This window comes from Lactuca serriola, chromosome 9 (assembly GCF_051521515.1).
Source record: "Lactuca serriola cultivar US96UC23 chromosome 9, Lser_US96UC23_V15, whole genome shotgun sequence".
Classification (NCBI taxonomy): Eukaryota; Viridiplantae; Streptophyta; class Magnoliopsida; order Asterales; family Asteraceae; genus Lactuca; species Lactuca serriola.
The window spans coordinates 23,172,435-23,316,613 of NC_136416.1; the positions used below are offsets into that span (position 1 = coordinate 23,172,435).

The 144,179-nt window shown below is 35.3% G+C and overlaps 1 long non-coding RNA gene across 2 annotated transcripts; it reads left to right on the forward strand.

The window, feature by feature from the left end:
- Positions 1 to 65,650: 65,650 nt before the first annotated feature.
- Positions 65,651 to 68,106, forward strand: LOC145076770 (uncharacterized). Of its 2 annotated transcripts, XR_013692799.1 has the most exons (3): positions 65,651 to 65,889; positions 66,231 to 66,391; positions 67,931 to 68,106. It is a non-coding gene; the product is annotated as an uncharacterized LOC145076770 (long non-coding RNA). The 2 variants fall into 2 exon arrangements; XR_013692798.1 differs by lacking the exon at positions 67,931 to 68,106 and having other exon boundaries at positions 66,231 to 66,553.
- The last annotated feature ends 76,073 nt before the right edge of the window (positions 68,107 to 144,179 follow it).

Below are 144,179 nucleotides of genomic sequence, written 5' to 3' on the forward strand. Positions count from 1 at the left end.
AAAAAGAGATCTAATCAAACATTAAGCAAGGTTAGAAATTTATACCCGAAATATGTTGGAAATGATGCAAAGAATCAAGATATGAAGGCTCCTACTTGAATCACCACCCTACACCAAGCTTTTCTTCCTTCAATGAGCTTAAAACACACCCACAATAAGCTCACACCACTCAAGGAGGCTCTATGGTTTCGAGATTGGGGTTAGGGGCTACGGAGGCAAGAAATGAGACCAACACCTGGGACTTAAGGTGTCTAAATAGGTTGCCAAACCCTAAGATTAAGGTTTCCTCCCCTACTATCAACTCGCCGAGTTGAGGCACCTCAACTTGTCGAGTTGACTCATTAAACTTCGCAGCCAAAACAACTTCAACATGTTGAGTTAAGGCTTCCAACTCGACGAGTCCTCCAGGAAAAATGCAATAATTTGAAATAAAATCATACCAGAAACCAGGTATTACAGGGGGAGAGTTGTAACACCGTGTTCGGGATCATTCTGTAATTCAGGGATGTGGGCCAAAAGTTGATTGTGTAAAGGATTTGGGCCTTAAGGATGCGATGTTTAGACCTTTTAGAAGGAGGTAATGATGGTTATGAGATCTAAACATTTGAACTGTGTTTTGGAGTCAAAGGGTAAAACGGGAAAAGTCATAGGTCGGGTTCTTGCATGAAATATGAATTTTTGTTCGAAAAGTTTTTAGTTCAAGATATTTAGATAATATTTTAGATCTCTTCAATACCTTTTTGTGGATATAAAGAATGTCAAAATCGGAGTTAGAACGAAGAAGTTATGCTTGTTTAAAGTTTGGTCGGTTTTAGGTTATGCTAAGTACGCTGGGCATACAGAGGGGTGTACGTTGGGCGTACTCAATCAGTGCCCAAACCCTATTTTTGTGGTTTGAGCCCTATTTAATCTCCTTAAATCCCCTAAACCCACTCCATTCTCAGCCTCCACCCCTTCCATGAAACCATAACCCTTGTTGAGCCTTGTGTGCTAAAAGAAGGTGTTTTGAGTGCTTTAGAGTATGCATGGTGCACCTTGGAGAAGAAGGAACTTCCTGGAGGAGTTTTGGTTTCTTTGGATCTTGTAGATTCGGACTTTGTTCACCTTGATATATCTTCTAGAGGCATAATTTTGAATCTTGATGATGCATTTGTTAGATCTAGCTAGTTTTGGATGTTATGAGCTTTTGGTCATTTTAGTGCATAAAGTATAGATATTGAAAGTTTGTGACCTTGTTATGGATAAATTTTGAAACTTTATCCATATAAGCATCATTTTGATTCAGATCTGAAAGTTGGAGACTTGTACTTAATGGATTAAGTTGAAAAAGATGAACTTTTGGGTCCCTTTGAGACTTAAAGACTAGATCTTGTTTGTTGGGACCATTCTAATGGATAAAGTTGGAAACTTTATCCATTATAAAACTATTATGAACTATGAAAGCGTGATCTTGACCCTTCTATCCCTTCCATACAAGAGTTGTGATGTCTTATTGGGTTAAAAACTTAGGGTTTTCTTGGAAGTAGGTCCATCTTGGTTTTGGGGCCCAATCGGGTTATTAGGCCATAATGGGCTTTTGTTGCTTTTGATTTGGGCTTTGGATGGACATTTTGGGTTTTGGGCTTTTTATGCATTTTGGGCTAGGCCTTGGTTATGGAAGAAGTGAGAAAAGGGTAAAATGGTCTTTTACCCTTTAAGAGGTTGGTTTATGGAGCGGGCCTTAGATTTTTGGATTATCGGGTTAATTATTGATTAAGATTGTATTTCTTTTGTTAGTTGGTGCGAGGTTATCCAGCTCAACGGTCCGATCAGTTATTTGGTTATCAGCAGACTGAGGTGAGTTTCCTCACTGTATTTTGCAGGTCGAAGGCACCAATGCCAGCATATGGTTTGTTATGCTTAGTATGCTTGTTGTCAGGAACGGCTCAACCAATTTGGGGGCTCTAAGCAAACAAAAAAATTAGGACCTTTAGTTTTATAAACCATCCCTTTTACCACCATGCCAAACTCCAAATTGTATTTGTAGCCCAGGAAATATGTACATATACATATATAATTCACAAATAAGCTTTAAAATTGGAGGCCCTTTAGAATTGGGGACCCTAAGACCTTGCTTAGTTCTGCAAAGGGTAGACCCGACCCTGGTTGTTGATTGCATGACTCTTGCATGTGTTATGTGTTTTATGTTTACCGAGCGGGCCCGATGTCGGGTGGGGACCGATGCCAGGCGGGGCCTGATGAGTATATTGTATGCTAGTTATTTGTATGTGTTTTTATGATTACCAGATACGACCCGATGTCGGGCAGGCCCCGAAGGCTAGTTTGTATGTTATTTATCTTTGTGATTATGGCATGTGTAATGTGTTTATATGTTTATACCGAGTGGGGCCCGATGCCAGGCGGGGGCTGATGACTAACAGGTATGTATATCGAGCGTGGCTCGATGCCGGGCGGGGCCCAATATATTTTTATATGGATGGTATGTGGTATTTTAGGGAACTCACTAAGCTTTGTGCTAACGGTTTTCAGTTTATGTTTCAGGTACTTCTGTTTTCAAAAGGAAGGGCCCGACTTCATCGCAACGCATCCACCCATGTTTTTGCATTATGAAGATTTTGGGATTGTACCTTGATAACTGTGTTTTCTTACAAAGTACTTTTGAATATTTAGCAAATGATTATTGAATGTTGACTTAAAGATAATTAATGTTTTGATTGAATTAAAATCGAAATTTTTACCTCATAATTTAGGGTTGTTTCAATATATATATATATATATATATATATATATATATATATATATATATATATATATATATAAGGTCCAGATCCGGTAGAAACCCAAAAATTGATAAGAACTGCGATGACTATTCTCCATCAATCATTTCGTAAATGGCACAAACGTCAAACTCATTTAATTGGTTGTGACGCGATCTCATGTGACGCACGTGCATGGAACGTAATGTTGGATTAATGTCTAAGTTCATAACTATTTTGGTATGTACTTGACCCGATGGTGCATGGTCCTTTTGGGTTGCCTTCACCAAAGCAACTTGATAGGATGAATTATGGAGAGAAAAGATTGATTATGATTTATTAATATATTATGAGAATAATATATTAAAGGAGAAATCATATTGTTTAATTAATATTAGTCAAGAATTAACTGATAATTAATTTTGTGGCTAAAAGAGATTAATTAAACTTAAGGGACTAGAACTATAATTATAAGATAATCGCATTTGGGCTACGGATCACCTTGGAATAATAGGTTGGACGAATTCTATGGGGAAACCCATTAGAAATCGTCCAAGGGATATTCTAAAAGGGTCAATGGGCTGCTTAGGGTTTAAGTAGTCAGATTAGGGTTTCCTAGTTGAAAACCCTAATAGCCTACATGTATATATAGTACCCTTAAGCCCCAAAAACGTGGCTAAGAGTTCCACTAGGGTTTCTGGACGTTTTGGGTAGCCTCCTCTCTCCTTATTCTTCATCCTCTTGCTCTTGGTGTTTGTGAGCCACTAGAGGAGTGACACTTGTGACTCTAAGCTTTCTAAAGCTATTACAAGGAGGATTTGAGATTGTTATTGCTACATAACAATCAAGGTAAGATCTAAACCCCATTCATATGTTAATATGATTAATTGTATGCTAGAACTAGGGTTTGAAGTCTTGGATGAATTGCATGTACAATAGAGAAACCTAGATCCAAGCATTAGGGTTTGCATGAGCACATAGGATGTTCTTTTGGCTAAAACCCATCACGTAATACGGACCCGTGAGATTAATCATGTGCAACAAACGTCCATGGAAAGTAATTTAAATGAGTTTCTTCTTTTCTTTTTCATTTATTTTGTTTTTTTTCGTTTATTATTATTAATTTTTATTTTTTGTTAAAAAATTTCAAATATTTTTTTAAATAGATATATGATCGGCTTTAACCCTTTTAATTTTTTTTATATTTTTTCATTTTTTTTATTTTTTTTTTGTTTTTTTTAATAAAAATATTTTTCCTTTTTTTTTCTTCGGCTTGAAGATAATATGTTTTTTTTTCTTTCTTTTTTTTTGATTTTTTAAACTAAATATCGGTTTGAGTTTTTAATGTTTAATAATTATGAAATTTTAAATAAGAAGAATATTAAGGATCATAATATTTTTTGGATCTCAATATATTGAGTTAAATAAATGTTTTGCTCAATACAACATTTAGATCATTATATTTTTTGAATCATTTAATTTTGAATCATAAAAAAATATAATAATTATGGATCATTAAATTTTTGAATCAAAATATTTTTAGATCATAAGCATTTTGAATCATAAATATTTTGAATTATCTCTATTCGCATCATATTGTGTTTTTTTAAAAACTTTTAATCTTTTAAAATCAAGTTTGGTATCTAAAACACCTTATTTTTTTAAAAATTCTATTTTCAATGTCATTAGAATAGTGAGTATAAGTATTCCTTAAATTTTTATAATTTTTGGAATTTTTTTTTTGAGAGAAAGAGAGAGAGAGAGCCATAATTATTGGTTCTTCAAGTAACCAATTTTTTTTTTCAAGTTTTAGAGTTTATTGTTTATCGAAAATAACAAAAAAAATTCTAAATTAATAAATTCACATTGTGAATGTTAAAAAATAAGTTATATATATTTTCGAGTTCACCGTGTGAATTCAGATTCACACTGTGAATCTGCACAGATTTATACTGTGAATTTGATAAAAAAAAATTATCGAATTGGATATCATTGGAAAAATGATAAAAAGTAATGAATTTCTATATTTTTAATTTTTTTAATAAAAAAACAATATTAAATGTTGAAAAAAAATTAATTATTTGGTTTCTTGGTTAATTATGATTTTTTATTGAACCTTACCCTATATATATCAACTTCTTAGTTTCAACGTGATTCATTCCTTCTTCGATTCTTGATCTTCATGTTAACGATCCAATTACCCGACACAACAAAATATGTACAATAAAAATATGATGCTTTGAGATGATAACACTATTTTCTTATATGCTGAGCGCTTCTAAGAATGGATCATGGAAGACCGTGTATGTTGCCACTTTGCCATCGTATGTGCCTAACATAACTTAGTTTTTTTTTTTTTTTTTTGGAAACGACAAATGTATTAATGAGGGAGAGCCTCACCTAGCAAGTAACTAGATGAGGAATCCAAAAACAAACATACAAAGAGCCTAACATAATTTAGTTAGCTAACAAAACAATAACAACCAAATTTATTCTAATTTTTTAATTTTAATAATTTCACGGACGAATTTTGAAAGTCGTCAATAAAAACTTGAACTTTATAATTTTATCTTTAATATATGTACTAACGTGATTGTCATTTTTTATATTTAAATGTAGACCAATCATGATAAAAATGATAAGTAGCTTTACTCGCATTTTATTAAATTAAAACTTTTATCTTTAATATAACCAAATTAAAATTTACAACAAGTTTTGCTATACTTTTTACATGTTAACACATAAAATAAAATATATTAGATTTATAAAGCCAAAAAAATACAACTGGTGGATAACGGTTGTTGGAGTATGAAAAGATTTCCACTTAGGGTAATATCACCAACCTTAAAATCCCCTTTTCATATTACTTACAACCTTACATTTCCAAATCGGGAAAACACACAAGTTTCACGCACTCCGTCCTTTTCGTTACCGGCTATACACGGTTCCCTCACCGTATCCCTAACGCTATCTCCATTTCCCATTTATATCTTGCCACGTGCCACCTCATCCATTTAACTTTCATTTTACTGCCTACATTTATATGTATTTACAAAACTGTCCCTTTTACATTTCCGGAAAAAGAAAAAAAGTACAGCTGTGTTTATCATTCCAAACAATAACACATCAGGTTAGTCTTAAACTATATATTCACTAATTGACCATATTTTTTTATTATTATATATTTAACATTTTAGTCACCTTTGAGAAATAACAAAAATGGCTACAACCTTTGAAACTCTTTTCGAAATTTGCTTTTTCGAAAAATATATATCGAAATTAGTTAGTTGTTAAATATTTTTTCCTTAAAGACTTCAAAAATATTAAAAGAAAATCCCTTTAGAAATTCTAAAAATAGTTTCATAATTTGTTAGAAGACTTTGAAGTATAAGTAAACTTTAGATTATTTGAAATTCTTTATGATGGAAAACAATTTAATATATTTTCCAAATATCACACCTAAGACCAGACGGAGACGGTGCAGGAAGGAGGTGCGGGGCGTTTCCCGTTCTGATGAACACCGCACCAGGGGTGCAGGAAGCGATGCGCGGGAATCGGACGGAAGGGAAGACTTGCCGCATTCTCACTCCATACGTGATTGGTTGTTGAATTTTTTGTTTTTTTAGTTCTAACGTTTATATATATATATATATATATATATATATATATATATATATATATATATATATTAACACATACCTTCTTACTCTTTCCAAAAATATAAATTTATATTTCGAAAATATAAATTTTTTCTATTCCCCCATTATAAATATCACAACACCCAACATTTTTTTAACACATACCTTCTTACTCTCTCCAGAAAAATATTAATTAAAATGTCATCATCTTCATCATCCGATTCAACGGCTTAAGAGAAGACTATGTTTATCAGTTTCGTCATGGCGAAAATGGTTGCATATTTTCAAAACCGACGAGGCGAAACATCACGTGCACGATCTAAACTAAGAAACTCGTCGTTGCATAGCAATCGCGAAGCCTGACACGATCGTCTTATAGAAGACTACTTTGCAGATGACAACATATATGCTGTAAAATTTCGACGTCGGTTCCGAATGAGGAAGGAACTATTCTTACGTATTGTTGGCGATTTGGAAGGCCGTTTTCCATATTCCCAATGGAAAATGAATGCGAGACGGATAAAAGGTTTCTCTCCGATTAAAAAATGCACGGCTGCAATTCATCAGTTAACATACGACATGGGCGCAAACAAATGAAACGAGTATTAGGTTGAATGAAATTTTTATTTTAATTAACGAAATGCTTTTTATTTTTAATTAAATTTTATGTTTGTTATTAATTTAAAAATTATAAAATAAAAAAAATGAATTAATTTTATTTAAAAAAAAAAAGAAATAGTGAAAGAAGCTTCCCACCCATTTATTGGGTTTTAATGAAGAAAATGAAAGTAAGAGAAATGATGACCTGACATGAAAAAAGTGAGTGAAACTCCTCACCTACACCCTGCGGTCTAAGAACATCATCAGAGATTTTTCATAGTCAATTAATATTACATCTTTGACCACTAATTACCATTCAATTTTATTGTAAACATTCTGTTTTTGTTTTCTATTTTTCATTAATATATATATCAAAGTGTCAATATATTTTTTTATGTTTTATAAATTTAACATTTCCACCTTTAATTATATTTCATTTTGTTATCTTGATTATATTATATCTTTAAGACAAAACTTCAAAAATGGTCCCTATGGTTTTCGAAAATATCAAGTTTAGTCCTTAAGTTCAAAAAACCTCACGGATCGTCCCTGTGGTTTCAAAACTTTTAACATTTAGTCCTTCCGGCTAACTCCGTTACAATTTAGCCGTTAAGTCAGGGGCATTTTTGTCATTTCACTATACAGGGACCATTTATGAGGTTTTAATTACTTTTTTTTAAATAAATATATATATAATATTTAATATGTAAGGGTCTCTCTCTCTCTCTCTCTCTCTCCTGTTGAAAGCGTGTATTTCCAGAACTACAATTCATGGAAGAAAAACCCCAAATTTGTTAACTGCCCTAATTCATATCATCGACTCCTATCCACCTCCAAATGTTCCTCCACATCGCCTTCACGGGAAAAATATCTCCATCCCCCATCTGTAATACTTGTAATTATAACATCTCCATCTGAATAATCTTTTCTTCTATAAAAGGGCATGATATCAAGCTCGTCTCTATGGCGTCCCAACCAAACTCCAGCACAAATCGAAACAACTGAGCATAAAACAACAAGAAAAATCGATAAAAAGATGATTTCTCTGTTCATGCGAGCTTCAAGATGGCTTCGTTTTGATTGGGCGTCTGAATAGTTGAGCATGAATTTGGTTTCCATTCCTGTATACACCACAACTCCTACTGCGCAGTTCGTGTTCTTGAGGACACATCCACGAAGAACAATGTTGGAAAGGCCAAGTGAGACACTTGAATTCTGTTGCTTTGAGGAATTTCACAAGGACGACACATACACTTTTCTGATTCCGATGTCATAGTGAGAGGGATTCCCCACATGGATTCTTGGAAATTGGAGGTGGAATAGAGCATGTCTTTGGGGTCTATGAGTACTTTCTTTTATGCGTGTTTGAGGTTCTGGTGGTGGTAGGTGTCTTCTTTGAACGACGGAGGGCGGAGGGGGGAGGCGTCATACTTCATTAGCAATGCAATTAAGCTTTCCTTCATCTTCTTTAAGGAATTTGTTTCTTGCTCTATTGAAGAGAAACCCAGATCGGAGGTCATCAAGATTTGATAAACCAAACCCAATATATGGAAACTTGTTGGAACGTGGGTGATTTAAGAAACTACCAAAATGAAAACATAAAAAATTGTTGGGTTCTTGAGAGATACGTTGATGAAAGGAATCGAAAGAATCAAAGAATCTAAAGATTTGGGGGGGTTTTTTAGGGGTTCAAAATTAGGTTTCGATTTATCTGTGTTTTTTTGGTGTTCCAGATTAGGTTTTGATTTTTTTTTAGTTCTAGAGATGGTTTTTAGATTTATGATTTTGTTTCTTTTATGAGTGTGTGTGTGTGTTTGTGGGTTTTATAAGAACCGTACAAATTTGGAGTGTGGATGTATGTGTTCTTGGTGTTAGAGAGAGAGAGAGAGAGAGACCCTTGCATATTAAATATTATATATTTATTTATTTTTTTAACAAAAGTCATTAAAAACCTCATAAATGGTCCCTATGTAGTGAAATGACAAAAATGCCCCTGACTTAACAGCTAAATTGTAACGGAGTTAGGCGGAATGACCATTTATTAAAAGTTTTGAAACCACAGGGACCATCTGTGAGGTTTTTTGAACTTAGGGACTAAACTTGATATTTTCAGAAACCACAGGGACCATTTTTGAAGTTTTGTCTATCTTTAAATATTTATTATTTTTCTACTAATTAAATATTTAAGAACATTTAATTTATATAATATAAGTTTTATAAGGATTATATAATGTTTTCAATATTTTTTATATTTATAACTATAATCCTATAATCTAATAACTTTTTTGCATTATATATATATATATATATATATATATATATATATATATATATATATATATATATATATATATATATATATAGGGAAGAGTTATTTGGAAAACAAAAAAAAAACCCAAAAATAATAAAAATGCATAAAAAAAATACCGAGACATCACAAAAACTTTTTTTGAATTTTTTTTTATCAAAAAATCGCAGCATTTTTTACAATTTCGCTGAAAAAAAAATCAATTTTTTTTTGTAAAAAAAAAAATTTCAAAAAAAATTCAACCATTTTGACCTAGAAGTGGCAATTTTTTGATAAAAAATTCAAAAAAAAGTTTTGTGATCTCTAAGTATTTTTTATGCATTTTAATGACTTTTAGAGTTTTTTTTAGGGTTTTTTGTTTTCCATAGAAGGTAAACCTATATATATATATATATATATATATATATATATATAGTCGATAATAGGATCCTACTGTGTATCTACCTAAAAGACAACTTGCCAATAAAAGACTTGCTTGTTCCTAATAAACCTATATATATATATATATATATATATATATATATATATATATATATATATATATATATATATATATATATATAGTTGATAATAGGATCCTAGTTTGTATCTACCTAAAAAACAACTTGCCAATAAAAGACTTGCTTGTTCCTAATAAACCTCTATATATATATATATATATATATATATATATATATATATATATATATATATATATATATATATATATATATATATATATATATATATATATATATATATATATATATAGTCGATAATAGGATCCTAGTTTGTATCTACCTAAAAGACAACTTGCCAATAAAAGACTTGCTTGTTCCTAATAAACCTATATATATATATATATATATATATATATATATATATATATATATATATATATATATATACTAGGTGTGAGACCCGTGTATTACACGGGTTAATTTAAAAAAGAATTAAACATTAAAGTGTAAAATTTTAATATTTTTTAATGTACAACTTTAAAATAAGAAACGAAGATATATATTTATTGCAATTTAATAGTATATATATGATATTTAATACTTTACATATATAGTATATGACTTTGATTTTAAAAATTGAAACAAACCAAAAATTGACAAGTGGATAATATTTCTTTCAAAAATACCACAAAATGACAAGTGTCAAAACTCATGAACGAATGTCATGTGGCAAAAAAAACATTTATTTAATAAGAAGGATATATATATATATATATATATATATATATATATATATATATATATATATATATATATATATATATATATATATATATATATATATATATATATATATATATATATATATATATATATATATAGTCCATAATAGGATCCTAGTTTGTATCTACCTAAAAGACAACTTGCCAATAAAAGACTTGTTTGTTCCTAAGCTAACCAATTTGTTTGAGCCCTAAAAGACTTCTTTGGTTTCCTTATTGCCCAAGGAATATCCCTTCCTACGCCTCATCGTGTATGGAAAGAGTAAGAGTATAACCAGAACTTACCAATACATACGATAGAATAATACATTTAAAAAATTTAATGAACTTATATATTTATTATAAATATGATATCATAGAAAGGAAGTCGTGACCGTACTAAAACAAGATTTATGTTCTTGTTTTTAGCATGTTTTATTGGTCTTCTTTTGCAACAAAGGATAGACTAATACTAATTGACGTTGGTGGTTGCCATTCTTTATCATCATTAATGATCTTTTCCCCTTACCTCCATTTGGTTAGGGGATTATTATAAGTTGTATCTTTGTCTTATTTTATGTTATTCTTTATCTTAAACACAAAGTAATAATGAGAGGGGGAGGTGGGGAATTGACATTCGGTATCGAGTATCGACTTGGGATGACATATTAATATGTTATTGTATGTAAACACAACCGAATCAAGATCATAATAAATAACCAACAAAAACATGTCAAAAATCACATTGCAAAAAAATAAAGATATACTTTCAAAACCCTTAATATTACGGTTATCAATTATGTTTGTTGGTAGTACGCCAAAAACTAGCAAAACATTAATATTTGTAATGAACCATTGAATCTATATTAAATATTCAATCATAAAAAATTAAAATATGCTTGCAATGTTTATTGGTATGCTTTTCATCGGCAAAAACATTTTCGTGAGTTCGTCAATGGTTATTGTGTTAAAATTTGTAAAAAAAAAAAAGACAAAATTGCAAAAATAGTCCCTATGGTATGCATTTTTTGGGGGTTTTAGTCCAAACCATGACTTTTTTGGATTAGTGGTCCTTTTGGACTAGTTTGTATGTAAAAATGGTCCCTGTAAAAATTGAAATGACTAAACTGCCCTCTTGATATATTTTTTATATTTATTTCTATTTAATTTAATGTTTTATTAGTAATAAAATGGGGCCTCTCTCTCTCTTGGACCTTGTGAAAGTCAACTTTCCCCATTGAAGTGGTGCAAAAAATCCTTTCCCTCTGAACCGAATTGCACCGTTCTCTCATCATTGTAAGACAGAAACCTCACCACTTCACCTCCTTTCCCCCCCCCCCCCCCCCCCATTCTCACTAAATTAATGTCAAGGATTGAAGAGGGAATCAAGAGCAGTCAAGGACTGCCACCCTCGACCACCCACTGCCACCGTGAGCCACCATAACTCCACCATCCAATAACCACTGTTTTGGACAGGAGAACCCACCCAAACACCTCCTCCGACCTGCCTTGCTCGTTAGGCGCTCGTCGGAACAGGAAGGAAAAAAGGCAGAAGAGCAGCCATCACCGCCCATCGTCACCACCTTCACCTAATTGTCGCCGTTGCTACTTTGTGACGTCTGACCCACCACCACCGAACATAGCCCTCATTCCTCCCTACCCTCCCTCTCGTCGAGCTCACCGGAAAAGGGAGAAAACAAAGCAACGGAATCCGCCGGAGCAGCCCCTGCCACCATCGTCGACGCTGCTATAAACCACCGCCGTCGTCAACTGCTGCTTCCAACGGTCATCTCCAACCAACCCCGTCGCCTCTTGCGACTTCTATAAGTCCGATTCTCCCCCTCATTATTGTCGTTTTCCTTTTCGATCGATCAACCGTCTTGGATAAGGAAGAATCGGTCTTTGATTTCGATTCTACCTCCTCTTCTGCCGGTGTTATTGTTATTAGGCCACTTTGTAAGGACTCAATTTTGCCTTCGTTATCTATACATAACGAAGTTTTGGGGCTGCAATCATGTTTTTTGGTTAGAGAAGATGAACTGGGAAATGGCTTCAGGGAGATAGGAAGAGAGAAAGAGAGAGAAAGAAAGAGACGTCCTTTATTAGTTTTTAATTGTTAAAATAAATAAATAAATATTAAATTTTAAAATAATGAAAGAAAAATAAAAATAAATACCACAAAGGTATTATAGTCATTTCAATTTCCATAAGGACCATTTTTACATACAAATTAGTCCAAAAGGACCACTAATCCAAAAAAATTAGGATTTGGACTAAAACCCAAAAAAAAATTGTCAAAAAAAAAATGATGATAAATCTAGAATGGATATTGTATTTACTTGAATAAGATTATTTAATAGCAACATAAAAGTGTATAAATATAAAAATGGAAAGGGAGGAGAGAGAGGAGACTTTCCATGAATGGAGGTGGAATGCTCCACGTCGACCTTCTCTTTTTATATTTGGAAAAACCTCGTACATTTCCCTTGCCGACACTTCAACATCCGAGAACGCACACCTTCTTTGTCTTTTTCATAATTTTTGACCTTTTCGAACCACAAACATTCAGCCCTCCCCAGTTCTATAAGGGTATACACACACCCAATTTTATTTAATAATTTGTGCTTTCCAAATCAAAACTTTAAGATTGAACTTGATAAAATTAACTATTTCAATTTTTGTATCTTAATTTCTAAAACAACCTGAATAACAAAAGCATAATATGTAAAGAAATTGATTTAATAGTCTTTTTAGGGGTTGTTTAATAACATATCAACGAATTGTATAATATAATATTTTTAAATAAAAATTGTTGTGTAAAAAGAAAAATTGTTTTATACAAATCATTTGCTTTTTAATTAACCAACATTTAGGAAGTCTCATATTATGACCGTCTCTGACGAGTTAAACAATTTACTGCAACAAAATATGTCAATTTTGTAATTGCAATATAAAAAAACATCCATTTAATATTAGACTTATCGTCACAAAAGTCGCCAATTTTACAAAAAAAAAAAAAAAAATCCATTCTACCCAAAGACGCTCTTTTTTCCAAACATAACTCACATTTGCCCATTTTGTTTCATTTAATGTTTTTCATCGGTCTCCCCATTTTGCAACCGGTAAACCTTGCAAAGATAACGGGTAAAATCTCCCCTTTAACATGTACACACTATTAGACATTAAGACGCATATCGTGCCACTCTCCCATGCTAATTTTTAGACGAAGGAAGCTCAAACGAGTATCTCTCCATTGAAGGAAACTATCAAGATTTTCAAGCTTTTTCTTTGTATAAAGCTAGGGTTTTGAAGCATTGATCGCATAAAGAGAGTTTTTGAAGAGGTAAGAAATTACGGTCATTGATCATGTTTTTGTAACGTTCCAAAAATTAAAACTAAAAATTTCGAATTTTAAATTAATAGAATCATTATCCAAAACAACATCATAGAAACCATGGTGAATCAAAGTGTATCAATAAACATCCAAGTACATCAGAGAGATATATAATGTAGAACAATGTGGTGTGAGCATTGCAATCATCCTGGGCTCTCCCCCTCCGAACCAGAAGTACCTGAAACATAAACTGAAAATCGTAAGCACAAAGCTTAGTGAGTCCCCAAAATACCACATACCATACATATCAAACATAGGCGGTCATCCCCTCCCCTAGCGTCGAGCCTCGCTCGGAACAAATCTCTTAGTCAGGCCCTGCCCAGTTAACATACAAACATATAAACACATGCATAAAAATCACAAAGATAAATATCATACAATGTAATCATCAGGCCCCGTCCGACATTGGGCCTCGCCCAGTAAACATATAAACACATAACACATGCAAGAGTCACACATACAACTACCATCCTACACATAATAAACCATGGGCCAACATTGGTGCCTTCGACCTGCTAAACACATTGAGGAAACTCGCCTCTAGCTGCTGAATCTCTCAAATAAATCTCGGTCGGTTGGTCTGCAAAATCCCTCCGCTAACATCATCAAATAATATCCAATTAATAATTGGATCTCGACCCATAATCAAGAATCTAATTTACTTGTCCAACATCCAGGGTAAAAGACCAATTTACCCTTTTCTTACTTGTCCCAAAACCAAGGGCCAACCTATTTACTCAAAAGGCCCATATTCCTAAATAGCATCCTAAGGCCCAATAAGGCCTAACATCCAAATTGGGCCCAAAAATCATCATGGACCTAATCCCACGAAAGTCCATATTCTATCCATGGAAAAAATTCAGAAGTCCAATGGCCCAACAAGGCCCAAACCCTAAAAGCCCAAATTATGGCCTAAACCCAAGGAAGTTAACCCAAAAGTTAACCAGTTGAGTACGCTGGGCGTACTCAAACTTACGCTTGGTGTACTCAAACTTACGCTTGGCGTACTCCTTCCAGGGCCAGTACGCTCAACATACGAGCTGAGTATGCCCCACGTACTCTGTAGATAGCCAACCGAACTCATTAAGCACTTATTCGGTTAAGCAAACATGTCAAACTCTCAGATCTGATTCTAAAAGGTGACTTAACACATAAAGTTGGCAACTTTCCACCCAAGCATGACTTCATAAGACCCAAAAATCAAAAGAAACCATAACAAAGAGCCTAACTCATACATGGACCAAAATAACTCATAAAGGTTGCATTTTTATGGACAAGGGACCTCATTTGTGTTAAGATCTAACCCTCATGGCTTCTGGAGTAGACCATAAACTCAACTTTAGCTCAAAAGACCGAAAAATACATAGATAACACCCTAATTTAGATCTAGCATAAAGAACCATCAAGACGGGAGCTTTTTACCTCAAATGACTTTCTAATATGAAGATGAATCTAGATCTACAAGCTCAAGCTACTCCCAAGCAACCTCAAAGTGTTCTTCTTCTTGTACTTCACCAAAATCACCACAAAAACTCACTTTCAAGCTCAAAACTCACACATGATATTTAGGGTTTCGTTTTAGGGTAGAGGGTGATGGACGCTGACCAATAGAATGTCCAAGGGTGGTATAAGTTTCTTAAATATGGTGCAAACCCTAAAATTAGGGTTTGCCCCTGCCTTTCGTACGTCGTGTGTACTCCCATGTATGCCCAACGTACGTAGGTGCATGCGCGATCCAGAAATGGGCTAGTACGCTAAGTGTACTAATAAAGTACGCCTCGTGTACTAGCTAGGGACTAAAATGAGATAAATTCATGGATTTAGGGTTAAAAAGGATACATACCAGATCTCAAATGTTACAATTCTCTCTCACTTGAATTAGACTTCGTCCTCGAAGTATGTTGCCCCAAATAACTCTGGGTAGTGCTCCCTTATCTCGTTATCCGGCTCCCACGTCGATTCTGAACCGTTACGGTGCTGCCACTGAACTTTCATCAACTCAAAAACCTTGTTCGTCAAGGTTTCCGTCTTCATTTCAAGAATCACCACCGGTCTCACGATATAATTCAGGCGATCATCCACCTGAATATCCTCTAATGGAGCCATCGTGGAATCATCCACTAAACATTTCCACAACTGAGAGATGTGGAACGTGCTATGGATTTGACTAAGCTCCTTGGGAAGATCCAAGCGATAAGCAAACTTGACCCACTCGAGCCAAAACCCTGAAAGTATGGATGTACATGGGGCCCAACTTGCCCCTCTTCTTGAATCGGATGACATCTTTCCAAGGTGACACCTTCAGGAGAACCATATCCCCAACCTGGAACTCTAGATCTGATTGGCACTTGTCGGCATATCTCTTATGCCATCTCTGAATTGTCTGGCGTCTACCCTGAACTTGCCGAGTCAACTCGATAGTCTTGAATACCACTTCGTTACTCCCCATAACTCGCTGACCGACCTCACCCCAACATATAGGGGTCCTACTTTTCCTACCTTAGAGCATCTTAAAAGGAGGCCAATCAATGCTAGCGCGATAACTGTTGTTATACGAAAATTCGCTAACGGAAGATACGTATCCCAACTCCCACTGGAATCCAATACACACGCCCGAAACATATCCTCCAAGGTTTGAATACTCCGCTCGCACTGTCCATTAGTCTACGGGTGGAAAGCCGTGTTGAAGTGTAGATGAGTACCTAACTACTCATGGAATCTCTTCTAAAATCTGCAAGTAAAATGGACGTCCGTGTCTGAAACCACAAAAACCGGCACCCCTTCTATGCCACAACCTCCCTGATGTATATGTCGGCTAACTTCTCTACAGAGATACTCTCCTGGATCTATATGAATTACGCGCTCTTGGTCAATCGATCCACGATGACCCAAATCGAATTTACTCATCGCGCAGTCCGAGGCAACTTTGTAATGAAATCCATGGTGATCTCCTCCTATTTCCAAACGGGAATGTCTAACGGCTGCAACTTTCCGTGAGGCCGCTGATGCTCGGCCTTGGGTTTCCTGCAAGTCAAGCATCTCTCCACGTACCAAGCTACATCCTGCTTCATACAGAGCCACCAATAATCAGGACAGAGATCTCTATACATCTCCGTCGCCCAGGATGAATGGGGAATCTCGATTTGTGCACCTCCTCCATCAGAACCTGACGCGCACCACCCCAATATGGAACCCACACTCTCCGATGGAGAGTCAATGACCCCCGACTATGATACTTAAAGGAAGCCACCTGAACCACTATGTGTTCACTCTTTCGATGATCTTCCTTCATAGCCTCAACCTGAGCCTCTCGAATCTGCTCCAAGAGTGGAGTAATCACTGTCATCCTCATACAGATATCCCTGAACGGATCCGCGATCGCCTTGCAGAAAAGAGCATCCACCACCATGTTGGCCTTCACTGGATGGTAAAGGATCTCACAATCATAATCCTTCACCACATCCAACCACCAGAGCTGCCTCATGTTCATATTCGTCTGATCCATGAGATACCTTAGGCTCTTGTGATCCATGTAAATAGTACAACGGACCCCATAGAGGTAATGTCACTAAATATTGAGGGCGAAATCCACTGTTCCCAGATGTAAATCATGTATCGGGTAATTCACCTCATGAGGCTTCATCTGCCTCAAAGCATAAGCAATTATGCGACCCCTCTACATCAGAACTGCACCCAGACCCATGATCGATGCATCACAATAAACCACGAAATCATTGACACCCTTTGGCAGGGTCAAAATTGACACCTCATATAATCCTTGTCTCAGGGTCTCAAAAGTTGCCTTCTGCTCAGAACCCCATCAAAAAGTGACAGTCTTCTTCGTCAACCGAGAGAGGAACTACTATCTTGTAGAAATCATGAATGAACCTCCAATAGTAACTTGTCAATCCAAGGAAAATCTGAATCTTAGATGGAGACTTTGAAACCTCCCATCCCATCACGGCCTCGACCTTGGCCTGATCGACAAGAATACCATTCTGGTTGACAAGGTGCCCTAGAAACTGCACCTCTCGCAACCAGAACTTGCACTTGGAGAACTTTGCATAAAGTCTCTCCCTCCTCAGAGTCTCCAATACCTCCCTCAAGTTCTCCACCTGCAGCTCCTTGGTCTTGGAATAGACCAGGATATCATCAGTGAATATAATCATAGACTGATCTTGCATCGGCCTGTACACACGGTTCATGAGGTCTATGAGCACGGATGGAGCATTGGTGAGCCCAAAGGGCATCACCACGAACTCGTAATGACCATAGCGTGTCCAAAAGGTCCTCTTCTACACATCCCCCTCTCTGACCCTCATCTGATGATAACTCGAACGAAGATCAATCTTGGAAAACCAAGATTCACCTTGAAGTTGGTCAAATAAATCATCAACCCTCGAGAGTGGATAACGGTTCTTCACCATTATCTTATTCATCTCCCGGTATTCAATACACATCTGATGGGACCCAACCTTCTTCTTCACAAACAGGATTAGTGCTCCCCATGGTGAACTGCTCGGTTGAATGAAACATTTATCTAACAGCTCTTTGCAGCTGTGTAGAAAACTCCTACATCTCTGGAGGAGCTAACCGATACAGTGCTTTGGTTATCAGAGTCGCACCCGGAACCAATTCAATCCTAAACTCCGTCTGCCTCTACAGAGGCACCCTATGAAAATCCTCCGGAAACACATCTGGGAACCGAAATGTCATCCACAGTTTCCTTACCCTTATCCCGAGTATCCATAACAAAGGTGACATATCCAGAACAACCCTGATGAAGATAATGTTTGGCCCTAGCTGTTGAACATAGAATCGGCCCATGTTGTGCTATCTCTCCCTAAACCACCAACTCCCCCATAATTGGGGTCCGAATACGTACTAACTGATGATCACAATCAATCACCTCCCCATTGGGGTTCAACCAGTTCATCCCTACAATAACCTTGTTCATGTGCAAAGGAATGGGAACTAAATCAACCAGATACTGCTCGTTGAATATCTCAAGAACACAACCCTGATGAACTCTCGATACCCAGATAGATCAATCATCCATAATCTTGACCTCTAAGGGACAATCCAGCTCCCCCGGAGCTCCAACAAACCTCTTCCTAAGCGCAAGCGATACAAAGGATCGGGTAGCCCCCAAATCAAACAATACCAATGCGGAGATACCATTCACAAGGAACGATCCTAAAATAAAAACAAAAATATGAGCATAGAAATCAACATAAATACAAAGATAAGGAGAAGATACATACCCATCACCACAGCAGGTGCTGCGCGAGCCTCCTTGGTTGTCACCTAAAAGTGATTGTTCCTCATCACAGGTGCATCCGCCATGCTCTGGAGGCCATTATTAACCCGTAGAGTCGCTAGAGTGGGTGCTACCACTGGTCCTAATGCTACCAAACCCTAATAAATAGGCCTTCTTGTGGCCCATATGATTGTAATGGAAGCAAATCAAATCAGATACTGGGTGGTGGTGGTAGTAATAGCAGTGCAATCCTTGCTAATATGACCTGTCCAATTGTAATTAAAGCAGCCAAAACCACCCTCCCTGCACACCCAATCGTGCATCTTGCCGCACCTTCCACAATAGCTTCGGCCCTGCATGCCTCTCGATCTCGAATCAAATACTGTAGACCTTTTGCCTGAACCCCCAGAAACCTGAGTCTGATCCGGCTTCCTCTTCTTCTCCATCTCTAGATCAATCTCCCTCTCTCTGGATCTCGCAATCATATCCTTCAGTGTCTTGCAACTAGATCAGCTCATGAACTGTCGAATATCGCTCCTCAACATCTCATGGTATCTCGCCTTCTTCATCTCCTCATCCGCCACATACTACAAATCCAATAATGCCCTATCACAAAACATAGTGGTGATCTTAGCCATTGTCTCAGTATGTAACGCTTGTGTTTCCGGGCTTGCCATTTTTAGCAATATAATAGTCTAGGTTAACCATTGTAACCCGTTTTGAAATAATAAGAGTGTATTATTTGAGTATTATGTGTTTTGTGCTTAATTGCTTAATTATGTGGTTTGATTAATTAAGAATAAAAATAATCGTCAAAATTTAAGTGTAAAATAAACTTGATATCTTTGAATAATGTTGTAGTAGTTGAAACGAGGTTTCCGAATATATATAGAACGCCCAAATCTGACTTCGTATGAGGAAGTTATGATTTATCGAAGTTTCAGCTTAGCGGTAGGCAGCCTGGTATACTCGATTTGAGATCGAGGGGTTTTTAGCCGAAGCAATCTAAATGAGGATCGAAGGTCTCGTTGTTGGTATCGAAGCGATAAAAAGTTAGGCGAGAACGGACGTCAAACGAAGAAGTTATGAATTTATAACGAAGTTTTTCTGTCCCGGCCTATTAAAAATAAATAATAAAAATAAATTTAAAATTAGCCGATGGAGTCTAAACAAAAGTTGTAGAGCGTAGTCTCACCTTCGCGTGGATATAAAGAACGTCGAAAACGGAGTTCGTATGAAGAAGATATGAATTTCCGAAGTTTATTAAATAATTTGTATTTAAATTTAATTGAAAAATCCGGCATTATCCGAAGAGGAGTCATCGGACTCATTCGAAGTACGCCCGCGTACTCGTGTACGCCCCACGTACACCGAGGAATGTCGACACTCGCACTCGAGCACTTCGGATACATAAGCAGTGACGATTTCAGACCAGTACGCCCCGCGTACTCCGAGGCTCCAGCCTCCTATAAATAGGATGCGAGGGTAGCCGAGTTCTTTTGCTATTTTCTCTCTTCTCTCTCCCGTTTTGCATCGATTTGTGTGCCAGAAATACCCCGAAGCCCTGGTATTATTCTCGAGCCCCGAAGCAAGTCCCGAGATCCTGAAGATCCCGAGAAGTGCGGTTCCCGAGCCGAAGCTCTGCCCGCGAGAAGTTCGATTTTTGTAGAGATCTTCCAGATCTGCTGAGGATTACTACTTCTGCAAGTCGTAGTGCTGTCCGATCATCTTCTGATCAAGTGAGTGTATACTACCTTTCATAAACACGATAATAATACAAGTATGGTTCGAGTGTATTAAGTATATTGTTGTTTATAGGTGTGAGTGTGTGGTCACTTTCTTCTAACGCATAATTATGAAGTATTTTATACGAAATACGTGTTATGTGTATATTTTGTGTTATATGTGTGCATGTATATTCACCCTCTTCTATCTCATAGATCTGGTTTGTTTTCTATGAAATACGTGTTATGTGTGTGTGCCTCATCTATTATGTGGAATATGTATTGATCAAAGCATGCTATACAGGTTTTTATCTATGTATAAAAATGTATATTTTTATCTACTAATATGTTGGGTAGAACATGGGTAGATAGTTGGTGTGTAATAAACAGATGAGAGGCCTCGTTGTTGTTTTGATTCAGTCATCTAGCGGAGTTTAGATGACGACCACGGACTTTTCTAGACAGTCTTGTGGAACATTAGCAAGTTCGCCACCTGTAGGTGTTAATGAACTTGGGTGTTCATTCGCTGTACTCCATCCCCCTCGTGGTTTCCTTATTTGACTTATATTGCTGAGGAACCCCCGAAGCATGTGTTGTCGCCCCGATGAAATATTCTTAGACTAGGTCCCTTATGTTAGTTGTCTTAGGGACATAAAGTGAGAATAACGGGAATGGGTAATTGGGTTATTGTTGGTTGGTGAATATTAAATTTAATTATTTATTGTGGGTTGAAAACCCTATATGCTCACCAGGCTCCCAAGTCTGACCCACTCAGTTTTATTTGTATTACAGGAAGTGGCGCGAGGGCAAAAGATGGATGAACCATCAAGTTGTTTTGTTTACAAGTCTGTATATGTATATATTTGTTGAATGACTTGTAATGTTATCGTTTATGCTTATTGGTCTGTATCGGAACATGACACCCCGAGTTTGATTATATAATGAAAATACATTTCTTTTATGAAATGCTTTGGTAAACATTGTTTTATCATATTTTGTTTTTGGGAACAAATTCCGCAACTCTTTCAAATCAAAAGGATTTACTCTGAAATTATTTTAAAAGCATAAATGAAAATCGGTCTTTTCTGGCCGAGATTTTGGGGATGTCACATAGTAGTCTGGAGAAGGTCCTAGAACTCCCTTTCCAACTGTTGCACCTCAATCACCAGTACAAACTTAGCTCGAAATCTAGTCACAAAATTATCCCATGTCATCGAATCAACTGCCGCTTCACCCACAGAGTGCCCAATGTCCTCCCACCAATCTTGAACTCCGTCTTTCAGAAGACAGGAAAAAAGTCTGACCATTTCCCTATCGGGACAACTGCTAGTGCAGAAGGCATTAGCGACATCCTCTAACCATCGTATGCGCGCGATCGGGTTCTTCTCCCTGAAGTATTCTGAAGCCCTACATGCTCGGAACTCATAGAAGGTCAACATGCAAGCTCTGATCAATGCCACCATCTCAGACTAAAAAGCGCTCAAGCACTCATCCAAAATCTCCATAATGCCCTCTTGACCGTATCGAGGATCATAGGAGTCTGCTCAAGTATGTTACAAGTAATCTAAGATGAAATGAACTCTCGTGTTTGATTATCCAACTGCTCGACTCTAGAACCCAAGACTGAACCCTCACAACCACCAGAACTACTAACTGGTCTGCCTCGAAGAGTCACCATACCGAGAATAGACCATACAAACCATCAGAACATGCATATATATATATATATATATATATATATTGAGGAGTCTCACACTCTACACGCTTCCTGGTTTCATCGCAGCTCTCCTTGACTCGAGTACATATCCTCTACTTCCTATAGGACCGGCCATTAATACCTTTCACACTTATCGGTACTTTCCTCGAGGATCACTTTGAATCCTCCAAGTCACTCCTTATTCACACATACAATCCTCAAAAAGACAAGGCTCCCAACACTAAATCTCTTCCTAGGTTTTCCTAGGGCAACCACTACACCACTCTCCGCCATCAGCTACATAAGTAACTCCCAATAACACCCTCTAACTAGATCAAGAATACAATTACATATCACCGACACCAGATAATTTTTCGAATGAAAGATCTCACACTACAACGGTTAGACTAAGAAAAGAGTTGCATAATAGAGTTAAAACCTAACCTTCTAAAATTATTTAGTCTCAATAATATGTAACTATGCATATTCTCCGATTAGTTTGGTGAAGTTAATGAGAACTCCTAAAAGCACAAAGAAAGCAACATTCTATCATTGAGTAATTGGAACAAGCATAACCCTAACAGACCATCCTATCACTGACTAATCAGTACTAGTATGCAAGTCTACAAGCTCATAAAGTGGGCATATAAAGGCATCTCTCCTAGCATTCTATCCTGTAAATCCTGAGCAGATCCTTAACCCTAACTAGCATGCAATTCACAGATTCACAAATCAAATCATATCATAAAACATGTATGGGTATTTGGGAAAGAACCTAACTCCTGCATGGACCAAAACAACTCATAAAGGTTGCATTTTTATGGTCAAGGGACCTCATTTGTGTTAAGATCTATCCCCCATGGCTTCTGGAGTAGACCATAAACTCAACTTTAGCTTAAAAGATGCAAAAATGCATAAATAACACCCTAAGTTGGATCTAGCATATATAATCATCAATACAGGAGCTTTTTACCTCAAATGACTTGCAAAAATGAAGATGACTCTGGATCTACAAGATCAAGCTACTCCTAAGCAACCTCCAAATGTTCTTCTTCTTCTATAAGCTCAACCACCAAAACTCACTTTCAAGCTCAAAACTTAAAAATGATACTTAGGGTTTCGTTTTAAGGTAGAGGGTGATGGAGGTTGATCAATATATTGTCCAAGGGAGGTATAAGTTGCTTAAACAGGGTGTAAACCCTAAAAATTAGGGTTTGCCCCTGCCTTGCGTACGTCGTGCATACTCCCACGTACGCCCAACGCATGTGGGTTCATGCGCGATCCAGAAACGGGCTAGTAATCCTGCTCATAGATTACGCCCTAGGTACTAGCTAGGGACTAAAATGAGATAAGTTTTTGCATTTCGGGTTAAAAAGTATACGTACCAGATCTCGAATTTTATAGTTTTTTATGAGAAAAAAATAGTTGCAATCACCTTCATTAATGGCTTTCTTTTTCGTGATAATGGTTGGGATTGTGCGGGAGTTAGAAATGGGTTCTTTAGAAGATGGTTACAACGACCCATTTGCTAAAATTTATGAGCCATTTGTTGGGTTAAATGTGATGGATTTCGGGTTTCACAGGATTTAATTGTTATGGACTAGATTAGGAGTTTGTTTCAAGGCTTGATAAATGTAAGGATATATTTCTTAACATTCTACTTAGTGATGAGAACATCAGATATTCAAGTATGATTGATGAAGTGAAAGATGGAGTTTACCATGGTAATGAATTGCAAAGCAGTGAAGAGGCTGAGAAAGTAGTGAAGAACAACTAAAACTGCATGATCCAAACGTTAGGTTGGATAAGATGGAACCTAAGTTAGGGGACGTGTTTGAATTCTTACATAACTCAAATTTTGTGTGACAAACTTTAAAGTAAATAGAAGGTACAATATATACTTTGAAAAGAGTGACAATAGAAGAATTGTAGCAAGATGTGGTAAGAGAGCGGAAGATAATGAAACACACAAAAAATTAAGCCAAATTTAAACTTTTCCAAAACACTTAAAACCATTTAACATTACATAATTTGTTTTCAAAATACTAATTATCATAGTATCCCAATATCAAATCATAAAAATCCTAATAGCAGGAGGAGCGGTACGATCATGCCTTCGCCCTCTCGCGATCACCAGAAGTACCTGAAACAACAACTAAAATCATAAGCCCGAAAGCTTAGTGAGCTACCGCCAAAATACCAACCTCATGACCATATCATATAATTATATAAGCAAACATTATGCATAATGAGCCTTCAGCCTGACTGGACAGCCTCGCAGGCCTTCAGTCTATCGGGACCGCTCTCCGAGCCTTCGGCACGTCTGGGCCGCCTCGCAGGGCCTACAGCCTACCCGAACCGCTTGTTGGGCCTTCGGTCTAACTAGCATACCCTCCTGGGTCTGTAGTATATCCGGACCGCCCTAGGTATGTTGGCCTTCAACACAAAGCAGGACCGCCTCAACCCAACCCCCAATCTAACAAACATGTGCACATACATATCATATGCTATCATAATAACAGTCAAACCAATCTAGCAGACCAAATAGCATAGCAACATCCTGTAACCAGGACACCGACCTATCCAGGTCACTAACATAGCATAATCCTATAACCAGGATACCGACCAAGCCAGGTCACTAAGTATAATCATATTACCATCCTAACTACCATGATGCAACACAACAAACATATCATGTAATAATCCGGATACAAATCCATAAAGGGCCGGCCTTGGTTCCTTAGACCCTATTGATATAATGAGGATAACTCACCTCACAATGTCGCACTGAAAATGATAGGCTAAAGCTGTCGAATCACCAACACGAACTCCACAACCTATAGTTACCATAAAACCCTTTTTCCATAAATTTCCAAATTACCAAAATACCCCCAGAGGTCGACTGGTCAACACTGGGTCAAGGTCAAAGTCAACAGTCAAGGTCAACAGTCCATGTTGACCCAACTCGTCGAGTGCAGTTCACCGACTCGTCAAGTTCTTCCTGGACTCGAGAAGTCGTGAAATCCTAGGTTGAATCGTCGAGCTCTCCTATAACTCGTCGAGTTCATACGTGTCCAAAGGTTGAGAGAAACCCTAGCCGACTCGTCGAGTCTTCGAGTGACTCGATGAGTTCAAGGTAATATTCAACGGACTCGCCGAGTTGTTCATCCAACTCGTTAAGTACATGGCCATCTTCATGTGGCTCGCCGAGTTGACTATGCAACTCGCCGAGTCCTTTCAGACCTTCATCCATACAGACACTTTTTAAGCCATGCCAAGGTTCCAGATTACAGATCCAAGCTTCTAAGGCATGATTATCACATAAAGTTGCAAACTTTACGTGCATGCAAGGCCCTAGAGGCTCTAAATGACCAATTTAAACTTCTAATGAAGCTTTACACCTTAGGGGGAGTCTCATCCTTGCAAGAGCTGGAAGCTTTATGGACTTATAAGCCCAAGAGAGTTCAGTTCTGAAGTTACAACTTCAGATCTTAGCTCATACACAAGAGAAGCTTCCAAACATACTAAAATTTGCCTAAAAGGGATCTAGAAATGAAATGAGGTCAGGATAGTCATTTGATACCTTCCAGAAGATGCCAAATAAGATAGATTTCAAATCCCACAAGCTCCTTGCTTCTGGATACTTGATCTCCAAGCTCTTTTCTCCAAAAAAAAAATCCTCTTCCAAGCTCAAGAATACACAAATGGAATACACACACTCGATTAGGGTTTGAGAGGGACAAGAAGCAGTAAAGGGGAGGCTGGGGGAGGCCAATGATCCTTTAAATAGGGTGCAAAATCCCGTGATTTAGGGTTTCATCTGCCAGCTCCTACTCGTCGAGTTCGTTCTTGGACTCGACGAGTAGGTCATTAAAACGCATGGACCAATCCGCTGCTACTCGACGAGTAGGGCAACCAACTCGCCGAGTAGTCCTTGAAATCTAGAAATTTTTATATTAAATCAATACATGAGAATCGGGGCGTTACAGATAATAAGGGCTCATCCAAAATTTATGAAAATTAGATGTACAATGAAATAAACCTTCTAGGTTAAAGCAATGAATTGTAAGCATCTATGTTCTAGAGTGTTTAAATTTGGGTCTATTGATGTTACCCCATAATGCATTGGATGAAATTATGTTACTGAGATAGAAAATAAGTCCAAATGTAAACTCACGGAGATGATTAGTGACATCAAACAAAAGTATAGATGTGTGGTATCTATAAGAGATGATAGAAGGGAAAAACGATAGCCAAAGGAACTGATTGAGGGTCAAGTTAAAGGTGAATTGCTCACAACCGTATGTAGAGATGCCAATAACCAAGTGTTCCTAGTAGATTGGGTTATTGTTGATGTGGAAAACAAGGATAATTGGACCTGGTTTCTGGAGCTTCTAAAGGATGATCTTGACATTGGTAGTGGTGCATATTTGGTTGTTATTTCTGATCAACATAAAGTAAGTTCCCTAATAATCTTAGTGTATTTCAATATGTTTATAAATGCTAATATAATGTGTTTTTTATAGGGTTTTCTTCAATCTTATAAGGTTGTACTTCCATATGTGGAGCATAGACAATGTGTTTTTATGCAAATTTTAGAAAAGCTTTCTTTGGACTGGAGTTCAAGAAGTTGTTTTGGGCTGCAGCAATGAGTTGTGTTGAAGGTGACATCATGAGAAACATGGACACACTAAAGAGTCTAAACCCTAGTGCTTATGAGTATCTAGTGTCCAAAGAACCCAAAACATGGTTCAGATCTTACATGGGTACAAGGTATGCTTGTGAAGCACTAGAGAATGGTATTTCATAGTATTTCAACTCCATAATTATAGATGCTAGGAGAAAAACTTTTGATTACAATGCGTGAGTAGATAAGGATATACATCATGGACATATTTTCTTATATGACCGACCTGCAGTAAATGGAAAGGTAATATCCAGGGCCGGTCCAAAGATTTTTCATACCCGGGGAGGAACAAGATAATAATTCTCATTTCTATTCTACCGAACTACAACGAAACTAATGTAAGAAAAAAACTAAGCAAACATGAACTGATATGTTCATTTTATTAACTTTTCTTTATAGTTTATTTTAGCATATTTCATTTCATTTTTATATAACCATCATGTACATTTTCTTTTTCTTATTCTTTTGTCTAGACTAAGAACTTTTTAGTCCTTGAGTTTAATTGTAGATTTATTGAAGACTATATGGAGTGGAGTGATCGTGGGAATGTAGTATCTTGCTAAACATGAGGCTTACGGTGTATTTCTGGATATGAAGATGTAATCAAATGGGCTAATTGGTGATTGGAGTTTGAAGAAATGGAAACTATTCGGGTTGATGATTCTTAAAGAATACTAGGTTTTGGAAGCAATTGGGCAAATTAATTGACAAAAAATTATTGGTGCAAGCAGGCTTAGGAATATTAAAGGAATACATGATCAATCTATTGGTGATTAAAAGGTGGTGAATTGGGCCCAAGAAGCAAAAATGACCCATTTTTGATCAGTTCACACGACCCGCATAAGAGGAAGGCTAAAATGCCAAGCGGACCGTGTGACCTCTTGTAGGGGTTTTTTCAAGATTTTACATATGGATGCTATTTGAGGAAGGTTGGTGTGTTTCTTTTGGGACATCTTGGATCCTAATTTTGTATAGAAATCTCTACACTTTAGGAGGGGTTTTGGAGCTTGAAGAACACTTGAAGATTGGGGTTTTCTTTCAACTTTCTCATCTTTGAATGTTTGCTATTTCTGAACACTTTTTATTTTGCGTAAACTTAACCATGTTAGGCCAAGTTAATATTGGTTGATATTGGAAGTAATCTTTGAATGTTTGGTTGATTTTGATAAACTTATAAAACTTGTGTTGAATTTTTATTAAAGTATTTTCCATTTTACCATCTTATCTATGCATATATCTTTATTGATTATTTTAGATGTATGTTTAGTGATTATTTGGCTAATTTCATGATTAAATAATGGATATTCAAATTAGCAAGCAACAAATGGTACTCGTGTTAGTTTTTCTTTCACACAATCATGAAATATTTTTTCCTCCAACATGGTAGTGAAAGTTTTTTGACTCCTCTTGGATTTGGCGGCTTTTAAATCTTAATGCTAGTTAATTTTCATTAACTACATGCTTCATAGAAATTATGACTTTAACTAAGAAAACGTGTTATGAGTTTCTCTATCCATTGTATTAACTAAGAAAAGTATAGGTAATCTCAAGCTTCTTGGATTGCAATAACCAAATTAGAGATTCATTATAAGTATTGCACCTTGATTTCTAATGATTTATTTACCAGATATTCAAATGGTGAAATTCCAATGTCATCCATTTCCTCCATATTGATTTACACCAATTCTTACTAGTTTAACTTGTGTTTCATTTATGCTAGTTGAAAATTATATATAGAACAAAAGCTAAAATCCCCATTTTTTTTTTTACTTTTATTGTTGTTTAATTTGCAAATATTTTTACAAGAGATTTTCATTGAGTTACAAATTAAACGAATCTCCATGGATTCGATCCCCTTGCCATTATACACTATCCCATGTGAATTTTCTAGGGTCATTTATTTTGTTGGCGTCGATAACCACCAGGAACAAAACTAAAAAGAAAAACTCATCCGTATGATAGTTACTCAAGTTAATAAGGGAGTGACTAAATGTGCTAACGGTTTTCAATTCCATCTTATTTAACGGATGGAATCATATATCTCTCTTCAAACCCCAATATTGATTAATTTGTAAATGTAAAATCCAATAAAATGGTTTAAAAAATTTAACAATGAAACAATAAACAATGTGTACTTCCAATGTCTACTAAACATTAAACAATGGGTATAATGATAAAATTCTAATTTATAAAGAAATTAAATTCTACAACATGTATAGAAGTAAATTTATCTATGGCTACAGAACCAAAAGTTCAACAAAAAACAATTGGAAAAATCAAATTAAAATGAAACCTATATAAACTAAAAACAATAATATATTGTTTGCTGCTGAAATCTCAAATAAGTACTACTATAAAACTCAGTTGGTCTCAATTTTGGCCTTTAAGTAAAAGAAGTCACAAAATGAATACGTAAACACATAAATAGAACTAATACTACCGTCAAACTCATTTAGTCTCAATTTTGCCCTTTAAAAGGGATTAAAGTAGAAACCTGATAGATACTAGCACCAAAAGAAAGCCAAAATCATACTAAAAAGACCTCCATTTAATCATTTTACAAGCATTCCATTAAACACTTACTTTGCAAACTTGACCGACACCAACAAAAACACAATAGGTTCAAGATTATAAGGCAAATGTGTCTTTCAACAATTCAAGTCAATGGGCAAAAAACCCCAATTGTGGGTTCAACTTCAACTATTCAAGGGAATGCGGATAATCATCCTCATCTTTGGCTGATCGGCTCTCCCTACTGAAAACAAAAATCAAATATTTAGAATACATAGTAAAAGTCAAAGAGAATTTAGATGAAAGGTGATAGGAGATGGAGGCTCAATTTTTGATTTATCATATATACAAGAAACAAAACACAAACTAATTTTTTTTTACCATTTTTTTGCAATAAAAAGGCCAATAGATGTCTGCGTACTTCAGTATTTGTATGAAGAACAAAGTTAAACACCAAATCGATATTATGCAATAACATCATCCAAGATATTTGTATCCCTGTCTTCTCAAGTAGGTGTCGATAATGTTCCCTTCCTCTTTTTAATTTCGGGTTTACCGTCTTCAACCCAATCAGATACAATATCGAGGCTTTGATCATTGTGGGTTGAAAATATCACATATAGCTACCAGATCAAACTTATAATTTATCCCCCCCCCCCCCCCCCCCCGAAATGATCCCTTGGGTCATTGCCCAATCCACCCATGCCCTGGGTCAAACCAACTAATATCCGTCCATCAGTGATTAAGAAGATGGATCTTTTTGGCAAGAACTTTAGGTAACACATATAACTAGTTTTTATTCTAATAGATATTATAATTGATATTTAGTGACTAATATCTACTCTTTGAGTTAATGTAGGTATTGGCTAGTAGTTCATAGCCTAGGACATGTGTTTAAAGTAATAAGAGTTTGTGATAGTTAAAAGATGGATTTAGAAGGCCGAGTTTGTTCTTGCAGTGTAACATCTGTTTTCATGTATCGATTATTTAGCATCTGATTATTTCAAGTTTGATGACTGACCGTTACATGGTGGTGGAGACCTGCCGCAACGCGACCACATTATTTAAGTGGCGGTGTGGGTCAGGTGCCCATCACGGTGCGGTGGTGGCTAGGCTCAAAACCCTAAATCCCAGGCCTTATGTCCTATTTAAGGAAAGTTAGCGCTAGGCTCAAAACCCTAAATCCTAGGCCTTGTGTCCTTAGCTTCCACCCCCAGAAAGTGAAACCATGACCTTAGAATGCTTTGTGTGTGTTTTCTTGGTGTTTGAATCTTAGAAAGAGATTTTGTAAAGGAAGGAGAGGTATGTTAGTGAATCAAGGATCAACAAGCCAGCCAAATCTAGTCTCTTGAGCATTTTTTTGACTTATATAAGTCTTCAAGGCTCAACTTTGTTGTTTATATTTTTAGATCTTGGATGTTCGTTTAGTTTTGGTCCATTTCGATGAGTTTGGATGAAAGGATGGAATAAATGTGACATCCCCAAAATCACGGCCAGAAAAGACCGATTTTGTTTATGCTTTGTTTGAAAATCAGAGTAACATTTTAAATAAAAGTGTTGCGGAATTTGTCCCAAAACAAAATATGATAAAGATTTATCAAAAGCATTTCCATAGAAATGTATTTTCATTAAAAGACTTGGGATGTCATGTTCATACAGATCAAAAGCATAAACAGTACAATATAAGCCTTACTACATTATTTCATATCTACAGGCCTATATCTGTAATCCCTCGTCCAAACATCATATCTATGCTCAAGCGCCACTACCTGTAATACATAAAACTGAGTGGGTCGGGCTTGGGAGCCTGGTGAGCACATAGAGTTTTCAACCCACAATAAATAAGTTTATTAATTTCATCAATCAACAATAACCCAATTACCCCTTCCTGTTATCCTCACTTTACATCCCTAAACACCTATCATAAGGGACCTAGCCTAAGGATCATCATCGGGACGGACACTACTGCTAAGGGGATTTCTCAGCAATAAATGTCCTAAAGGAAACCATGTGGGGGATGGAGTACACCGGTGAACACATCGTTCACAAACACCTACAGGTTGCGAGCCTGCTAGTGTTCCACTGGACTGTCTAGAAGAGTCCGTGGTCGTCATCCATACTCCGCTAGATGACAGAATCAACGACATCAACATCGAGGCTTCTCATCATTTTATCACACATCACTTATTACATCTACCCATGTTTTACCCCAACATTTTCGTAGATATAAAATACATATACAGTTTAAATCATTGAAAACATGTATAACAATGTTCATACAGCATAGATAGCAAGTATTAAGATAATATGCACACATAGCACGTAATTTATATAAAATACTTCATATCTATGTGTAAGCTGAAAGTAACTATGTACTCACCTGAGTAGGTGGTGACTCAGCACTCGGACAGCGCTAACAATTTTCCTTCGATAAAACCTAGTATCAATACCACTAGGGTTTAGTCTAACGATAACCGCGACAAATTAATAGTCTGACTATTATTATTATATAAACGTTAATAACATTCAATATAACTCATAATAATAGCCCAAATAATTATTTTAAGGACCTAATAACATTCCTATAATTATTTGAAAGCTATATTAAAAATTGCATAAGCGTAGCTCACTTAAAGAGAATTTTATAAAAAACCGGAACTTTATTTGGAGCAACGTTTCGAAACTGAGAGACTCCTTTTTCTCGGGACTCCGGGAGCCTCGGGGCTTCCCTCGGGAGCTAGGGGTTTTATCTAGGGATTAGGGGGGTTTATAGCACTTAGAGAGAGAAATATTTTAGAGAGAGAGAGTGAAGAAATGGTGTGAGAAATCGGCTGGCCTCGCAGGGTTTTTATAGGCGCGAGCCTCCTCGGAACGTTGGGCGTACCCTCGGTGGTACGCTGCGCGTAGGGGCAGGTGTCTCGCTTCGGGTGGGGCGACGTGGGCATACTTCGGACCGCACAAGAGAGGAGAACACTGGGCATTCCGAGCTACGTACGCGGGGCGTATGCGAGGGCTACGTGTCCGAATCCGAAGACCAGACCGTGATCAGCAAGCTACGACCCTGATCGAGCCACGTCATCACTCATTGCACCAGCTTCGAAAATTCGAGTTACAACTTCAAAAATTCGTAACTTTCGCGTACGACCTCCATTTTTGACGTTCATTATATCCACGTGAAGGTGGGAACGTACTCTACAACTTTCATTTAGACTTCGTCGGCTAATTTTGACTCAATTTTAAATTTTATATTATTAACAGGCTATGACAAGATTGGTCCGTTAAATCCTCATAACTTCTTCATCCGACGTCCATTTTCGCTCATCTTTTTCTCGTTACGTTATTCTTAACGAGATCTTCGATTCTCGTTTAGTTCGTGTCGGCTAAAAACCGCTCGATCCAATATTCGAATTTCGGGCTGTACACTGCTAATCCGAAACTTCGAAAAATCATAACTTCTTCATATGAAGTCAGATTTGGGCGTTCTTTTTATCGATGTTCTTAGTTTAACATATTCTACGAATTACGTTTAGATCGATAAGGCTAAATCTCGCTCTATCGTAAATTCACTATTTACGCTTCCCGGTATCGTGCCGGTTCTGTCACGAAACTTCGACGGGTCATAACTTCTTTGTTATAACTCGTATTTCGGTGTTCTTTATATCCCCGAAATCCATGTTTTGACCACTACAACTTTATGTAGAGATATCGGGCTTCTCTCACACTTTAATTTTGACGCTTATTTTTATTCTTTATTAATTATACATTTATAATTAAATAATAAGCACATCAATACACATAATTCACATAATACTCAAATATTTCATCTTTATTACTTCAAAAAGAGTTACAATAGTTGACCTAGACTATTACATTGACAAATATGCTTACTACACCAACATTTATGTTTTGAGATGTTCCACCTATGAATTTATTGCTCTGATTTTATTATTAAACTTTTGGAATGATTACTCTTTGTGGATGATTTAATGACTACTTTTTCAAAAGATAAATTCATAGAATGCTACTCTAGAAACATCAATCATGTGAATGGGAGTAATTTGTAGACTCAAACAGGATACAACAAGCCTTTGCTACTTATTGGTAGGAGAATGCATGATATGCTTGCAATGTATAGAATGAGGCATGCAAGTGATAAAGAAAGTAAATATGGTTACACCACAAGGGCCAAACCCCCCAATCAAAATAAGATGTGGTAATTGTCTTGACTTTGGTCATAGCCAGAAAAATTGCAAGAATAAAAATATATTTCAAATCATATGCCACCAAAGAAAATTGAGAGGCCTAAGAAAGGTGAGATATATAGATTCAATCAACATGCCATTCAACCACCTATGAAACCAACTACACCAAATCAAGCTAGTCAACAAGAAATTCAACAAGATAGTCAATATGCTTCAAGTTCTAGTATTGGCAAGAAAATCAGGAAATTGGGTTTAAGAGGACCGAGTTTCAGAGTTGGTGGCATTACATATGTAGGTATTAAATCTAGTGAAGCACGTGTTCCTATTTTTAGAAGGAATAAAATGGGTGTAAGAATACCAACTATTAGTAAGTCAACAACCAAGTTTCAGGATGTTAATGATGTTGCTCAAGTTTATGGTGTTAATGACATTCCATTGGTGGAGGAAAAAATATTAATAATATGGTTGAGGCTCCTACTGTTAATGATATTCCAATGTTTGAGGAACAAATTATTAATGATATTCCTATGGTGATAGAAGATGAAGCAATTTATGTCCCAGTGAAGGAAGCAATTGTTAATGATGTTCCTTTGTTGAATGAGGATGATGACATTATGGACAGAAGAGGAAGGAGTTGATATTCCAGTGAAGGTTGTCCAAGAGCTAAAAGAGGGTCTTTATGAAGTTGTAGATGCAATTGATAAAATTATTTGTTGTGGAAATGCATTAGATACATCATATGTTCCATTGGTGAATTAGGGTACTATAGAAACTGAATTTACTGAAGGAAATTCATTAGATGTTCTTCCGGATAGAATCACAATAAGTATAAAAGAAATAGTAGATTTACTTGAAGTAGGATATTCCATGGTTGAAATATAAAGTATGGGGGTGAAAATTGAACTTGATGGCACTTTACCAAATGAGATGGTAATTTGTTTGATGGGTTTTATACAAAAGAACATCCTATGTGTTCATGCAAACCCTAATGCTTGGATCTAGGTTTCTATATTGTACATGCAATTAATCCAAGACTTATAAACCCTAGATCTAAGATGCATATTTTGAAATTAACATATAAGAACAGATCTAGTTGATTACCTCTTCAAGAATGGCTTGAATCTTCTTGTCTTGGAGCTTAGAGTCACAATTGTCACTCCTCTAATGACTTACAGGCACCACAATGGACAGCTTAGGCCTTAAGCACTCCAAGGAACCTTATGGAATAAAACCTCTTTGGACGAAATTAGATGGCCTAGCCTCCTAAATTTCGTCCACTCTTATTCCTTAGGGTTTTACAGCCCAAATTCAACTATTATACATTTGACAGTTCTAGTCCCCTTTATTTAATTAATGTCTTTTAGCAACAAAATTAATTCTTGACTAATATTAATTAAACAATATGATTTCTCCTTTAATATATTAATCATATAATACATTAATAAACCATAATAATCTCTCTCTCTCCACTAATCATCGTGTCAAGTTGCTTTGGTGAAGGCAACCCAAAAGAACCATGCACAACCGGGTCAAATACTTACCAAATATAGTTACGGGCTTAGACACTAATCCAACAATGTTAACCTTTTATAGTTTTACTTTATGTTTATGTTCTATAGTATATGTTTGGTGTTGCTTGTATCAGGAGTTAAATGAGGTTGGAGAGCTTCCACATGTTAGTGATGTTAATGATATTCCTTTGGAGGAGCCTATTCTTAATAAAGGTGAAGATAATGAAGGTGAAGGTGAAGGTGTTGTTCTTATTGAAGGTGAAGGTGATGTCCTACATGAAGGTAAATGTGATGTTCTAAATGATTTTGAAGGTGTTGTTCTAAATGAAGGTGAAGCTGTTGTTTTTAATGAACGTGAGGTGATGTTCTTAATGAAGGTGAAATTGATGGTAATGAGGTTGATGATGAAGACCATCTGATTGTGCTTAATATGAGGAAAATAAAGCCATCTGAGAGGATCACCTTATAGAAGCTTAAAAAGGCAGTGTCTGAAAAAGATGGACGTGGTTCCACATATTCATCCAATGAATTTAGAGTAGTTAAGTAAGTATATGGGTGATTTAGGTGGGGATGGTATACTTGGGCATTTGTATAGGAAGCCCTTTTAGTACATTTGAATATCTTACTTTATACACCCACTAAGTGTACCTTGCATCTAGTTGTTCTCATGTACCTTTGGGGTTTCCTCTTTGGGATATTATTTCAGGAAATTTGGTACAAATGGATGGATGGTACATGTTTGTTGATCTTTTGTAATGGAAACCTTGGATGGTGTAATAACTCTAATGTAATGAATCCCCCCATTATGGTATGTTTGTTATTGTAATGAATCCCCCCATTATGGTATGTTTGTTATGTTTATATTATGGATGGTATAATTTACCATATATACATTATACTTTGTGTTGGATCATTTGCCTTTATCATTACAACATTGTACTTTGTATTAATCATTACAACATTATACTCTTCATTAGAACATTTTCCTTTATCATTACAACATTATACTTTGCACTGGATCATTTGCCTTAATCAATATAGCATTATATTTTTTTATTTATCATTATACGTTGGATTGGACCATTTACATTTACATTTAACCAATTTCAACATTGTTCATTATCATTAGACTAATCAACTGTAGTATTTATATAATATTTTCGTAAATATTTCATAAATAACTTTTTCAAGTACTACAACAAATTCATACCAAAACAATAGTTACATAGGCATAAGCACATTTGCATAGTCAATCCAAACATTCTCAAATATTTACATCTTTCAAACCACTATTGTCAACATGCCAAAAAGAAGAACTAACAAACCTAAAACTACTTCTAGAATGTTTTCATTAGTCCATGCTTGCGCTCTATGTGAGATGGGTTGTTAATGATGTGGACATCTTCTTCATTGTATCATTCGAAAAACCACAATCCTCTCCTTCCACCTAGAAAAAAACAGTTTGGATAAATTACTTACATTTTTTGGGGTTTCTCAAGAAAATTAAAAATTAAGGCCAACTTTATTGGTCGTAATTAGGGAACTAGGAAAACTTTCTACGATAGTTATCAAGTGTACGTACAACAATTACATTACACACATATCCACAACCACATCTAAGTATCTTTTTTGTAACTCCCGTTTTCCAAAATGGATCGGTTTAGGACATTAAGGAGTCAAAAGCATGGTTTTTGGGGGAAACCAGGTGTCACGACGTGACAAGCCAAAGTAAAGAACATGTATCTGGATTGTGGTCACGACGTGACATATATGTGGTCACAACGTGAGGAAGGCTGCAACCCAAGTTCATGATCTGTCAGGGTTTTATTCGTATTTAAACCTTATTAACTCGATTTTAGGGTTCATTATCAACCTCCATCACCCTCAAACCTCTGAAAATCCTAACCCTAATCCCTCTTGGTGGTTTTGGCTCATCTTTGGTGGTTTTAGTGCTCTTTGAAGGAAGTAGAAGGAGAATTGGTGCAAGGATCAAGCAAGCAACATCTTCTCATCTTTGATATCACCTTGTGGATTATTTTTAAAGATTCAAGCTTCTACCTTTATGGTTTATTCTCTTAGATCTAAGTTGTTTTGGTCCTTTTGGTTCATGGTTTTGATTTGAGTAAATGAATGGAATAAAGTTGCAACTGGATGGTCATCCCAAGTCCCTAGTGCATTATATCTTATGGATCTAAGGGTTGGTTGTGAATTGTGAACCTTGCTTAAGTTTTAGATCATTTTCTTGGCTTTTGACCTAGGTTGGGTAGAGGACATGCATGGAGCATGCATATCCATAAAGTTTTCATTTTTATGAACCTATGGAGTCCCTTAAAGCTTTCTGGAAAGTGGGGGTTGAAGACTTAATGAATTAAGGACTCAAACCATTAAGTGGTTGTCTCAGACTATGGTCGCGACATGACATTGAGGATGTCACGATGTGACCGAGGAGGATTCCGTGATTATATTGTCTTGTTATGTTCACGACATGACCAAAGAGGGTTCACATCGTGATGCTTGCTGAGTGGGTTGTTTGCGACCAATTTGGCTGAGTTGGAGCGAGACGAGTTAGAATCGGGTTGAGTGTGTCTCACGACGTGACCAAAGGATGGTCATGATGTGAGGTTCAATGGTTGATATTGTTGGCTATTGACTTTGACATTGATCGTTAACTTTTGTTCAAATTGTTGGATTTAGTATGTAGGCTAAGGTTGGACCTTGTATGTTTTGACAGGAGTGAGGTAACATTTGTTGTTGGGCATTGAGCTATGGTTTGGCTGATTTTGTGAGTCAGGTGAGTCTTCTCATTATATTGTGTAGGATGCTAGCTGTCTTTGTGACTCTTGCATATGTATGTTGGGTTGGACCCATTTATTTGTATGTTGGGTTGGACCCATTTGAATAATTAGGTTGGGCCCATTTATATGTATGTTAGGTTAGGTCCATTTGCATGATTGGGTCGGATACATTTGCATGTACGTTGGGCTGTGCATTTGTATGATATGTGGTATTTTGGGGAACTCACTAAGTTTTGTGCTTACGGTTTGTGGATTAAACATTTTCAGGTACTTCTAGTTCCACAGGGAAGGGTTCGGTTTGACTGCACCGCATCCTCTGAAGACTTTTTCTACACTGATTACTTTTGAGTAAGTCTGATGTTTGATAAATACATTTTTACTGCGTTGGTTTTGGAATATATGACTGTATGACTTGATGGTTTAAAAATGAAATTTTTTGCTACTAGTTTTAGGATGTTACATTTTCTTTCTTGACCTTGAACCCCTTGGAAGCTCGATTTGGCTGAAGAACTTGACATTTTACACACACACATACACACACACACACACACAGAGAGAGAGAGAGAGAGAGAGAGAGAGAGAGAGATGGCCGCTATTCTAATGGATATGTGGTGAGGGTTTTGTTTTATGATTGATGTAATCGGTTGGTAAAGTAGAAACCAGTGAAAAACATTAAATGAAATAACAAGGGGAACTGGGAGACATATGTAGAAAAAAAAATGACTTTGAATTTAACCGATCTTTTTTTTGATGTAAAATTAGGAGTTTTTATGGCAATAATTCTTAATTTTATTAAAACTTACTCTCTGTCAATCAAATAAAAATTCAATGTTTTAAGTGTTAGGTAAGCAATCATATGCCATAATATTTTTATTCTCATACAACTTAAAATAGCATATGGATTTCTTAGGTTAGACACGGGGAGTATCATTGGTAATTAAATGCAAATGCACAACGTACAACAAAAAAACAATTTCAAGTGGGGCAAAAACGAGGAAACCACTTGCCCTAAAAAAGAAAGTCTTGTTAGATCATGGTACAAATAATTCACTAAATTAATACCAAATATACAATTAAATAATGTCAACTTAGTGATCATTGTCACACCTTAGCATATCCACCACCCACATACCGTATATTTTAATTTCTTATTAGATATTTTACGGGTTAATATTTTTAATACCATTCCCCAAGTTCGGAGGGATTAAGATGCCCCAAAATCATTATTTAAATCAAAACCTTTGTCTTAACAATGTTAATTAAATATAAATACTATGATGTATTGGTACTTAAAACCTAAACATGTTCGTTCGGAGCTTCGAGATTCTATAATATATTTTAGAGACTATAATATGATAAACATATGGGACATTCGTCGTTGCATAATACTTTTACATCGGATCCTAAATAGCATTATATTGATTAAGATACAATATTTTTCATTTTATCTTTTAGAAAATGTAATATTATGTTTTGGTGACTTCTCAATTGTAGTTTATTTTTTCTTATTTGTAACTACGACGTGCTTTTAAACAACAATCACTTTTTTTCCGTCTAATATTTGATGATTAATGGTTTTTTAAATCAAATTGTAAAGCAAGCTGCATGTTAAAAACTTCTTCAAATTAATTTATTTTCATCAATATGTTTTTCGCTTGTGCTTATGTATCAGTTAGTTGAAGTAAATATTAAATGACAACATACATAAAAACCACGATTATTATTTTCAACGGTTTAACCATTAATATTATATTGTTTATGTTAAATCCATTATATTTTGAAAAACCTTCTATAACTACCATTGTGACTCATATTGTCGGTTCATCGTTTAACATGATAAAGTGACACTTTTTCCTTTAGACCCGACGGAGCGCTTGGGGAGAAGTTATAGGACCCTTTCTCGCTCACCAGAACACTGCACCGCCGGTGAGGGAAAGAACCCGGGAAAGGAGGTGGGGGGAAGGGATGCCGCACTTTCTCTCCTATTTCTATTGGTGAACTTTTTTTTTTTTTTTTGTAACTTTCAAATAAGAAGGAAAATTTTGATAAGAAGATAAGAAGTTTTTTTCTATATATTTTTTTAGAGAACAAACAAAATGAATCATCAGATGATTCATTAGAAAAAATTCAAAAAAAAACATTTTCATGATTCATTTTTAAATAAATTAAAAAAAATCCACTTTTATGACAATTTTAGTGAATAAGAATAAAATCATTGTATAAATGAATCATCGAGAAGTTTTTTTGAGATTTTTTTTTTTGTAAATCATGTTATTTTTTATTCATCTAGTGATTTATTTCTTTTGTTTATCAAAAAGACATGTAGAAAAAAAAAACTTTTTACCTTCCTAAAATTTTTTTTTTACCGGATCTATATCTTTATATATATATATATATATATATATATATATATATATATATATATATATATATATATATATATATATATAATTTCTTTCTCCACTATAAATACCAATCCAACCCAACATTATTTTTAACCCATTTCTACATATTCTCTCTAAAAAAACATTAAAACACAATGTTATCATCTTCATCATCCGATGCGACGGCTCAAGAGGAGGCTTTATTTGTCAGTTCTGTCATGGTGAAGACTGTTGCATATTTTCAAAACCGTCAAGGCCAAACTTCACGTTCATGAAATAAACCAATAAAACTGTCATTGTGTAGAAATTGCGAAGTCGGGCATAATCGCGTTATAGAAGACTACTTTGCAGATGACGTCGTGTACACTGAAAATGTAACACCTGGTTCCTGGTATGTATTTAAACTTCTAAATTATTCAATTTTGTAGAGAAACTCGACGAGTTGGTAGCCCCAACTCATCGTGTTGAAATGTTATGGAACCGTTTGTTTTAAGTGACCAACTCGACGAGTTGGGAGGCCTCAACTCGACGATTTGTCTGGAAGGAATAAAACCTTAATTTCGGGGTTTTACACCCTATTTAAACAACTTAAGTCGCATAAGTTGGCCTCATTTCCAGCCTCCACTGTCCTAAACCCTAATCTTGAAACCCTAAGACATCCTTGAGTGATTATGAGCCATTTTTGAGTGTGTTGTGTGTGTTTGAAGCCACCGGAAGAAAGGGGAGCTTGGAGATACAAGAAGGAGCTGTTAGATCCAGAATCCTTGGTTCATTTTTGACATCTTTTTGGTAAAAAGTCTCATCCTTGCTTTGTGGTTACTTAAATCTTCATCTTAGTGTTCGTTGCTTGTTTTTGTCCAAAAGAAGTGGTCATTGGGAGTTGGACATCCTATATGGACAAACCCTTTCAGATCTAGGGTCTTAAGGATCTTTCATGGCATAAAGATGCCAACTTTATGGCCCTAAGATCTCCATGCACCTTCTAAGCCTTTGTTTTGGCTTCTTAAGCTTCATTTGGCTATGTATGTGAGTAAAGTTGAAGACTTTACTTGACCTTTTAGCCTTTATGGTCCATATCTGTGTTCATAAGCTCTATCTTGAAGATATGGCGACCTTTGTATTAAGACATAAGCCTTTTAGGATTAGGGTTTGAGCTTAATGCCTTTGGGGTGGTTTTTAATGGGTAAAGTTGGAAACTTTACCCTTCTAGACGTATTATCGATCTAGATCTGGAAGATAGGGCTTTGATTTGAAGATTAGTGGCTTAATGCATTAAGTGGGTTGGCCGATCGAAGAACTCGATGAGTTCTTAAGGGAACTCGGCGAGTTGGGTTGGGTTTGTCCTGATTCTGATGAAAAAGGGAGGAACTCGACGAGTTAAAGGGAAACTCGGCGAGTTGGATTGAAATATCAAGATTCTATGCTTAATGGAAACTCGACGAGTTGAGCTAACTCGGAGCGTTGACTTTGACTTTGGCCAAGTTTGACCTTTAAGGGGTTTTGAAATGTCGATCGGTATCTAAAGGATTGTTTCTGTTTAGGGATTGAGTAGAGCTGCTTTCGAGGCCTAGGAGTTATCTAGTTATCTTTCAGCATTCGAGGTGAGTTTCCTTACTGGGTTTAGCAGGGCGAAGGCACCAAGGACGGCCCATGATATCTGTATGCTATGTATCTCTATGATTATTACATGGGCCTTCTTGTGGCCCGATGCTGGGCGAGGCCCGATGGATATTTGTATGCTATGTATCTCTGTGACTATTGCATGTGTATGTGTTTATTTGATATATGTTATTGTATGTTGGGCGGGGCCCGTTTTATTGAGCTCAGCTCGATGCCGGGCGGGGCCCGATGACGGACGGGGCCCACTATTTGCTTGTTTTATGATTGGTATGAGGTATTTTGGGGGAACTCACTAGGCTTCGTGCTTATAGTTTTCAGTTTATGTTTCAGGTACTTCAGGTTCTAGAGGGAAGAGCTCGGGATGACTGCATCACACACACCATTAGATTCCACACTCATTGTTTTACTCTAATTTTATGACAATTAATACATTGGTTTTTATTTGAGATGTTTGGATGTTATTGGAATCACTATTTTATCTAATGTTAAATTGAAAATTTTTGGGACCATACTTTTGGATGTTTCAAGTTGGTATCAAAGCCTTGGTTTGAGGGATTCGGGCATACTCTCAAGTGTGTCTGAACTCAAACTAAGGACTTGGTAAAAATTAAAAAAAAGGAAATATTTTTATAAAAGGATTTCTAAAAGAGAAAAGGGTGTGGTGCATGCAATCATTCGAGCTCAAGTAAGTTATCCCAAAATACCCATGTTTTTATATATATATATATATATATATATATATATATATATATATATATATATGAATTGTGAATTGTGAATCGCATGCTAGATTAGGGCTAAGGATCTAAATGAGATGCCTTTGTGTGCCTGATGTATGAGCTTATAGATATGCATGCTAGTACAAATCAATCAGTGATAAGATGGCATGTTTAGGTTATGCTATGTTCTGTTTACTTAATGCTCGAATGATGCTTGCTCTGTGCTTTTTGGAATTCTTTCTAATCTCTGCTAGTTAGTAAGTGAATATGCTAAGTTACATATTATGAAAACTAAATAATTTTAGAAGGTTAGGTTTAGCTCTATTGTGCAGCTCTTGTCTGAGTCCAACTATTTTACGGAGAGACCTCACATTCGAAGAATTATTTGTTTTTTGTAATATTTAATTGTATTTGTGAGTTGGTTAGAGGTGGTTAGCTTGAGTTCCTTCTGCAGCTGATGGCGGATAGTGGTGTGGAGTCTGCCCTAGGAAAACCTAGGATGAGAATTAGTGTTGGGAGCCCTAGCTGCGAGGGATTTATTGGTTATAAAGTAACTTGGCTGAGTGAAGGCACTTTTTGAGGAAAGTACGGATTGATGTGGAAGGAAGTATTGGGCCCGTACTACTGGAAGCTGAGAATCCGTACTCGATTCAAGGAGGGTTGTAATGAAGTCAGGGAGCTTATGTAGTTATGTTTTCCCCGATATGCATTGATGCTTATTCTGATAGTTTTATGGTCTATTTTCAGTATGGTGGTATTGCGAGGCAGGTTAGTGGGCAGTTCCGGTGCCCGGGAGGGTTTAGAATCAGGTTCTGGAGCCGGGAAGCTTAACGACCAGAAGAGGGAGTTCATCTTGTCTGAGATTACACACAGTATTCTTGATCAGACTCCTATGATTTTTGGCTCGGTCAAGGAGGGTATTCCGGAGCTTCTTGATGAGAGATTGAGCGCGTTTCGCACTGAGATTATGGCATTGATTGGGACGCACTCTCTGACCTTCAGGGAGTTTCGGGCTTGTGGAGTGCCATACTATAATGGGGCCAGGCACCCCATTGCAAGCAACATGTGGTTGGTAGATGTTGCCAATGCCTTCCGTACCAGACATTGTCCCGAGGGGGACAAGGTCAGATTAGCATCCTGCCTCTTGAAGGGTAGGGATTGTGTTTGGTGGGAGGAGGTAAGGCATGTTGTGGGAGGTGATGTTATTGATTCGATGACCTGGAGTGATTTCTTGACCAGTTTCCGAGCCGAGTTTGCACCGGTGATCGAGGTGCAGCAACTGGCGCGAGAGTTTTAGGATCTCCATCAGACTACCAAGACGGTGATTGATATCACTGCTATGTTTAGGGATAGAGCACTTCTGGTTTCGCAGTATGTGGTGGGCGAGGAAATGAAGAAGGCCCGGTACCACGAGATGTTGAGGAGCTATATCCGACAGTTTGTGAGTCAATCCAGCTGCAAGACATGATAGTGCGGGCTAGATAGAGGGAGATTGATTTGGAGATAGAGAGGAAGAGGAAGCCATATTCTGATGTGAGTGTTGAGGGGTCAGGCAAGAGGCCCAAGGTATCTGATTCTAGATATAGGGGCCAATAGAGTCGTAGCTGTTGTGGCTAGTGCGACAAGTCGCACGAGGGGACGTGTAGAGGGGTGGGTTCTAGCTGCTTCAAGTGCGGCCGAACTGTTCATATCAGCAGAGATTGTACGTCTTGGCTTAAGGGATTAAGATGTTTTCTAGGTTGGTTATGGGCAGGGTCATTACCGCGGGGCGTACTAGGTCTCCTAGGCGTACGCTTAGCGTACCCACTGAGTACACGGTGCGTACTCATTCATATGAGTTTTGCATTTTAGGCTTTAAGTTTGGGCTTTCTTTTGGTCTTGATGTTGAGTGATTAATGGGCCATCTGAGTATAATTGTTTTGGACTAGGAAGAATGGTTGGAATCTAGGGTAAGGCCCGTGTAAGGGGTTTGGGCCCAATTTGGAGAGTTGAGCCATATTTGGGCCTTGGTTGATTAATTGGCCTTTGAGCCTTCCAGATTGTGAGCTTGGGCCTTAGTCTGGGACCAAATTATATTATGGGTAAAATGATATTTTTACCCTAAGTATGGATTTATGGTTATGGATTGGAACCAAGTTGTTGATTGGGTGTTGTTTTGACTTTTATATTTTGGGGCTCTATCAGCCAGCAGCCAGGGATTTTCTGTTTGATTCGGCAGTGCGAGGTGAATCTTCTCACTATATCCATGTGTCGAAGGCACCAATGTCGGCCCATTACTTGTTATATGGAATGCTAGTTGTCTTTGTGATACTTGCATGAAATACCATGGGGGAGCCCATGGTAGTTCGATATCATACCATGGGGGGACCCATGGCATTCCAGGTAAAGACCATGGCGGGAGCCCATGGCACTTGGATATCAGACCATAGGAGGAAGCCCATGGCATTCCAGGTCAAGACTTGGGAGGAGCCCATGGCAACTATATGTATGTCGCATGGTATTATGTGGTTGTATGTTATATGGTATTTTGGGGAACTCACTAAGCTTTGTGCTTACAGTTTTTAGTTTATGTCTCAGGTACTCCGGTTTTCAAATGGAAGAGCTCGGGATGATTGCAGAGCACACACCAGATGTTTCCGCGTTCTGTGAATTACTCTTATTTGATGATGTTTTGCTAAATCTTGGTTACCTTGGTTTTATGGGATATATATATATATATATATATATATATATATATATATTAATGATTTATTCATCTAAAAACAAAAAAATGTATGTCATGATTTTCGGGACATTACAGTCCAGAGAGGCTGAAGGCCCGGTGCGATGGTCCAGACATGTTGAAGGTTTTGTATGTATGTTGTTGCTATAATATCTATGATTATGTTTTGTGGTGGTATTTTGGGGAAACTCACTAAGCGTTGGGCTTATGGCTGTGGATTATGTTTCAGGTACCTCAGATGATCGTGGAAAGGCAAATTCTTGATCGTGCACCTCCTCATATTATGTTTTGTGATTTTGGGAAAAACTATGATGTTAAACATGTTTTGAAAACTACAATGTAAACAATTATGATATTGGTTGGTTTGAAAAGGTTTATATTTTATAAAAATTTTATGGATGTTACAAGACACCAACCCTAACTGCTTTAAGGATTACATATAGACATTAGGGGAGAGCTAAGGCCCCGAAGGCCAAGGGTTGTGCTTTACAGCTCAGAGCAGAGGAGGCCAGGGTGGCGCTTGACATTATTACGAGTATGTTTTCATTTATTATCGTATCAACTTATTTCATTATATGATAATGATTGTATTTCTACTAGGTACCTTAAGTTAATTCCTTATCTGCTCTTGTGCTTTTTGACTCGGGTGCGAGTCGGTCTTTTGTGTCTCAGTCCTTCAGTAGGAGTTTTGATATGGATCTTAGAGAGTTGGAGTGTCTGTTGCAATTTTCTATTGCCAACAACATGGTATTTCTGCATAGATAATTTTTCGGGATTGTATCTTGGAGATATTCGGGGTGGCTTACCCGATCGATTAGATCCCTATCCCTATGGGGGGATGTGTGCATGATAGTAGGGATGGTCTGGTTTAGCATATTTGGTGCCATGATTGATTGTGAGGGACAACGGGTGGTAGTTCGAACCCCAAGTGGGGGAGAACTAATTATTTAAGGTGAGGGAACCAGGGTTGGTTCGGCTTTTTGTTCAGCCACCAGGGCTCAACGATATCTTCAGCATGGATGTTTGGGTTATCTTACTTACGTGATTGGCACTTGGGGAAGAGGGGGGTTTCAATTTTGGATGTGCCTATAGTCAGAGAGTTTCCATATGTATTCCCAGAGGATTTACCCGGTTTGGTTCCTGGTGCGGCCCCGGTTGCTAAGGCATCATATCGCTTAGCACCGCCTGAGATACCTGAGTTATCCTCTCAGCTTCAGGACTTGTTGGGCAAGCAGTTTATCTGTCCGATTAGTTCGCCATGGGAAGCATAGATTTTGTTCGTAAAGAAGAAGGATGGTTTACACCGAATGTGCATTGATTACTGGGATCTGAAAAAGTTGATGGTGAAGAACAGTTACCCTCTTCAATGGATTGATGATCTCTTCGATCAGCTGTAGTGTGCATTTTCATTCTCCAAGATCAATTTTAGATCAGGGTATCGTCTGATGAGAGTCAGAGAGGAGTACTTAGAGAAGACAACATTCCGAACTCGTTATGGTCATTACGAATTTGTGGTGATGCCATTTGGGCTCACCAACACACCGACAATATTTATGGATTTGATGAATTGGGTATGCAAGTCGATGCTTGATCGTGTGATCATTGTTTTTATTGATGATATCCTAGTCTATTCCAAGACCAAGGAGCAGCATGAGGATCACCTTCGAGAGCAATTAGGAATTTTGAGGAGGGAGAGGCTTTTTGCCAAGTTTTCTAAGTGTGAGTTTTGGTTACTGGAGGTCCAGTTCTTGGGACACCTCGTTAACCAGAAAGAGATTCTAGTCGACCTCACCAAGATAGAGGTAGTTATGCAGTGGGAGGTCCTGAAGCCTCCCTCGGAGATCATGAGTTTTCTAGGCTTGGCAGGATATTATCGGAGGTTTATTCAGGATTTCTATAAGGTTTTTGTACCTCTCACTCGTTTGACGAGGAAGGGCGTGGATGGTTGTTGGGGGCTTGAGAAATAGGCCGGGTTCACGATGCTATGATAGACATTATGTGAGGCCTCGGTATTGACCCTTCCGGAGGGCGTCGAGGATTTTGTTGTTTATTGTGATGTTTCTATCACTAGTTTGGGGGCAGTACTCATGCAGCAAGGGAGGGTTAATGTGTATGGTTGTAAGCAGCTGAAGCCACATGAGGCTTGGTATCCGACGCATGATCTAGAGGTTGGGGCGGTGGTGTTTGACCTCAAGATTTAGCGACACTGTCTATATGGGGTACGGTTTATCATTTACATGGATCACAAGAGCCTGAGAATTTTATGCATCAACCGAATCTGAATATGAGATAGCGTATATGACTTGATGTGGTCAAGGACTATGACTACGAGATTATTTATCATCCTGGGAAAGTGAATGTGGCCACTAAGGCATTGAGTCGTAAGACGATTAGACTTTGTTTTGGGGTTTATATATGAAGATTTCTATAGATTCGCCGATTATGGATTTGATTAGGGAGGCTTAGGGCAGAGGGGTCAAGAAGGAAAATTTGAAGCATGAGAGCATCATGGGTGAGATAGACAGGTTTTTTACCGACAGTCGCGAACTTCTGACCCTGTGCGGTCGGGTCTGGGTTCCAGATTTTGGTGGGTTCAGGACGTTAGGCAGACCATGACGAAGGAGGCACATAAGTCCAGATTTTTTATACGCCCTGGATCTACCAAAATGTATTGGGATTTGAGACTTAGTTATTGGTAGTTGTGCATGAAGAGGGAGATAACCTGGTATGTGGAGAGGTGTTTGACCTGTTGGATGGTCAAGGTTGAGCACCAGACGCCACACGGAGAGCTACAGCCTTTGGAGGTTCACATGTGGAAATGGGAACAAATCACTATGGATTTTATCACCAAGTTACCCAGGACGGATAAAGGATTTGATGCGATATGGATCATTGTGGATCGTCTGATCAAGGGTGCCCCCTTCTTGGCTATATGGGAGAGTTCCTCGAGCGATAAATTAGCGGATATGTATGTGCGCTATATTTTCGATCCACATGATTTTTGATACACCCTGGATCCACAAAAATGTATCATGATTTGAGACTTAGTTATTGGTGGTCGTGCATGAAGGGGAGATAACCTGGTATGTGGGGAGGTGTTTGACCTGTTGGATGGTCAAGGTCGAGCACCAGACACCACACAGAAAGCTACAACCTTTGGAGGTTCACATGTGGAAATGGGAACAAATCACTATGGATTTTATCACCAAGTTACCCAGGACGGCTAAAGGATTTGATGCGATACGGATCATTATTGATCGTCTGATCAAGAGTGCCCCCTTCTTGGCTATACGAGAGAGTTCCTTGATCGAGCAATTAGCGGATGTGTATGTACGCTAGATTGTCGCTCGACATGGTGTCATAGTCTCCATTGTATCTGATCGAGATGTTCGATTTACTTCACGATTTTGGCAGAGGTTCCACGAGGAACTGGTTACGAGGTATCAATTTAGCACCGCCTATCATCCGTAGACTGACGGCCAGAGCGATCAACCATACAGCTGCTTGATGGTATGTTGAGAGCCTGTGTCATAGATTTTGGTAGGAGTTGGGACTTCTACCTTACCCTAGCTGAGTTTTCTTACACCAACAACTATCATTCTAGTATTGGTGCACCACTTTTAAAGCTTCCTTACAGGAGGAAGTGTCGTACACCAGTTTCTAGGGAGAGGTCGGTCACAGGGTGATGAGGAAGACTGAGGTGGTTCTTCTGACAACAAAGCTTATCCAACAGATTAGATAGAGGTTACAGATAACTCAGAGTCAATGTAAGTGTTATGCTGACAGATGTCGTTTTGAGATGGAATTACAGGTCGGCGGTATACTTTTACTAAAGGTATCACCCTGGAAGGGTGTAATATGCTTGAGGAAGAGGGGCAAGTTGGGGCCTTGATTTATTGGATTATTTCGAGTGGTGGCTAGGGTAGGCAAGGTGGCCTATCATTTGGACCTGCCTGAGGAACTTAGTTATATTCACAACACCTCCCATGTTTCTCAGTTGCGGAAATGTGTAATTGATGATTCAACAGTGGTCCCTTTGGACGACATTCAGTTTAATGAGCGCCTGAATTATATGGAGAGGTCGGTGGATATTTTAGATTGGAAGACGAAGGAATTGTGCAATATGGTGGTACCTTTGGTCAAGGTATAGTGACAACATCATAATGGTTCCGAGTGGACTTGGGAGCCCGAGGTGGAGATGCGTGAGCATTATCCATAGTTATTTGCAACAACGGACTTCGAGGATGAAGTCTGATTCAAGTGGGGGAGAATTGTAACACCTAGTTCAAGTAATCATATCATTAAGTTAAATTTTGGAGTTTCACCTGGCTCACGACGTGAGGGATGCCTATCACGTAATGAGGAGAATGTTCAAAACGTGCATCATTTTTGGTTCTCATGACGTGAGCACATATGGCTCACGATGTTAGGACTGTCTGAGAGGCAAACCCTAATTTGGGGGGTTTTGTTCCATATTTAAAGGAAATGATGGATATGGTTTGCCCACCCTCAGCCTCCATCACCTCTAAACACCCCCCTTTGAAACCCTAACACTCCATAATTGAGCTTTTTGTGGTGATTTCTAGCAAATAAGAAGAAAACGAAGAAGAAGAAAGAAAGAAAGAAAGAAAAAAGAAGACCATCTATCCATCATCTCAGCACTCAAGCCTCTCCATCTTTCATTTCCACACCTTCTGGACCATTGTGAGTTTTCAAGATCATAGCTTTATGAGTTTATAAGCTTGGATATAGGTTTCTTATACATTTTCTTTCTTGGATTTGGTGATATGGTGTTTTGAATCCATTAATTTGCCAACTTTATGGATATCCAACGTCCCTTTGATAAGATAAGTGCTAGATCTGAAGTGTGGTTGAGTTTTGAGACTCTTGTGTGAATTTTGATGCCATTTCTTCCTTTTTGTTCCCTATTTTGTGTTTGGGACATGCATGTCAAAAAATCCATGATCTTTATGATGTTCTAGAGTAGATAAGCCATTTTGGAAGTTTTGGTTGTTAGTTTGAAAGGATTAAGAACTTATTTCTCCTAAAGTGGTTAGAGTGCTTCTCACAGCGTGAGCATTCATGGCTCATGACGTAAAAATGGACCATCTCGACTATTTTGTCTCATTAGGATACGATGTGTAGACGGTCATGACGTGATGGTAGGTTATAAGATCTTTTAATAAGGATTTTGACCTTTGACCATTGGCCACGTTTGACTTTAGGTCAAATAGAGTATTTTGAGTGGTTAATTGAGGGTGGGTCACTTTTTATTGTATAAGTGACATGTAGAGACAATATTTGGAGCAACGATCGGTTCAACTACCTTTCAGACTATAAGGTGAGTTTTCCTCACTGCACTTGTAGGTCGATGCACCAATACCGACCCACTAGGTTATGTATCCTGGTATATAGGATGATGTTATGCTAGTTATATAATAGATTGATAGACATGTATGGTAACTTGTATTTGCTAGATATATGTTTATGTTTATCAGTTGTATATGTCAACATATTGTGGTTAGGTTGTGGCAGTCCTGTTTTGTGCTTAATGCCAAGATACCCGGGGAGGTCTGGATAGGTTGTAGGCCCTGTGAGGCGGTCCAGTCACACTGAAGACTCATATTTACATGATGTTATCTGTTTGGTTGTGTGTGGTACTTTGGGGGGGAACTCGTTAAACTTTGGCTTACAGTTTGATTGTTGGTTTCAGGTACTTCAGAGGACAGGGGCAAGGCGAAGGCTTGATCATGCACATCATCATGGATTTTATGTGTTTTTATGATTTTGGGATACTTTGATTCATAATAGTGACTTTTGAGAACTTGTTTTGTAAAGCTTATGGATTTTGGAATGGTTTTAAAAATAAAAATTTTACTTTCATTTTTGTAACAAGAATTATAGAAATACTAGTATTCATCATCAATGGCACCACTAGCTTCCACCCCCCCCCCCCCCTCAGTGGCGAACCTAGACCAAAAAATCACGTGGTTCCCAAATTAAGTGAAGTCAATAAAAAAATTCAACAAAACTTGTGTGGGTTGGGTCGGGTCGGGTTGCGTACCTTAAAAAACTGGACCAATCAATTCAACCTGTTAAAACCGATTAGACACCACCAATTAAAAATTTTAACAAAACGATTGAAATATAAACAAAAAAAGCAGTATGTTTTTAATGAAAAACTAGTTGATTATTAGCCCATCGATAAAGCGGTGAACGGAGAGTAAGAGTCTTTAGCATGTGGACTTCTTTTTATTACAACAATTTATTTATTTATTTATTGATATTTTGAAAGTGCCGATTAAGAGTGGTTAATTTTTTGTTATCAATCCAACAATTTAAAATAACAAATTAACCCTAATAACTTATTTTTTTTCTTCTTTTAAAATAATTTTTAAAACATTTTAAAAAAAAAAAAACAAACTCAAGATAGGTTCTTTATTTTTTCTAAAATAGTTCCTAATTTTTCTTCAATTTATATGTAGATGTGTTCTTATACGATGTCCAAAAGCCCTAAACCCCATTTTTGTTTAATTTGGGATGTCATCCATTGATCCTATATGCTTCCGGCCAACTGTAGATGTGTTCTTATACGATGTCCAAAAGCCCTAAACCCCATTTTTGTTTAATTTGGGATGTCATCCATTGATCCTATATGCTTCCGGCCAACTGTAGATGTGTTTTTATACGATGTCCAAAAGCCCTAAACCCCATTTTTGTTTAATTTGGGATGTCATCCATTGATCCTATATGCTTCCGGCCAACTGGACTGAAGCAACCTCAATCAACTGGAGTCAATTGGATTGACAGCACTTCAGTCGTTTGACTTATCGAGCCATCATTTGTTGTGCATGTGATCAAAGTAGCTACTTACAAATATGTAGCCTTATATCACTTAAAAAGTTCATGCAACACTAAAATGGTAAACAATCAAACTTGTAAAAAAATGTATTATTGATATACTAAATGAATTTATAATAATGGAGAATTTATAAGGATAATAATTATATGAATAATAATAATAATAATAATAATAATAATAATAATAATAATAATAATAAGAAGAAGAAGAAGAAGAATTTTAATAAATATTATAACTATTATTATTGATAAAAACGTTGATGGTGATGATAGTGATAGCATACACCAAGGGTCCGCTGGCACTTAATTTAGTGGGTGTAACATCCATGTAAACATATCGCACAAGGGGATTCCTTAATATAAAATTATAAAAGAAACCTTTTGCAAATGTCTTGTACAAGGATTTAAAGCAAATGAGATCTACGAATAATTTTATGTCGATATCTTTAACTAAGAATAAACAATGCATAATATAATATGAGAAGAGTCTAGAGTAGACCAGAAACAAGAAGGAATAAACAAATAAACAAATGGAAATATCTTTCTTTATTTAATATATTGTTGGCTTGTTCTTGTCGTTCCAAACTTTTGATTAATTTTTAATTATTATCCTCACGTACAATTTACAGAAACAAATGATTATTATCAACATCATTTGAAAATTATATAAACAGAAAATACTGGTAACTAAAAATTATCAGTAACCTTTTAAGAAAATAATTATCATACATGATAATATATTATGTTTAGAAGATTGTATAGTTTATAGATTGTATGACATTCTAAACAATCGTTATGTATACAAAAAAAAGTTATTATATACTGATCCGCTCTTTTAATATTAACATCAAAACTCTGTGGGAAAATGAAAGAAATCATAATTCCAAATCTTCTCCAGAATACACAAATAAAAATGAAAACAAATAGTAATTAATTAAGATTTATTAAAATAAAAAAGAGCATATTGCCCTTTCGTTTCAATAAATAATAAGTCAACCAATGGCCATGAATCTAGATGGAGTGCATACTAAGGTATTCTTTTAAGAATTAGGACCAAATAAATAGTTTCTTTTTTCCATGAAGATCAGACAACATATAAAAAACGCAACAATTTAGATTATAGTTGTCACGTGACTTTCAGAAAACAATTTCAGCAGTTAACTATCATTGTAACTTCATACAATATTTGCATTTCGCCCAAATAAAGATTAAAGTCGTTGAGTCTTATATTAAGGTTTACGATAGAATGAAAACAAATTTTGTGGAAAAAGTATATAAAAAAACTCAATTCTCATTCCATATATCCTTACAATTATGAGGAAATTCTTAAGAAGTTATGTATTGGTCCCAAATTTGATAAAATTACAAAAATAGCCCCTGTATAATTTTTTTTAATGGTCCCTATATTAGACAAAAGTACTAAAATGGTCTCTTTATAATAGCAAACTTACAAATATATTTCTATGCAAAACACAGTTACAGTAATAGTCCCTATTTGAGAAAAAAAAATACAATGATGATACCTATATAATAGCAAAGTTACAAAAGTATTCCCTATATAATAACAAATTTTAAAAAAATACGGTTCTTATGTAATAGCAAAATTACAAAATGGTCTTTATGTAACACAAAATTATAGTATTGGACCACCATAATAGTGAACTGCATATCATTGTGATTGTTTATTTAGTTTCGTAATTTTAATTATATGATTTGATCGTAATTCATTGGGAGAATGACATAAAACAAGTTTTTATCGGTTTTACCTTTTTGCGGATTTTAGGTTTATTAAAATGTTTGCAATTTTTTCTTTTTCAATTTTATATTAAAGCCCTTACATTCGAGATAAATATTCGGTTTTACCTTTTCTCTAATTTATAAAAGCCCTTTAAGTTTTTTTTATATAGGATAACGTGAGAGAAGAAACTAGCTTAACTTTTTTTTCCAAGAAACAATTAATTAAGAAATTATCAAAATAGCCATGAAAGATTTTCGTACCAAATTGGGCTGCACATTCCCTGTTTTTGTTTGCAATTTGAGTTTTTGGGCCGACCACCTTTTCTTGCAATTTTTGAATCCTCATTAAATGCATAGCCCAATAAACCATTTCTCATCCCATTCTATCGAAGCCCAAAATAAGAAAATTGCAGCCCAATCAGCGAACTACGTATAACACCCACACTCAGGTAATATATGAGTTTATTTTAAAGAAAAAAAAGAAATTATAAACTTTTAAAAAGTTTGAATTTATAAGAAAAAAATAGAAAAATATTGAATTATTAAAATTAAATTGTTTGTTTTTCTTTTGAATTAAACAAATAATTTAGATAAATAAACAAAGAAAACTAATAAAACTTTAATTTAGAAAATTTAAAATTAGAATGAAGTCGATTATTGAAATTGATATGTATTTATTATTATATTTAAATATTATGTGAAAATTAATAAAATGAAAAAAACAACAAAATGTCATGTGGAAAAAATTTAATTGAAAATAACCACAAAATGACATGTGGCCAAATCCATGAGAGTGTGACATGTGTCAAAAAAATTTATTTATTAGGGAGAATATTATTCTTTGAAAATTTATTAAATAATTAGGCTAGAATGATTTTCAAGAGCAATAACTTGGTATTATGAGTGGTACACTCCTCTCGCACCCCATTTAATAGTTTTTATAAAATTGAAACTTTGAATAAAAATAGTATTCCGTGGTAATTTGAATTTTCTTGTTTTTTTTTTTAAAACTCAGGTCTTGCAACATTTGGTCCAACTTTACCCCATTATTTTGCTCTAATTTACATACTTTATTATGGGATTTAATTGAGCATAAAGCTTTGCAAAATTCATCAAATCCCACACAAACCTTAACACATCTCCAAGCTTGCTTACAAAATTCTTGTCAAAGAGTTATGTTTTGATATTAAACAATTTTGTAAGTGTTAGAATTTGTATTAGTGGTCCGTTTCTTCTCTTGAAACTAGAGTTTGAGAATTGATAGTACCAGTGAATAAAGCCTGTACATATAGTTTGGGCTCTTCTACCCAAAAAATTAAAAGACAGGGATGAAGTGGTAATTAAACCATGTTGCAAGAAAATAATAATAATAAATAATATTATAGTGCTATGTTTTAAAATAAGGCCAAGCCCACCCTGTAACCCATCTTGGAGATCGGAATTTGGAAACGGCATACTGACTACTAGATACACACAAAGCGGTATTATCATTATCCCTAAATATTATTAAAAAAAATCTTTAATTATAAATTGAAGAAATTGAGCCATTGATTGTATTTTAATTCTGTATTTTCTATCATTATATTTTTTTTGCTGACATCATCTTTGTCAATCATTTTATTTTTGTCCACCAAATTTATAAAACATATATTACGTTTTAAATTATTAAGTTTATTAATGACAATTAAATCTCATTAAAAGTAAAATTAATTAAATTGGGAATTCTATTAATGACAATTAAATCTCATCAAAAATAAAATCATTTAAATTAGGAATTATATTAATGACAATTAAATCTCACAAAAAAAAAAAAAAAATACTCCATCACACTCCTTATTACCAGTATCCCTACACTTTCTCCCCATTTTTTTACATAATCTATCTAACCTAAGTTTTGTCCTGAAAAAGAAAATCAGGGAAAGAAGAAATAGAGTACTTGTGGGCTTCGATCTGTATGGATTAATCTTATGTTCGATCATCATGAAAAATTAGGAATGATATAGAGATAAATTTTATTTGGATTCTACTTTAATTTGATCGTAGTTTAGATCGATTTTGGTTAAGTTTTAGATTATGTTTATTTTATTCTGCTTCAATTATGAAGTTCCAATCTATAAAACTTTTGATTTAAGTTTAGATCGATAATGGTTACGTTTTCTAAATCTACTTCGATTTTTCTTCTTATGATATGTATTGTTTATTTTGATTTTTTTTAAGTTATAGGTATCTGAGAGCAAAAAGGACACAATAGCATCACTACCTCTCATCCATTGTTTCGATTTGGAAGATATGTCCACTAGGTAGTAAATTTTTATATGTCGATTTTATTTTTTATTTTTACATTTTTTGTATATGTGTTTAGTCAATGATTTTTTTGTGGCTTACGAAATCGTGAATGGAAGATATACCCGAGTCAATGTCTATAATGCTTTTACCCATTTGATCCCTTCCTGGATTTAGAGATGGAATTCAAACCTTTATACCAATGAGTGATCCACATATCCTACAACTCAACAAAACTCAATAGTTATATTTGTTTTGATTTATTGTAAAAAACATCTTTTTATAAAAACACAATAGGGCTCTCAGAAAGGAGTTATTCACCGATCCCTTTTTAATATTATAAAACATCTTTTAGACTGAATAGCAAAGAAAATACAAAGTTTTTGTATACCGTGTAAATAGATTATCTCGATAAAGCCTATTGGAAAATGTTTATGATTGATTACTTTTTGTTACTTAGTAGGTTTTTTTTTTAATTTTTTTTTTTTGTGAAAAACTGTATTCTAATTATCTATTACATATTATTCTGTTTTTTCAAAGGAGAGATACATAGAACTCAGATTGCTCATTTTCATTTTGTGTTTTTGGAATACATTTTAGTTGTGAACTTGATGCTATGCAAGTACTTGCGTTGTTTGGGCATGCTGAGAAGTATAATAAGAACCTTGCACAACCTTATTATTTCGTTTAACTAGTTTGAATCTTCTTATTGAGTTTGCTTTCTCAAGGATAAATGACTATACTCTCCACTCTTGAAAATAGGGTTGGAAACATTGTGAGTATCTAGGTTTTCTCGGCAATAAGATAAGACATTAGTATAAAAGTTACAATATAAACCTTTTTAAATTACATAATAATAACTAACCAAAGATATGTGAAAAATTATCTTTATAATTTAAATTGCAACATATAACATAAAAATCGTATTAAATTTTCATTATGTTCCGTTCCATGCCTCACAAACATGTCTCTGGAACGAAATTACTCATTCTATTATCTGACTTTTACGATTACCTATCAATATGGAAACCATCATTCATGAACCACTACCATATCAACTTTTCCCTCTCCTCTCTCTTCCATCTTTTCCAACCCACAACACATGGAAACCTTATCTTTTTCAACCCACTCAACTTAAAAAATATACAAAAAACTAAGGTATAAGTTTTAAGACACATGGTATAAGAGGAGAAAGAGAGAGAGAGAGAGAGAGAGAGAGAGAGAGAGAGAGAAAGAGAGAGGGAGAGAGGATGAAGCGGGTTAGTGAAGCTACATAAAAAACCCACTCCTCCTAGCCCACTCAAGCTGGAGTGGTGTCTTGGAGGTACCAATGGTACCTCCCAATTTTATCATGATTCTATCCTCCCTAACCATAATATATTAATGTGCTTACATTCAAATGTTTATTAAACATGGAAAATAACAATATCTGAAAACCAGGATGCTTCTTTCATTCTTTTGTATACGAATCAAATTTGTAGATTTAATCAACATGATGGAAGAAACATATGTTTTGCAATGACAGTGAGATTATATAAACAATAAACGATCATTCAGTTATCGTCTATGAACAAAAAAAACTCAAAGAAGAGTGTGTATGTGTAGAGAAAAGGAGATCGGTGAACTTATTGCTAACGCTATGGAGAAAGTTGGCAAAGAAGGTACCCACTCTATACTATTGTTATCCATTATATAGTATCTTATCTTCTAAAGAATGCTCAAAATGTTAATTTTTAGTTTATTTTTCAACATTTTGACTACTTTTTTATAGTTTCTACCAGACAATTTAGCTGATGATGCTGAAACTTTTTCAAGTGTTGGAATTAATTATCGTTTGAATGTCTCTTGATGTAAATTTTAAGTAATTATTGTTTATAGTCATTATTTTACTTAGAATTTTCTTTCAGGTTTTAGAGGCAAAGTAGCACATATAATAAGTACTATTAAATGAAAAAAAAACTTAGCAAAACTAAAAAAAAAAAAAAAAAAAATTGGTGTTGATATTGTCTATACTGTGTAAATCACAATTACAATAATCAATATTAGCACATATATATGGTTAAGATTACAATTTTTAAACAACGTTTGTATCTTCGAAACATTTTGCATGATTAGTTTAAATTAACTATTGTACACTTATGTTATATCAAATATCTACACCTACAGAACGTCGATCAGATATTCCAATGTATATATTAATTTTAACTAATCATTATAATTTTACAAATAAAACATCTATCCTTGTAAATTAATAATTTTTTTGAAAAAATTGATTAGTTATTAGGATTAATTTTGCATTTATATATATATTTTATATGTCCCCACATTATACGCTGGTCATAATCTAGTTTTATAATTAATAGCTATTTACTAAAAGTCTAAAACCATATATGGAAGCGCAATGAATAGGATAACATAATTTCAAATATTTACTTGTTGATTGAAATGTTTTCAAATTTATAAACACCGTGGTTATCTACCCTGGTTGTAAAGCTATTACCTCAAAGATTGGTTTTCACCAGGGGTGGTCCACGGTGGCACCGGCAACCCCTAACTTTTCCGGTTGCAGTGGAAAAATTTTCGAAAATTTTTAAAATTTTATTTTTTCTACTACCATGCAACCCCTAACTCTTCCGTGCAACCCCTACTGTAAAATCTTGCGTCCGCCCCTTGTTTTCAAATGTTTAATATGAGTGTTTTTCATATAAATACTTTTATAAATGTGAGTTTGTAAATAATTCAACCATTTTATAATCTCGATTATTGCATTTCTTTATATACAACTAGACGAATGTCTGTGTGTTCACTTATTAATTTCTTTTTTTTGTGTGTTTTTTTTGTTAAAGTATTAAAAAATATAAGCTTAAAATGGTTATGTTATTGAAGTTTGACATAATATTTTTTTGCACTAATTTTATATAGGTTATATGTTTCCGGACTTTGGTCCGATGCCGGGGTTAGCCCGATGTAGGTTATATGTTTCCGGACTTTGGTCCGATGCCTGGGAAACCCCGAGGATTGTTTGTATGCTCGATGTCTTCGTGATTCTTGCATGTGTTATGTTTATATGTTCTAGGCTTCGGTCTGATGTCGGGTCAAGCCCGAGGAATGTTTATATGTTTATGTTATGTGTTTTAGTTATATGCTTGATGATATGTTATATGTATACCAGACTTCGGTCTGATACCGGGCGGGGCCTAATGCCGGACTTCGGTCTGATGCTAGGGGGGCCTGATGCCGGATTCGTCCGATGTCGGGCGGGGCCCGATGTAGTGGGCAAGACCCAATGTATGATATTATGTGATTATGTGTATGGTATATGGTAGTTTGGGGAGACTTAAGCTTCGTGCTTACAGTTTTCAGTTTTGGTCTCAGGTACTTCCGCTAGTAAGGGGAAGAGCTCGGGATGACTACATGGCACACACCACAACGTTTAGCCTAGGATGATTTACTATGATGTTTTGACATATGATTTTGATATATTGACCGATATTATGATACTTTTGAGATACACGATTTATGACTTTTATATGACAAATGATATTTATGGTTTTTATTAATGATTTAAAATGAAAATTTTGGACCGTATTTTTGGGATGTTTCATCCGTTGACTTTAAAAAAATTAAAATTTTATTCATGATTTGATGTTCCACCCTTTATAATAAATAACCATAATACCGATACACATTGTTTTGTATTTACTTTACATTGCGAAAAAATAGCAATCTACTTTGATTTCTAATCAAGACATTGGTATATATTCCAAACATCAATGGTATAATGAGAAGAAATAATAAACCTAATTTTTCTAATTAGCACAAATCATCATTTTAAAAATTATAAATGGCAGTACGATGAATACGACTTATATAGCTTACATTAAAATTACCAAATTTTTTTTACTAAAACCATAGGTTCTTACGAAACCTACGAGTTCCCTTATTATTATTATTATTATTATTATTATTATTATTATTATTATTATTTGCTTTTTTTTAACAAAAATCACTACATCACAATTATAGGTCGTTATATACGATGTACAAACGAAATAAAAAAGAAAATGAAAAAATATTATGAAAATCGTAGGCTTCACAAGAAACCTATAGTGTACAAGCAATCTATGCATTTTTATGCCCTAAAGAGTAGTCAATTATTTTTAATTTTCTCTATTTATTATAACTTGATGTTAATTAAGTTATTAACGGTGGAATCAACTTTATTTTTTAATACATTAATCATAATTATTATAGATGCAAAACGTAATGATTATGAAAAAACCATCTTATGTAAAAAAATCATCATGACCATATACATCTAAAGGCATAAGTCACAAAAGGGGTAACATGTTTGTCGCAATGTTCTCTCTAATTCGAGCGGAATTGATAAAGTTGTCTTGTGATATGTAATACTTGATTTCGAGTCTAATCGATGGATTTTTGAGCCTCGATTTCGTGTAGAATAGGCATATTAGATTTTTAGCATAAATAACAACTTATTCGGTCGGGATTCTAAAATTCAATACAAATCTTGCTTTAGAATTGGTATTAGTGTGATTCAGACTGTTGCGAGATTTAAAAAAAAAAAAGTTGATTGAACGGTTTTCCAAGAATATATCATCATTTATATAGGTTAGAGCCAAACTTAAAACAACGATTGCCGGATTAAAATGGCACCAAAGCACCCATGAAGATGTACCTTGATTAAATAGCCAGTTATTGATTAAATAGCACCAACCCAAATCAAGATATTTGATAAGGAAGAAAACAAAAAGTTTATTTACGTGCAAAATAAGCGGGAGTATATTATTTACCAGTCAATGTAAGATTTATTAGGTCATGATGCTCTAATCAGTTAAGTCACTGCTGACTAATTTTCCCTTTTTGACCTAATCAACATATTTATTTTATTTCCACAATCATTATATGATATACTTTGGAATAAAAGTAATAGAATAATACACATCAATATTATTATCTTCTTAAAAGACATATTTTATTTAGTTGAAAAAGTCTTCAGTTTCATGTAAAAATTAATAAATATTATCTTTTTTTTATTGTTTTGTATTGATTTTTTAGAAACCGCAAATATCATTAAAAAACCACGGGATTAGCAAATGACTAAATCACGGGCAGAGTTTATTTGTATTTATAATTCCGATCGTATTGATATAAACACTTTATTTCTAAACATTATTAAAACAGAACCCTTAATTCACCGATTAAACAATTATAACTATTGATAGTATTTTAATCTTATGTTTTCCACTCTTATATTAAATTGTTGACATCATCTTTTCCAAATAAAATTCAAACATTATATAACTGTAGAATTTTTAAATTCATATGTTATCAATTGAAACATATTATTATATTTATATACAAGATATAAATAAAACTCAATTAAAATAATTGACACTCAATTTCCAAAGATGTGTATATTTTTTATGAGTTTTGTCATAAAAAATATGTAATATTAAAAATATACAACATTGAGAACCAAAAACGTATTATCTAATATTAGGATAGTTTATTATAACATGAATGAAAGTATAATGTTGTATAATAAACTATCCTAATATTACATAATACGTTGTTGGTTCTTAATGTTGTATATTCTTTTTTACGAGTTTTGTTATTCTGCTCTAAAAAGGGCAATGTACTTTTGATTTATAATAAAAAGTATTTTTATCAATTATAACATCATACTTTATTGTAGTCAAAACGACCAAACTCATCATACTTTACTGTCAAGTTTACCGTTTTGCCCCTGATAACTGTCAAGTTTACCGATTTGCCCTTAACAACTGTCAAGTTGATAGTTTCGCCTTAATGTTAAATGTTTTTTTTTTTTTTATGGTTCTTAAAAGAATAATGTTATTTCATGCTTTCTAAATCTAAGTGTGTATGTTGTATTCACTAAAAACTAGTGACAAATAGGTTTTGTAAAAGTTTTAGAAAAATGAACAAACACAAAACATGGGATATGATGAAACATTGATTGTTTTCATCTGTTATCTTTTCTAGTTGATTTTTTTAAGACATAATTTCTTAAAGTATTAAAAACATATTAAAATATGTGTTATGGGATTGGGGGATACAACATCAATTTAAAATAACCAAACACAAAGCATAGCAGAGGCTAAAATGATATGGTGACACTTTTTAGAAAATATTTACAGATTTGGTCCCTGTGATGTTTGGTAACCCAAATTTGCAATCAGTAATTTCTAAAAATACTATAACTTTATTGAAAACGGGTACCAGAAAAGTTTCAGAAAGTGTCAAAAAGTGATCAAATACAATGCAGAGGCTAAAATGAGACATCGGTAGTTTTTAGAAAATCTTTGCAATTTTTGATCCATGTTACATTTACGACCCATTTTTGCAAGGTCTAGTTTCTTAAAGAACTAAAAATTTATTGAAAAACATGTCTTGGGGAAGTTTCGAAAATTATTAAAAGTGACCATACACAAAACATTGGCAGTTTTTAAAGTGTGATTTGCATGATTGGACCATAAACCTAACTTTCCAACTCATAAAAACATTTATCAATACACACATAGATACACAACTTTTAGGTTTTATAGATGACAACTAAGTACAATACGGAAAACAATTAACAATTAATAGGGTACATGCATCCTATAAAAAATCTATGTTATACACTTTGATAGCAACATCCATTGAACAACTAAACTTGCCTGAACCTAGTGTAAATCGAAAATTACATAGTTTAGGATACATACCTTTGATTTGTTATAGCAAACAAATCAAACCAATCCTTAAAGTTATGAGGCTTGGAAAGACTAGAACCAAAGAAATGATGCATTTAATGGCTTGTACCTAAACCTTAGAAACAAGAACACAAGAGGAGAAAGGAGGAGGGTAATGAATTTCAGATATAGAAAGGCTTGAGAGCATGAACGACACTAACAACCCTTAAGGTCCTTTTTATAGGCGAGAAGGAATCTTTGGATAACCCTTAATTACATATAATAATATTATCTCAAAATAGGCAGTTATCCAAATCATTTACTTACCCTCCAAGGCTTCCTAGAAGCCTTAGGAATCTCCACAAAACTGTCCCCATGAGGGAGGTTCTAGAATTTCTTCATTCCTTAACTTTTCAACAATGTCCCCTTTAGTCGCTACACTTCCAATTAATTTAATTAATCCCAAAAATTAATTCTAAATTAATAATTACCATTTCTAATTAATATATTAATCACATAATATATTAATAAATTATCCTCTCTCTTTAAATATAATTCTTCTCAGTTGCTAGTTATGAGGGCAACCCAAAAAGGACTTTGTTTTTATTTCAAGAATATACTAATTTAGTTATTGTCTCAGACACCTAAATCAACAGTCTCCCACTTGGACGAGCTTGTAACTACAATTGAAAGTATAGACCTTGAAGTAAACAAGAAAGTGTGCTTTCCAAAGCCACTGCCAAGCTCTGATTCATATCAGTCGCCGACCCTAAGATAAGTGATCAACTATTCCTTCGTTCTACAAGATATCATATGGACACAAGACATGGATCATAATCAATCTCATTCTCCAAGATTCTGTTTCTTGATTTCCTTATCTGTAAAGAATTAATTGGACTTCCAGTGAACAAATCAAATAGTCTTGGTTCGGCCCAACACTGTATATATATAGTCAAACATCAAATAATAGAGTGGCCCAAAGATATCGCTTTTCATGTTAGGGGAAAAGGAACGAATTACTTTGACTATGTAGTTATGCAATTTACTAACCAAATCATACATGGAATTACTCTTTGCATGAATCATGTAGACACATCATGCACTTGACCTAGTAGTATAATTAGGTCGGAGTCTCATAGAAACTTAAGTCAAAGTTGGAACTAGGACTAGTATACTTGATTCCTTAATTTCACTTGAATCTCGAAACCACTACATAGAAATGCCAATAAATCGATAAAAATAAAATACAAACATTATTTCTAACTTGAATAAGAGTTATGAAACTCTAAAATAGTTTGAAGTCTCAATAATTAATTAATTTTGATATCTAAATATTTACAAACTCCTTAAATCCCTAGAAGTCATAAAAACTTTAATTTATGAAGTTTTATATTAAAATCCCATAAAAAATTTATAAACACTATAATATTAAATTAATATATTTAAAATGTGGAAATATAATCAAGAAAATTAATTTAATTCATTAACATTAACTTTACATTTATAAGCTAAAAATCCAAGAGTTGTGAACAAAATTTATATAAAATATACATTTTATATAAATTTAAAGAAATTTTATAAAAATTAAGGAATTAATACAAAATAAATAAATAAAATAAAATAAAACCCCCTATCACTCCCTCAAATTCGGCCACTCTTCCCCTTCCCAACAATCCTAATCATTTTCACTTCCAATTCACTCCACCTCCCACTTTTCTTTCTCTAAAACTTTTCTCTTCATTTTCTCTAAAAATAACAAATGTAGAAGCACAATAACTGACAGAGATTTTTACATTCAATTCTTCATGAGTTCACATATAACTCAGTACTTTGTTGGCCAATTTTGGTGGAAAGAAACCTCAAAGATATGACGAGAGAGATTGTGTATCCAGAGAGACAGAATCTCTCTTTTCTCTCTTTTCTTCTCTCGAAACCCCCATTCTTTATGTAACATTCCGTTTAAATTACTTAGAATAAATAATAAACTCGGAGCACCAAGATGTAAATTTATAATTTATATTATGCCCTAAAACCACTAATATTTAGCGGGGAGTTGGTTTCGATGAGCCAAATGATATATTTTAGACTTTGGGGTCAAAGTGTAATCTTAGGATGCACTTTGTAAAGATTTTTAGAAGTTAGGGTGTGTTTGGTAAGTATTGGACTTTATTTGAAAGAGATTTCCGAAGGCATGGGCTAAATCGTAAATTTTGGATTTGAATTGAGAAGATTGTGAAGGGGAGGGACCAGAATTGCCAAATCCGTTAATAGTTTGAATGGAGTCACGGGCTTAAACCTGTGCCTTCCATTCCCAGTGACCACTATTTCATTGAGCAACCCTAACCCGAATCTTTCCCTAGCCGCCACCATAAGAAGCTATTCCAGCCGCCGTCACCGTCGGTATCAAGTCTGACCGCCATCTCTCCCCGTTTGCAACCTCGTCGTTTATCGCCGCTACAACAACCCTGACTGTCGGCGATGCCATGGGCAACAAAATATACGCGAGGATGGTGGGGAACGTTGCGTTCGTCGTCTATGGGTCGCGAGATATCAATAAACGGCCGGTAAGCCATCTACCACCTCTCCTTCTCCTCTCCTTCGCTTTTCCCGGTGAGACGACGTTATGCACGTCGGTTGCTGTCGCCGGTAGCCCTAGGGTTGTCGTGTTGCTCATTTCAGCATCCTCAGCCACCTAGTCGGTGGTTGGGAGCTGTGGTCTCGCTTCATGAACATATGGGGTTGGGTGATCGATTTTTTAGGCCAATAAGCAATCGCCACCACTGTAAGGTGCTGGCTGCCATTTCTTTTGTCGCCACCAGCCACCGTGGGAGGGTGGCTGTGTGCGTGATTTAGTGTGTGTGAGCCTAATTCATGAGTTTAATGTTGTATGGACATTCTTGGACAGGAAAAAACGAAGAGAACTCGGCACCGCCACCTGTTGCTGCCGTTCCGCCACCTGTTGCCGCCGTTCCGGGTAGCTGTGGACTTTTCGGGTGCTTTTGGATTGATGTTTGGAGTGCTTTTGGTGTTGTGTTGGCCCAAGGACATGACAACCACCACCATGAGGTGGTGGCTGCCACCGTCAGCCACCACTAGGGTGGTTGTATGTGTGTGTTTGTATTAATGTGTGTATGTTATTCGGGTTTTTGCTTTGTAATATTGTAACCAATGAGAAAGTAATAAAAGAAACCCGTAACCACCACCATGAGGTGGTGGCCGCTGCCGTAAGCCTCCGTTGACCACCACTACCCGAGGTAGTAGTGGGTGGTGTCCGACTAACGAAATCCTAATAGGCCTAATAAACCCTAATTGATCAAAAGACCTAGCTATTGGGCCTATTGGGCTATGATTAGGTTGGAAACCCTAATTTTGGGATTTTTGGTTTGGACTTATCTGGACCTGCATTTTGGACCATTGGAGTGAAGATATGCCTCAAGCCCGATTTCATTGTATGTTTGGACTTAATGGATTAAGTCCTTAATGCGTTAAGAAGGAACACTTAACCCTAATCGTCGTTTCATGTGAAAAACCCTAATTAGGTTTTGGGTTCTTATTGGGTCATTTATTAGACTAAACTGATGTGGGCCTTTGTGGGCCAATTAGGAACATATTCATGGACTAAGGAAATTATTGGGCTTTAGGAAAAGGCCCATTGGAAAGGCTTGGGACCAATTTGGAAAATTGGGCCACAAGTGGGCCATAATTGGGCCTTGAGGATTATTAGCTATTGGGCCATCAGAATGCAAATTGTTCGGACTAGATTAATTGGTTGGGCCTTAAAGTAAGTCCATGTAGAGGTTTAGGCCCAATTTGGAAAATTGGGCCATATGTTAGGCTTTGGCCCATTACTTGTCTATTGGGCCTTTGGAGTGTGAGTTGGACCTTGGATTTGGAACCCAATTATTAATTGGGTATTGTTTGATGTTGACAATTTGGGAATCTGTCATCCAGTAGCTAGAGTTTGATTCGTGGGACTTCAATAGTGCTAGGTGAGTCTCCTCACCATACCAATGGGTCTAAGGCACCAAGACCGGCCCATTTTACGATATATGGTACACTAGCTAAAGTTGTATTATGTGGCATGTTAGCTGCCTATGTGCTAGGAAGTATGTTAGTGGTATATGTGGTATGCTTGTATGGAAGACCATGGGAGAGCCCATGGCACCTGGATGTAAGACCATATGGAGAGCCCATGGCTTTCCTACTATGTTGTAGTATTTATCATAGATTCACTACTGATATGTCTGGTATGCACACACACACACACACACACACACACACACATATATATATATATATATATATATATAGTATGCTAGTGATTATGTGGTATGTTAGTTGTCTTTGTGATATTTGCATGGATGACCATGGGAGAGACCATTGGCACTCGGATGTAAGACCATGTGGAGAGCCCATGGCTTTCCTAGAGTAAGACCTTGGGGACGAGCCCACGGCATCCATATATGTTGATATGCATGGATATGTGATTGATATGGTTTATGTAGCTTTTATAGCTAATATGGTTATGTGATTATGTGGACTGTGTTGGGTATGCTTTGGGGAACTCACTAAGCTGCGTTCTTACAGTTTTGTTTATTCTTTCAGGTATTATCGGTTTGGAAAAGAAGGGCCTGGATTGATCGCAGTGCACACACCCATGTTTTCCACATTGAATGATTTTGGGATGGACTCCGATAACTGTTTTAATTAATAATGTTTTGGATGTTTGGAAATAATGATATCTATGTTTTTACTATATTAAAAAAATGAAATTTTTACCATTGATTTTTGGGTCGTTACATTTACCTCTATGATTTAGCTCCAAAACCCACTAAATTTCTAGAAAATATCCCTCATTTTACTCAAAGATCTTCATCATTTGTAGTTGATATTCAAGGTAAAATTAATTTCCTTATATTTTCTTAACTTTTCTTTCAAAATTTTCATGTTTTTTTTGCGTTTTTCTCCCTCTTCTACACCATTCTTTATGAACATTCATATGCATCTTCATGCATGTTGAATTAATGATGGTGGTGGTAGGATTTCACCCAAAAAGAACATGCATATTGTTAGAATGTGAAATCCAATAACCAAAACCTAAATCAAATCCATCAACTTTTGTTTTACAAGTTTTAAAGATCCAAAGCCAAATGCATTCAAAATTTTCATTAAGAAACATAATCTTCAACAAAATAAGTTCATTCATGGTCTTTAAATCATAATGCATGTGATGAACATCAAGCTTAAAGGTTTAATGATCAAAGTACATTATTAAGAATGCTTATAGAGGATTTATTCATAAATAAATATCTAGAACGTCTTTTCTTCTCAATTCCGATTTTTTCCAGAATCCAAACAACAACATAAGGTGATCTGTAAATTTTCAGAAAATAACTCATTTTTCTCGATTTATTGTAAGTTTTGCAAGAAAATAGAGCAATAAACAACATAAAATACTTTTTATGGTCAATAAATTCTGCTAAATTTCTGATATGACCTATACACTGACTAAAGACGTTTTATTAAGTTGCATGCATTTCTATAACTGTTTTCTGTTGGTTTAAAATTTACTTTTGTTGAAGAGAAATAAATAGTAAAATACAGTTATAAATGTCCAAAACAATTTTGAAACTTTTTACAACTCTTGGGAATCATAAAGAATCCATGAAAAAAGTTTCAGATTTTTTCAAAACAATTTCTTATTTTTCCCGATTTAATGAATGTTTAAAGGATTAAATTGATGAAAAATAGCAAAACTTGTCTAACAATTATAAAACTTTTTCAAAATATCTTAAAATATATATTAAATGTAATTAAAAGGTTTAATGAAATTTCCTTACTGTTTATTAATTTTCATGAATTAATCCTTATTTATGAGAATAAATAAAGGGAAATAGTTAAACTGTTTCAAAAATCACAAGAAATTATCATAAAATCTTGTCATTACAGTTTAAACACAAATAAAAACTTTGGAAATTTTTCTAAACTATTTGATATTTATTTTTCATTTTTAATAGAATAAAAACATAAAAATTATAAAAACAGCTAAAATGTTTAAAAACCGATTTCTCTATTCTTCCCAGTTTTTATAAATTAAATTACAACTGTAAAAAAACTATGAATGATTATTAAATCATTTTACTATTTATGTTATTTTCTCATATTTAATACACATAAATCATGAAAACCAGACTCTACTATATGAAAACCAATTTTGATATTTTTCCCAGATTATATACATTGTATATATATATTGTACAAAAATATTGGAAATTTTTATTAACTATTTTCTATTTTTCTTGAATTTGTGAGGATTCAAGTGGTTAAATAAAGGATATATATATATATATATATATATATATATATATATATATATATATATATATATATATATATATATATATATATATAATCTACAAGTCATGGAGAATTTTCTGGAAGTCCTTGACTTTAGTTAGAACACAAATAAAAAGTTTGGTTATTTTTAATTACTGTTTGGTATTTAATTAAAATTTCTTGGTGCAAAAGACATTTAAATTATAAAACTAGATTTTATTGATCAAAATTGGCATTTAATAATTTTCCCAATTTAGGGAGACTATGAATCAGTAACACAACAATTATAATAATTTTCCATAATCATTTACTATTTTCCCCAAATTTTATGATGTTTTAAAGAAATTAAATTGGTGAAAAATAGTTAGACAAATCAAAAATTCAAGAATTTTTTTAATGTCTTTGACTTCAGTTAAAACTGAAATACAAAGTTTGGGAAATTTTATAACTTATTTGACTTAGTTTTGAATATTTAACAATTTGAAACACCTTTCAAAATGTTATAGTTACATTTCAATTGACATTGCCAAAAATGAGATTTTTCACTTAAATTTGTGTAACATACACGTTTTGAAATCGTGATTTAAGTAAATAATATTATGAAATATTATGTGAATTTGAATGTTGAGTTCTAACAGATAGTTTTTACTAGAATTGAAATAAAACTATGCTGAAAATCATTCAGAAAGTATTGGAAGTCTTCTGAGATTCCAATCAAATGTCAAATAGTGAAATTTAAAGAAAATATAAAATTTGGAATAAGAAAATTTTATTATTGAAAGTTGTACATAATCTCGTTAGAAACACTTAGGCAAAAACCTCATCGAAATCTGAGTTATAACGAAGAAGTTATGACCAATCGAAGATTCGCGACAAAACAGGTACGGCGCCGAATGACGTAAAAAGTGAGTTTTTGATAAACTACTTTTTAGCCTTAGTAATCTAAATGAAAGTCGTACTATTCGTTAAACCAAGAAGTTCGATAAAAAGAACGCCAAAATCTGACTTCGTATGAGGAAGTTATGATTTTTCGAAGTTCTCAGCTTAGCAGTAGGCAACTAAAAACTCGAATTTTAGATCGAGTGATTTTTATCCGACACAACCTAAACGGGAATTGAAGGTCTCGTCATTACTAGTACAACAGTAAAAATCTAACGAAAACGGACGTCGGATGAAGAAGTTATGAATTTTTAACGGATTTTCCTATCCCGGTCTGTTAAAAATAATAATATTAAATATAAAGTCAAAATTAGCCGACGAAGTCTAAACGAAAGTTTTAGAGCATAATTTTAGCTATGCTTTCATATAAAGAACGTCAAAAACGGAGCCCATATGAGAAAGTTATGGGTTTTACAAGATTTGGCACATTTTTCGAGAAATTTCGCATGAATAGTGCTGCCACGTCATCCCTCGAATGCAGCCTCCACGTGTCACCTCCTGATAGTACCGAGGTTCGCTGTGTCACCTTCTGATTGGACCAAATCCGCGACCCTCGCAACTATATATAGTGGCTGCGAGACCTCTCGGGTAATTTTGGAAAATTGCCACTTTCACCTCCCCCCCCCCCCCCCTTTTTGATATTTTTACTATTCCGACTTCCCCCGAAGCCCCGGTACTGATTCCAAAGCCCGAAACATGCCCCGAGACTCCCGAGAAGCCCGAAAAATTTATCTTTTCGGTTTTGAAGCTCTACCTTCACAGAGCCCGGTTTTCAACGAAGAAAGTGATATTTAGAGCCGAAGTGCTGCCCAAATTAATATTTTAGCCCCCGGTTATTTCACGGTGAGTTTAATATATAGAAATATTGTATGTTATGTGTAATATGTGCTACGTGCTTTTCAGTGTTATTATTCCGGGTTATTTTCCCATGTTATTTTTATTCACTATTTTTAATAGCTAAGCAATACCTTTGACCATGTAATCAGTAAAAGCACTTAGATTCACGTTGGTACTAGTATATAGCCTCTGGCCATGTAGAACATGTATCCGTAAGAGAATGATTTCTATTCTATGGTATTGGCAGAAATCTACCAAAATGTTCAATCTGAAGTTGTATGTTTTTTGTGCCATTTGGGCCAAAGCTTTATTGATGTATATCAACTATGGAAATTGTTATGCCTCATTGATTGTATATCTTTAAATCAAATCAATGATTGTTATGGAAAGTTTGTCACATGATTCACATATGCCCTTGTTGTTCCTTGTTCCTCTTTGCTTCTACCATATTGAAGTATATATATATATATATATATATATATATATATATATATATATATATATATATATAATATATATATATATATATATATATATATATATATATGGCAAAACGTTATATTGTATCTATTATTGAACTCACTAAGCGTCACCGTTTACCCTCTCAATGTTTAACAAATTGCAGGAGATAAGCATCCAGTATAGTTATATACTGGTAGAAGATTTTTGAATAGTTTGAAACTATTGTATCGATAGAAGCTTATGAATAGTTTGAAACTATTGTATTTTGCACTCCCATATGTATAAAACTATAGAATCCTGGGAAGTTCTGTAATATATAACACTTTAAAATAGTCGGTTTCTATCCAGTAGTTTGTAACCTCTTTATCTATAACATCCGAGATTCCCAGGTATTATTTCTTATCCATTTATTTTTGGATTTTGAAAGGGACTCGGTGAGTTGGAGTATAAACTCGTCGAGTATGGTTGTGGATGTCCACGCGGATTCGCGTCTGGACTCGGCGAGTCCATGCTGTTTAATGAAACCCTAATTTCATGGGTTTGGGACCTATTTAAAGGCCCTTAGGGTCTTCATTTGCATCTATCAGTCCCTTGAGAGAAACCCTAGAGCACTTGAGCGTTTTGGAAAGAGAGAGAAGGCCATTGTTAACATTTGAAGCTTGTTTAGCAAGGAAAAGGAGGTTTTAGCCAAGAGGAAGCAAGGGAAGTGGACATCCTGCGATTTTGGAGCTCAGAGCATCACTTTAGAGGTAATATCTCAGCTCCTTTTCTGTTGTTATGATGATGATGTGGATTTAGGGTTTCTTGGACCCTTTATTGACTAGTTTCAAGGCCAATACGTCCCTATGTGCATTGAGGCGTTAGATCTGGATCCATTGAGGTCTAGAGGGCTTTTACTCTTCAATCTTTATGAAGATATTTGGGGGGTTTTTTACCATGGGTTGTGATAAATGTGGCTAAAACACCATATAAGAGCAAATAGAGGTTGTTTGTGTGTCAAGATCCGAACTTTACATGATTATCATGCTTGGAGAGGCTAGATCTATGATTTGATGGAGCAGGTCTAACCTCAGAAGTCGTCTTTAGTTTGTGCATGGCATGAACTCACCGAGTTGTTCTTGGGACTCGGCGAGTAGTTTGAAGGTTGCCCGTTAACCACTTAGTGAGTGGACTTGTCGAGTTGGGGGAATGACTCGTTGAGTCAGGGTGAGTTAGGTGTTTGAGTTCGAGTTAGAACTCGCCGAGTTGTTCTTGGGACTCGGCGAGTTGAGTCGGGGTGGCCCCGCGATTCTTGCCAGGTGGAACTCATCGAGTTGGGGAAACACTCGACGTGCCATGAGAGGGTTCGAGAGAGAGCCAGTTGACATGTGTAGACTCGCTGAGTCACCTTAGTGCACTCGCTGAGTCGCCTTAGTGCAGTCGCCGAGTCGGGTCGAAGTTGACCGTTGACCTTGTGGACTTTTAGGGTTGAGTGCAGTTGTATTTATGGGAATATTTGCTTTATGTGATTAGGCGCAGGCTAGGTCACATTTCTACCGAGGTAGAGACATACTGAGATATCAGAGGTGAGTCTTCTCACTATATTATACCTGGAAGGGTACTTATGTGTGACCGGAAGGTCTTGTATGCTATGAGTTGTAGGTTTTGTATGCGTTATGTATATGATATGTTTGTTATGTACGATATGAGCCGGAAGGCATTATGACATGGACCGGAAGGTCAGGGAGTCATGGACCGGAAGGTCAATACGAGTAGGGCCGGAAGGTCTACTGGGACTGGGACGGAAGTCCCCTGAAACACATGGACCAGAAGGTCGTGTGAAGTATGGCCTGGAAAGGCATATGTGTGTATGGGAATTTTGGGGAAACTCACTAAGCTTTTATGCTTACAGTTGTTGTGTTATGTGTTTCAGGTACTAGTGAGGACCGTGGGAAGGCGCCGACGTGATGCGTACACACTAGAGAGAGAGGATTGATTTTTGTGATCTTGGGATACGATATGTTTTGATAACTATTACCGGATATTTTGTAAAACTTTTTATATGGAAATGGTTGTGTCAAAAAGAAAATTTGGTTTTGAAATTTACGTTGTTACAAGTTGGTATCAGAGCCAGGTTTGAGGGATTCGGATGCATCTTAGGGCGCATCTGAACTCAAACTGAGGATTTGAGGAAAATTTTGATAATAAAATAATTTTTTTGAGAAAAAGTAAAGAGTCTTGAGAAAAACAGAGCAGAGCCGTGTGTACGATCAGCCAGCGCCCGAACGGTGATTCCCCAAAAGTACCCTTACGTTATGTGTTATGAGATATGTTATGTTACATTATGCATGCTAGAGTAGGCTAGGTATACATATTAGGATTAGAGTGGCCTGATTTGTGGTAACTTAGCCTAGGAGTTTTCTGCTGCTGAGATGCTTTGAGAATGAGTAGGTAGCAGATAGGAGATCATGAGAATAGAGTACTCGTAATCCAAGTTCCAAGGAGGAGGACTTGGAGTGAATACTAATGCGGTGTGGTCAGTAGTATTGGGCCCGTACTACCGAAGACGCCGGATCAGTGGGCATTCCAAGTAAGAATCTTTTGGACAACGGAGGACGAGTAGGGTAGCGTCATCGAGTATGATTATGCTTGATCGAGTCTCTGGTAAATTTTATGTTGTATTTCAGAGAGGGGCATCATGGTTGGGACACGCCATAGGCCTGAGACGAGCGGTGTGAGTGACGAGGAGCTTCGTCAGATGATCCATGATGAGGTGGCTGCGGCGATCAGGTCCGAGATTCCGGAGATGTTTGGGTCTATCAAGACCACACTGTTGGAGACTTTTGACGAGCAGTACGCCATGGTGACTAAGGCCACAGCCGCTGCAGCTACAGCAGCTGTGGCTGCTGCCAGGCCTCAGGGAGGTAACTCGTTGTTGTTCCGGGAGTTCAGCAACACGAAGCCACCCGAGTTTGATGGGACGCAGGATCCGATCGCTGCGATGAGATGGATTGCTGACATTGAGGGATGCTTCTATACGTGTTCATATCTGGAGCATCTGAGGGTACGGTTCACTTTGAACCAGCTTCGCTTGGGAGCGAAGGATTGGTGGAAGTTCGTGACAACGAACTTCACTCTTGCGGAGATTTCAGCGGTGACCTGGGAGAGGTTCACCACCATGTTCAGAGACGAGTATGTTCCCCCGGTGGAGAGGGAACGACTAGTTCAGGTGTTCTTGACCCTCAAGCAGGGTAATGATTCGGTTGTTGTGGTCACTCGGAAGTTTCATGAGAGGGCGATGTTCTTCCCTGAACAGGTGTCTTCTGAGCAGGCTCGGATGAGCCGGTATTTGGGTATTCTGAGGAGGGACATTCGGGAGTTCGTGTCGAACTCAACGTACCAGACATTTGCTGAGCTTCAGGTAAATGCCCGGAAGCAGGAGATTAAGTTGGAGACTCAGGCCAGGGAGGAGGCCGAGTCTCAAAGGATGGATCGGCGGCCGACTCAGTCTCAGCCGGCAGCCAAGCGGACCAAGTCCACCGATTCGAGGACTGGAGGCCAGAAGGGCCGCACTTGCGGAAAGTGTGGCAAGGGTCATGAGGGGGCCTGTCGATCGGGTGCTTGCTACAAATGTGGCAAGGAGGGGCATATCGCCAGGGATTTCCCCAAGGGATTTATGGTTTGCTTCCATTGCAACCAGACCGGCCATCGGAAGGCCGAGTGCCCTCAGGTACACCAGGGATCGGCACAGGGATCTGCGCCTGCTGGTAGGGTCGCCGAGGTTCGACCGATGAAGGCCGAGGCTTCGAAGGATCGTGGGAGAGCTTTTCAGTTGACTGCAGAGGAAGTTCACGCGGCGCCCAATGTTGTGGCTGGTATGTATTATGTACTTTATCTTTTGCTTATGATGTTGTGCTTATATGATGATATGCGTAGGTACTTTTCTTGTGAGTTCTGTACCTGCTTTGGTGTTATTTGACGCGGGTGCGAGTCGGTCATTTGTTTCTTTGGCATTTAGTCAGCACATTGGTATCCGTCGGGAGGCGTTGAGTCAACCTCTGCGAGTTTCCATAGCTGATGAGCGAGCAGTGTATGCATCAGAGGTGATTCAAGGGTGTACCCTTGAGATCTTCGGTGTGGAGTTCTCGATAGATCTGGTCCCGATTTTGATGGGGGATGTGTGTGTTATAGTGGGCATGGATTGGTTGAGCCGATTTGGAGCCGTTATAGATTGCGAGCGTCAGTTGGTGACGATAGGAGACCCCAGTGGGGGATTTCTTACGGTGTACGACGAGGGTACACGTACGGGGTCAGCATTTTGTTCGGCCGCCAGAGTGAGACAGAGTCTACAGCAGGGCTGTAGAGGATTTGTGGCATATGTGATGGATGCGAGGGTTGTTTCAGAGGGTTCGAACTCGGCTGAGGAGGTTCCGATAGTGCGTGGGTTCTCGGATGTGTTTCCAGAGGAATTGCCAGGTGTACCTCCGGAGAGGCAGGTAGAGTTCAGTATTGAGTTGGTTCCGGGAGCTGCACCTATCGCTAAGGCGCCTTATCGCCTTGCGCCTCTGGAGATGCAAGAGTTATCTTTGTAGCTCCAGGAGCTGCTGGGAAAGGGGTTTATCAGGCCGCGTAGCTCACCCTGGGGAGCGCCGATTCTTTTTGTCAAGAAGAAGGATGGTTCACACCGGATGTGTATTGATTACCGGGAGTTGAACAAGTTGACGGTAAAGAACCGTTACCCACTGCCGAGGATCGATGATTTGTTCGATCAGCTGCAGGGAGCATCTTGGTTCTCCAAGATTTATTTGAGGTCTGGGTATCATCAGGTGAGGGTGCGAGAGGAGGATATCCCGAGGACAACATTCCGGGCTCGTTATGGGCATTACGAGTTCGTGGTGATGCCTTTTGGACTCACCAACGCACCGGCGGTGTTCATGGATCTCATGAACAAGGTGTGCAGACCAATGTTGGATCACTCGGTGATCGTGTTCATCGATGATATATTGGTGTATTCGAGATCCAGAGAGCAGCATGAGGAGCATTTGAGAGAGATCCTTGGAGTCCTGAGATCGGAGAGGCTGTATGCCAAATTCTCCAAGTGTGAGTTCTGGTTGCGGGAGGTTCAGTTCTTGGGACACCTCGTCAACCAGAATGGGATCTTGGTCGATCCAACCAAGATTAAGGCAGTCCTGAGGTAGGAGGTGCCAAGGTCACCCACCGAGATCAGGAGCTTTTTGGGATTGGCCGGCTATTATCGGAGATTTAATAAGGATTTCTCCAAGATCGCTGTGCCACTCACCAAGATGACCCGGAAGCGTGTTGCATTTTCATGGGGTCCGGAGCACCAGACTTCATTTGAGATACTTCGCCAGAAGTTATGCGAGGCCTCATTTTTAGCTCTTCCGGATGGGGTGGAGGATTTTGTGGTATATTATGATGCATCGATATCCGGATTTGGAGCGGTGCTTATGCAGAGGGGGCATGTGATAGCGTATGCATCTAGGCAGCTTAAGCCTCATGAGATGTCGACTCATGACTTGGAGCTGGGAGCGGTAGTGTTCGCTCTCAAGATCTGGCGACATTATCTGTACGGGGTTCGGTGTACGATATACACGGACCACAAGAGCTTGAAGTATTTGATGGATCAGCCCAACCTGAATATGCGTCAGAGAAGGTGGTTGGACGTGGTCAAGGATTATGATTGTGAGATCCTGTACCACCCGGGCAAGGCTAATGTGGTAGCCGATGCATTGAGCCGTAGGGCGGAGGGTGCCCTAATTTGAGATATTTGCTTGAGATTGACAGTGATGACCCTGGTGTTGGATGCTATCCGTGGGGCCCAGGCTGAGGCTGTGAGGTCAGAAAACCAGAGGAGAGAGCGAGTTGTCGGGCCGATATCGGAATTCGTTGTCGATATCCGGGGGCTTATGACCTTTCAGGGTCGGATATGGGTACCGTCCGTGGGCAGAACGCGTACCATCTTATTGGAAGAGGCCCATCGATCGAAATTCTCGATCCATCCCGGGGCCACTAAGATGTATTTGGACCTGAAGAAGGATTATTGGTGGCCCGGTATGAAGAGGGAGGTCGCATGGTTTATAGAGAGATGCTTGACTTGCCGCAGGGTTAAGGCTGAGCACCAACGTCCACATGGTAAAATGCAACCATTAGAGATTCCCGAGTGGAAATGGGAACAAATTACCATGGATTTCATCACCAAATTGCCAAGGACCGCGAGGGGTGTCGATGCAATTTGGGTGATTGTGGACAGGTTGACGAAGAGTGCTCACTTTCTTGCTATCAGTGAGAGCTCTTCTGCTGAGAGGCTGGCAGAATTGTATGTGAGGGAGGTGGTATCGTGGCATGGGGTTCCGATTTCGATTGTTTCAGACCGTGATGTGCGATTTACTTCCAGATTTTGGAAGAAATTTCATGGTGACTTGGGTACAAGGCTGCATTTCAGTACCGCATACCTCCCACAGACGGACGGGCAGAGCGAGCGGACGATTCAGACGCTCGAGGATATGCTTCGGGCATGTGTATTGGATTTCGAAGGGAGTTGGGACACATGTTTGCCCTTGGCGGAGTTTTCTTATAACAACAGTCATCATTCGAGCATTGGCATGCCGCCTTTTGAGTTGTCATTGTTGGATTAGTGTCTAAGTCCATAACTATTTTGGTATGTACTTGACCCGATGGTGCATGGCCCTTTTGGGTTGCCTTCACCAAAGCAACTTGATAGGATGAATTATGGAGAGAAAGGATTAAATATGATTTATTAATATATTATGAGAATAATATATTCAAGGAGAAATCATATTGTTTAATTAATAATTGTCAAGAATTAATAAGAATTAAGTTTGTGGCTAAAAGAGATTAATTAAACTTAAGGGACTGGAATTGTAATTATAAGATAATTACAATTGAGCTATGGATTACGTTATTATATAAGGTTGGACGAATTCTATGGGGAAACCCATTAGAAATCGTCCAAGGCTTATTAAAAAGGGGTTCATGGGTTGCTTAGGGCCTAAGCATCCAAATTAGGGTTTCCTTGTTAGATAACCCTAATAGACTCACTATTTAAAGAACCCTTAAGCCCCAAAAACGTGGTGAATGAGTTCTCTAGGGTTTCCACACGTTTTGGGCAGCCTCCTTCTCTTCCCCTCTTCATCCTCTTGCTCTTGGTGCTTGTGAACCATTAGAGGAGTGACATTTGTGACTCTAAGCTTTCTAAAGTCAATACAAGAAGGATTTGAGATTGTTATTACTACATAACAATCAAGGTATGATCTAAACCCTAATTCATATGTTATATTTATTATCATATATTAGATCTAGGGTTTAAAGTCTTGGATGAATAGCATGTACAATAGAGAAACCTAGATCCAAGCATTAGGGTTTGTATGAGCACATAGGATGTTCTTATGGCTAAAACCCATCAGTGGTATCAGAGCCTTGATTGGTTTCTATTGTATTGATGCCTTGTATGTTTGTTCAAGTTGCAAAATCGAGTTTTGAGCTCCCTGCCTGATGAACTCGGCGAGTACCACAGTGTACTCGGCGAGTAAGCCTCAACCCGGCGAGTACAGTGTGGTACTCGGCGATTTCGAGCGTCAGATGGAGCTATTTTCGGGATTTCTTGCTGTTTTACTCATGGATACTTGCCTTATCTATTTTAGGTCATTAAAATCCGATTTTATACATATTTATGAGTATATCCTTGATTAAACAAAAGATAATTACCAATTAATTAGATAATAACTTCCTTATATGATAAAGTTTGATTATTTGTATTAATTGGGTAACTTATTTTGCAAGAAAAATTGAAATTAGGTCAAATATAGATAATGATAAGATTAATTGTTTAATTTATATTATTTGTTGTTTGATCCTTGTGTTATGAAAAGTTTCAATTTTTCCCCTTTAGGTTTTATAGTTTAAATTTGAACTCAAAAGTTTTGTTTTGAAATTTAAATAGTTGAAACCCTAATGTTTTGAAATGTTTCAAAACTTGTCCTCAAGTTTTGGAATTTAAAAGTTGATTAAAAGTTTAATTTAGGAATGTTAAATTCTAAAACCCTAGTATTGTTTTGAAAAGTTCAAATCACACCCTTATGGTTTTATTAATTAATTAAAATGTATAATTAAAAGAGATTTAGTAAATCCATAAAGTTTTGGTGTACAATTTAATTAAAAGTATAATTATTAAATTAGACCATCTAGTATTTTAAAAGTGTAAAATACACCCTATACTATATATAACATTAAAAGTCTAACATTATATATATATGTATGAGTAAAAGTCAGTCTTACCGTTAGTAGGCCTCATTCACGAAGCTGGTCTATAAGGGGTGTTTAAGGAAATTGCCTATAAAATGGCGATTGAATGGGTATCCACTCTTACCCACCGCACTCTTGACTAGTGGAGGGTCGTTAGCCGAACGGGTAGGATAGGACAGAAACCTTCCATTATAAGTATAATGAAGTACAAAAGTAACTAAATGCTTTTTCAAAATTCTCAATCTTAGCTACTTTAGGCAAAAGTGAATTGATGCAATTCCATGAAATTACACTTTGTACCCTTGCGAAGACGTTAGTGGAGCGTGTGTGGTTAACTGGCACACTAAATGGTTCTAAGCAAAGGTAGCAAAGGGTGACTCAATGTTTGTCATAGTTCGGTGGAGCGTGTGTGGTTTACCGGCACATCGAATAGGTGACCGTAACATGTGAGGGCACCATGTAGATTTGCATGGTTATTCACACCCGCTTTGTGATCCTCTTCATCCCAGTCACAAACTAGAGGGGCATATCGAGATTTAAACATGCCATTGAAAAGGTTAAATGAATCTCAAAGGATCTAGGAGTTTTCAATACATTTAAGACTTAATCTGTTTTTCGTATTTCATGGTGGAAAATTAGTGAATCGTCATTCACTTACCTTCAAATGTTTTGCAATTAGGGTTACAACATCCCTCTCCCGAGTTGTGGAATATTGTGTGGGGTCCTAGCCTTAATATCTCATTTGGGTGATTTATTAAGGACTCAATCAATCAACTAACTTGAATTTGTTTTCTCCCGTTTTGTAGATGTCAAAGTACGAAAACTATGGTCTTCCCAAATCCCGTGGAACAAGCATTCCACATGAAGATGATATTCCACGATTCGATCGAGGAACAAGAAATCATGTTTCACTTCCTCCTCCTCCCGTTATTCTCCCTAACCCACAAGATCGAAGAATTGAAAGGTTCAATGTCACTAAAGCCCTATTGGAAATGAAACATGAAGATGGTAAACCTGTGTGTGCCCACGTTCTAGGAATGAAATCACACATCGATAGGTTGATAATGTTGGGTGCGTCATTCCCGGATAAGTTGGCTGTGAACTGGGTTCTGCAGTCACTTCCCGAATCATATAATGAGTTCAAAAGAAAGTATTATATGATGGATCATGACGAAAACCTCATTGACCTAACTTACATGCTCATTGCTGCTGAATCAGAAATGATTTGGCAAAGCAATGGAGCGTATTTGTTGGGAAAGTCAACCAACCATGATTCTGAGGACGTTCTGGGAGAACCGACCTGCATTTTCTGCCAAGTGAAAGGGCGTTGGATACAAGTCTGCCCGAAGAGCCTAAAAAGTCCAGAAGATGGGAGAGTCAAAGAGTATGGATATGCTTCAGGTAAAATCCACTATCTAACTCCATTAAGTTCCTATTCATTGATTCTTAATACATAATGTGATAAGATTGCATTTGAATGTTTTGCAGGATCAGTGAAAAGAGAGGAAGTTTGATGCAAAAGCAAGATGAGTCTAATCACAAAGAAAATGATCTCGATCGCATGGACTTGAAGATTAGATTTTGAGCTTAGAAAGTTATGATAGAGTTGTTAGGAATATTTATTACATAGTTTTTCAGTTGATTTTGCATTGTAAGGACAAAATGTTTTCCGCTGCTTTATGAATAAAATAAATTTTGATTTATTTATTTATTTATTTCCTTGCAATAAAATTGTTATGAAAAAAATTGATGTTTGCATATTTCTACAACGAATGGATGTGATTCTTATTATGATAATTGTGAAATGTCGAGAATTTGTAAATAGGAAGAGTTTCTCATCGCCCAAGTTTCAATTGGACAGAAATTTGGAATCACGCAACTTGGTTGCATGATGAATGAGAAATTTCATATTTGGAAATTAGACTAATTCGTTAACAAAGTGTCAAGTGAAGGACTAGGAGATCGAGTACAGAGAGTTGTGTGTTGATCAAGTCCACCACAAGAGTAACAATGATATTCGTCATGATTTACTAAAGTTTAGTAAATATGATTATACTTATAAGATTAAGTGTAATTCTGAATTGATTGAAAGAGTTTAGATCATTAACAGAACGAATAAGAAGAATCGAGTAGGCATAAAGATAAAAAATTCTCTATTCTAAGAAGAAGGGAGAGTACCTTTTATGCTTTATGATATGTCTTAATGATTAAGAACCATATCTCAATTGATCCTCTAAGTAAATCTTAGTACAATTGTATGTCTAAGAAGAGGAATTGAGAATTGAAGAAATGGTTAAATCAAGAAGTCAATCATACTTCATTCCAAAACAAGTCTTAGAGTTGAGATTGTGACATTGAGTGACAAGTCTTAAGAAGGTTTACAACATTCATCAAGTGTGGAATTTGGAAAAGGATTTTCTTATTTTCGTACATTTGAAATTGGAAATTTGTGATGTCTTGGATAAGACAAAGACCAACTAGGACCAATTTTATATGGTGTTTTGTCTTGATAAAAGTTACACTAACTCTTGAATATTTGGTTGTCAATAAATGTTTATTGACAAGAGAATCTTATATGTCAAGGAGTCAGTGGGAGTCTTAATGGTCTTGAAAAGTTTCAAGAACTAATCAAGAATAAACCTTATTGATCATCACTAGCACACGAGTTGAGGCATACAACCTATTGTGTTGACACTATCTTGTTTTTGTGCCGTTCCAATCGAGTTAATTATGCATATGAGTTCTATGAGTTCTCATTTGAGTGCATAAAAGGCAAGGACCTTAATCAATGAAAAGTACATTGATGGGAAAGGGTGAGCTGCTTAACTACTTGGAAGACATGGTGGGCAGCCGTGTTACCATAATGCAAGAAATCAAGATTAAGAAAGTTCGGTCCATATGAGTTCGAATTTGTCGTAAACTTTGTTTTTTGTTAACAAATTCACATGGATAGGAACATATACACCATTAAAATCGAAGTGTCATAAGATTTCCTCCTTCATTAAAACGACTGTGAGGAAATGCTTTCACTAAGGAAGATTTTAAGAAGATAGTGATTATGAAATTGTATTCTCGAATTCGATTATGGTTACGGTATCCCTTTCCATGATTCGAATTGTGAGATTTCGCAGTTAGTCTGAATTGTTTAAGACACACATATGAGATATCTAAGGCAAAGGTGTATAAGTTTAAGAAGCCTTGATAAAAGATTATCAAAGCATTGGGTATTAGAAATATAAACTTAAAGAAATTCAATAGACATTGTTTTCTGAAAGTTCAGTTGTTTCTGAATACGTGTCAAAGCTAGTGGGAGCATAAGTGTTATGTTTATAATAATCATCACGATAGTGGGAGCATAAATGTTATGACTGTATGATTATTAAGGCAAGTATTGCAAGTTAGCAATATTAATTATAGAAAACAAGAGTCATACTTTGCAAAGTTGTAAGGGTTGAATAGTTGTTTTGCTATAATTAAGGGAGAGAATATTATGCTTCATTTCAAATCTAAAGGCTTAGGTTGTGGAATGTTAATAAATTAGTTAAGGATACATAGTGTGTTCTTAAATTTCGATTATGATTACGACATTCCTCTTCATATTTCAAATTATGAAAACGTAGCACGTAAAATATTATGGCAAAAGATTGATAAAGTATCAAATCTTTATGTAAGACATTATGCATCGTGTCCCATACACTTTGGGTATAGGATCGATTGAAAGTGCTATAATATTTGACCATTCTAAAATTTTCCAAATGTCCAACACATTTAGAGGGAAAAGGACAAGAATCGGTTTTGACTAAGATAATTAAACAACTATCAAAGGACAATCCAAGGTTCGCCAAGGATTGGTCGCTTGTGAGTAGTTGGAAGTATAGTATTGGATGGACCATATCGACATTATTATGAATAGAAAAGATTCTATTAAGAATGAGTTGTCATATGGAAAATATGGAAACGTTTCCATATTGGGAGTTAGATATTGAGAATCTATGTCTAGATTAGAAACTTTTATGCAAAAGGATGTTCAAAGGAATGTACTTTGAGTGAGAGACATCACATTTATGGAATTGTCTTGTAACAATCTCCGATAGAGGACTTTGTAATTTCATTAGCCATAGTCCTTGTGACTTTAGTGTAGTGATATTACGAAAGGATCATTGCATAAAAGGTTAGAATCTAGCATATTCTATAAGTGGCAAGAATTTGATATTCTTTCACTTGTGGAAAGGATTAGGAGTTGTGAAATGAGTATGATTGGAAATGTGTTCATTTGATCTATTTCATAAAGAAAGAACCATATGTAAACATAGTGTGCATGCTAAGAGCATGGGACAAGTGTGGTAAGTAATTCAAGTAAGAAGTTGATTACCCGAAACGACAAATAATGAGTAATCGATATGGTGATAAATAAAAGGTGTTTTATTTATACTCAAAGGGTGAGGCCATATGGGATTAGTATTATTCTTGTGTTTCACGTTGCATGTTTTGACTTCCTGAATAATTTAATTGGTTAAGAACAGTCAAATTATTCGAACGGGCCATAGTCGTTCATATGTTGGAAGTAGATATGAAAGAAGACTGTCGTGAATTGGTGTGTGGATTGTCTAAAGAGCATTGGACATAAGCAAATGTTTGCTGCAACGTTCATGAGTGCTTATGAATATGATTTGAGCATTGGATTAAACCCACGCTCACTTGGATCACTTCATGGATTTTATCACGAGTGATTGGTGAAAAGATAATATCTTATATTCTTGAAACCGAGATGTGTGAGTTGTATCTTGCGAGTCGGTTGCACATTGATAATATGTAAACGCACCAGTAACTTGGTGTTATAAAACATATTGTTGTGTGTGATTTGGTGAGTGAGTGCAAGCGAGCATTGAGTCAAATTTTATTCATTCCTTTTATCCAAAGTAGGATAAAAGTGATATATGTGGTCCCCTCGATGATTTAGTGATGGCACCTAAGCGCTTGGCCAAGCCGGGACTAAATTGATGTGTTCAATTGTAGTCTGTTGTCAGTCATCATAAATCTGAATTCGAGAAACAACACATAGACAGAGAGAATGATTTAGATCCATGTCTCAGTCTATACGATAATATCTAGAATGGAGGAATATATGATGCCTTATCTAAAGGACACGCGTATCTGATAAGATCAGAGTTGACAACGGCTTTAGAAAGCTACGATTGCAGATCAGGATCTGAAGTCATACGCGGAATAGTTATTAGACTTATCCAAGTGGGAGACTGTTGGATTAGTGTCTAAGTCCATAACTATTTTGGTATGTACTTGACCCGATGGTGCATGGTCCTTTTGGGTTGCCTTCACCATAGCAACTTGATAGGATGAATTATGGAGAGAAAGGATTAAATATGATTTATTAATATATTGTGAGAATAATATATTAAAGGAGAAATCATATTGTTTAATTAATATTAGTCAAGAATTAATAAGATAAGTTTGTGGCTAAAAGAGATTAATTAAACTTAAGGGACTGAAATTGTAATTATAAGATAATTAGAATTGGGCTATGGATTACCTTATTATATAAGGTTGGACTAATTCTACGGGGAAACCCATTAGAAATCATCCAAGGCTTATTAAAAAGGGGTTCATGGGTTACTTAGGGCCTAAGCATCCAAATTAGGGTTTCCTTGTTAGATAAGCCTAATAGCCTCACTATTTAAAGAACCCTTAAGCCCCAAAAACATGGTGAACAAGTTCTCTAGGGTTTCCACACGTTTTGGGAAGCCTCCTTCTCTTCTCCTCTTCATCCTCTTGCTCTTGGTGTTTGTGAACCATTAGAGGAGTGACATTTGTGACTCTAAGCTTTGTAAAGTCAATACAAGAAGGATTTGAGATTGTTATTACTACATAACAATCAAGGTATGATCTAAACCCTAATTCATATGTTATATTTATTATCATATATTAGATCTATGGTTTAAAGTCTTGGATGAATAGCATGTACAATAGAGAAACCTATATCCAAGCATTAGGGTTTGTATGAGCACATAGGATGTTCTTATGGCTAAAACCCATCAGTTGTATGGGAGGAGGTGTCGAACCCCCATTTGCTGGGGAGAAGTAGGGCAGCGTGTGATGGGCAGCACCGAGATTGTACTTCAGACGACAGAGCAGATCCAGCAGGTCAGACAGAAGTTGTTGACCGCTCAAAGTCGGCAGAAGAGTTATGTGGACAAGCGCCGGTCCGAGCTCGAGTTTCAGGTCGACGACTTCGTGCTCCAGAAGGTCTCTCCTTAGAAAGGAGTGATTCGATTTATGAAGAGGGGCAAGTTGGGGCCCCGATATATCGGTCCTTTCACGGTGATCGCAAGGGTAGGCAGGGTAGCCTATCGTTTGGAGTTGCCAGCAGAGTTGGGTCAGATTCATGACACTTTCCACGTGTCGCAGCTGCGGAAGTGTATAACTGACGAGTCGGTAGTTGTGCCATTAGAGGATATTCAGGTGGATGTGAGCCTGAATTATGCTGAGAGACCAGTGGCGATCAGGGATCGGAAGATCAAGGTTTTGAGAAACAAGGAAGTACCTCTAGTGCAGGTCCAGTGGCAACATCGAAAAGGGTCAAAGTTGACTTGGGAGCCGGAGCGTGAGATGCGGGAGCAACATCCAGAGTTGTTTTCGGAGTAAGACTTCGAGGGCGAAGTCTGATTCTAGTGGGGGAGAATTGTAACATCCGGGTTCCCAGGTATTATTTCTTATTCATTTATTTTTGGATTTTGAAAGGGGACTCGGCGAGTTGGAGTATAAACTCGCCGAGTATGGTCACGAATGTCCACACGAATTCGCGTCTGGACTCGGCGAGTCCAAGGGGTGGACTCGGCGAGTCCACGCTGTTTAATGAAACCCTAATTTCATGGGTTTGGGACCTATTTAAAGGCCCTTAGGGCCGTCATTTTCATCTACCAGTCCCTTGAGAGAAACCCTAGAGCACTTGAGCGTTTTGGGAAGAGAGAGAAGGCCATTGTTAACATTTGAAGCTTGTTTAGCAAGGAAAAGGAGGTTTTAGCCAAGAGGAAGCAAGGGAAGTGGACATCCTACGATTTTGGAGCTCAAAGCATCACTTTAGAGGTAATATCTCGGCTCCTTTTCTGTTGTTATGATGATGATGTGGATTTAGGGTTTCTTGGACCCTTTATTGACTAGTTTCAAGGCCAATACGTCCCTATGTGCGTTGAGGCGTTAGATCTGGATCCATTGACGTCCAGAGGGCTTTACTCTTCAATCTTTATGAATATCTTTGGGGGTTTTTGACCATGGGTTGTGATAAATGGGGCTAAAACATCATATAAGAGCAAATAGAGGTTGTTTGTGCGTCAAGATCCGAACTTTACGTGATTATCATGCTTAGAGAGGCTAGATCTATGATTTGATGGAGCAGATCTAACCTTAGAAGTCGTCTTTAGTTTGTGCATGACATGAACCCGCCGAGTTGTTCTTGGGACTCGGCGAGTAGTTTGAAGGTTGCCCGTTAACCACTTAGTGAGTGGACTTGTCGAGTTGGGGGAATGACTCGGTGAGTCAGGGTGAGTCAGGTGTTTGAGTTCGAGTTAGAACTCGCTGAGTTGTTCTTGGGACTCGGCGAGTTGAGTCGGGGTGGCCTCGCGATTCTTGCCAGGTGGAACTCGTCGAGTTGGGGAAACACTCGACGTGCCAAGAGAGGGTTCGAGAGAGAGTCAGTTGACACGTGTAGACTCGCTGAGTCGCCTTAGTGCACTCGCCGAGTCGGGTCGAAGTTGACTGTTGACCTTGTGGACTTTTAGGGTTGAGTGTAGTTGTATTTATGGGAATATTTGCTTTATGTGATTAGGCGGAGGCTAGGTCACATTTCTACCGAGGCAGAGATATACCGAGATATCAGAGGTGAGTCTTCTCACTATACTGTACCTGGAAGGGTACTTATGTGTGACCGTAAGGTCTTGTATGCTATGAGTTGTAGGTTTTGTATGCGTTATGTATGTGATATGTTTGCTATGTATGATATGGGCCGGAAGGCATTATGACATGGACTAGAAGGTCAGGGAATCATGGACCGGAAGGTCAATACGAGTAGGGCGGGAAGGTCTACTGGGACTGGGACGGAAGTCCCCTGAAACACATAGACCGGAAGGTCGTGTGAAGTATGGCCTGGAAAGGCATATGTGTGTAAGGGCATTTTGGGTAAACTCACTAAACTTTTATGCTTACAGTTGTTGTGTTATGTGTTTCAGGTACTAGCGAGGACCGTGGGAAGGCGCCGACGTGATGCGTACACACTAGAGAGAGAGGATTGATTTTTGTGATCTTGGGATACGATATGTTTTGATAACTATTACTGGATATTTTGTAAAAATTTTTATATGGAAATGGTTGTGTCAAAAAGAAAATTTGGTTTTTTGAAATTTACGTTGTTACATTATCAATGTAAAATATTGTTTTTATGAATATGCAAGTAGCATGTTTTGGAGTAACTATATTGTCAAGTATGAAAGTTTGGGTCTTTCATAAATACGAAAGTGAGGGTCTTTCAATCATGGTATCAGAGCAGTAGTTTGAGTGAACTAAATTCCACGGATTAGTATTTAGACTTAAACTATTGGAAGTTCAATATATGAACTTAATCATTGTAAGTATATGGATACAAACCATAGGAAATATATAAGTAAAAGTATTAGGTAATAATAAACCCTAATATTCTAAAATACAATATTACTCCGTATTGCAGAGCAATGGCTGAACAGGTTAGTAACCATACCCCTGAGGTTGGTGGAGGTCCTCAACCCGAGGAAGTGAATACTCCAGTATCTCCTCGTGAGGAGCGACTCTTGGGTAAACTTACCGGTGTTATTCGACAGACTCTCGAAGAACACAAAAAGAATGGTGATAAGGGAAAAAAGAAAGCCACTGGAGAATCTTCAAAAGGAGAGGTGAAGCATCCCTCGTTCAAAGATTTCAAGAGTAGTGGTGCTACAGAGTTTTCCGGTGTTCTCAATCCCATTATTGTTCTTACTTAGATCTAGAACACAGAGAAAATGTTTCGTATTTCTCATGTGGATAATGAAGACAAGGCTAATTATGCTTCCGCAATGCTCATCGGAGAAGCCTTAGTCTGGTGGGAAGCAACATATGAAGCTCTCAGGGTTTGACCAGGAGAATTTAGCCTGGGAAATGTTTAAAACTCGTTTGCTAGAGAAGTATTGTCCTCTAGACATGAGGAGGAGATTGGAGAAGGAATTCCTTGAGCTTAAATAGGGAGGAATGACTATGGATGAGTATGAAACTCAGTTTAATCAAAGAGCAAGGTTTGCTACAAAGTATATTCCAACTGAAGATGAGAAAATTTAGTTATTCATGGAGGGACTACGACACGAAATCCATGATTTCATTGCCAATCGAGAAGTTCTGTCATTCAATAAAGTCATTAAGTATGCTCGAAGACGTGAGCATGACTTAGAAATACGTGGTGCCACTTTTACTGCTCTGAAGCATCCACATACTGAAAGGACTGTTCCTGTTCCTTCTTTTCTACCAGCTCAATCCGTTCGGACCGAACCTGGTAATCAAGTTCAAACTCAAAATGTCTCTCGTGGATGCGGTAGATCCCAATCTTTTTGTATGCAATCGCCTTCATGTCGTATTTGTGGAAGGAATCATCAGGGCCAATGCAAAATAGACAAGGAATCTATTGTATGTTATGGATGTGGAGAAAAGGGTCATATAAAGCCAGCTTGCCCAAGAAAGGATGTTACTTGCTATGCATGTGGTATTACTGGCCACAAGAAGCGTTTTTGCCCTACTCTTACTAGTCAGATGACGGGAAGTCAAGCTTTTGTTCAACAACCGACGAGAAGTCAAGTCCCTGTTCAACAATCAAAGGGTACTCCAACTAAAAAGGAGGAGGTGCCAAAAGCTAAGGGTCGTGCATTCCAGATTACCTCAGAGGAGGCACGCGAGGACCCGAATGTTGTGACGGGTACATTTCTTGTCAACTCTAGACCTGCTCACATCTTTTTGATTTTGGTGCCTCATATTCTTTTGTGTCTTATGAATTTGCACATTCCTTTCAAATTGGTTGCTTTGTACTCGCGCAACCATTTCACGTAGATACTGTGGGAAGTATATCATTACTTGCTGATAAAGTCTATAGGGATAGTGTGATAGAAATTGAAAGCTATACTTTTCTTGCTAACCTGATCCCTATCTCCTTGCCCAACTCTGATATTATTCTAGGCATGGATTGGTTATCAAAGAACCATGAAGAACTCTTGTGCTATGAAAACATAGTACACATTCCTATTGAAGTGGAGAATCCTATCTATGTCTACGGTGAACAAAGACTCTTAAAAATAATCTCTTTCCTTAAAGCTCGTAAATTCATATCGAAAGGGTATTCTATCTATTTCGCCTACACAGTTGATGTCTCAAAAGGGGAGAAGAAAACTGTAAATGATGTTCTCGGTTTTAACGAATATCCTGATGTTTTCCCCGATGACTTGCCTGGCCTTCCTCCGGATAGGCAAGTAGAATTTCGAATTGACCTTATGCCTGGTGTTGCTCCGATTGCAAAGACTCCTTATCGTCTTGCGCCAGCTGAGATGAAAAAATGATGATCCAACTGCAGGAACTACTTGACAAGGGTTTCATTCGACCGAGTACCTCTCCCGGGGTGCTTCGGTACTGTTTGTCAAGAAGAAAGATGGATCGATGCGAATGTGCATTGATTATCGTGAGTTGAATAAGGTGACTATCAAGAACAAGTACCCACTACCTCGCATCGACGATTTGTTCGACCAACTTCAGGGTGTTAGCTATTTCTCAAAGATTGATCTAAGATCTGGCTATCGTCAGTTGAAATTTCACGAGCAGGATGTACCGAAGACTGCGTTTCATACTCGATATGGGCATTATGAATTCCTTATTATGTCATTTGGTTTAACAAATGCTCCTGCTATATTTATGGATATGATGAATCGGGTATGCCGCCCAATGCTCGATAAATCAGTCATCATATTCATTGACGATATTCTAATCTATTCCAAGTCTGAAGCTGATCATGTCATTCATATTCGTGCGGTTTTAGAACATCTTCGAAAAGAGAAACTATATGCTAAATTCTCGAAATGTGAATTTTGGCTTCGCCAAGTTCAATTTCTCGGCCATGTTATTTCTAGTGATGGTGTATCCGTAGATCCTATTAAAATCAAAGTTGTTCAAAAATTGGGAAGTGCCCCGTAATGCTTCCGAAATTCGCAGTTTCTTGGGTCTCGCGAGATATTACCGGAGATTCATTAAAGACTTTTCTCGTATAGCCGTACCTCTCACGAGTCTTACACGGAAGGAAGTGAAGTTTGAATGGGGTGAAGCCAAAGAAAAAGCTTCCTCAACTCTAAAAGATCTTTTGACTCATGCTCCAATCTTATCACTCCCAGAAGGTGGTGATGATTTCTCCGTATATAGCGATGCTTCAAGATTGGGACTCAGTTGTGTGTTGGTGCAACCTGGCAAAGTGATAGCCTATGCCTCAAGACAACTGAAAGATTATGAAAAAAATTATCCCACTCATGATCTCGAACTTGCTGCAGTGGTATTTGCCCTAAAACTTTGGAGGCATTATCTTTTTGGTACAAAATGCCAATTATTTACCGACTACAAAAGTCTCAAGTACATATTCAGTTAGCAAACTTTGAATATGAGACAACAACGAGCCATGGAGTTGATCAAAGATTATGATTGTGAAATCCTATATCATCCTGAAAAAGCCAACGTAGTTGCCGATGCACTTAGCAGAAAGGTTTATCGCAATAGTATGTGTTATGCTATTACTCATACTACAGTAAAATTCACTATTTTAGATGAATTAGAGAAATGGCAAGAAGAGGCCCTAAAGCCAGAAAATGTGAAGTAAGAAGGGATGATACATTATAATGATGCTTTACTTGATGATCCGCGAGGATTAAAAGTATTCAAGAATCGGTTGTGGATTCCAAAGATTGGTGGATTGAGACAAAAGATTTTAGATGAACCCCATAAATCTAAACTGTCAATCCATCTTGGTACAAGTAAAATGTACTATGATGTAAGAGCTGATTATTGGTGGCCTGGATTAAAGAGAGACATTGGAAGGTATGTACAGGAATGCTTAGTATGCTTACAAGTCAAAGCAGAGCACCAAAAGCCTTATGGAACCCTAGAAAGTCTTAGTGTTCCTATATGGAAATGGGAAGAACTATCCATGAATTTTATTACCAAATTGCCAAAGACTGCTAGACAGCATGATAGCATTTGGGTAATTATCGACCGCCTGACTAAAAGCGCTCATTTTCTTGCCATGCATGAAACGACTCCAATGGAGAAATACGCACAAGTATACTTGGATGAAATTGTTGCAAGACACGGTGTGACACTAAAGATCATTTCCGATTGTGATGCTCGCTTCACTTCTCACTTTTGGGCGAGTATGCAACGTGAATTAGGATCTCGAGTTGCTCTCAGCACAGCTTATCATCCCCAGACAGATGGTCAGACGGAGAGAACAATCCAAACAGTAGAAGATATGCTTCGTGCATGTGTCTTGGAGTTCGGTGGTAACTAGGATAAATACTTACCTCTTGTCGTATTCTCGTATAATAACAGTTACCACGCTTCAATCAAAATGACACCATATGAGACATTATATGGTCGCAAGTGTCGTACTCCATTATGTTGGCGAGACATAGGACAGAAGATCCTTGGAGGCCCTGAAATGATTCAAGACACCACTGACAAGATTCAAATCATACAAGAAATAATGAAAGCAGTCGAGGATTGACAGAAGTCCTATACAGAAAAGAGGAGACGACCCATAGAATTCCAGGTGGGTGATTTCGTAATGCTAAAAGTATCCTCGTGGAAAGGCATTATGCGATTTGGGAAGAAAGGAAAACTAAGCCCTAGATTTGTTGGTCCTTTCAAAATCATCCAGAGAATTGGAAAGCAAGCGTACCGCTTAGAATTGCCTGAAGATTTGGCAGGTATTCATGATGTGTTTCATGTGAGCTATCTGCGTAAATTCTTGAGCATCAATGATGATACAGTTCCATTATCCGAGGTGAAATTGGATAATAAGTTAAGATATGTAGAAGAGCCGAAAGAGATCATGAATGAAAGAACAAATAATCTACGTAATAAAGAAGTAGAGTTCGTGCTTGTCAAGTGGAAACACCATCGAGTCCCAAATTTTACTTGGGAAAATAAGAATGAGATAAGAGCAAAATATCCCCATTTATTTTAATCGATGTAATTTCGGGGACGAAATCCTCAAAAGGAGGAGGTATTTGTAACATACACGTTTTGAAATCGTGTTTTAAGTAAATAATATTATGAAATATTATGTGAATTTGAATGTTGAGCTCTAACAGATAGTTTTTACTAGAATTGAAGTAAAACTATGCTTAAAATCATTCAGAAAGTATTGGAAGTCTAATGAGATTCCAATCAAATGTCAAATAGTGAAATTTAACGAAAATATAAAATTTGGAATAAGTAAAATTTTATTATCGAAAGTTGTAGATAATCTCGTTAGAAACATTTAGGCGAAAACCTCATCGAAATCCGAGTTATAATGAAGAAGTTATGACCAATCGAAGATTCGCGACAAAACTGGCACGGCGCCAAATGACGTAAAAAGCGAGTTTTTGATAAACTACTTTTTAGCCTTAGTATACTAAATGAAAGTCGTAGTATTCATTAAACCGAGAAGTTTGATAAAAAGAACGCCAAAATCTGACTTCGTATGAGGAAGTTATGATTTTTCGAAGTTTCAGTTTATCACTAGACATCTAAAAACTCGAATTTTAGATCAATTGATATTTAGCTGACACAACCTAAACGAGAATTGAAGGTCTCGTCATTAGTAGTACAACGGTAAAAAGTATGACGAAAACGGACGTCAGATGAAGAAGTTATGAATTTTCAACGGATTTTTCTGTCCCGGTCTGTTAAAAATAATAATATTAAAATTAAAGTCAAAATTAGCCGATGAAGTCTAAACAAAAATTGTAGAGCATAATTTTAGCTACGCGTGCATATAAAGAACGTCAAAAACGGAGTCTGTATGAGAAAGTTATGGATTTTACAAGATTTAACACATTTTTCGAGAAATTTCGCATGAATAGTGCTGCCACGTCATCCCTCGCATGCAGCCTCCACGTGTCACCTCCTGATAGGACCGAGGTTGACTGTGTCACCTTCTGATTGGACCAAATCCGCGGTCCACTAAGCCTCGGACACATTCGCAGGAGACACCCCGCGAACACTCCTCGGACCCTCGTGTCCTCCTCCCATTGGATCGAAGTTAGGTCCAATCCGAAGCAGCCAGTTGCCCGACCGAAGCTTCGACCTTCTGCCGCATGTTCTGAGCCTCGCATACGTGCCTCTCCCTCCTCGCTTCGGATCCGACCCTCGCAGCTATATATAGTGGCTGCGAGACCTCTCGGGTAATTTTGGAAAATTGCCACTTTCACCCCCCCCCCCCTTTTGATATTTTTACTATTCCGACTTCCCCCGAAGCCCCGGTACTGATTCCAAAGCCCAAAACACCCCCCGAGACTCTCGAGAAGCCCGAAAATTTTATCTTTTTGGTTTTGAAGCTCTACCTTCGCAGAGCCCGGTTTTCAATGAAGAAAGTGATATTTAGAGCCGAAGTGCTGCCCAAATTAATATTTTAGCCCCCGGTTATTTCACGGTGAGTTTAATATATAAAAATAATTGTATGTTATGTGTTATATTTGCTACGTGCTTTTTAGTGTTATTATTCCGGGTTATTTTCCTATGTTATTTTTATTCGCTATTTTTAATAGCAAAGCAATATCTTTGATCATGTGATCAGTGAAAGGATTTAGATTCACGTTGGTACTGGTATGTAGCCTCTGGCCATGTAGAACATGTCTCCGTAAGAGAATGATTTCTATTCTATGGTATTGGTAGAAGGTTAGACAGGGCTATAAGCCTGAAATCTACCAAAATGTTAAATCCGAAAGTTGTATGTTTTTTGTGCCATTTGGGACAAAGCTTTATTGATGTATATCAACTATGGAAATTGTTATGTCTCATTGATTGTATATCTTTGAATCAAATCAATGATTTTTATGGAAAGTTTGTCACATGATTCACATATGCCCTTGTTGTTCCTTGTTCTTCTTTGCTTCTGCCTTATTGAAGTATATATATGACATAACGTTATATTGTATCTATTATTGAACTCACTAAGCGTCACCGCTTACCCTCTCAATGTTTAACAAATTGTAGGAGATAAGCATCCAGTATAGTTATATACTGGTAGAAGATTTTTGAATAGTTTGAAACTATTGTATCGATAGAAGCTTATGAATAGTTTGAAACTATTGTATTTTGCACTCCTATATGTATAAAACTATAGAATCTTGGGAAGTTATATAATATATAACACTTTAAAATAGTCGGTTTGTATCCAGTAGTTTGTAACCTCTTTATCAATGTAAAATATTGTTTTTATGAATATGCAAGTAGCATGTTTTGGAGTAACTATATTGTCAAGTATGAAAGTTTGGGTCTTTCATAAATACGAAAGTGAGGGTCTTTCAATTTGTTATTTAACAAATTGATCCATGAAAAATCTAAATTTATAGGAAAATGTTTGTAACTTATACAAAACCTAACTTTGACACAATATTAGCATAATTCTATTGTAGAAATTAAGTATACTAGTGTTAGAATTTCGACTAGAGACTTACTAGTGTGTAACCTTATCGTAGGGAATCAGTAGTAGGACGTGAGGGAAGTTAGCTCAAGGCATCACAAATACCTTCAAACATCATTGTGAGTATTCATGACTCCCCCTATTTTTGGTTTTTAAATGTTTTGTGGTGGACAAGCATTTCGTTTACTCAATTATGTTCGTTGTACTTATTTTCAATTGTATCACAAGTGATCTACTATGTATGTGTATGCTATTGTTAATTAATGAGGTCTTATCGCGGTTAAGTCCCTGGAATCAGTCCACACAACTCATTAACTCATTTGAGTCCATGGTCATTATGGATAACGCTATTAGGAGGTAGACAACTCCTCACTCGCACGATTCTCTTGAGTACATTTTACGATATTTCCCTATGTTAGGGATAGACATGGAAGAGGGCACCCTCGATCATTAGGCTTGGGTTGTGAACTCATGGTATAATCATTATGCACATAGGAGAGGGCACCCCGCTTCCGTCCCCGATTTTTTTGAGTAAATTCCCCCATACGGGATGGGGCCCCCACAGGTCGGGGTCCCACGAGACTTTTTGACATGCCTATTAAGGGAATCTCAAAATGGTTTACTAACCCGACAAGATTTTTCAATCTTACCATAATCACCCACTAGAATTCGGTTTTTCCACAATGAAACCAATTAAAATTTCCGAAGACCTTTTGGGGTGCTTCCCTTTGGAGCCCATTAGGGGCATTTCTCTAGAACCCTGCAAGGGGGTGCATCCCCTTTGACTCCCGTCTTTCTGTCGTATTGGCTTATAATTTTATCTTATATATGTATATACCTCACATTCACCAAACATGTACTATAAAGTATAAACAAAGCCCCTTAGTGAACATGTCAGTTTCAATGACATAAAATGCCAGACACTAAAATTAACATTCCTTCTAAGTAATTCACCTATATTCCAATCACATCGTCCATTTTGTTTGTAATGTTTTTCACTCTTTTTCAATATATGATTATGTATATACCATCCTTCCCAGATGGATATCAAGATTTTATTAGTTCAGTTGATTTTTTAGTTTTTGTTTACTGTTTCTAATGTGGTGGCTATGGTTCAATTCTTCCGATAATAATTTTTTGGTTTAATTTAATTACAAATATAATTTCGTTGGAGTTTTTTTTTTCTTGTTTTTGCATAGGATCTATAATACCCTAATTTGATTGAGCATGCTCTTAATATTACATACATATTTTTTTGGATTTGCGATATATATGAATCAGATAAACGAAATCTAAAATATCATATTTCATAACTTTTTATGTCACATCTTTACGAATCCAAATGACACCCCAGGAATGGAATTGTGATAATTCTATTTGCAATATTTTGCATAAGATGATTATAACTTCCAAAATTTAAGTTGTCGAGTTAATCTAACCTAATAAATGAAAATAACTTTGCCACATGTCATTCTTTCATAAAATTAGTCACATGTCATTTTGTTATAATTTGAAATGTATTTATTTTCCACTTGTCATTATTTTAATTTTCATTTTCAATTTAATTTAGTTTTCATAAATTAAATATACTATAATGATTATTAATTTCAAATTTTAAATTTTAAATTTTAAATTTCAAATTCAATTCTAAATAAATTTACAGTTTAAACCTTTATGTTTAACATTTTGTTATAATTAACATGTTTAGTACACACTAAACACATATTTTTAATTTATTTATTTTTTGCATGTTTTTTTCTTATAATTTTCATTTATTTCAATTTCAAATTCAAATAAAATTTCAATTTAATCGTTCGTACTTAACATTTTGTTTTAATCAACCCGTATAATATACGGGTCTCACAACTAGTCTATTATAATAAATGAAGGTTTTTTTTGCCACTTGTCCTCTTCTCATTCATTTGGACACATGACATTTTCTAGAATTTTTAAATTTTCTATTTTCCACTTGTCATTTTATTGTATTTTTCATTTTATTAAATTAAAATTCCATATTTAATGTGTAAGGTAATATATATGTAAAGTATTTATTAGAAAAAGTTTATATATGTAATGTATTCAATACATTAAAGTTTCATTAATTTTAATAATTCAAATTTTTCTCATTTTTCTTATAAATTCAAACTTTTCAAATTGTTAAAATTTTATATTTATTTTTTTTAATTAAACCCATTATAATACATGGGTCTCACACCTAGTTGCTTAATAAACGAGTGTTATTCTTTCTAATAAATGAAAGATTTTTTTGTCACGTATCATACTCATTCAATTTGCCAAATGTCATTTTGTTGTTATTTTGAATTATTTTTTTTCTACATGTTATTTTATGAGTTTTTCTATTTTATTATTTTCACATAATATTTTAGTGTAATAATTGCAATAAATGTAATAATAAATGGATATTAATTTCATTAATAAACTTACCTTTTAATTTCAAAATTATCAAAATTAAAGCTCATTAGTTTCTTTTTTATTTAAATTATTTGTTTAAATTTAAAAGATAAAAAATATTTCCATTATAATAAATCATTATTTGTCTAATTTTCTTATAAATTCAAAATTCTCAAATGTTTTGATATTTATATTTAACTTTTTTTTTAAATTAACCCATATAATATATGGAGAAATTAAATATTCTCCTACTTTTGTTCCTATAAATTATCCTACCCAATTAAATGATGACATGTGTCATATTGATATATTAAAATATCATTTAATTTTATTCATTGAGCATTAAATATTACACATGTCACTATTTAATTGGGTAGAATAGTTTATATGAAACAAAAAGTAGGAGGATATTAAATTTCTCTAATATATGGGTCTCAAACCCAATTCTTATGAATATCCTCTCTAATAAATAAATGTTTTTTTTTTGTCACTTATCGCATTTTCATTTAATTTGTCAAATGTTATTTTGTGGTTATTTTGATTTTTTTTTCACATGTCATTTTATGAGTTTTTCTATTTTATTAAATTATACATAGTATTTTAATATACTAGTAGTAATAAATGGATATCAATTTCATTCATAAACTTACATTTTAATTTCAAAATTCTCAAAATTAAAACTCGTTAGCTTCTTTTATTCATTTAAATTTAAAAGATAAAAAAGAGTATTTTCCTTATAATAATTCATTGTTTTTCTTATTTTTTTATAAATTCAAAGTTTTCAAATATGTTAATATTTATATTATTATTTTTTTAAATTAATACATGTAATATATAATTCTTATAAATAGTTTTAAAATAAAACGAATATTATTATCCGATTGACAGGATTTTTAACACGTGGCGGGTCGGTGGACCAACTTGTGTAAAGTGTGAAATAAACAAGAATTTACCCAAAACACTTTGGTTTCCAGCTGTCATACCACTCTACCTTGCGCCGTAAGTATTACCCAGCCTTCACTTTTTGGTCCCACACGACTACTCAACTGCGTACTTACAATTCAGTACCCTTGTTTTCAACAAATTTTATATTTTTCACCCCTGATATTTATCTATAAAAGAGATCATCGCCAATCAACAAATCCTCCTCTCCAACAATACAAAATTCATTCGTTCTTCCTTAATCTCACCATGACTCGTGTAACCCTTCTCGTCCTTGTTCTAGTTCAGAAAGTTCCTTAATTTGCTTTCATTTTATTGTATTTTAAGCATAATTTCGATCCTCTGTTTTTCATCTTCATCTTCAACTTCGATCTTCTTGAATTTCCGTCTTCTTTCACCTCCCTTCATCAAAAGTTTGCTTAGTTTCTATAAATTATCTGCTTTCCACCTTCAATTTCATAAATTTCAGTTGTAATCACTGATTAGGAGCTATTCTGATTTTAAGCTCTGTGTGTTCTTGTTGATCCTTCAATGGCGGCCACTTTTCCAACACCACCAGCAAAGAAACCCACCACCGCTTTTCCTCCGAGAAGGGGAAGAGTGAAAGCTCAAATTTTTGAAGGGGTTGCAGAAGCAGTAGCTTCTGCAGCCTCGAGAGCTGGCGATTTCTTGGGGTTCATCAAGAAAGACGACACCACCGTGAACGAGGGTTCTAAACCTGCATCACCACCGGAAACCACCAAGACTTATGGTGAAGATGGAAAGGCTGTTTAGTCATTTCATACTCTATCTCGTCTATAGTATTTATATTTATATATTCGTGAGAGAAATATCCTTGGTTTTGGAAAGGGTATGATCTCATGAGGGTATTTGTGTTTGATCTTTTTGTCTCTTCTATTTTTGGTGAAGAGATAGATGTTTGATTGTACTTTTCAGCTTTAAATGTTTGTACTTTGTTGTTAAAGTAATCTATAAATAAGGTGGGTGTTTGTTTAATCTTTTGGATCTTTGTACAATTGTTTGTGTATTTTAATTTTAATCTTCCCTTTTATCCTTTTATTAAATTAGTTATATATTATATATTTGATAAACATGTACGAAATGCTAGAATACACGTTAACGACAAGTTCCAAGTTAAAACTGCTATTTTTGTTTTATTTTTTTGACAAAGAAGTAACATAAAAAATAACTCCAACGTATTTTACTGTCTTTTAAAACTCAAATGAATACAATAGTAGAATCTATTATTCTATATAATTTTATAATCTATTATTTTATATAATTTTATTTTAGAACGGCAGAATTTTAGTAAAAAGCGAAACGGACTATTAAAAAACCAGTTAAACACAACAAAATATCAAATAACAGACAGACGATTAGGGTTTTGAAGCCACCAAACCCAGTTAATTGTTTCTTAGATCTTGCATTACACCAAAAGAAAGCAAGTTCGAGTGACAAACTTATCAAAGATATCTACCGCCCTCAACTTAAAAGAAGTAATATAAATTAATGGTTAAAGTCAATATAGCTTAAAAACAAATCCAATTAAAGGTTATTGTTAATATAGCTTAAAAACGAAAAGTTTTGATCTTATATAGTAATCAAATTTTCTTTTTGTCCACAAACCATAAAAAAACCATTTTATAGGATGTAATCACAGGTCATTTGGTTATCAGACAACGTCTAAATGACAGTTGACATAATATTTATTTATATTTTAGTTTAAAACAGAAATAATATTTAAAGTTTAATAAAAGTTTTAGAGTAAATTACATTTGGTCATTGTGGTTTGGCTAGATTCATATTTTCAGTTTAATCTTTGAGAATTTATAAGATGCATGTTGTTTAAATAAACTCTCATTCACATCCTTAATCTATTTAAAAGACCAATGTACCCACAAATCAAATTAAAGGTTAATCTCAATATAGCTTAAAAACTAAACGTTTTGATCTTATATAGTCATCAAATTTTCTTTTTGTCCACAAACCGTAAAAAAACCATTTTACATAATGTAAAAGGATTATCTAGTAATCACAGGTCATTTGGTTATCAGACAACGTCTAAATCACTGTTGACATAATATCCATTTATATTCTGGTTTAAAACAAAGATAATATTTAAATTTTAATAAAAGTTTTAGAGTAAATTACATTTGGTCATTATAGTTTGGTCAGATTCACATTTTTAGTTCAACTTTTGCAAATTTATAAAATGCATCTTGTTTAAAAAAACTGTCATGTACATCCTTAATGTATTTAAAAAAAAACAATTTTATCCCTACTTTTATATCTTTGTTTTTCTTATATATATATATATATATATATATATATATATATATATATATATATATATATATATATATATATAATTGCTTTAGTTTTTTAATATTTTTTCTCTTACATTTTATTTTCTTTATTTATATTTTTTATTATTTAGATTTTATTTGACATTTTTTGGAATATATTGTTTAATGTTTTATACATTTAGTTCATTTATATTTTTTGAATAATTTTTTTCTTGTTTTTTGACGTGTTGTTTGAATATATTTTAATTTTTTTAAACGTTTTGTTTTTTTTAACATATTTTTTTATAAAAAATGTAAAAAAGTTTGTTAAATGTGAATATTATTAACATAGATTATGTATAAAATTATTTTTTTTAATAAGATTAACAGATAGGCTAACCTAAATTTGAAAATCAGTTTCAAGTTATATAATGTTTACTTGGAAACCATATAACTCGAAAACGAACAAAATTTCCAGAAATAAAAAATGAACTCAAAAACATTGACACATGTGTTTGAGTTATAGGAATTTTGATTAGCATTTTCGATTCGAAACAAAATGTAAAAAAAAAATTCTAAAACTAATAAAATTCAACTCAAAGCCATTGACACTCATTTCGAATTCTGGTTAGCCTATACAATAACCCTATTAAAAAATATTTATAAAAAGTTTTACAAAAATATATAAAAAAACAAAACATTAAAAAATATATTTAAACAAAACATCAAAAAAGCCTAGAAAACTTATTTAAAAAAATGTAAATGAACAAAATATAAAAAACATTAAAAAGTATATTTGAATAAAATTTCAGATATATATATATATATATATATATATATATATATATATTAAAAAATATAAATAAATAAAATAAAAGATAAGCGGCAAAATATAAAAGAATTAAAATATATATATATATATATATATATATATATATATATAGGGCTAGGTTATTTTGTTTTTTTACATTTATTGTGTGCTAGAATGCACCAATAGAAATTTAGTAAATTAAATAATTATTTAATTAAATAAATATAGATATTAAATGATTTCCATAATTATATGTATATTAAATAATATCTATAATTATAATTCTCTTTTTATGGAAACTAATTAAATTCGTCACTAATGTCAGCGATAACATTTTTTCAGAATGAATTTGCATCTAGGTTTTTATATATGAGTTCGTATTTTGTTTCAGAACTCACTCACTTAAAATACAATAAAATTGCATAAAATATGAAGAATGGGAGTGTATTCTACTAGAATACACTCTCACTCTGCTGGATTACACTCTCATTTTTCTAAATATGAATTCATTCTGAAAGAATATTATTGTTGACATTAATGACGGATTTAATTGGTTTCCATAAAAACGAGTTATAAGTATGGATAACATTTAATATACATATAATTAATACTAAATTTCTATTGGTGCATTTTAGCACACAATAGATATGGAAAACATTTGAACCTAAGAGTTAGGTTCAAATTTTTTCACTAGCTATTGTGTGCATGTATGATTGATTATGAACCAATCATTTTAGTTATTTTAAAAAAGTAATTAATGCATATTAAATGCTGAATATGTAATTAATATCCATTATATCTTCAACATGTAATATGCATTAATTACTTTCTTAAAATAATTAAAATGATTGGTCCATAATCAATCACACATGCACACAATAGATAGTGAAAACAAAATAACCTAATCCTATATATATATATATATATATATATATATATATACACCCACACACACACGCACACACACACATAAACGTAGGTTCAAATGAGAACAATTATATAACTGAGAACACGAGAACAAACCTGAGTCACCTATTTTGTTCTGCCGCAAAACCCTCACGAGTACCGGCGCAACTAACGCAACCACTAACACCGCAACTAACGCAACCATATATTTCTTTTTTCCATAAAACCCTTTCCCGTACCCGACGCGAGTATATGCATATTCTGAAGTGACTATTCATATATTAATATTATTTGTTCCGTCGTGTATGCTGGAGCGCTTAACGGCAAGTTTGTAATATGTGAGAATATACTTACCTTTATATTCACATATGAATATTAAGTTTCTTCGTCGTGACGATATGCGGGAGAGTTATGGCAAAAAATATGTGGCCCATATATATATATATATATATATATATATATATATATATATATATATATATATATATAGAGAGAGAGAGAGAGCGAGAGAGAGAGAGAGAGCTACGTTCAAATGTTTCTAGCAACTATTGTGTGCATGAATGCACCAATAAGAATTTTGGAATAATTAAATAATTAAAAATTATAATAAGGGTAATTATGTAACTTTAGCGTGGTAATTAAAATAAAATCCCTTAATTCATGGAAATTACCATAAAAATCTGTTTGACCAACTATTTAACCCTAGCCTCTAATATCATACGTATTCTATTTCTGCCTCCTCCCATTTTGTTATTGACGATTTCGAAGATGTGAATTGGAATCAAGGTGTCGAGGCCTCTCTACCATCGGTCACCATTGGAGCCCCGGTAAGTTATTGAACTCGATATCTAAATTTAAAATCCAATTTGTTTTGAGAATAACATAATGATGAATATGAGGTTATGAAAAAAATATTGGTAAATTAGTTATTGAAGGGTCGGTGTTTTGAACGAAAGTAATAAACGTAATGAAAAAGTCGACGCCCTAGAAACGATAATTAAGTTTGCAATTTGATTTGAGATATATACTATTATAATAAATGATTACTTTTTCTTTTCACATGTCATTATGATTTTTGTTTAGCGTATTGTAAATTTTGTATCCATTTTGAATGTAAAGTTCTTATTTTAATCGCAAAAATAAATAATTAATCAAGTGTTTAGAAAAATTGATTTTGTTATATATTTTTGATCGTGAGGCAAATTCAATTTTGGTTACTCAAAAGTTATGTTTCACAAAAAATCATATCCCATATTCAATTTAAATTAACGTGAATATCATAGAGTGTGCTTATATGCGTTTTTTTTTTGTTTATGATTTTCCATATAGCACCATTTGCTTGTCTATCAATTACTTTTGTGTTTCTATCTATGTATACTTTTGTAAATGCCCAAAATAGGCTAGATGAGAGTGAAGGTACATCTGATATAAAATACATCTTTGTAGTTATTCATTCAAGATACAACTTTATGTTAACATGATCTTGCCTGCATTTATATTTCTAATGTTTTGTCCGTTGGGTATATTCTTGATAATAAAAATTCTTTAAGAATATTCAAAACCATTCTGCAAGAATAGTTTATTCTGTAAAAATATTATTGTTGTATTTTGATAGAATTGTAGTTAGTTAGTTATATGTTTAACGTGCAGTTGTTACAAGCGTATCACAACAAAATATTTAGCAATGAATTTGTGATAGAATGGCTTGAAGACCTGATGGGAAAGACTCCTTGTATAAAATCATTCTCATGCAATATAATTCTGACAGAATGTCAATCTCAAAAAATGTCAATCTCATACAATGCTAGCATATTTTGAAATGGCTTAGAGGTCAAACATACACAAGACATCTAAAAACGAAACAAGAAAGTGAATGAGGATTCTTTCAAGAATGTCGATATTTTTTTTACAAGAGATTTTAAGAATGAATGTAGTTTATGTTCATAGTTGAATTCTTTAAGAATGAATGTAATTACTTATTCTAAACTATTAAACTTCGTCTTATATAAAAATTATGTCTCCCTGACGTTGACATTGATGCCTCTGATCAGTGTATGTTTTGCTGGTGCTGATATCTGAATTTGGAGCTGATCAGATTTACTTGGTGAAGAAGCATTATGAAGATCTGATTTGATCCATTCCTTAAACACCTTATTTGTAGTTATTGTTGAAGATTCAATCCCATCAAATGATGGATTTGATATAACAAAAGATCTGGAGAATCTTCAGATATATTATATTCTATAGTTTAGTATATAATCTTGTAATGGGGTTAAACCCCAATAATCGATTTGTGCGATCGTCTTTGTGACCTGCTTGGTGCATCCAATTCTCTTTGTGAGAGTCATTCTTAGTGAAAACCATATTTGTGATAATTCTATGTTAATCGTTACTTTAACCTATTTGTATTAGATTTACGACCCTTCAATAGCCCATTTGACTCAAGATTTTGCTTTAGGTCCTGAACATATTTTTTTTTTCAGCTTCAACATATTTTTGATATGTATTTCTCCTCTCCTTAATTTCGTCATTGCTAAGAAATCTGGATTCAACACTTAAATCAAGCTCCTACAATCGATCTTTAAAATTTTTTAGTTCAACTAACTCCTTTGGATAATCGATTCTCTTCCATGCCTTGATCTTATTATTTAAATCTTTAAGTTTAGCCGCCAAGTAAGAGTTAGTAGCTCCACATTCACTGAAGTTCAACCATGTAGATATAATTGTATCATTAAAACCTTCCTTATGCATCCAAGAATTGAAGAATTTGAATGTGGGTGGGCTAAAATCCACCACTTCAGTAGTTAACCTGCTTGGACAATGATCTGATGTTTCTTTAGGGAGATTCGTGACCACCAAGGAGGGAAACACATTGGTGAAGTTAGAACAAACAAATATCCGATCTAATTTACCAAGCTTGAGTTTTCCGCTACAGAAGTATGTGAATTTATGTCCTCCCATTTTTTGATTGGTAAGTCCGACTTTAAAGATGAATCGATTAACTCGAAGGCAGACCAAGCACATAAATGGGAGTTAACTCTTTCCTCAGGTCACCTGACTACATTAAAATCACCCATGTGTATCCACATGCCTGGTTTTTCGTGTTTGATTTTTAGAAGAACCTGCCACAATTTATCTTTGTCTGTAACTGACTGTGGACCATATATGTTTTCAAAGGAAATCTTGTCACTCATGCCACTCCAATTTCCAATAGTTATTAAGAAATAGCGAGATTTTATTATTTCAGAGCATTGGAACAACGTGTTGTCCCATGGGCTAAGCGAACGACCAGACATGATATGGGATCTAACACCATCAAACCCAAAATTACTATTTCCCCAACATCCCAAAACATTTATGTCCTCAAACTTAACCAATTGAGTCTCTTGAATGTTGATATACGCTAACTTATGTTGATTTTTAAGTCATCTTACCCAACTCACTTATGATCCTCACCTATGCCTCTGATGTTCAATGACAACTAATTCATTGGACAATGACATGCTCACCTATTTCAACCATAATTTCATAAATAACTGGGCTATTAACTATAACATCGAATCCCAATTCTTGCCCAATTACCATAGTTTGTACATTCTCCTTGGTTGTTGTAGAGACTTTTGTAGTCTCTTGTGATTGTTCTTGCATTTGTTGGCTATCAATGTTGCGATTAAGATATGGGAGAGGTGGAGCGCCCAAAATGGAGTCACCGATCATCATTGAGGAATAGGGATTAGGGATGAATTTAGTCTTTTTTGAGGGATCAACAATTGAAGAAGATCGACTATTTCGCCTTCTTTTGACGTTAAGGTCACTGCCAGAGTTTCTATGGGCATTTAATGCATTATGGTCCGTAATATTGTAACTGATGGGTTTTGTTAATAAGACATCCTATGTGCTCATACAAACCCTAAAGCTTGGATCTAGGTTTCTCTATTGTACATACTTTGAATCCAAGACTATAAACCCTAATTCTAGCATATGGAAATCAATATTAACATATAATTAGGTTTAGGATATTACCTTGATTTTTATGTAGCAATAACAATCCAATTCCTCCTTGATTTGACCTTGGAAAGCTGAGAGTCACAAGTGTCACTCCTCTAATGGCTTACAAACACCATAAGCAAGTGGAGAAGGTATAAAGAAAGAGGAGAGAGGTTAGAATTCGTCTCTAAGACTTCTTGGGAAGGGATACACGAATTCATGACCCTAGGGGTGTTTATATAGGTGTAGATATAGGTTTTCAGTCATTATCCTTATCTAGTTGCTTATCCACCAAGCAACCAATAAGATAATCCTTGCATCCTTATCATACTCGAATTCTAAGGGATTTACACCTCAAATTCGTTCACCATATATATAAGATAATCCTTACCTTATTTTGTAACTATCACATAATTACAATTCAGCCCCTATAGTTTAATTAATTACACTTGATCACAAAATTAATTCTTAATTAATTATTGACCAATATTAATTAAACAAATATGATTTCTCCTTTAATATATTATTCTTATAACATATTAATAAATCATAATAACCTCTCTCTCTTTATTTATTTCTCCAATCAAGTTGCTTTGGTGAAGGCAACCCAAAAGGACCATGCACCATCGGGTCAAGTACATACTAAAATAGTTATGGACTTAGACACTAATCCAACAGTCTCCCACTTGGATAAGTCTAACAACTATTCTGCGTATGACTTCGGATCCCGATCTGCAATCGTAGCTTTCCAAAGCCGCTGTCAACTCTGATCATATTAGATACGCGTGTCCTTAGATAAGGGATCATATATTCCTCCATTCTAGATATCATATGAGATATGATTTTAAATCATTCTCTTTGTACTACTTCTCGATTTCTGATTTATGACAACAGACTAATTGAACAAATCAAATTAGCCCTAGCCCGGCTGAGCATTTACGTATGTCATCACTAAACCATCGAGGGGCCCAAAGATATCGCTTTTATCCTACTTTGAATAAAAGGAACGGATAAACTTTGATACAATGCTCGCTTGCACTCACGCACCGAATCACACACAACAATATGTTTTATAACACCAAGTTACTAGTGCGTTTACATATTATCAATGTGCAACCGATTCGCAAGATACAACTCACACATCTCGGTTTCAAGAATATAAGATGTTATCGTCTCACCAATCACTCGTGATACAATTCATGGAGTGATCCAAGTGAGCGTGGGTTTAATCCAATGCTCAAATCATATTCGTAAGCACTCATGAACGTTGCAGCAAACAATTGCTTATGTCTAATACTTTTCTAGACAATCCACACACCAATTCACGACAGTCTTCATTCATATCTACTTCCAACATATGAACGACTGTGGCCCGTTTGAACAATTCGATTATTCTTAATAAACTCAATTATTCTGGAAGTCAAAACATGCAAATGTGAAACACAAGAATAATACTAATCCCATATGGCCTCAACCCTTTGAGCATAAATAAAACACCTTTTATTTATCACCATATTGATTACTCATTATTTGTAGTTCCGGGTAATCAACTTCTTACTTGAATTACAACACTTGTCCCATGCTCCTAGCATGCACACAATGTTTACCTATGGTTCTTACTTTGTGAAATAGATCATATTGAACACATTTCCAATCATTCTTATTTCTCAACTCCAAATCCTTTTTCCATAAGTTAAAGAATACCGAATTCTTGCTACTTATAGAATATGCTAGATTCTAACATTCTATGCAACTTATCCTTTCGTAATGTCACTGCACCAAAGTCACAAAGACTATTGCCAATGATATTACAAAGTCCTCTATCGGAGATTGTTACAAGACAATTCCATAGACGTGATGTCTCTCACTCAAAGTACATTTTTTGAACATCCTTTTGCATAGAAGTTTCTAATCTAATCATAGATTTCTCAATATTCAATTCCCAATATGGACACACTTCCATATGTTCCTTATGACAACTCATTCTTAGTAGAATCTTATCTATTCGTAATGATGTCGATATGGTCCATCCAATATGGAAACATTTCCATATTTTCCAATACTATACTTCCAACTACTCACAAGCGACCAATCCTCGTCGAACTTGGATTGTCCTTTGATAGTTGTTTAATTATTTTAGTCAAAACCAATTCTAGTCCCTTTTCCCTCTAAATGCGCTCGACATTTGGAAAATTTTAGAATGATCAAACATTAAAGCATTTGCAATCGATCCTATACCCGAAGCGTATGGGACACGATGCATAATGTTTTATTTGCTATGTTCTCAAAATTCGAATTATGAAGAGGGATGCCGTAATCATAATCGAAATTTTAAGAACACACTTTGTACCTTTGACTAAATTTTATTAACATTCCACAACCTAAGCCTTTAGATTTGAAATGAATCATAATATTCTCTCCCTTAATTATAGCAAAACAATTCTTCAACTATTGCGACTTTGCAAAGTATGACTCTTGTTTTCTATAATTAATATTGCTAACCTTGCAATACTTTCCTTAATAACCATACAATCATAACTTTTATGCTCCCACTATCTTGATGATTATTATAAAACATAACACTTATGCTCCCACTAGCTTCGACATGTATTCATAAACATCTTAACTTTCAGAAAACAATACTTATTGAATTTCTTAAGTTCATGTTTCTAATACTTAGTGCTTTGATAATCCTTTATCAATGCTTCTTGAACTTATACACCTTTTCCTTCGATAGTTCATATGTGTGTCTAAACAATTAAGACTAATTGCCAAACCTCAAAATTCAAATTATGGAAAGGGATGCCGTAACCATGATTGAATTTGAGAATGTAATTTTACAATCACTATCTTCTTAAAATCTCTCTTAGTGAAAGCATTTCTTCACAATCATTTTCATGAAGGAGGAAATCTTATGACACGTAGATTTAGACGGTGTATGTGTTCCTATCCATGTGAATTTGTTAAAACCAAAGTTTACGACAAATTCAAACTCATATGGACCGAACTTTCTTAATCTTCAAACTCATATGGACCGAACTTTCTTAGATTTAGACGGTGTATGTGTTCCCACCATGTCTTCCAAGTAGTTAAGCAGCTCACCCTTTCCTATCAATGTACCTTTCATTGATTAAGGTGCTTTGCCTTTTATGCGTTCAAAATGAGAACTCATAGACCTCACATGCATAATTAACTTAATTGGAATAGCAGAGAAACAAAATAATGTCAACATGATAGGTTGTAAACCTCAACTCGTGTGCTAGTGATGATTGATAAGGTTTATTTGATTTGTTCTTGAAACCTTTCAAGACCATTAAGACTCCCACTGACTCTTTGACATATAAGATTCTCTTGTCAAAACATTTCTTGACAAACAAATATTCGAGAGTTAGTGTAGCTTTTATCAAAACTCTTCATAAATTGGTCCTAGTTGGTCTTTGTCTTATCTAAGACATCACAACTTACCACATTTAATGAATGTTTTAAACCTTCTTAATACTTTTCACTCATTGTCACAATCTTAACTCTAAGAATTGTTTTGGAACGAAGTATGATTGACTTCTTGATTTGACCATTTCTTCAATCTTTGATTCCTCTTCTTGGACATACAATTGTACCAAGACTCACTTAGAGGATCAATTGAGATATGGTTCTTAATCATTAAGACCTATCATAAAACATAAAAGGTACTCTCCCTTCTTCTTAGAATGGAGAACCTTTTATCTTTCTGCCGACTTGATTCTTGTTATTCGTTCTACTATTGATTTAAACTTTTTCAATCAATTCAGAATTACACTTAATCTTATAAGTATAATCATATTTACTAAACCTTTAGTAAATCATGACGAATATCTTTGTTACTCTTATGGTGAACTTGATCAACACGCAACTTTGTGTACTCGATCTCCTAGTCCTTCACTTGACACTTTGTCAATGAATTAGTCTAAATTACAAATATGAAATTTCTCATTCATCGTGCAACCAAGTTGCATGATTCCAAATTTCTGTCCAATTGAAACTTGGGCGATGAGAAACTCTCCCTATTTGGTAAATTCTCGACTTTCCATAAATAACATAATAAGAACCAAATCCATTATTGCTAATAATAGAAACATTTTAACATCAATTTTTTTTTCCATACACGCCATTGTAAGGATAAATAAATAAAGTTTAAAATCAAAATTTATTTTATTGCGGAAAAATTTGTCCGTACAATGCAACTCATTGAAAAACTTATGCTAATACATCTTTCTTAGCAATCTAATTCTAACTCTAAGTAGTAGCTTATGAATCTAATCTTCGAAAAACGCGATCGAAATCCATTCCTTCACGGTTAGATTCTGCTCACTTCTTCCCTTAAGCTTCCCTTCTTTTCTTCGATCCTACAAAACATCAATTGTAATCTTATCACATTATGTATTAAGAATATAGAATAGAAGCTTAAAAGAGTTAGTTAATGGATTTTACCTATCTTAGAGCCATACGTTTCGACTCTCCCATCTCTTAGATCTCTTAGGTAAATAGGGCAGCTTCGTCTCCAATGCCCCTTCTCTTGGCAATAAAAGCAAATCGACTCTTTTGGAACAGGACATGGAACTACTTCAGACATTGCCTTTCTCTTATGATCAAACTTTTCGATCATAGCATGTATTTCGTTGCCATTGTCTATATCCATAGAGGTCTCGAAGGCAGATTCACCAATCAACTTTGTTTTTCTATTGCGCCAAATCATTGCAGATTCAGCAGCAATAAGCATATAGGTGAGATCTATAAGGGTCACGTCGTAGTTCATCACATAGTACTCTCTTACGAACTCACTATATGAGTTGGGAAGTGACTGAAGAACCCAATCAATAGCCATTTCCTCACAGACAATGGATCCCAACATTCTTAACTTATCAATGTGTGACTTCATCCCTAGGACGTGTGCACACACGGACTTTCCTTCTTTATGATTACTTGCCAAAAGGGCTTGAGTGATCTTGAACTTTTCAAGCCTTTGAACTTGTGGGTTAGGGAGAATAATTGGAGGAGGTAGAGGAAGTGAAGCATGATTTATTGTTCCTCGATCGAATCGTGGAATATCATCTTCATGTGGAATGCTTGTTCCACGGGATTTGAGAAGACCATAGTTGTCGAACTTTGACATCTACAATACGGGAGAAAACGAATTCAAGTTAGTTGATTGATTGAGTCCTTAGTAAATCACCCAAATGAGATACTAAGGCTAGGACCCAACACAATACGCTACAACCTAGAAAAGGGATGCCGTAATCTAGTTGCAGAATATTTGAAGGTAAGTGAATGACGATTCACTAATTTCCACCATGAAAAACGAAAAAGAAATTTAAGTTTTAAATCTATGAAAACTCCTAGATCCTTTGAGATACATTGAACTTTCAATGGCATGTTTATATCTCGATATGCCCCTCTTGTTTGTGACTGGGATGCCGAGGATCACAAAGCGGGTGTGAATAACCATGCAAACTACGTGGTGCCCTCACATGTTACAGTCACCTATTCGATGTGCCGGTAAACCACACACGCTCCACCGAACTATGACAAACATTGAGTCACCCTTTGCTACCTTTGCTTAGACCCATTTAGTGTGCTGGTTAACCACACACGCTCCACTAACGTCTTCGCAAGGGCACAAAGTGTAATTTCATGGAATTGCATCAATTCACTTTTGCCTAAGTAACTAAGATTGGGAATTTTGAAAAATATTTAGTTACTTTAGTAATTCATTATACTTATAATGGAAGGTTTCGTCCTATCCTACCCGTTCGGCTAACGACCCTCCACTAGTCAAGAGTGCGGTGGGTAAGAGTGGATACCCATTCAATCGCCATTTTATAGGCAATTTCCTTAAACACCCCTTATAGACTAGCTTCGTGAATGAGGCCTACTAACGGTAAGACTGACTTTTAGTTATACATATATATAATGTTAGACTTTTAATGTTATATATAGTATAGGGTGTATTTTATAACTTTTAAAATACTATGTGGTTAACTTTAACAATTACACTTTTAATTCAATTAATTGGTTAACCTAAACTTTTATGGATTTATTAAACCTCTTTTAATTATACTCCTTAATTAATCAATAAAACCATAAGGGTGTGATTTGAACTTTTCAAAAACAATACTAGGGTTTTAGAATTTAACATTCCTAATTAACTTTTAATCAACTTTTAAATTCCAAAAACTTGAGGGCAAGTTTTGAAACATTTCAAAACATTAGGGTTTAGAATTTAAGTATACATCAAAATTAAACTATTTAATCAAAATTTAAATTCCAAAACTTGAGGGCAAGTTTTGAAACCTTTCAAAACATTAGGGTTTCAACTATTTAAATTTCAAAACAACAAAACTTTTGGGTTCAAATTTAAACTATAAAGCCTAAAGGGCAAAATATGAAACTTTTCATAACAACAAGGATCAAATAACAAATAATTCAAATTAACTTTTAATCACATAATTATCCATATTTGATTTATTTAATGATTTCTTGCAAAACAATTTATCAATTTAGTCAAAATAATTAATCAATTATCTTATAAGGAAACAATTATCTTATTAATTGATAAATATCTTCAATTAGATCAAAATTACAGTCAAATATATCATATAATCGGATTAATAATGATCTAACATGATAAGGAAACTATCCATAAGCAAAAACAGCAAGAAAACCCGAAATACCCTCTATCTGACGACTTGACTCGTCGAGTCAGGCTTGGACTCGTCGAGTCTACATGGACTCAGCGAGTTCAGCCATTGACTCGGCGAGTCCAGCCTCCATAAACCCAAAAAACGAATTTTTTTAGATATGCAATGCATCAATACAATTGAAACCAAGCTAGGCTCTGATACCACTGATGGGTTTTGTTCATAAGACATCCTATGTGCTCATACAAACCCTAAAGCTTGGATCTAGGTTTCTCTATTGTACATACTTTGAATCCAAGACTATAAACCCTAATTCTAGCATATGGAAATCAATATTAACATATAATTAGGTTTAGGATATTACCTTGATTGTTATGTAGCAATAACAATCCAATTCCTCCTTGATTTGACCTTGGAAAGCTGAGAGTCACAAGTGTCACTCCTCTAATGGCTTACAAACACCATAAGCAAGTGGAGAAGGTATAAAGAAAGAGGAGAGAGGTTAGAATTCGTCTCTAAGACTTCTTGGGAAGGGATACACGAATTCATGACCCTAGGGGTGTTTATATAGGTGTAGAGATAGGGTTTCAGTCATTATCCTTATCTAGTTGCTTATCCACCAAGCAACCAATAAGATAATCCTTGCATCCTTATCATACTCGAATTCTAAGGGATTTACACCTCAAATTCGTTCACCATATATATAAGATAATCCTTACCTTATTTTGTAACTATCACATAATTACAATTCAGCCCCTATAGTTTAATTAATTACACTTGATCACAAAATTAATTCTTAATTAATTATTGACCAATATTAATTAAACAAATATGATTTCTCCTTTAATAAATTATTCTTATAACATATTAATAAATCATAATAACCTCTCTCTCTTTATTTATTTCTCCAATCAAGTTGCTTTGGTGAAGGCAACCCAAAAGGACCATGCACCATCGGGTCAAGTACATACTAAAATAGTTATGGACTTAGACACTAATCCAACAGTAACACCCATGAAATCCAAGCCAATTTTAAACTTTTCAAAACATTAAAAACCAATAGTTATTACAGATTTGTTTTCAAAATAGTCTATATCAGAGTTTTCCCAGAAACATAAACAAAACATGAGGAGTTGTACGATCATGCCTTCATCTTGTCGTGATCCCCTGATGTACCTGAAACAATAAACTGAAACTGTAAGCCCAATAGCTTAGTGAGTTCCCCCAAAATATGGATACACTACACATAACACATATAAAAATAACATCGTATAGTGGGTCCACATCTTTACAAACTGGATTACCCCCTGGGCCCACAGTGTGAGTCTGGATTGCCTTCCGGGCCCACAGCTCACATCCGGATTGCCACCGAGCCCACAGTACGAGTCTCCTTCAGCTCGTATCTGGAGTGCTCCCGGATTTGTTGGTTACCGCACGGAGCAGTATCACCTCAACCCATCTCACATAATATATCGACATATAACACAACTAATGAACATACAGATAATCACACGATACTACAGGTAGTCCTACAAATCTACCTAACTGGTATAACAACTAACATGCAACACTAACTCATACTTGACATACTACCAACTGTTAGAAAATTATATCCAATGGGCCGGCTTTGGTGCCTTAGACCCCTTAGTATAGTGAGGATAACTCACCTCACAACTGTCGACTCGAAAGATAAGCTCAAACTCTCTGATCACCGCCACAAACTCCACCACCTATATTCGCCACACAACCATGTTCATAAATTCCAAAATGCCCCAAAGTCCAATAGTCAACCCTTGGTTAAAGTTAAAGTCAACTTCCAAGGTCAACAGTGCACGTTGACCTGAACTCGTCGAGTACAACCAGCCACTCGCTGAGTTCCTTGCATAACTCGTCAACCGCCGAGTTACTTGAGTGACTCGTCGAGTTCCTAATGTTTGTCGACGTGAACTCCTTGGCCAACTCGTCGAGTTTCCCTTGCAACTCGCCAAGTTCACGTGTGTCCAAAGGTTCGGAAAACCCTAGCTGACTCGCTGAGTCACTCTACTGACTCGCCGAGTCTACGAGAATCTTCATCGGACTCGCTGAGTTGACCATGAAACTTGTCGAGTCTCTTCAGTCCTCCATCCAAACATATGCTTTTTAATCCATGTTAAAGTTCCGTATTGCAGATCTAAATCCCAAGGCATGTTTATCATGTAAAGTTGCAAACTTTACGTGCATGCAAGGCTCTAGAGACTCTAAATGAAAAATCCAAGCTTGCAATGGAGGTTTACACCTTAGGAGAGTCTCATTCTTGCAAAAGTTGGAAGCTTTATGGACTTAGAGACCCAAGAGAGTTCAGATCTGAAGTTGCAACTTCAGATCTGAGCTCAAACACAAGAAAGGCTTCCTAATATGCTAGAAAAACCCTAAAATCCACCCAAATGAGATCTAGAATGAAACGAGGTCAAGATAACGGCTTAATACCTTCCAAAGGATGCCAACTGAGGTAGATCTTTGATTCCCACACGTTCCTTGCTTCTAGTCACTTGATCTCCAAGCTTTTCTCACAAAAATTCCTCTTCTAAAGCTTAAAACACACAAATGGAGCACACTCACATGAATTAGAGTTTATGGAGTATCAAGAGGCTGTAAGGGGAGGCTGAGGAGGCCAATGATCCTTTAAATAGGGTGCAAAACCCCGGAAATTAGGGTTTCATCCTCCAGATCCTACTCGTCGAGTCCCTCCTTGGACTCGGCGAGTAGGTCACTTAAACACGTGGACGAACCCGCTGCTACTCGACGAGTCAGGGCAACTAACTCGTCGAGTAGACCTTGAAATCATGAAAATCTTATAACCAAAAATCAATACATGAGAATCGGGGCGTTACAAATTTGGCTTGACTTAGGACGATGAGAAGTCCCAATGGGCCTAATTCCAGCTAAGAACGAGAAGGGCCTAAAGCAACCACTGTTGACCAATGTTTTCAAAGGCCCAATTGGCATAGTCGCTTGCCTAGCGTATAGAGCCCCACCGTCAAAGATCGGGTCAGCACAAGTACCTAGGTTATCTCCTTTTCCCATGTTACCGTTGTCTTGGATGAAGACTTGCATTGATGATTCCTCAAACGATGATTCGCAAACCACCTCCTGATTGATTGTCATGGTATAGATGTTCGTAGGGGCCGTCGACAGTGGATGGGGAGATGGAGGCAACGACAACATAGATGGTGAAGATTTGGCGTAGTCGTTGTTTTGATCATCACCACATAAATCAAATTAACCAATTTCCCCATCCTCCATATCATTCCCATCCATATTCATATTTGTGTCGAAAATGCCCTCCTCATCTTCATCTGATTCCGATTCATGTTCCGCTTGTTCTAGTATATCAGATTTAAATGGAAACTAGTATTGATATTCAAATTCAACGATGGCAACATTGATGATTTTCCTACTAGCCGAAATTCTAATTTTCTTATTGTATTTCAGATTGTTCTTCATGAGGATTCTAATTTTTATGCAGGAATAATACATCTTAGAATCAATTTCATTAAAATTTGAAATAATCTGCCCCTATTTTTTTAGTATATCTCTAAAGTTATCTTCGAGAAGATATCTTTTAAGTATATTGTTTTTTGAAATATAATATCGTTTCCATAAAGAATCGATGAATGTTTTGTAGTAAAGACCATTCATTAGACCCTCAGTGCACCTAATACCACACACCGCGGTATATGACATATCACCGCGGTGTGCGGTAAACACCACACCGACCCACCATGTTCCACCGTGGTAAGCATGTCGCACGTTATGGTTTTACCGCATGGTATACCCCTCAAATGTAGTATTTTGTGCATAAATATGGATTGTAGTGGGCGTGGTAGGACAATCACCGATTTTATAGGATGAGAGAAAAATAACATGACAAATTAAATTATGATAAGATATGATATGAAATTCTTGAGCCAGCAATCATGAGCCAGCAATGTTGCAAATAAAAATAAAATATTGCAAAGACATGTTGCAGCGGTTATTTTGAGATAATTGTAACATAGATTGTCATTCTAGGAAATCTCGTCTCATTTTGTTTATTCTAGTGAAAAGCCTATAAGAAATTTATGTATTACTAAAATGCGATTATTATGATGTTTAATATATACTTTTAGTTTGAAACTTTTTCCTCTTTACAATATATTATAAAAGGTTAAAATTCTATTACATTTGAGAACGATATTATTTACATGGAAATAACTCAATAAGATAATATCATAATATCATGTGCCTTTACAATTGCTACGAAAGTAGAAATGTGGGGACCAAAATGGTAGAGGCCTGATTGGCTGATTGTCAATTTGTTGAAACTTCGGGACAAATTCAAGTAGACATAAACAAATAGAAATCAAAGATTGTCTTTTATATATTTGTGATTATTAATATGTGTTCAATGTTAATGTTGAGTGTCATACGTAAAAACTCAAATCGACCGGTAAAATAAGGATTTGCCAGTAAAATAAAAGGCTTCGATGGTTATAAACAAAATTTCAAAATAAACGTGACGACTTAAATCAATGTCAAATCTTAAGTTTTTATGAACCGTGACGAATCATGCTGTTTGTAAGACGTAACTTAAAACAACAATTTAATATATAATTAATAATTTTATATGTATTTTCTATTATTATTCATTTTTACATATCATGACCAGCTTTTTAGAACCTTGGCTATAAGGTTAAGGGGTATGGTTACCACCAACACACTAGAAAAGTATTGTCACGTTATATTCACTACATGTTCACTATCAAACCACTAGCCCCTTGGAAATTGTTACCATTTAACATTATTATTATTATTTTTTTATTTTTTTACATGAGATTAAATATAAAAAATAATGCTTAGCCAACCAGAAAAGAAGAAGAAACGACTAAAAAAAGGATTAGTCAATCAAATCTCTCGTCTTCGTCCTTCTTCGGGACCACGCCACAGCCATCCCACCGGCCTCAGGGATGGTGTTTACGAGTGGGTTAGTGTGCCATATAGGTTCTCACGCGTGACTTTGTACTCCATACCGTTTAGCCTAAGAAAAGGATAATAACCTGTAATGATGAATAGTTTTAGGTTGTATATATATTTAGTAATTAATTTAATTTTATATTCGACCAATTATTAAAAGTTTTTAGATTGTTTAAAAAACATCGTTACGGCCGACTATCATAGGTTTTATATAGATGTTGAGATTCAACCTCAGCTATATATTTCACATCTGCCGCACTAATCCTTTGACATACCGGCGCAACATGTATGTTATAATCATAAATGATTATATAGTGTTACCCGTTCCTTTCTCCTCCGCCACCACTACGACCGTCACTGCCACCACCACCTCTGATACCATCCGACCCCACTATTTTCATCTCCATCACTTATACCACCGACATCTCTGTCATCACCATATTTTCTGCTAACAACAGTCATAATCATATATGATTATTCAATCTGTGAACAGAGATATATGTATAATCATTTATAATTAGGCATACCCACTACTGACGGTACGCTGGAGCGTTAGAGCAGCAAATGAAAATATGTGCTTGAGGTTGAATCCCAAGATCTATATTTTTTTTAATCTCAAGTGGACTATCCCCTATATATATATATATATATATATATATATATATATATATATATATATATATATATATATATATATATATATATATATATATATATATATATATATATATCCACTACTTTATATATTTATTTTTTTTTACAAATTTAGTCATTAAAATCTTTTTTATTAGAAATATTTAACCATTAATCTTACATAATTTGGTCAAAGAATACAATTTCAAAAAATAAACATATTCACAAAATTTATTCAAAACAAGGTATCAAAATTGTGATTTTATATATGATCGTTTTCCATTTTGCAAAAGCTTGATTGTAAAATCGAATCGGGATTTTATAATCCTACCAAAAACAATTTAAAACATAAAATATATATTTTAATCCATTAGTTACCTATTCTACGAACAACAAATAGTCTACCGGAAAAATTATGTCTCCAATACATTATTTAACAATACAAAAATCAAAAAGGGTTTTAAAAGGTTCATATACCATTCACTTACTTACGTCAAAAAAGTGTTATAATTTTTATTTTATAAAAAATGGTACGATAAAACGATCCTACTCCAATCCTACCAAAAATCGATCAAAATATGATCATGATCAATATACCTAGGTGATATTGTAGGATTATACGATTTTAGGGTGAGGATCACGATTTTAACAATCTTAGTTCAAAAAATAAACATATATTTATGTATACATAAAGTATTTTTACAATTTTATTGTGTATTAATATGTATCTTAATGTATAATACGAAGTTTTATATTTAAAACTCATTATCTTTAGATATAAATACATATTATTTTGAGTAAATTACATGAATCGTTCCTTGTGTACGTGTCAAAATGTGTGTTTAGTCTATATTTCCAAAAATCAACTTGGACATTGCGTGATATGTTTAAAAGTTGTCCATCCCTAAAATCTTTTATCAGACATAAAAAGACTATTTTTTTTATTATTTATTTACGTTTGATTTGTTTATTATTAGTAATTATATTTAAAAAGCAACCCCCTCCTCCCCCCCCCCCACCCCCCGAGATCCCCACCCACCCTTTTATTCATATATAATTCTATTATGTCAAACCTAAGCACCAACTCCGGTACTCTGACGACTCTAAGACATCTCCAACGACTACAAGACACCTTCGACGATGCAATTAAACCATCACACACCCCTCTCTCTCAAGACTCCAACTCTCTCTACATCTTTTCTTTTTCTGTTTCTATTTCTCTCTTTCTTTCTCCGTCTATTTGGTCTCTATCTCCTGTACCCCCTATTCTCTCTCTCTCTCTCTCTCTCTCTCTCTCTCTCACAGGACTCCAACTTTTCGGCGAACCTGAACAAAAAAAGGAACATATCAACAACCTGGACATAAATGGGATAAGGATTTGTCACCACATATTATCGGTAGTAAGGTCAAATGGTCAAAGAATATGAGATATGTACGACGTGGTATCTGATGATAAAGATGATTGGGGTGAGGAAATAGATGGTAAGAGAAAGGGATGGGTAGACCCCAAACCTTAAATTGTCGTCATCATCTGAAGTGTCAAGATCCAAACCCTAGATCGTCATTGTATGCTTTCATCTTTTATGATGTGCATCTAAAATAGCGACAGTAACCATAGTCATCTAGATTTTTTTTGCATTTAGTTGGATTTACAGAAAGATTTAGGATTTTCGAGATTGTTTTGATGCAATTTTCTAGGTTTACAAGAATATTTAGGATTTTCGAGATTGTTTTGATGTAATTTTTTGGGTTTTGTTGGGATTTTTCTTGGATTAGGGTGTTAATTTATAGATTTTTAAGCCTTGGCATCCAAATTTGCATATGTGGAACCATTTTTTATTTTTTGGTTTCATTTAGTTTGGCGGAGTTGAGAAAGTGGAGGTGGTTGCCGGAGTTGTGTGTGTGTGTGTGTGTGAGAGAGAGAGAGAGAGAGAGAGAGAGAGATAGAATTAAAGAGATTGATGCATTGGATGATTTTATTTTGTAACATTCCCAATTTCAAACCAAAAATTTCTTATAGAAACATAAGTAAAACATCCATTTTTCCATAAAGATAAAAATACCAAATATTTTAAAACCATAAAATTGTATCATAAAAATAATGTATCAGACATAATAGTCATAAATAGCAGAAGTCTTAAAAACATAATCATCTGCGATGTGCATGCGACACAGTTAAGCTAGAGTCTTCCTATTGCCAAAAGCACAACTTGAAAAGCATTTAATCCACAACTATAAACATAAAGCTTAACGAGTTCCCCAAAATACCATATATATATATATATATATATATATATATATATATATATATATATATATATCACATTACATATATAATGCATATATACAAGGCTCATAGTCAACACCTCAGTGGGCCTATAGCCACAACGCCATCATCCCGAAGACATGTTCAGCTTCCATCTATAATCAGCTAGTCAACACCTCAGTGGGCCTTTAGGAATAAAGCCATCATCCAAAATACATGTTTAAGTTCCAGCTACCATCCTATTAGGCTTGGATGCTTACCACCAACTTCACTAAGGATCATCACATACCAAGCAACAGACTAACCAACCTAACACATAGTCGTATCTTAACAGTACTCATACAACCTACCACACTGCATACACAATGTCACACACAATATAGTGAAAAAACTCCCCTGAAACAATGGTCTGACCAACCACATTGTCATGAACCCTAAAGTATCAGTAGAACAAACCACCTAAGATACAATCAGAGGTCAACTCTTAGACAACAGCTCAATTCCTCAAATTTTGACCAAAAGTTAAATTTGTCAAAAAAGTCAACGGTCAATGACCATGCGCCGTGACCCTTACCCTGGTTGCGTCACAATCACTAAGTGTAAAATTTAGTCATCACATCATACTCAAGCTTGCGGTGTGAATCTTCCCTTGGTCGCATCAGGATTCTTGCGTAAGAGTCCATTTTCTTGTTAAGCACTTAATCCCTTAAGATAATGGATCAACCCTTCCAAAAACCTTCCATCAAAGGCCTTAATAGATAAAATTTCCAACTTTATCCATAAGAAAGACTCAGACAACAAATCATAACTTCTAGGTTAAAAATGGGACCAAAAGTGCAACCAAATCCATGTAGGAAAAAAAAGGAAAGACAAGGATCCATTCTACACCACTATCGGTCTACAAGACCCCAAGACACAACCTTTTGACCTGGAGTTGTCCAAACTCCATGAAAATATCACTAAAGGGACCAAAACAAGCTCATGAACCTAGATCTACAAAGCATAAATGACAAATCTTGGAACTTGGAGACTAACTAAGGTTCATAGATTACTTAGAAGGTTGAAACGCTTTACAATTGTACATGTTTAGTCACTAAAATTTTTGGATGCGATCTACTATTTAACTTTTTCAAATTATTTAAAAAATATCAATATGACCAGAAAACCAACTATACCTGGTCATATTTGTTTTTTTTAACAAATTAAACAAATTTAATGGTAGATCGCATTAAAAAAATTAGTGACTAAATATATACAATTACAAAAGTTGGTTACCCTTTCATGTAACACTCTTGTTCATGTATTTTCCTTTTACAATGAAATTTTATTGCAAAGTTGGTCCCATGTTTCATTAATAAGAAACGCGCCTCAGGTGATTATGCTGGGCGTACTTACAAGTACGCGATCGATGTTCAAACCCTAATTTTTTAGCGTTTGAGCCCTATTTAAGCATCATTATCTCCCAAGGGATTTTCCCTCATCAACCTCCATTTCCTACTTCGTCCCTTCCTAACCCTAATGTGACGTCCCCATTTTCACCGCTAGAAAAGATCGATTTGTTTATGCTTATTTAAAAATCAGAGTATCATTTTTTGAAGAATAATATTGCGGAATTTGTTCCCAAAAACATGATAATGATATTATCAAAGCATTTCCAAGGAAATATATTTTATTTATAATAAAATGTTGGGATGTCATCGTCAACACAGAAACATAAGCATAATGAAGTATTACAAGCCTTACAGTAATTAAACTAGTGGCCTAATACTCCTTGAATCTCTCAGCATAATGTATCGCTACTTATGATACAATAAACTAAGTGGGTCAGGTTGGAAAACCTGATGAGTACATAGGGTTTTCAACCCACAATAATATAACTAATATGTTTAATCATCAAGCAATTAACCCCATTTCCCATCCCCATTATCTTCTTTATTCTTAAGGATCTACTCTAAGAATCATCTATACTAATAATACTAATTCAGGGATACCTCCATGATACTTGTCAATAGGTATCCTTCTATATTAATTCATAAGGATTTTTCCTAAGGAATAGGCGTGAAGTCCATCACTACCAAGGTTTATCTAATAGACACTAACTCCATAGTTGTCAATGTCATCTACTAGGCACTAAATCAATAGTTGTCAGTGTTTATCTTCTTTAATGACAACATTATTTTAAGGAGTCCACCCACAATACATGTCAATGTTTTAGAGTATATCTGATGAACACATGGTTCACAAACACCTACAAGTTGCGAGTCTGCTAGCGTTCCACTGGACTGTCTAGAATAGTCTGTGGTTGTCATCTATACTCTGCTAGATGATGTCATCTTTAAAGTCAAGGCAACTCATCATCTATTTCATTTTTCATTTCTCACCGTCTATATAATCTTTCATCTATCATCATCTATATCATCTTTCATCTACCCATCTTTACCCAATATATTTATAGGTATAAAAAATACATATATACAGTTTAAATTCAGTAAACATGTATAAATCGTTCATCTAGCATAGATATCAAGGACACAAATAATAGGCATATATAGCATGTATTTATATTAAATACTTCATATCTATGTGTAAGATGAAAGTAACTATGCACTCACTTGTTAAACTGATGATTTGAAATTCGGACAATGCTTCGCTTCTAGAACCTGTCTTTTCCTTTAACGTAACCTAGTATCATTATCACTAAGTCTTAGTCTAATATTAATTGTGACTAATTATTAGTCTAGATTTATAATTAATTCCAATGTCTACATCAAGATCTATCAAGTGAGGATCAGTCAGGCAGGACAGTTGGGAGACAAGATCATTTCAGCGTATAGCTTTTTTGAAATCCAACAACCAAACCAACGTGACCATTCTATACACATCTCCCGTAAGTAGATCAACCGGTATAACGACTTGTAATCACTGATAAATCTTGTTTATAGGCTCATAATAATGATGAACTTAAACATAAGTTATACTTAAAGTACGGTAAGCATAACTCAACTGACAGGTGGTTTAGCTAGAAACAGGACGTTGTGCGGGTAGAACTTCTAAACTGAAAGCTATATTTCTCAGGGGCTTTCTGGCGCTCTGGAGCTTTGCTAATAACACATAGGAAGTGCTAGAGAAAGTTCTTGGGACCTTGGGATAGTTTTGGAAGAGAAGTTATGGAAAGGTGTGAGAAATAGAGTGAAAATCAAGCTCTATTTATAGGCTGCAAGGAGGGCCAGTACGCTGAGCGTACTCAAATTATGTTGGGCGTATGTGAGTTACGTTGGGCGTACTAGGGGCTACGTGTCAATATCTGGTGGCAAGCCGTAAGGAGGAAGGGGTGTGTCAGATTGCGACACATGTCACACTGTTGTTAATCCGAAAATTAATTATCTCGTAAAATCCATAACTTTTTCACATGAGCTCCGTTTTTGACGTTCTTTATATCCACGCATAGCTATCGAATAGATCTACAACTTTTATTTTGACTATGTCGGCTAATTTGAGTTTATTTTAAAATCAATATTTTAATAGGCTTAGATAGTTAAAATCTATTAAAAATTCATAACTTTGTCATCCGACGTCCATTTTCAACTGTCTTTATATCATTGAGCTCCTATTAATGAGATCTTAAATTCTTGTTTAGATTGTGTCGACTACTAATCGATCGATCTAAAATTCGATTTCTGAGTTGTATATTGCTACGCTAAATGAAGTTAGATTTGGACGTTCTCTATATGCACACTCTCGGTTTAACGACTACTACAACTTTAATTTCGATTACTAAGGCAAAAAATTAATTTATCAAAAATTTACTTTTTACGATATGCAGAGTCGCGCCGGTTTATTCGTGAAACTTCAACGAGTCATAACTTATCGTTATAAGTTGGATTTCAGTGTTCTTTATATGTACGGAATCCTTGTGACATATACTATAACTTTGATAAATATTATTTATCGTAAATAATCATTTATCAAAAAATCATTTTTAACGCTTATTATCTCTAAATTGACTAGCTTGAATCTGCGGGCATTACACCTAATCTCCATTCGTGGTGTTTTGAGCTTATTTGGTGTTTGGTGTCCACTGTGGAAGGAAAGAAGCTATTGGAAATCAAGGAAGGAGAAACGTTTAGAGATTTGAGTTTTACACCCCTAGAGCAACCTTCAGAAGGTATAAAGTTATGAACTTGTTGGTTATCTCATTAGATCTTGCTAGATATGGAGTTTTATGTTTTTTTGTCTTCTAATTTTGGTCTATTTGGGTAGAGCTACTCTAGACCAAATAAGTTGTCCTTTTGGACGTTTTAGAGTGCCTAGAGTTATAAAAATGGGATCTTGATCGTTCACATCCCTTCATGCATTCATTTTGGCAGCTTAGAACTTTGTGATAGGTTAGGGTTTTGGTGTTGGGCACTTAATAGACATGCAAGGCCATAAAGTTGGAAACTTTATGATTTAGAACATTATTTGGGACTAGATCTAGTCTTTGGACGAAAGGACTTAAGAGAAAAAGCACTTAATGGGAAGATTATTATATGGCCGAGTACGTTGGGTGTACTTTTATGTACACCGCGTGTACTCAATTAGAGTCCTGCTTCTGGATGGGTGAGTACGCCATGCGTACATGCTGAGTACGCAAGGCGTACTCAGTTTGAAGTTTTACTTCTTTGACTTTTTGACCTTGTACTTTGACCATGATTTTGACCTGGGGGTATTTTAGATATTTTGAGTAGTATTTTGAGACTAGGTCTTTGTTTGTTGTATAGGTGACATGCAGTTTCAACAGTTGGAGCTATGATCTGTTCAACTATCTTTTTAGACTGTAAGGTGAGTCTTCCTCACTGTACTTATAGGTCGAAGGCACCAAGGCCGACCCAATGGATTTTGTATCCTGGTATATTGGATTAATACTATGCTTAGTATGCCCTAGATTGGTAGATTTGTATGATTACCTGTGTTCACTGAGTATGTGTTGGTTAGTATGCGCTAGATTGGTAGATTTGTATGATTACCGGATAGATTGATGGCATGCGTTGTAGGCCTTACGAGGCGGTCCAGTCAGGCTGAAGGCTCATATATGCATGTTTTTATCTGTATTGGTTGTGTGTGGTACTTTGGGGAAAACTCACTAAGATTTAGCTTACAGTTTAAGTTTTATGTTTCAGGTACTTCAGATGATCGGGGGAAAGAAAATGTGTGATTGTGCACATCTTTCTGATTTTTACGATACTTGATTTTCGGATACTTTGATTCGTGATTATTATTTTTGGAAACTATGTTTGTAAAACAATTATAGTTTTTGGTTGGAATTTCAAAATGAAAATTTTACCTTTACTTTGGGGATGTTTCATTTCAAGTCATTATCCTAAATTAAAAAGCTATAGAACTTGATGTACACATTTGACCACTAATAATTTTATGGAAATATTTAGTCACTAATCTTATTTTTTTTGTAAAAATTTAGGTGTTTTCCGAATGCTAGGACATTGTTTAGAGACTGGACTCCATGTAGATGGACTAATTTTCTTCCTATCAAGTTGAATATCCTGGTGTGGGGGATTTGTATGATTCCTATTCCTATTAGATTGATGCTTTCTACTAATGGTATCGTATTTGAGTCTACTATGTGTCCATCTTGCTTAGAGTTAGTGGAGTCATTGGACCAAGTTTTTGTTGGATTTTTGGTTATCGCACGTATTTGAAATTTTATTTCTAGATGGCGGTCCACTAATGTTCCGATGTTGCAGTTTGTTGAGTCTATCATTCAATGGGCTAATTCTACATCTTTGGTTTTGATACAATGATTTTTACTGCTCTCTGGGTTCTATGGAATTTCTGTAATTCCATCATTTTTGGATCAATAAGACTGAAACTTTCAGTCACTTTTGATGATATTGTTTCTAGATCTTTCTTTTGGATGTGTAGTCGTAGGAAAAGTGCAAAATAGAGTGAGATTCTTGGATGAAAAATCCTACTTATACTTCTAACACTTTGTAATTGGTTGTCGCTCGTTGTCAGTTATTCTTCTTTTTAATAAATTTGTGTTGCTCAAAAAGAATATATATAAAATATATATTTATGTATAAATAAAACATTTACATATGACAATTTTTTTTGAAACAACGGATATATTAAAGTCACTGCTTCAAAATCATAAAACAGGGCAAAAGAAACAAATGTTGGTTATTTTGATAACCAAACATAAACGCGGAAGCATAAATTTTAGATCTTTAATCTCGAATCTGATTAAAAGAAAACTTAAACAAAAAAGAATGATTACACACCTAATTTCATTATGATCTTCGGATCTGAAAAATTAGGATTGGGTTTTCCAATTGATCTTAAGAGCTCTCTCTAAAATCCCTCAGCAAACCCAAAACGAATTTTTATGTGTATTCTGTGTGTGTTGATCTGCTCCTCATCACATGTATATATAGATGGAGATATACCCTAAAGTGAGAGATGGAAAGGATGTTGAGGATCTTGAGTCAAATCAGGAACTCAATCCACAAGGTAAGTAAATATTCTATAGATCGATCCACCAACAATTTATATTCTTACCATATTAACTGGATTTAATGATAACATTATATATATATATATATATATATATATATATATATATATACATATATGATGTGCCCCATAATTATCTAACAATCTCCCACTGGACTATATAAATGTACGTGTAAATGTATAAGCGCTTTAATGAATGTTATTATAATATTAATACCCTTAAAAAATCTCGTCCACTAATCATAATAGTATAGGATCAAAGTGGTCTTCATTACAATTTACGTAACTAAACATATCAATGGTCACATACACATATATAACTAACGACATAGATCAAACATGATGTGTAGTTTTAAAATCTAAATAGATTTCCAACGAGTTCCTCTTTAGATTGAAGTGAGATCAAACTTCAAATAAGTGCAACTAATAGTGGAGTTAACCGAGTTCTTAATTTTGTACAGAAAACATAATAAAGCACCATAAAACACCCACTAAAACCAAATGTCACACCAACGTGTGTAGTATGCTCAAGAAATACCTAGGGAGATAATCCCTTTATGAGCGAATTCGTTTTTATGGAGTTTGTGCATATGTGCTATATATATATATATATATATATATATATATATATATATATATATATATATATATATTTCCATTTTGCACTATTGTATTAACAAAAGGAAACTTGATGTTAATATGCTTTGACTTAATAGAACTTATGTTATTGGCATATAACATTGTTGACTTATTATCACAACTTTAGTGGTCTTTCAATACCAATAATGTGTTGTCTTGTGACAGATGTCCGCAACCATATTCCATGCTACAAATTATACTACCATTATGGAAGAAGCTACCGAAGTCTATTCCATGAAAGGGCTCATCATGCTAAAATGTAAAAGTATCCTGATATGGATCAGTAACCATTTTGGCATCTAATAAAATCATATTCTTAACAAAAATGATCTCCGCAACATCTGAATTTCCTATAGTTGAGCATACAACCTTTTGTTATATATAGATATCTCAAAATCCATTTGGTTGCTTTCTTATGATCCAAACTTGAATTGCGTAGATATCTGCCCAAAACCAGAAAGATAAATTTACTTCCACTTAATCTGTGATACACAAAATCATCTACTATATTTACCTCAAGACCAAAAGAGATAATAAATTAATGAAAAATGTGGTACCACGTATAGGATATCCAAAGTTGAGGCTGTTGAGTTTGTGTATTTAGAATAGGAGATTGAATAACATTATCGATCATTGATTCATACTATCAAAAACAATAATAGGAATCAAGATTGATTCCTCCTTAAGGGCAATGTTTTAACCTTGTTTCTCCCCCAAACTCAACATCTAAAAAGAATGTTGCTTTATCCAAAATGCAAGATCAATATCCATGCAATTGAGAACTAACATAATGTCGTCATTCATTTCCTTAAAGTTAATCTCATTGATTACATGAATCATAAATGAGATCAATGTTAGCAGATATAATACCATAATTCAAACATGAGCAAATCTGTTTTTATGCTCATTAATCCATAAACTGTAATCAATAAATTCAATTTATGACATCTTTACAAGGTAACAACACAACATTAATATCAAGTCTTTAGACAATAATACTAACTTGCAAGTGATATCATTGTTTTAGAGATAAACATTGACAATAAATCGTATCAACTAACAAGCCCCTCTTTGGATTGACTTATTAATGACATGGAACCAAAAATTCACCACATAGATGTTTATTCGGCTAAATATCAGTCTACATTTGGGTCGGTTAATATGCGCATTAATAAACGTATAAACTATAAATTTTGATAATAAGAATTGATAGTATATCATGTCAATTAATAAGCTTATCTTTGGATTGACTTATTAATAACATGTAACCTAAAAGTTGTCGTATATTTATCATCAGACATGTGTTTATCAGACCAAATATTAACCTACCTTTGGATCAATTAATATCCGCATTAATAAATTCAAACCATAAAATTTAAGTTCTTTATAAATTAAATTTCATAAAAGAGATCACACTGGCGATATATTGTGTCAATTAATTTACCCTTAAAAGAATAATGTCAAAAATTAAATTTATCAATAACCCAAAATACGTTTATAAATTTCCATAAACGTTATTGCATGTTTTCATGAAACCAAAATTCGATAATACAATGAAAAACATTATCATACAAGCTAACCATATTAAAATAACCAATATAATAAAACGATTCCATACAATGTTGCGAGACTTGAATTAAATTACAAACGAAAAAAAGAAATTTGATGTTCATCTTATAACAAACGAAAAGATTTCTAATATCATATTCAAGAAGGCTCTAATACTAATTGTTGGTTATTTTCATAACCAAAACATAAAATGCGGGAGCTTTAGATCTTAATCTCGAATATGTCAAAAAAAACTTTAAACCTTAGAAAAATGGTTACATACCTGATTTCATTATGATCTTCGGATTTGAAGAATTAGAGTTGAGTTTTCCAGTTGATCTTAAGAGCTCTTTCTAAAATCCCTCAACAAATCCTAAACGAATTTTCATGTATATTTCGTGTGTGTTGAGATGATCCCCATCACATGTATATATAGATAGAGATATACCCTAAAGTGAGAGATGGAAGGGATCTTGAGGATCTTGAGTCAAAACAGTAACTCAACCCATAAGATAAATAAATATTTTATAAATCGGTCCATCAACAATTTATATTGTTATCATAATAACTGAATTTAATTATAGTATTATATAAAAAAATATGTAAATAATAGTTTTTTACACTTTTCTGATAATTATTAATAGTTTATAATAATTTATAATAGTTTTTTAAAAACTATTAAATAATATTTTAATAAATAGTTTATAATAGTTTTCTTTAAAAACTATTATAAAAATTGGTAATTAAAAAATCTATTATAAATGATCCTATAGATAATTATCCAAGATAATTAAAAATGATTACTTATTTTATTTGTGTAATCTATTAAAAAAGCTATTTTAAAAAAATTAGTGTTTTTGTACAAAAAAAAATTACGTTAAAATTTTTTTTTATAAAAAAATTGATGTATATTTTTTAAAATAAATCAATATATATAGAAAAGATATAAATATAAGGGTATAAAATGTCATATCTTCAAAATAGATAGGTTGTTAATGTAAAACTATAGATATAAATTTTTTACTTTCTCTTAACCGTAGCAAAAAAAACCTAGCAAAAAAGATGCAACCGCCAAGAAAAAGAGTGGGCTAATTTCCGGCAAGTTGCATGCGTTTTCTAGTGATGTTTCACAGCAACTTTTAGCGATTTCCGTCGACCTTCAAACGAGCTTCACACATCGACTGAAGCTACGTTTGTTTCTCTCCTTCTTTCTACGACAGTGATGGCTTCAGGCGAGCTTCACGTATTTCCCGGCAACACTTCAGTCAAGTTCATGAGTTTTCCGGCAACGCTTCGGTCGAGTTTCACGCATATTCCGGCGACGCTTCGTACTCTCTTCTTTCATTCTGTTTCTGACGCTTCGTTCTTCTCTGTCAACAAACGTTGCAAAATGGTCAGTGGCGGATCCTTGTTAGGGGCCAAGGGGGCCATGGCCTCCCCGTTGTTTGCTCTCCTAATAATTGTATATGTATTATGAAAATTGAAAAAAATACCACAATCATAAGTTTGCCCCCCCTAGTTTTCAGATTATTGTAAATACATAATATGTTAAATTTAAGCAAATTAGATATTAACTAAAACAATAAATAATAGGTAACAACATTTTCGGAAGATAGCTAACCAAATCAAAACCAATCTTATTTCTTTAGGAATCTGTACATATTGAAACAATATCCCTATTAAAATCTATAAAAAAAACCCAAATATCTAATTTATAGCAATTTAACTCAAACTTTTAAGAAAAATAAAAAAGTGTAAACCTAAAACCCCAAATTTATACCAGCCGCCAGAAAAAGCCTTTTTGAAACTCACCGGAAAAACAACGCTGTCCATTAAGATCGTTTCCATCTTGTACTCTTTTCTGGTCGTCGGATTTCCCCCCTTTCTTGCCGTATGCGCTCTCTCTCTCTCTCTCTTCGTTGGTCGCTGAAGCCTAGACTGCTCAGACTTGACCTCCATCGTACACTTGTGTGCTCAGTCGGCTGTCGATTCTATCTCAAAGGTACTTTCCGTCTTCTCCTATAAATTATCTCCTTGTCTCTCTTAATCTTTCTGTCAATATATCTTTCTTTTCTCTCACTATTCATACAACACTCCAGGTAAATAAGATGAAACTTTTCTCTCACTATTTAAACACTCCAAATAAATAAGATAAAAGAAGAGAAGAAAATGTGACCTAATTATTATGACTACACCCTATAAAGTTATAAAATTGATAGGTAATACTCATTGAATTAAGATACATCATATATATAGGTTTTACTTATCAGTTAAAGTTTACTATTTACTATAGAATCAATCATATATACTTTTTACTTACTAGAATAGAATCTATTGAATATGAATTTTATACGCTTATTAACTATTATTTGTTGATTTATTAGCAAAATGTAAACAAAAATCTTATAATAATATTTAGAACTTTTATATATATTTTATTATTATGATATGAAAGTAGTTAAAATCTCTATACATCCCTTACTTTAGATAGTTTAGAGACAATTTTATAAGATGTTAAAAGTATAAAGATTGTCGCGTTCCATTTTCATAAACAATATAACAACAATTTTTATATTATTATTCTTGTTTACAGAATTGATACGTCATAATTTTGAACCGAATAGAACTTGTTTATATAGTTTAGTTTCGAAGTTTTGATACCGACCCCCTAGTTCTAATGCTTGTGTTTCGCCCCTGAAAATGGTGGTGGTCAACGGGGGTGATGGCAGTGGTTAGAGGTAGTCAACGACGCTTCGTTTACTCTTTCTCTCTCCTTTGATCTATCTATCTCTCATTGTTTTTGACTCCGATGGTGGCTAACAGAAGTTTCAGGAAATTTCCAATGAAGGTTTAGAGATGGCGGCGATATACCAACTATTGTTGAGGGTGGCGTCGGTTGTTGTGGGTTGTGTTTAGCCCACATCATGGAATATTTTAATTTTTTTATTAATTATAATCAATTTATTTTAATTTAATCAGTTTGTATAAATTATAAATTGTAATTAGTTTATGGTTGGATTAATGGTAACAGTGGGTTAGTGAGTTTGTTTTCTTAGATTAATGTTTTTACATTTTCCAGTAACTACATTTTCTTGGAAAAGCTGACATTTAAGTCAAGCAGTTATATTAAAGGAACACATTTTTTATACTTTAAAATTAATATTTTATACATCTATTGGTTCAAATGGTAAAAAACTTTCAAAATATAAATTTGTCACCTAATAAATAATTCTTATATGAAGAAAAAATTAGGGGTATGAATAACACTACCCTCATAAAATAATCTATAAGACTATCTTATTTATAACCAGTGGCGGAACCAGAAATTTTGACCATGGGTAGCATAATTTTTTTTCCTGATAATATATAAGAAGTTACACCAAATTAAACACACAAAATTAACTGGTTATGAAAAGGCGAATATAGAGATATGAACTAAAAAGAAAAGCATATTTTGTAACTTTTATCTTTAGGCCATCGTGTCTAGACTTTCCTTCCACCCAGAGGACCAGAGAAAGTATCACCAGACCTGTTTAAGAGTTTTGTAACATCCATAAAACTCATAAAAATTTAAAACTTTTTCAAGCATCCAAAAACCATTAGTTATTACAAAATGTTTTCAAAATAGTTTCATATCAAAGTATCCCAAAAATCAAAATCATAAAATGTGAGGAGGTGCACGATCAAGCATTCGCCTTCCCGCGATCATCCGAAGTACCTGAAAACAAAAAGCCAAAACTGTAAGCCTGAAGCTTAGTAAGTTCCCCCAAAATACTGATACATAACAAATAACACACACAATAACAACATGTAATGGGTCCCCAACTTTATAGACTGGATTACCCTTGAGCCCACAGTATGAGTCTGGCTTGCCTTACAGACCCACATCTCACATTTGGCTTACTTCCAAGCCCACAACATAAGTCTGGCTTGCTCTCGAGCCCACAACTTATGACTGGCTTGCCTCTTCAGTCCTAAGACTGGAATCTAAATTATTAGCCCTCAATGCGAGTCTGACATGCTCCCCTGGCCCTCAGCTCACATCTGGAATGCTTAGGAGTCCTCGGTATGAGTCTGGCATGCTCTCCCTGGCCCTCAGCTCATATCTGGCATACTCTAGGGTGTGTTGGTTACCGCAAGGAGCAATACAACCTCAACCCTACCCACACAACATGTTGACATGTAACATCTAAATGTACATACAGATAATCAGACAATATCACAGGTAGTCCTACATATCTACCAGACTAGCATGCATATCTAAATTACACTCAGCATATCAACATCTACCAGGATATCAATCCAATGGGTCGGACTTGGTGCCTTCGATCCCTAAGTATAGTGAGGAAAACTCACCTCACATTGTCGAACTGAACTGAAAAGATCAAGCTCCCGAAAACACGGCTCCAAACTCAAACACCTACAAGAACCATAGAACCAATTCCATGAAGTCCTAATTTACCAAGATACCCTCAGAAGTCAAACTTGGTCAACCACGGTCAAAATCAAAGTCAATAGTCAAGGTCAACAGTCCATGTTGACCCAACTCGTCGAGTGCAACTAGTAACCCATCGAGTTCCTTCAAAACTCAGAAAATTGGGAAAAACCATAACTAACTTGTCGAGTTATCTCATCAACTCGTCGAGTTGATTCAGAATCTAGTAAGCGGGAAAACCCGACTTAACTCGTTGAGTTAGCTAAGCAACTCGTCGAGTTCCTTCATCCTTTTCATACTTAGACCTTTCCAGTCGAATCCAAAGCCCCAAACTACAGATCTAGCCTCTTAGGACTGACATACCACGTAAAGTTGCTAACTTTACATGCATGCAAGCACCAAAGGGATTAAAACACTAAAACTAAGCTTAAAAAGAGGTTTAGGGCATGGAGGAGAGCCAATACTAGATAAACTGGGCAACTTTATGTCCATGGAGACCTAGAGGTGTCCAGATCTGAAACCACATCCTCTTGACAAGCTCAAATCCGATAATGACTCCATTTTGTACCAAAAATGACCATATACTTTCATAAGAGGAGATCTAAGCAATAAGAAGTCAAGGTATCTGTTGGGTTTTGAGCATCCTAACACTCCTAAATGTACATGCAACCCTAAATACCTTGGATCTATGTTTTCTCTATTCTACATGCAAATATGAACTTTCCAAGGTATTATCCTAATCTAGCATACAAAACAAGAATATAACAAGATAAAATGCATACCTCTTTGATGTAGAATGTCTTCATGAAGCTTGAGTGCCTAGTGCCCCAAGTGTGACACCTCAAATGGTTCACACAACATCATATGCACTTGGAAAGACTTGAGAGAATTCCACACTTCATGAAAAACGGCTAGCCTTTTCTATCATCCATAGTGGCTGATCTTTCCCAACAATATGATCTTTATATAGCGTCACAATTAGGGTAAACCCTAATTGTCATGGCTTTCCATTTCCTTGGATCCATGGGTTCAAATACACCATGGAGCATCCATGGAACATCTTATGGGTTTTAGCCCAACTTGACAATCCATGGAGCATTAGCCCACTATATAAGTATGGATGATTTACACAATCAACCCATATATTTAATTAGTCTTCTTTTGATCACTTAATTAATCCTAGATTAATTCTTGATCAATACTATCTAAATAATCTTATTAATATATTAGAACTTATAATATATTAACCAACCTTAAGTGTTATTTCTCTCATTATAGTCTATCTAAATGCATGATGCCATGCAACCCAAATGGACCATGTCAGGTCGGGTCAAGTCTCACCAATTATAGTTATGGACTTAGACATTAATCCAACAGTCTCCCACTTGGATAAGTCTAAAACTATTATTGCTTATGACTTCAAGAACCGACTGGCAATCGTAGCTCTCAAAAGCTTCTGTCGAACTCCGACCTTGCCGATGAACTCTGGCCTTTGTTAATGACTTGTCCATTAGATAAGGGATCTTATATTCCTCCATTCTAGATATCATATGGACTGAGACATGGATTATAATCATTCTCTCTGTTCATTTGTTGTTTCCCGATTTCCGATTTAAGACGACTGACTAATTGAACAGATCAAATCAGTCTTGGCCCAGCCAAGCACTTCCATTTGTCATCATCAAATCATCGAGGGGCCCACAGATATCACTTTTATCCCGAAGGTAAAAGGAATGGTTAAACTTCGACTCATATGGCTTGTTCTACTACTTATTGAATCATACACAAAGGCATGTTTTATAACACCGAGTTATGGAATGCGTTTTCGTGCAATCAATGTACAACTAACTCATAGTAACAACTCATATCTCTAGGTTTGAAGAATATAAGATATTATCGTCTCATGATCACTCGTGATAAAATCCATGAAGTGATTCCAATGAGCGGAGGTTGAATCCAATACTCAAAACTTATGAGCACTCATGAGTGTTATAGCCCTTTGTCAACATCTTAGACCTCAACAAGCCAGCCCATGACAGTCTTAATTCATATCTACTTCCAACATATGACCGACTGTGGAGGGTTTGAATAACTTAGTCGTTCCGGAAGAATAACCTAGTTTATTTTGGAAGTCAAAACATGCAAAATGAAACAAAAGAATAATTGAATCTAATATGGTATCAAAACCTATGAACATAAATAAAACACCTTTTATTTATCACCATATGATTACACATTATTCATTGTATATTGTTTCAGCTATCAACTTTATTCTTGAATTTAAAACAATAGTTGTCCCATGCTCCAAGCATGTACACTATGTTTTCTAAACACTACTCATGCCATACACCATGTATGCATACTATGTTTGTCTATGACCTTTACTTTGTGAAATAGATCAATTGAACATAACGCCAATGATCCTCTTTTCACAGTCCTAAATCCTTACTGCAAATGCAAGAACTCCAAATTCATGCCATTTACTGAAATCTGTTAGATTCTAAACTTATATGCATTGATCCTCTTGTAATGATTATGCACAAAGTCAGAAAGACTTGATAGCAACCATTACAGAGCATTCCAAAGGAGATCATCTCCTTGGAAACATCCTTCTTGCATTAAGTTTCCTAATCTTACACGGATTGAATTATTTCTAACTTTGAAACATTTCCATATTCCATTTTGACTATCACTTCTGAACAAGAGTTGCCTCCTTACAGATTAAGTCAATATGGTCCTTCTAGAATTATCACTATACTTCCAACTTTCCTTGAGCAACCAATCTTTGGTAAACCTTATATTGTCCTCGACAATTGCTTAATCCTTTTAGTCATATCCAATTCTATATCTCTTCCCTTCTTAATGCCCCAGGCATTTGGAAAATTTTAGAAAGGATGAATATAGCACATGTAATCGATCTTATATCCGTAGCATATGGGACACGATTCAAGATGTCTCACATAAAGACTAAACCAGTCTTTTGCTATAATATTTCCATTTTAATTTGCCAAGTTCTCATAATTCAGATTATAAAAAGGGATGCCGTAATCATAATCGAATTTTAGAACACAAATAATGGACCCATATATAGAATTTTCTTATGTCAAGCCATTCCAACATAACATTCATATATATATATACTTGACTAAATACGATTAAAACCTCAATCTAAGCTTTCAGATTTGAGATGAAGTATAATTTCCTCTCCCTTAATTATAGCAAAACAACTCTTTCCCAATTGAAACTTTTTGTTTTCTATAATTAACATTGCTAATCTTGCAATACTTATCATAATTATCATGCTCCCACTAACATGATGATTATTAGCATAACACTTATGCTCCCACTAGCTTTGACATGTACTCAGAAATCAGTTGGACTACTGGAAATCAATACTTTATTGACTTTCTTACTAAAGTTTAGATTTCTAATACTAGATTGCTTTGATAAAACTTTATCATAATCATACACCTTATCATAGATAGCTCACAGGTGTGTCTAAACAATTTTAAGAACTATGAAAAGGGATGCCGTAATCATAGTCTCGATTGTTTAGACCTTTGGCACTTCTCACAAGTCCATGTTAGTGTGCCGGCTAACCACACACGCTCCACTAACGACTTCGAGAATGCAAATATCACAATTGCTATCTAGCTAAAATCTACTTAGTGAAAGTGTTTCCTCACCATCATTTTCATGAATCGGAGAGAAACCTTACGACACTTAGATTTAATGGTGTATGTGTTCTTATCCATGTGAGTTATCAAAACCATAGTCACAAGACAAGGATAATGACAAATCCAAACTCATATGGACTAAACTCAATCTTAATTTCTTGCCATTTGGCAGCTCAAGGGCCTGCCATTGCTTCCAAGTTGTTGTGCAAACAACTGAGAACTATAAGAACTCATATGCAAAGCCAACTTTAATTGGAATGGGCACAAAATATGTCAACACGATAGGTTATAAACCTCAAGTCGTGTGCTAGTGAAGAACTTCAGGTTTTATTCTTGATTAGTTCTTGAGACTTTCAAGACCTTTAAGACTCCCACTGTCCTCTTAACATATAAGACTCTCTTGTCAAATATTCAAGAGATAGTGTGGATTCTAATCAAGACAAACATTTCACACAATTGGCCTTAGTTGGTCTTTGTTTTATCCAAAACATCACAACTTACCAATTTCAAATGTAAAAGAGTAGAAAACTTTTACTCTTACATTTGACAAGTGTTTTAAACCTTCTTTAAGACATGTCATTCAAGTTACATTCTTAGAGTATAACTCTAAGAATTTTTTTTTGGAACGAAGTATGAATCATTTTCTTGATTTAACCACTTCAACAATTCATAACTCCTCTTCTTGACTATCAGAATGCACTTAGAGGATGAATTGTGATAAGGTCTCTTAATCATTAAGATGATTATATAACATGATACTAAAGTACTCTCCCATCCTTTCAGATTTGAGAAACTTCTATCTTTCTGCCTAATTTGACTCTTCTTATTCGTTCTGCCTTACATTGAAACTTTTCCAATGTTTCAGAATTATACTTAAACTTGTAAGTATAACCATATTTACTGAACTTAAGTAAATCATGACGAATAGTCTTATCGATCTTTTGTGGTGGACTTGACCAGTGCACAAGAATGTGTACTCGATCCCTTAGTCCTTCACTTGACTCACACATCCATGTGAACAAGTAGTTAGTCTTAATTTTTTCAAATACTTGAAAGTTCTCATTCATGATGCTATACAACTTCCATGATTTCAAGTTTCTATCCAACTGAAACTTTGGTGATGAGAATCTTTCCTTATTTGGTAAATTTAGACACTACCACAAATGAAAAAATCAATTTCATATTTCCACTCTTGCTATTAATGGAATCATATAAGCAACATTTTTTTTCCTCAAATGCCATTGTAAGGATTTTTTAAAATAAATAAAATCAAAATTTTTTCCCTTTTATTTTAAAACTTTGCAGAAAATACTTATCCTTACAATCCATATGAAATCTTGTTGTTATCTATTCCTAAGCAATATCTCATAACTCCTAAGAAGTAGCTCAAGAATCCGATCTTCAAACTATGCAATAGAAATCCATATACGCGATCAGATTCAACATATTCTTTCTTTAAGTTTCTTCACTTTTCTTTAATTCTTAAAACATTAACATGTGACCCAGTCACATCATGTATCAAGAATCTTATAATAGAAACTTAGCAGAGTCAAACTTATTGACTTTAACATCCTTAGGTAAATTTGGCAACTTCGCAACCAATGCCCCTTCCTTTGGAAATTTAACATATGGACGCTTTGGTAATGGAACATGAGAGTATCACATACTTAGCCTTTCTCTTTACCATTTGGTCAACCGAGTTGACTATGGCAGATCCCTTTCCATTGGGAAGAGAGAGCTTTACTGGATATCCAATGTCATTATTGTCAATGTCCATAAAGTTTTGGAAGTTGATCTTAGCAAATAGATAAGATCATTAAGGGTCTTGTCATAGTCTATTTCATAGGAGTCCCAAAGTAACTCACTATGTGACTTAGAAAGTAGTTGAGCCACCAACTTTCTCAAGACTTTGACACCCAACTCTCCCGACTTTTCAATATGTGACTACATCTCCAAGATGTGATCACACATAGACCTTTTCTTGCCAATAGGGCTTGAGTGACCTTAAACTTTTCAAGAACTTGTGGGTTAGTGAGAATAATTGGAGGAGGTGAAGGAAGTATGATTTCCATGGGACATCATTTTCATCTAGGAAAACTTGTTTCAAGAGATTTGGGAAGATCATATTTTTGGGAGATATTCAAGATAGTTGATTTAAAGTCCTTAATATGACACCCAATATGAAATATTAAGGCTAGGACCCAACAAACCATTTTATAACTTAGAAGAGGGATTCCGTAATCCAAGCTATAAAATATTTGAAGGTAGGTGAATGACGATTCACCAATTTCCACCAAGATAAACGAAATGTATTATTAGGTTTTAATTGGTTTTTGAAACTCCTAGATCTTTGAAATTCATTGAACTTTTCAATGGCATGTTTCAATCTCGAGTGTGCTTTTCAGGTTTTGTGACTGGGATGCCGATGATCACAAAACAAGGTGTGAAGTAACCATGCAAATATACTAGGTACCCTTAATATTTACCCCTTAATCGATGTGCCGGTTAACCCCACACGCTCCACCGATACTATGATAAACATTAAGTTACCCTTTGCCTACCTTGTTAAGTCCAGGTTAGTGTGCCGGTTAACCACACATGCTCCACTAACGACTTAAACAAAGTGCAAAGTGTAATTTCATGGATTAGCACCTTATTCACTTTTTCCTAAGTAACTAAGATTGGTTATTTTTAAAAGGTTTAGTTACTTAGTATTTATCATTAATACTTTTAATGAAGGGAGAATTATAGTCTTTGTCCTACCCGTTCAGCTAACAACCCTCCACCAGTCAAGGAAGCGGTGGGTGAGAGTGGACACCCATTAAACTGCCATTTTATAGGCAGTAAACTTATACCCCCCTTATAGACCGACTTCGTGAATGAGGCCTACTAACGGTAAGACTGACTTGCTCTTATATATATATATATATATATATATATATATATATATATATATATATTATTAACTTATAATATTATAAAGTATAAGGGTTGAATTTTAACTTTTGAAATTCTAAGGGCTAACTTGGAATTAAAGTATTCATAAGTGAAAACTTTTCAAATTCCAAAACTTGAGGGCAAGTTTTGAAACTATTCAAAACTAATTAATTCCATAACTTATGAGTTTAAAGTAGTTTTAATTAAAAGACTCTTCAAATTCCATAACTTGAGGACAAATTATGGAAGACTTTAAACTAATAAAAGAATGTAACTTTTTCTTTATTTTGTAACTTATAGAATTTAATTAAGGTTACACTTTTTATTACTTAATGAAGTGACTCTTGAACCTCCATAACTTGAGGACAAGACTCTTCATTTTTGTAACCATTGCCAACTTTTATGAGTTTTATGAAACTTAAATGTGACTTTTCATATAACTTGAGGACATGTTACAAAAACACATTTTAGAATCAACTCTTAGATTAAAATGGATTGAAAAACACATAATCAATTAACATTTCTATTAATTTAAGCAACTCATAAGAACAAGATAATTCAAATCAAAATTTTTCATGTAATTAGTCTAAACCTTAAACTAATACAAAACATGAATCTATTGACAATTATCTTTGAAATTGGATTAGCATGAACATTACCACATCAAAAAACAAGTTTATAAGTCCAAAAACATATTATGGTAATGTTCCTAGTCCAATTCCAGCCAAAACAATCAAATATATGTTGTCTGGGGTCCAAATCGGTGAGTTGGATGCATTTTGCCGTGGACTCGGCGAGTCTGCTGAGCAGACAGCATAAAAAACTCGATTTTTCAGCCAATTTTGCAAGTATAACAAGAAAACAAGCCTAGACTCTGATACCACTGTTGGGTTTTGAGCATCCTAACACTCCTAAGTGTACATGCAACCCTAAATACCTTGGATCTATGTTTTCTCTATTATACATGCAAATATGAACTTTCCAAGGTATTATCCTAATCTAGCATACAAAACAATGAATATAACAAGATAGAATGCATACCTCTTTGATGTAGAATGTCTTCATGAAGCTTGAGTGCCTAATGCCCCAAGTGTGACACCTCAAATGGTTCACACAACATCATATGCACTTGGAAAGACTTGAGAGAATTCCACACTTCATGAAAAACGGCTAGCCCTTTCTATCATCCATAGTGGCCGATTTTTCCCAACAATATGATCTTTATATAGCGTCACAATTAGGGTAAACTCTAATTGTCATGGCTTTCCATTTCCTTGGATCCATGGGTTCAAATACACCATGGAGCATCTTATGGGTTTTAGCCCAACTTGACAATCCATGGAGCATTAGCCCACTATATAAGTATGGATGATTTACACAATCAACCCATATATTTAATTAGTCTTCTTTTGATCACTTAATTAATCCTAGATTAATTCTTGATCAATACTAATTAAATAATCTTATTAATATATTAGAACTTATAATATATTAACCAACCTTAAGTGTTATTTCTCTCATTATAGTCTATCCAAATGCATGATGCCATGCAACCCAAATGGATCATGCCAGGTCGGGTCAAGTCTCACCAATTATAATTATGGACTTAGACATTAATCCAATAGTATCAACTTTGTACCTCAAGATGGTTGCCAAAACAAAGTAGATGTTGGATCTAAAGCCTCCTCCTCACTCTAATCTCTTAAATCTTCCAGTTTCCTTCCAAAAGAGCACCAAAAGTCACCTTCCAAGCTTTCACACACACACAATGATATAAGATGCGTAAAATAGGGTTTTTCTAGGAGATAAGGTGATAAGGGAGGCTGGTAAGGGGAATAAGGTCCTTTAAATAGGGTGCAAACCCTAAAACTTAGGGTTTTTATGCACAGCCTCAACTCGTCGAGTAGGTTCCATAAACCATGCGGCCCGATTAGTTTCTACACGACGAGTTGGGGCCTCCAACTCGTCGAGTAGGTCTTATGTGATGTACAAAATCCTTAAAATTTCATACCTAGGAATCAGGATGTTACAAGTTTCACCCCTGCAATTGAAACATGTATGATGTTGAAGCATACTACATAAACTTCATTAAAAGACTACATAATAATATGTTATTTATAAAACTAAATGAGGTTATTTGTACATGATGAGTAAATATATATCTTATCCTCCCGATCAAATCATCATAGTTATATCTTAACATAAACTTTCTGCATCATCATATGTCAATTTCAATTGGTGGGCTAGTGCTAAATTAGTGAACTTTACATACAAGCTCTCACAGGAATTTCATCGAACATTTGGTGGGCTAGTGCTAAATCAGTGAACTTTACATACAAACTCAATAGTGTTAAATCAAAATCATCAGATTGATAGGAAATTATGCTTCGGTGTAGTAGATTTGATTAGAATAACATGTTTTGTTGTGGCTAATTAGACAAATTAATAGGAACTTATGTTTATGTGCAGTAAATTTAACAAAAGAACAAGTATTTTAGGGCTAACCGATATGAAATTATGTGTAATTGTAGTAAACTGGATAAGAATCAATTGAATACGTACCTAGAAAAGACGATCAAATTGGAAGTTTAATACTAATTCTCAAGCTAATCAAACCTGGTATGAACATTTTCTGTCTGA